At 48.4% G+C, this 140,777-nt stretch overlaps 5 protein-coding genes across 11 annotated transcripts; 1 reads left to right on the top strand and 4 right to left on the bottom strand.

The window, feature by feature from the left end:
- Positions 1-12,064: 12,064 nt before the first annotated feature.
- On the top strand, positions 12,065-14,882 carry RNF26 (ring finger protein 26). The gene has a single exon (XM_072979272.2). The coding sequence runs from the start codon at positions 13,186-13,188 to the stop codon at positions 14,620-14,622; it is 1,437 nt and encodes a 478-aa protein (XP_072835373.2). The 5' UTR covers positions 12,065-13,185; the 3' UTR covers positions 14,623-14,882.
- Positions 14,883-29,453: 14,571 nt separating this feature from the next.
- C1QTNF5 (C1q and TNF related 5) lies at positions 29,454-33,949 on the bottom strand. Its single transcript, XM_072979271.2, has 3 exons — positions 33,800-33,949; positions 32,259-32,492; positions 29,454-31,465 (listed from the first exon to the last, which is right to left on the bottom strand). Exons 2-3 carry the CDS (start codon positions 32,482-32,484, stop codon positions 30,948-30,950), a joined length of 744 nt encoding a protein of 247 aa, XP_072835372.1. The 5' UTR covers positions 32,485-32,492; positions 33,800-33,949; the 3' UTR covers positions 29,454-30,947.
- A 2,870-nt stretch (positions 33,950-36,819) lies between these two features.
- On the bottom strand, positions 36,820-55,794 carry MFRP (membrane frizzled-related protein). 4 transcript variants are annotated; one of them, XM_072979269.2, is made up of 13 exons: positions 55,351-55,794; positions 51,619-51,761; positions 50,642-50,773; positions 50,305-50,469; positions 49,356-49,584; positions 48,267-48,397; positions 47,199-47,324; positions 46,177-46,253; positions 45,871-46,019; positions 44,848-44,978; positions 41,700-41,834; positions 39,127-39,254; positions 36,820-37,812 (listed from the first exon to the last, which is right to left on the bottom strand). In XM_072979269.2, the coding sequence occupies exons 1-13, from the start codon at positions 55,392-55,394 to the stop codon at positions 37,588-37,590; spliced, it is 1,815 nt and encodes a 604-aa protein (XP_072835370.2). In that variant the 5' UTR covers positions 55,395-55,794; the 3' UTR covers positions 36,820-37,587. The 4 variants fall into 4 exon arrangements, with proteins under 4 accessions (XP_072835370.2, XP_072835368.2, XP_072835369.2 ...); XM_072979267.2 differs by having other exon boundaries at positions 51,619-51,772; positions 55,351-55,792; XM_072979268.2 differs by having other exon boundaries at positions 50,305-50,466; positions 51,619-51,772; positions 55,351-55,789.
- A 6,319-nt stretch (positions 55,795-62,113) lies between these two features.
- Positions 62,114-110,104, bottom strand: USP2 (ubiquitin specific peptidase 2). Of its 2 annotated transcripts, XM_072979266.2 has the most exons (14): positions 109,966-110,104; positions 106,518-106,612; positions 95,897-96,711; positions 73,914-73,964; positions 71,188-71,311; positions 69,604-69,715; positions 68,584-68,694; positions 67,895-67,959; positions 66,166-66,269; positions 65,927-66,007; positions 65,689-65,767; positions 64,706-64,813; positions 63,735-63,855; positions 62,114-62,379 (listed from the first exon to the last, which is right to left on the bottom strand). In XM_072979266.2, the coding sequence occupies exons 3-14, from the start codon at positions 96,668-96,670 to the stop codon at positions 62,292-62,294; spliced, it is 1,818 nt and encodes a 605-aa protein (XP_072835367.2). In that variant the 5' UTR covers positions 96,671-96,711; positions 106,518-106,612; positions 109,966-110,104; the 3' UTR covers positions 62,114-62,291. The 2 variants fall into 2 exon arrangements, with proteins under 2 accessions (XP_072835367.2, XP_020648442.1); XM_020792783.3 differs by lacking the exons at positions 95,897-96,711; positions 106,518-106,612; positions 109,966-110,104 and adding an exon at positions 80,825-81,109.
- Positions 110,105-113,876: 3,772 nt separating this feature from the next.
- On the bottom strand, positions 113,877-126,945 carry THY1 (Thy-1 cell surface antigen). 3 transcript variants are annotated; one of them, XM_072979265.2, is made up of 5 exons: positions 126,823-126,900; positions 120,351-120,481; positions 119,627-119,713; positions 118,334-118,669; positions 113,877-117,384 (listed from the first exon to the last, which is right to left on the bottom strand). In XM_072979265.2, the coding sequence occupies exons 3-5, from the start codon at positions 119,661-119,663 to the stop codon at positions 117,272-117,274; spliced, it is 486 nt and encodes a 161-aa protein (XP_072835366.1). In that variant the 5' UTR covers positions 119,664-119,713; positions 120,351-120,481; positions 126,823-126,900; the 3' UTR covers positions 113,877-117,271. The 3 variants fall into 3 exon arrangements, with proteins under 3 accessions (XP_072835366.1, XP_072835365.1, XP_078235851.1); XM_072979264.2 differs by lacking the exon at positions 120,351-120,481 and having other exon boundaries at positions 126,823-126,945; XM_078379725.1 differs by lacking the exon at positions 120,351-120,481 and having other exon boundaries at positions 126,827-126,902.
- Positions 126,946-140,777: the final 13,832 nt, after the last annotated feature.

Below are 140,777 nucleotides of genomic sequence, written 5' to 3'. Positions count from 1 at the left end.
AAACAAAATTGTGAATGCACAAAACACTGGAAATGAAAGAAGCAGAAATGGTCCCATTGCTGCTCATATGGAGCAGCTCAATTTGCAAGGATGTTCGGTAGTAAGTGGATATTTCCCCACGCTAGACTGAGCCGACTCAGCAGACTGGGTGGTGGAAAGCATAAATGAGTTGTGTTAGTTATGATGCAAAGCATGCTGGCCCCATCAAGAACGGAAATGTCACACCAGAAGGGAATTCCTGATAAGGATCCAGATCCAAAAGAAAGCAGCATCACCTAAAACTAACCAGCTGTAGGCAAACAAAACCTTTGGCCCTCCATTTACTATGTAGCGTTCCAGGGAAACTGCCGCCATGGAACACTTGTCTATTTCCACCTTTGTTCCATAACTGACATTGGGGGGGGGGGGGCTACATCCATTGAAGACACTTTCTACAGCTGCCTATGGTGGGGAAAGCTTTTCCAAGCCATGGTTTAGGCATTGTCTCTCCACTGTGCAAGAAAACGAAGGGGCATTACTCACATCCTATACAGAAATCTCAGTGGAAAATGCTTACTTATGCACAGAACAATTCTTTCACTTCCTGCAAGAAAGCTATTTCTCACTCACTGGGGCTCGTTGTGTTCTAGCCTTTTGCAGCAGCTTATTTCCCCCATTCCTCTGACACCCACACAGCGCATCCCCAGAGATTCTTCTGGGATCAATCCCATCCTCTTGAGGTCAACCGAAATCCCCCCCCTCTTTTTTTGGCTGCTGGTAATGAGCTTTTAACCCTTACACACTCTTTTTGTCTTTACTCCTCTTTTTGTGCAGGAAAGGGTTACCAGATCTGCAGCAGGGTGAGAACCTTAGGTCTTGCCCTCTTGCAGGGACAGGCCTTTATGATATCGGAGAGGTGGGTTGCGGCGCCATTTGGAAGGGGACCACAATATCCTACTGAGCAACTGATTGTGGAAACAGGCGCAGGGTGGCCTGGAAGGAAGCAAAATGCACCCAGCAGCTCCCAGTGTTTGCTGCTACTCCTGCTAGAGTATGCTCTGATGGTCGGATTCCAAAGGATCTCCTGTATGGAGAATTAGTGCAGGGAAATCGCTGCAGAGGGAGACCACAGCTGTGATACAGGGAGATCTGCAAGCGGGATCTGAAGGCCTTAGGAATGGACCTCAACAGATGGGAAACCCTGACATCGGAGCATTCAGCCTGGAGGCAGGCGTTGTATCACGGCCTCTCCCAATTTGAAGAGACCCTTGTCCAGCAGGCCGAGGCAAAGAGGCAGTCCCGAAAGCAACAAAATCAGGGAGCTGGACAGGGGACAGATTGCATTTGTCTTCAGTGTGGAAGGGACGGTCACTCTCAAATTGGCCTTCTCAGCCACACTAGATGCTGTTCCAAGTCCTCCATACAGAGCACGTTACCATAGTCTCTTGGGACTGAAGGATGCCTAACGGGGAATTATAAATTCAATTTAAAAAATACCGTTTCTAGTTTTTATAACTCTGGACCTCAAGAGTATCTAGAACTCTTTTAGGGTTTATGCTGCTCTTTTAGTATGTAAGCACTTCATTCTGCATCCTGGACCAATTAGCACATACACTTGATTGTCAACAAGCAAAACAAATGTTTCTTAGGCTTTCTAATGATAGAAGTCCTGGAAATAAAGCAAGGGATTGCTCAGACGATCAAATCAAGTAACTGGTCTTAGGGTGTGATTCTTCTTTGAGTTTGTTGTCCTATCCCATTTTTGCTGCTGCCGTTGCCACCTTCCCTTCCCCCTTTCCCAGTTCCTTTTTTTACAATAACCCTCAGAGAAGCACACAGCTGAGCGTAAGACAGCTCGGAGTCTAATGACAAAGCAGTGAATGAAGTTGGGGAACTGGAAAGACAGCAGGGCTGCATGCTGAGCAAATATCAGCCACCTGCCCGCCAGTGACAGATCCGCAGGGTTTGCCATCAGCCAGACATGCCTCCTTCCCTTCGTCCTCATTGATTTTCTCCAATGTTATCAGCTTTTCTCCACACTCCACAGCTGGGTGTGTGTCTCTCTCTCTGTTGTCTTTGGAGAAGGCAGCACCTTCTCCTTTCCATGTGCAGATTTTCACTCTCTTTCAAACACATAAGGAGCAGCGACAATTCGGCAAAACTGCTGGGAACAGTCAAAAGAATAACAGGTTAAAATAAATATGTTTGTCTTAAAGAGGACTGCCACAAAGCCCCCAGTCATATGTAGGAATAGGAAGTAGTATGTAATCTCTGGTCCACAATGGGTTGAGTGCCTTGAAAATATGATACTCAAGCAAGAGAGAAATGTTAATCATTTATTGCTCAAACTTATCTTTTGCAAACAACACTAAGCAGAAATGGTCAATTATTGAACAGTGACCACTCAACTGTTGGGTAGAAGGACTGCCTGTTAGTGTAAAGAACTGCTGAGAAATCTCTTAGCTCATTGGGAAACAGGAAAAATGGCAATGGAGAGAAAGTGTTCTTGTTCATTTCTCTTTCTCTCCCTCTGCACTGAAGGTTCCAGCAAGTAATGCCAGTCATTTTTGATTCCTTGACTTCCTTCCATAGATGCTGTGCCCGGAATTCTGGCTAATTTCAACGCCAATCACCAGCGCTGTTCTATTCCATTGCTCTGCCTGCCTGTGCGCCCACATAGTGAGCTTAAATGACTTCTAATGAGGTTAAATGAGGAAGGCTCAGGCTGTTCATTTCAGAATGAAGCACACGAGGCAGATCTGGGAAATACACTCAATTCTGAAAAGAGCTGAAAGCAGCAGTAAATCACCTTATAGGCATCTGCCCTAGGCAAGCATAAGAGAACAATATTTCTAGAGGGAGGAAGATATAAAGAAAAGTCCATAAAACCAGGTGCAACCGCTTTCAAAAAGGTAGCTGCAACAAGAGTTGAACTTTGCAAAGGAAGTGCCAAATCATGCAATGCCTTATGATGCTTTCCATGCAGTAGAGGGAAAGGATGTGTGTCCATGTCTTCCCCTCCATTGTGTGGAAGTCCTCAGCTGCTGTAGTGTGAACAGACAAGCCTCAAGCTTGCCAGCCTGCTGCCAAGAGGTGAAGTCACGCCTTTAGTCATCAGAGGTTCTGTGACATAACTGTGTGAGGCAGAATGAAGGAACAAAGGCTATTATTATGACTCAGGAAATGTCATGGTACAGCTTTTGTGAATGAAACTGACCCATCCATGGCGTGACAATGACTCTGTAAACCTGGGAGACGAAACCGTGGTTCCCTGCTGGCATACAGGTTGGCAGAATGAAGGGAATGTAGAAAACCAGAAGTGTACCATATGCGGAGAGCCAGAGCTGGAGTAGGACACGGGGTGGTTATACTGTCTGGGCTTTAATATAATCTATTCTCCCTGCTTTCGGAACTGGTAAAGGGGATGACGCTGGTGAGGAAGGCAACAGTAATCTGGGGATGGCTTTTGAAGAGGGTTAAGTCTTGGCATATGGAGACTGTTTTTAATTTATGATCATCAGTTATCCATGTTTTTAGTGGAGTTTTTAATGGACTAATCCCAACATGGCATTGCCTTCTCCAGGCCATCATCACTTGTTTTGGTCTTCAATGTTTGTTACAGTTATGATTTTCTAATTTCAATCATCAGCTGCCATGAGCTATGCTTCTATAATCAATTCAAACAGACAACAGACTATACTAGACATGGCTACCAGTTCCAGAGCATGAGAGGTTTGCCTTTATGCAGTTTTGGCCAATGCTGAATCCCAAAAGGTCTTCTCCAACCTAGCCATACAATGGTGGCTCAATGGCAGAGTAGACGGCTTTACTGCAGAAGCTCCCCATAATATAGGTCTGGACAGACGAAGGACATGGTAACATAAGACAGTTTTCTGTTCCGCCCTACCAGTACCAGGTTTCAGAAGATAACAGGACACAACATGACATTTTGCTTTATTTGAAACTTCCCTGTCAAATCCAGTGCCTAGTTTGGAAGTAAAAAGAAGACAGATTCCAGTTCTGGGTCATGTATGCAGGAGGGAGCTATTTATGAGATTGGGATGAGGATGAAAAACATCCAAGAACATAGACGAGCAGTATGGCACACAGGGAAATAGGAATGACAGTTTGTTTTAAAGGAACAGAATGAAAAGCATAAATTGAGGGGCCAGGACCAAGAAGGGGGGAAGCTTACTAAGAGCACACGGACATTTGGAAGTATGCTTCTGGTATGCTTCATTTCCCCCAGCTCAAGAGCTCAAATAAAACTGTGAATGAAATGGTGAGAGGACTTTAAAAAAAACATAATAAAAGGAATCACAAACCCAAACATTACCATAAATGCTGAAAGCATCTTCATTTTCATTGCACAGATGAGGTGGGAAGACAGAAGAGGAAAGGATGGCACAAGAAGAAAGACATGCAGGGGAGGGGAGGGGAAAAAACCCAATCACGCCAAGGAATCAACAAAAAGGAAACTAAGGGAGGAGATCAAATAGCAATAAGAAAACAAATTCTGTTCTGAGAAAAAGCGGGGGGGGGGCGGTTAGCTCAGGGCAGAAATTTATAATTCTGGGGCTATAGTGTTAACATGTTAGTGTTTGTTTTTTAGTAACTGTTGAGTGGCTTAGATTATTAGTATAACAGTAATATCAGTGTTGTGTGTGCAGCCAATTGTGCTCTTGTTTGAAGAGACGGATAATATACCAAAAGAGACAGTGGTCTTGTTCCCATGTCTCCCTGGCTACATTTACTGACTCTCCTTAAAAACACTGCAAAGTGCTCAGAGCATGTGTTGAAATGGTCAGTAACAAGCGCAAACATTCTTCTTACACAGAAGTCAGCCACTGTGAGTTGCAAACTAAGTTATGATGGTGGGGGTGAAACTCGGGTGTATGTAATCATTTCAGAGCAGAGGTTCAATCTATCACAGATTTAGAATTCTTCTGGAAAACAATAGCATTAAAATGAAGACAAGCAGCTGCTTGGCAAGTGAAGCTAGTTCTTGCTCCATGACTTGTGTGGGTTAGCTGATCAGAGAAAAAAGGAAAGAGTGAAAATTAAAGGGTGTTACACTTTAGGAAATTGTACTGAAAGATAACGGTACTATTCATTTCCAAGACTTATCCATTATAATAATTACCCATGCTGCAATCAATTTCAAAGCTGTTATAATGATTATTCCTTGGGCATTTATACCACTTAGCATATATCGGGCTAACATTTTAAGTACTGTGCTTTTAATTTAACTCTAATACTACAGTGTCTTCAGTCACAGCTTATTGTAACAGGTGTTCACAAAGACTAGTCTTGAATTTTAAGACATATTGTGTGGCTTAATCTAAAGAAGAATTTAGTAAGGATCAACAATGAACAGTGAAAAACGTCTCAACTGTGAGGGCGGAACAGCTCTGGACAAACTAGTGTGGAAGGACCAAATTCTCTGGCAACTCTCCCATAAGTCATTCTTCTCTAACCCCTTCTCTTTCCTTAAAAAGACTTGGGCTAAGGGTCTTGCTCCAGCCACAAGGACCTTGTCGTCACTAACTCCAGAGGTTGATGAGTGTGGAATGCATCACCCCAGAGACCCTTTATGTCAACCTTAGCCTTTGCTTTATTGGCTCTTAACCTGTTATGCGCTCACAACTTGAGAAAGGAATGCCAGGCTTTGAGTGACTTGTGTTGAGAATCAAGAATGGAATGTAAGTTTGCTTCCTTTGACCTCTCTATCTAGCACACTGGCGAGGGCACTCAAATTATCATGGGTGCATGGAAATAAAAGGAAAAATACTCCTCAGTTCTAAGCAGTCCTGAGCTCCTTTGAAAAAAATTTAGTGTGCTCAGCAAGGGAAGGGCTGGAATCATACTGCAGTTCAGAGAAACTGGAAACAGGCCATAAAAAGTAATGCTCCTGAGGACAGCATAATACTGGCTATGTGGCTGTGCTGAACATACTTCCTAGATGAAAATCTGTAAGCACAAAACACAAAGTCCTTTCGTACTGCTTTTAATCTGAGGTATAATTGTATCTATATCTTATCATATATTTGAAGACAGTGCGGTATAGCTGATAGAGGATCAGGAGACGTGGGTTTGAAATCACACTCAGTCATGGAGACTCACTGGGGACAAGTGTAACTGTCCAGTCCTTAAACATCTGACATACCCTGAAAGCTCAATTAGGGTTGCTGTAATTTGTATGTAACTTGATGGAACATAACAATTTCTTATCGTGTTCTGGATCTTGAAATTCTGCTAATTCACCTCTATCTACTTTGGTTTGCCACATGTCATTTCAGATCTCGTGTTCCTGGTAGTTTAGCTCCTCACCATACTTCACTTTTGACTCTTTTATGGAAACTTAAAGCACACAAGCATTCAACAGTGGGCCTTCTGAGACCTTACAGTGTTTTGTTTCATCTTTCTTGAAGCCAATTTCACAAGTGAGACACACTTTGTTCTTGTTGTTTTTTTTTTTGTCCTTCTGCAGTTCCAATGCAAAACTTTAGCTACATCTGATTTAAGCATCTCTTCCACTTGCTATCCCAGAAACATATTCTGTGCTCAGAGAGAGAGAGAGAAAATAGACTTATGACTGCATGACAGTCTTCCCTGCTTCTTTAAAAAACACATATTTTATTCCCTTTATATCCCATTTTCCACTAAAAACACACCTCAACGTATCTTGTCTATTTCTGATTTATTGCTAAGCCAGCAGTATTAGTGTAGCCAGGCAATAGAGCTGTTGTATCTTAATTCTTAAGCATCCCTTTGTCTATCGATCTCATCATGATTACTAGTGTGTTCTGGTTTGTTTTCTGAAACGGAGCAGAGCTGATGAGCGTGCTGATATACAGCCCTGCCTTTAAGACCAGGGCATCTGGCTTCAACAGGCCTCTGATTCTGTTAAGTCAATTAAATCAAGATTTGCTTCTCCCAGACAGTCCAGACTTCAGAGAAAGGGCACCTGCATAAACAGTACAAACCGCTCCTCATAAAGGAAAAGTACAAACACTGAAATGGGGAACAGGGAAACCGGTAGAGAAGACAGCTTTCGGAGTAATAGGAGAAGGTTGCTAGGGACGCCACTGAGCGACAGGACTGAAAGGGATCCAAGATGTTTTTTCCATTACCTTGGCACAAAGTAATTATTAACCTTGCAACATCCTTGTTTAAAGCAGTCTCTTCCCATAGAGCATGGCACTTCTCGTGCTTTTCTTTTGGCTGGCCAATTTTTGCATCACATCTCAACCACAAGTGTGGAAAGCCGAGAGGCAGAGCGTTTTGCATGTTGGCCAGTAACCACAATGTTATGGAGAAAAGTATCTTCTGATAACAAAAGCACAAGTTGAAGAGAAGAAATCTGGATTTTCCTCCACAACATGAACACCACTAAGGCATATGTGGATGCTCGTTTGCACACCCTACAGGCGCCAAAGGAATTTAAGACAAATCCGATTGTTGAATCACCACACATTGTAAACCCTAGCAACGAACACACAGAAAGCCTTTCCATATCAGGTGTTTTACTCAAGGCATATCATACAATGCTTTCTGCAAACGAACTGAAACATCTCATGAATTCTGGAAGGAGTGGCGAAATATTTTTCAACTCAAGTCATGGCTCTTCTGAAGAACCATCAACCATGTCAGCATATTGTATATAAATACCTTGAAGCAAAAATGAAAAATGATTGAAAAGAAGAATTATTCTAAAAATATCCCTTTTGCTTTAGTGCAAATAAACTGTCACGACCCTTCCTTGCTTGCTTTCTACTGCCAGATGTTCCTATTTTCCTTGCACCATGTTCTGACTTTTAAACTACATATTGACATTGCTGCTGTTTTCATTTTGCATTCATACTTTAATGTTGTCTGCTACAATGTTTAGGATTGTTACTGTATGTTGTAATTTGTTTTGACAACCTATTTTAACAAGGAAGAAAGCCCTAAGAGTTACAGAAAAGAAACACAACACTTTCTCTGCTCGGCAGAATATAAAAATAATACAGCAAGGGGAATGAGGACATTCTGATGAAAACTACAGTTCGTTATCATGGTGAATCTACAGAACTAATCATGTGTTGAAAAGAAATATCAGTTTGCCCCTGGCGTAGATTAAAACTGTTTTTTATAAATTAATGGGAGAGACGCTTATCACCGACAAGAGGCTGTTGTTGCTAAATGGAACCTCCATGTTCTGAGGTTGTATATCACTGAACAGTAACTCAGTCTGCATGATGGTTGGCCACTGTGAGGAAGAAAGTGTTGGCTAGACCGGTCTTTTACTGTTATTGAGCAAAACTCTGACATAGTTAAATCCTTTTCTTAGAAGGACAAACAGAAGTGTGTGTTGGTAATATTGCTCAAGTAATCACAAGGGACAAATGTTAGCTCAGCAAATGTTGTTTAATACATTGGTTTGGTTTTAGCCTTGAAGATGTTCAACAGCAGGCTCTGCATTGCTTCCTGAGCTAAAATTAAGGGTTTTAAAAATCCCCTTCCCTCTAATTTCCCTTCACATGAACAAGGCATTTTATTTGGCGGATAAAATTACCCTGCAGGTTTAACCTGCAACTCGTTAGAACAGGTTTTATGAACATAAGTACTAAAGAAGGATTTTTTTTTAAAGGGAGATAAGTTCAACCCACAGATCAACAGCCAAGCAGACTTTGTATGCTGTTACCATGTCGGTAGCTAAAGGGTGTGAGAAAAAAAGGGATTGTATTTGCAACCCTCCAGAGCTCAAGGATGCCTTTTGCAAAGAAGGGGAAAGAGCTGGTCAGAAAAGCATGCCCATGGCTTCTTAACATGGTGTCAGGGTTTGGTAAAGCCTAAACCAGCTATTGTGAAGCTCACAAAATGGCTTTGCATCGGCCATTCCCTCTCAGCCTGGTCCACCTTGCAAGACAGTTGTGGTGCTAAAACTGAGGGGCATATGCAAGAAGGAAAAAAAAGAATCATGCACATTGCTTCAGATTTGTTTGAAGAAGGGGGAATAAATATAAAAGTTAAATGCAAAATCATTGCCTTCTTCTTATGTGCATCCAAAGTGCACGTGCATTTTGAGGAAGTTAGGCTCCTTATCATGTTGTCTCTCAAAGAGCACATGCTAAAAGATTATACTGGGATGTGTTTGACTTTGGTCATGTTGAACCTCCACTGTCCACGCATAGTCTGCCACCAACTTATTATAGGAAATTGGGCTTAGATCAGTCTAGCTTCCCGGTGCACTGCATTTTTGTCCTCGTGCACGAACAGATAAGATCCTTTTGCCATAACTTGAAAACAGGTGTGAATATCGGTGTGCCTGTGTGTTAAAAAAAGAGTATTGTGGCAATTAACTCTCTTCCAGGGTCCTGATTTTGTTTACACTCCAAAAGTTAACTTTGTCTACTCAGAAAAGGCACCAAAGCCCTGAAGCTGTGCCTCAAACTCTATAATTTCACAGGTGGTCCTTGGGAGACCCCAGCACAGGAAAAGCAAGATCTCTAGCAATGGGCAAAATGGAGTTTTTGTGTTTCAGCAGGATTATCCCCTCCATCTACAGTGAGGTCTGGCCCGAGACGGGAGGCCAGAGCAGTCCTGTGTGGTCTGCTATTTCTGGGGCTTCGGTGGATCTTGAGGCCCCGGGAAGCAGAAAAATCAGCCCCCAGGACGCTCTGGAGAACCTAATTGCTAATTTGGAAAGACTCCTGAAGGTGCCCTCAAAACCAGGTGAATCTTCATATCTTTGGAGTTTACCATCATCGCCATACACAAACCATGAGGGGCACAGTATGTCTGGAGCCTTCACTCAATGCCAAAGAAGAGCCAGGCAAAAACCTTGGTGATCCAGGAGACTCTCCATCTTAGGATTTTCTCGAGCGCAATAAAGATAGCCTGGACGATATACTGGACAGTATTCTGAGCTTGGAGGACGAGGAGGGGGAGGCGTAAAAGATCTCGGCCAGCTCCTCCAATCCCGTTGAGGTGTTCTGAAGGCAGCACTCCAAATAAACACCTGTGGAGGTGGTGCATGTTTTGCTGTGGGGGCACCACAAGAGTCAAGGTTGAACCTGAAAGCATCTCTGAGGAGGGGGGAAAAGCGCCTCAAGAGGAGGAGCAGAAGGTAGAGGCAGACTTGAGGACTTCAGCTTCCTTGGGGTCAATGAACACGGGGGACCCGGAAGCCCTGCTGGTGATCCTGAGAGCAGCTCTGAGGAACATCATGGAGGAGCAGCTGCCGTCTCCAGTGGAAGCTTCAGCTTGGTGGGATTCGCTGGAAGTGCGGCCCCCCAGCAGAACCAGGAGCAGCCCAGATGTCTCCCTAGAAGACCTGCCCTCTGATCTGGACAGACCCCTGGAGGTGCCCTCAATGTCAGAGGAATCTGAACATCTTTGGCCCAGGTCCCCTTTGCCCCCGGCCACCTGCGGTGGGGGAGACATGAGAGAACCTTCCACTAGTGCCAAAGAAGAGCCAGGCAAAAACCTTGGTGATCTAAATAAAAGAGACAATGAACGTTTGCTACAGAAGATCAACAGCGAGCAAGGTACCAACTCTGGACAGCCCTCAAAATGGAACCAAGGCCCTTTTGTTATCATTGTAGCTGTGAAGCTTCTGATGACCTTTACTTTCCTCTGCATCTTTCTCATCGTACACAGGTCTGCGGTATCTAAGCCAGAAATCACCATTATTCTTATGTAAGGTCCATCGGAGAAAAGACGAAGCTTCTTCCAACTAGCTAATGGAAAATCACCTTCTGGGGAAAAAATGCTGAACTTTAAAAGAGGACAAAGCAAGTAAAGATCCCAAACGCAGTCAGCACATGGAGGTCTATCAGCCCTCATTCAAATCAAGGACTGCTATTCCCGGAAAGGTGATTTCAGTATTTCACACAGTGGCTTTGTCTCTTGCCAGCTTAAATTCTTGTGTGGATCCGGTCATTTATTACTTTTTAACAGATGAATTCCGAAGGCAGCTTTCAAGGCAAGATCTACAAGACAGCATCCAGCTCCATATCAAATACAGTACTATGGAAATCCAAATGGCCTTGATCAAAATATTGGCATTGGTTGTGTGGTGGGCCGGGTTGGTGGGGCTCATCAGCCTTGGGAGGCAGACCGTCTAGGAGAAGGAAAACTCCGATTTCAAACTTCCATTGACTTGTGGCTATATCCATGGATGGAAAAGGCTTCAAGAGTTAACCTCGAGGCAAAATCCAGTCAGAGTCAGTTCATGTTGTTGTTCTGGCAACTCCTGCGACATTGCTGGAACCAATTGTATTGGCTCTTGCCTTTCCATTGGACTATTTCAGTGATGTGGAGAGGGGGGATTTGCTGCTTGGGTAACAGCCTATCCTCCATATTATATTGCCCATATTATTTTTGTGCCCTGGAAAGGACACTCCAGCTTTACATACAACAGGGGAAGGGATGGTCACTCTCGAATTGGCCTCCTCAGCCACACTAGACGCACGTTACCCTAGCCTCTGGAGACTGAAGGATCCCTGATCATGGTCCCCTTTGTGTCAAGAAAGTAAACTGTGTACTGTGTTGTTTTGCTATAGGAAAAAACAATCTTTTCAGGATTAAATTCAACAAAGCAAAGCTTTGAATTCTGAAAATTTACAGGATTCTCGCCTCACACAGGTGCAAAACGGCGCCTCAGATTTGAATGCCTAGAGAACTTTCTGTCGCGACTTCGAGGCGGTTAAAAAAAATTCCCCTCAGGGAAGAAAAAGGCGGGAAGACCTTCTGCTCCCTCCTCCCCCTCCCCCTCCGAAGAGACCGTGAGCCCCGCCTTCCAAGGCAGGGAGAAAAGCGCAAGCCCCGCCCCCTCCAGTCCTCCGTCACGTGCCCTATTCAGCCGAGGGCCTAACCCAGCGGCTTCCATCGAGGCGGGGTTTTCACTCCGTGACGCGCCCTTGAGGCCACGCCTTCCCCATTCCTCCCTCCCTCCCTCCCTTACGCCGTTGAAACGGACGCCAACCGCCGCCTGGCGTTTTTTAAAACCGCCCAATCGCGAGGCGGAAGCCGCGAGGCCTTTTCCTCGCCGAACCAACCAATCAGCAGTCTGGACGTTGACAACGGCCCGCCGGAGTTCCCCTCGCGGATTGGGCGAGGAGGCGTGGCCCCTCCCCTCCAAGATGGCGGCGCCCGTTGGAGTGGAGAGCGTCGCGTAGAGCTGCGAGGAGAAGGCGCGGGGAGGACGAAGCGGGACCCCCTTTTCCGGCGAGGAGCGAGGAGATATCGACGGCTGGCGAGGCCAGGAGTGGCGCCACCCGCCTATTTTATTTGTGGGAGGCGAGGGGAGGAAGGAAGCCGCGACACCTCCGTCGCCTGGGCTCTGCTGCCCCAAGTTTCCCTCAGGGACCCTCCTCTGGAGGGCTGGGGAGGGGGAGAGAGCGGAGTCCCGTGGGTCCTTCCACCTCCCATCCTCTGAAGGCCTCCCCACACTTCCAAGACCTCCCCCCTGATAGGAAGGAACATGCCCTGACACGTCCCTGCCTCACCTCCTGCAGCCCCTCCGAGAAGCCTTCCCACCCATCCCCCGTCAGCCCTATCCGACACTCTGGAAAGATGGGGGTCCTTTCCCGGGGCTGTTCCCCTCAGGACTGCCCCCTTCGTCGCCCCCGGTAATCAAAGGCCAGCTCCTCCCCGCTTTTCTACTTCAGAGGACCAACGTGAGCCTTGGACGGGAAGCATCTCTTTCTGCAGGAAGGGACGAAAAAAGAAACGCTCCTCTTTCTGTCTTGGTGGATTCAGTCCTCAAAAGAGTTCAGAGAAGTTGAATGAGAGAGTACGCCTCTTTTTTGAGGCTCTTGTTGAGACAGAACTGTTACAGATTGTCCCAAGGAAAGGTTTTGTATCCTCAAGAGACGGAACATTCCTAGAAAGGATGTGCAAATGCAGGAGATGACTGTACCTGTTGATACATGAGCAAGACGTCTGGATTAAAAATATTTACTAGGCTCTGAAGAAGAACCTGAGGGTTACGGTGTCCAAACATTTGTCTGTACTGCATTTTCCATTTTCTTGCCAAAGCATTCAACCCCCCCCCCCATAAATATTAGGTACTACAGGTACCTAGGACATTGAATCCAGCTCCTTCCTCCTCCTCCTCCTCCTTTCAGGAAGCAGCAGGGGAACTTGCTTCAGCTACCATCCAGCCCACATTGACTCAGTTCACCTTGTATTTGCCAATTCTTCATTTGGAGTTCAGCTATGGATCTAGTGTCTCTGGTTATCAGTGGCGCTGAGATGATTTTAAACCTCCTAGTTATCTTGCTGGACATCAACTTCTTCCTTGTTTCTACTGTGGTTTCCGCTCTGTTCTGGACTGCTGCATTTATTTACAACCTGCCCAATACCTTAGTGGCCTGTGTGGTCCAATGTTGGAACTGGACTGTTCTGTCTTTGCTATGCATCGCTGAAGCTTCTTATTATTTGGCTTTTGCTTCTGTGCACACCATTGCCAACTTGCTTAGGGGGTTCTGCTGCACCATGGAGAGCCTGAAATTAGTGGGTCACCTGTTCAACTACATAACGCTGCGGAGCAAGGAGATTATGCACAGAGGTTTCTGGAATCTGGTTGGATCTGGCCAGTCCCTTCTGAGGCAGGTGTGCGAAGTATTTGCCATTGCTGTGAGCCTTGTGGCTTACTTCATCAATAGCATCATAAACATCTGCCTCATTGGTACCCAGAACCTTTTCTCGCTAGGTCTGGTCCTGTGGGAAACTATTGCTGGCCCATTTCTCAGAATTGCAGAAATTTTTGCTGCCATTGTTGCACGCCTTTCCAGCAGTGCCATTGCCATGTCCATCCTTCTGTGGACTCCTTGCCAGCTAGTATTTGATCTTCTAGCCTCCATGTGCAAGCTGCTGCTTAATGACTTCTTCCTTAACCTTTATGGCTTGGTGTTGCTCACTGTGGTTGTAGCCACCAGCATTTTAATCCTTAATCCTCAACTGTCATGGACACTGGTGAACCAGGTATCTGGCTACTTGAACACCATGCCTTCCTACCACCGCCTGCTCAGGGATTTACACCGCCTCTATCAGGTTGTGCTCATGGCGCTGGAGACGGTCCTGAGCTCCCAGGCTTGGCGCAGGTTGGCTGACTGGAGTCTTCAGATGGCCAGCTGGAACAGAGGGGGCAGGGGTGCAGAACACCAGGAAGTGAGAGAGCAACTGTTTGTGTTTGGGGATGAGAGACTATATATAGCTCCTGTGGTTCAGAGACAAGCCGTTCCTGCAGCAGCTCATCCAAGAAGACAAGGTGCCCATCAAAGACAGGGCAACAGGGACCAACACAGAACAGACATTGATCTGGTGTCATCCTCGCAAGAGAGTGTGTTCCCAAGGCACTTCCATCTCCCTCCAGGTGAAGGACCAAGCACATCGCAGACCAGACCTGCCACGAAAGAGCAACTGAACGCTCCGGAGGAGGACGGTGACCCATGGCTGCTTCTTAAAGAACAAGAAGAGCGGAAGAAGTGTGTCATCTGCCAGGACCAAACAAAGACTGTCTTGCTCCTTCCCTGCCGGCACCTTTGCTTGTGCCAAGAATGCACTGAAATCCTGCTGCAGCAGGCCATCTACCAGCGCAACTGTCCACTCTGCCGTCAGATGATCCTGCAGACTCTCAATGTTTACCTTTGAGCAATGTGTGGGACAGCTTCATCTGCATTTCTTCAGTCTCTAGGTGCATTGGCCGCAGTGTGTGGTCTCGGGCCTTTATGCCTCCGCCTTTCTGTGGAGAGCAGCTCCACGCTGATCACTGAGGTCAGCTGCGGCTGTTTTTTTTATTTCCAAAGAAATGTGATAATAACAAATACTATGAACATCTTCTATGCACCCTTTGTTCTCTTTTTCTTCTTGAAAGAGCAGAAGCCTGTCAAGAGTAAAACGATGAAACATTACTATGGCTAGGGTGTGGAGTCTTTCTGTTGAGCCATCTTGCTGAGTGTTCAGAACGGGGCTTAAAACATCAGGTACATATGAGTGGGTTTCTGGCAAGAGCTTGGCTCTTGCAAGGAGAACAGGTGCTAAAATTCCAGGATTTTCCATGAATTTGTGTGTAGCACAGTAAAGCCTATTGTTTTGTTGAATGGCTGGAAAAAACAAAGGTTATGTTTCTTATAGGGTTGGAAGGCCTCCCCCCCCTTTATTCTAGAATAGGGATACGAACCTGGTGCCCTAATTTTGGACTGCAGGTTCCATCACCCCTGACCCTTAGCTCCGTGGGCTAGGGTTGAATAGCATTATTGTCCAAAACACCTGAAAGACACTGAATTTTTGGAAGACTTGGTCCTAAAGGAATTATCCATAGTTGTGAGCCTGCAGCTCCACTAAGCTTTTCAGCAGGCCCGTTTATTTTTGCAGAATAACTTTTCACTTTGCTAATATAATAGCCCACACTTGCAAGTCCTGTTCTTTATTTGGTGATCTCCATCAAAAGGGACTTATTGAGAGCTCTTAGCTTACTGAAGCCAACCAGGAGACAGTCCCTTACTTTAAAAACAACAACAACAACAGCCAGTGTGTTCATTCCCAATGCCTAAATCAGTTTATTTAATCTCTTAATTTTACAAGAACCGTAAGATTAGAAGAAACAAATTTTCTCTTCTAGTTTTCTTTGTTCATTACTTTCATATCATCAAATTCATGAGAAAGATAAGCTGAGGACCAAAAGCACAGACAGCGTAATTTATTTAGAAGTTAAATCAGTATTCTGTGACAACTCTGGTTAGGTAACTTCCACAAGTCGGATGCAGAACTACCGTTCCAGCCTTATTAGGTTAGGGTTGGGAGGAAACTAGGCTTGTATTTTGGCGACTAACAAATGACTGTTCTATCATCAGTACTGGCAACTCCTTAGTTTGCTTTAGTGTGTGTACTGAGATAGCAGTGTGTGTGTGTGGGGGGGGCATTTTACAACTCCTTGCCTGGGTTGGATTTGAGCAGGGTGATGACCTCGTTAAAAAAAAATCAGGTCTTCTGCAAACCAGCAGTACTCCTTGTTTAATAGATTTAAAAGTAGCTGTGAGGGAAGGAACGCACGTAGGCTAGAGTAGTTTGTTTGACTGTCACGCTTGGCATAACAGCGCTAAGCACCTCTTCCTCTTCCACCCCCCACCCCGCCAGTTAGTGCTTTGGAGGCCAGACTTCTTGGCAGCAGAGTACTTTTACCATGCTGCAGCACATGGTTTGTTAAGTCAGCTGGGAATTTGAAAAGCAAGGTTGTAAGGGCTACCCCGGTGCAACTCAAAAGTAGGGAAGAAGTATTTCCCTCTCTTGGGGTAAATTTCAACATCAGTTTGCAAAAGGAATGTTGTGGGCATAAACTAGATTTTGCTCTTTACCTCTACATTTCATAGGCTAGGCCTGTGCTAAATCTCTTGGCCAACTACATAACACTTTCCAGTACGCAGAATTTGTTTCCTGCTGAAAGAAACAAAAGTTGGTTTCCCCCACCTCACCTTTTGATGACATCTGGTCCAAATATTGGAGGGGTTTTGTAAATCTAAATGACCAGCTAGCTCGTGTCCTACTCAAGTGAATATTTAAATAACTGGATGGAGGTCACAGGGGGGGGTCAGTCCCCCAGTCTCTACAAAGCTTGGAGACTGGCCTGGGCTAAGCTGGCAAACACTGGGCCAGGTGGGACCTGCAGACTAGAGGTGCCCCCCTCCCAGTTTACTTGGAAACAACAGCATTTTATTTTTAGGGTTTTCTTTAAAAAAGGTATTAAAACCCTGGAGGTAAATTGGCAGAACCCTGTTGAGTTGTATTGGAGCATTTTTCAAGCTCCTTGGAGTTAAGGCCAGCTCTAACATCTCTAGAGGATATCTGGTACCTTGTGTGCAACTTTGGCAGTAAAACAACCGGGCTGATCAACTGCTGAATCCGAGTGCCTTAATCGTGGGCGATCAGACAGGGAGACGGTGTTGAAAGTCAGCAAGTTATTAAACTAGCATGCTCATGTGAGAATCTAACTCATTCCATCATATGCTTTTTGAATTGTTTAAGAATTTTCCTGCAACTTAACAATGAAGATGAGTGTGAGGATGAGAACGATTTCTGCAGCAGAATTGTGCAGCCTGATATTTTTGTCTTAGACTACAGTTCCTGTCACGGCAGCCTGAAACAGACCACACTAGATAGGAATTGATGACCCATGTTGTCCAAGGCATAGGAGGGGTGTGATTTTGCGGAAAGATGCTCTTGAGCTGTCTTGTTCCGTGCTTCACTGGCTTTCCACTCACGGTGAGTGCACGCGCACACACTGTATGTGCGCGCGCACATGCATATGCAGACCCTACCTGTGCAAGATACCTAGAAGGTTCAGAGTGCAGGTTTTTATTTGCACTGATCTGTACGGAGGAGTTACAGAAACTGCCTGAGCTGGGGAGCAGTTTAACTTAGAAGAGTATGCAGTTCTGGTCCCTATTTCCCCACCATCTGGCTCTGAATAATACTATTCCAACTTGTTTAAGCAGTCAAGTTTTTTTGTGTGCAGAGTTAACTGCAGGCTGTTGCTGGCTGGAAGGAGAACTGAGAAGGAGGTGCTTGGCGTTACAGCAAAAGCCTGCCTGCTACCTTTCTGGATCTGGCCCCTCACTCCTGATTTGTGCCTTCTTCCAACTGCTGCCCTTTCTGATCATCTTGTTGTGTTTTCTTATCCAGGACTTGCTTCAGCCCATCACAGGATTCTGTTGCAATTGCCCTTCTGACACCTCTGGCAGGGCTGTTTGTTTGCTTATGCGGTCTTTGCACTGTGTAAACGACTATTTGAAAATTAAAAGGAAATCCTTTTTTTCCCAAAAATTAAGTTTTGCATGCTGTGTTTTTAAAAGAGGGATCAACATTACAACGGCACAACACTTCGTGCCTGGTCTTTTGGGTTGGGAAACAATGTACAAGCTCTCATTTTGCTCCCCATGGCTGCATAGTGTAGCAGACCGAGTTATGCACTAATCCCCTCTCCGCCATGGAAACTCGCTGGGAGGGAGGTGGCTGTGATAAAACAACTCCTTAAATATCTCACTTATCTTGGAAGCCCTGTTAGGGTCCCTGTAAGTTGGCTCTGACTTTAACACGATTTGCGTGTCAAGGAGTACCCCTTGCCTGGAGAAGGGACCCCGTATTCCCTGTGGAGTTTGACTTTAGGCAAGTCAACTTTCTGACCTCAGTTCTCTTAACTATATCTCAGGGTCAAAAGAAATCCTTGGGAATTGTCCATAAACATGTAAGCCTTAATTATTCTTGTCCTCTTCCCAATCTGGAGGGCTAGTAACTTAAAACATAGCCTGGATGCCATTTTCTGCATAAATTCCTCCGGTGTGTGGAGGCCCGTTTAGACTAGAGCTGCCGCCTTGGTATTTTCCATTCCTAGATTTAATCCATATCTTGCATCTGGTCAGATGGAGTCTGTGGCTGTATTCTGACTTGGGGCTGCTGTGGGTTCAAAAGCCCCTTTTGAAACACAAATGGAATCTGGCTAGACCAGATCACTGTGGTCCTTCTGACACCGCCACTGTCTCTCTCTCTCTCTTGTGAAATTGAGCCAAGAAAGGCCTGACTTGAAATCAAGTGACTCACTGTGGAATTCTCCACTGCAGGAAGAGAAACTGGGTGAGTTTCCAGAGGAAGCTGAGAAAAGGGTAGTAGAGGGTTTTAAAAATATACCGGGGTCATGGGGTCAGCATTGGTTAGGAATAGATTTTTTTCCCACCGTTCTTTTTTTTTTCATCCAGTGCTACTAATAATTATTATCTTTGCGTTCAACGTGATTTGCATTTATGCTGAAAGTTAGTGCCCTCTAGCAGTTAGAGGTATCGGGGCTGGGACTTGAGAGAACCAAGTTCTAGACCCCGCTGAGCCATAAATCTCAGCCGTCAAATGAAAAATACAGATTGTTGCAGCTGATCCTGGAGGTTCTCAGATGTGTGTTTCAGATGTTCATGGACTGAATCTTCCAAAAGCCCTGACCGCTGGCTAGGGCTTCTGGGAGTTGTAGTCCGAGAACACCTGTGACTCCCAGATATAAGAACCGCAGCTGCACAGTGATCCTGTTCATTCAGTGAGTGGTATTGTTCCAGCTTTGTAGAGGAAAGTCGACTCTCAATAGCCTGGAGCACAAAGATTTGGCTGGTGTGGCTTTTGTTTTTCACCAAAAGCAGCCTCGGCAGGTTGCAGTTTTATACAGGGCCAGAATTATGAATTAAAAAACCCACCACAAAGCTGTGTAAAGAAGAGTGCAGTTGGAACCCGAATCGAACAAAAAGAAGCATGCCAGTAGGATGTGTTCAGTAAAATAGTTTTCATTTGTTGTCAACTGGCTACCAAGACAAAATGTACAGTATCTGAAAGCGGGTTAATTTTATTTGCACACCCTCGGGGATAATACTGATCTGAGATTGTACTGACCTCCTGTCGACCTTACAGGACAGATACACACCTATTTCTCCAAGGCCGGTCAGGTACAGGGAGCCCATGCTGCTTCAATTGTGGCAATGTGGAAATTTCCTGAGGAATGCCCGTGCAAAGAACGGTTTGATGCTTATCCAGAGAGACTCTTTTGCCCTGTTCTGTGAGAGGAAACTTGGTCAGCTCAGAAGGCTCACCAAAAGCAAGAGTCCTCAGGAAAGCTCGAAGACTAGTGAACATTTATGCCATAATTATTCTGTTTTCATCAGAGATGCTGCAAGTCTCCCATGGTGTATGTTTTTTTTTCTGCCATGGCATGAGCGGCCTTCCCTGATAACCCAAGTATGAAAATCGCCATCTTATCCAGTCTTGGCAGATTCAAAGCTGCCTCTTCTTAATCGGTTCTTTCGGAGTCATTTATGTGGAGGAGCGTTGGTGGCGTGTAGATGAGGAGGACCAAAGTGGGGTCTGGCTTTGGTGTCGAGGAAGAGCGCTGCTGGTTGCATTTGAGCATTCTCCAAGCAGCCCTTTGGAAAAGCAGGAAAGGAGTGTTCAGACAGAAGCTATAATCTCCTGTTAGACTATCTGAAAAAGTCTCCTTTTGACCGGTCTGGGGCCTTGAGTAGTTGACTTATCTCAGCTCCTGCTTATGTACACAAAGGGTCATGTCAGCAATTAAAAGAAGCAGATAAAGCCATTTAAGTCGAAACAACAGCTGTTCTCCTGAAGACTGCAACCCAGCTCCAGAGATGTGATTGTGCAGGAATAATAATTAGGGCTATTTACTGCTGTCAGATCTGTCTGGGATCTCCCTCCCCCTTCCCCCGTCTGAGCTGGACCACCAGGCATTACCCTCTGCTGTCTTTCAAGAGATGATCTCCAGGTTCAGAGATGGTGGGCAAGACTGCCTAAGGTTCCTGAGAGGTGCTGCCAGCCGGATGACGGGCTTACTGGAAAAGTGGTCAGAATCAACAGAAAGCAACGGCCGGAACCCAATTGCCATTGCGTTGTTTGGGGGTGGAGGGTGGATCTTTGGTTGGGTAGGAAAATGGCAAAAACCTACCAGAATGCCAACGAGCTTTTAAAATGGCCTTGGAACAAAAAAGTAAATAGAATATATTACACAGGATGTCAACAAAACAACATTGCATCAGTTCATTATGTTACTTTCGAAGTGGGGCTTCATTAGTCCTTTGCTCACAAAAAGGGTGGCCTGTAATTACCAATTAATTAAGCGCCCATTAAATTGGTGATAATGTCCATTGCTTCCAAGCTCTGCAAATCACCCAGTATTGCTACGGGTTTTTCAATTAGAATCAACCACTGTGATAGTATCGAGGGCCAACATCCAGTAGCAACTGTGAAATGTACAAACTGGCCATCATGTAAACAGTGTGGGTGATCCTACCAGATGTTCATCTCGTGCTCCATCATGTGCCTGGTCATGTGATAAGATGGCATGAAAACCACAAAAAACAACTTGTCTGATTATGTGTACACTATTATGTGTACACTATTTCACGATAGGACTTTGGTCAGTCCAGCATCTCTGTGTGGACACTTGTAGATTTTCTGAGGTCGCGGGGTCCAGATATACGGGAAATCTAGGTGGATTCAACTTCTAAAGCTATCTCACTCCACTGGGTCCACCTTCAAAACATACTTCCTCTTTCCCATCCAGTTAAGAACACATTTTGGAGCTATGCAAGTCCTCCTGATGCTCCGGATGCTTTGAGTTTCATCTCTTTGGCAGACAAATCTCTCCTCTTCCTTCTCTCTCTCTCTCTCTCTCTCCAGACACACCCTATTTATAAAATAGCACAGGAAGAAGTTCCGGTCCCAAAGGAATCCTCCTTTCCAGATTTGCTGAATTGGTGGGAACAAGCTACTCTAACTAGAGAGTCTCGAAACCATGCACTTTTATCTGATTTGATGAAGGCACAAGTATTCCAAGTGGAATTGACTCAACAATTTCGTGTACTTGAGGGGTTTTTCGGGAGGGCGGATGTGCTGTGGTTTTTAGCCTCCTTTTCACTATTGCAAGGATGGCCCCACCAGGAGGCCTTGAGGTTTTCCATGTTCCTGCAAGAATATTTGGTGTTTATGCCAGCAGGACTACCTAAGCTTCTGGCTTCGAGACAGCTTACAGCCTTCAATGCCTTTGCAAAAAAGCAGATCAGTTTGGGGAAGAAGTGTTTGATAAAAAATTAAATTACAAATCAGTTGGTTCCTAAATCCCAAGAACTAGCCCTTCTTTCTTTTTTCCCCTAGGGAATATCCTTTGATTTGTATTTCTGCGTTGAGCAGGGTTTGGACTCGGTGGCTTTATTCAGCCCCTTCCAACTTCATGATTCTATGATTTTATAATGGGCGGCTCTTATATGAACCCAAGGATGGAAGGATACGTACAGGGTCTCAATCACAGCATGGTATTCTAGAGTATGGCAGATACCATTGCAGGAAAAATTAGCCACCAAATTGCATATTGCTAAAGGGATAAAATAGGAAGTGATAATAAGGGAGTCCCTGAAGGAGGTCAAGTGCTGGGTTCCCCCCTCCCTTGCAGTTATACTATTAGTACTATGACTAATGCTGCTGCTACTACTAGTGTGCCATCAAGCCAGTTCTGACTTAAGGCAATGCTTTTCAGGGTTTTCCAGGTGGAGAATATTCAGAAGTGGTTGAACATTCCCTTCTTCCAGGGGAGCCCTGGGATTGTGCAGCTGGCCCAAGGCTACACAGGTTGGCTCTATTGAACTCCCAACGTCTGGCTCCGCAGCCAGAGACCTGAGCCGCTCAGCTCTCCAGCCAGCTCTTGACGTTATACTGCTCTACATTTAACGTCCAGCTCAACTAAAGAATAGTCTCTTGTGTTGGCTCAGTAGGTCACCACTACCCATATCATACTTGGCTCTTAGCCTGGAGGGAGTGTGGTCTGTACCCACCTACCCCTTTCTAGCAGTGGGAGGGGGGCAGGGCTCTTGCACCCCAATGAGTCTGCCTCTGCGGCTTTGGTAACAAATGAAAAGAATGAACCCAACTGTTCTGGTGCCTGGGAGAGAGAGAGAGAGAGAGAGAGAGAGAGAGAGAGAGAGAGAGAATAGAGGAACGTACATGCTGGTTTTGGATGAAAATGGCTTTCTGTGTGCTGATTGTGTCTGTGACTCACCGACTGAGTTGTTTGGGAGTAAAGACAGAGATGACACAGATGTGGTTCCCAATGCCCATACAAGTAATGCTCCACAGGGACCCACTTGTTCGGATTTGTCATATGCCGTGTGTTCTGCACAGAGAAAGCACAACCCATGACTTTTCTGGGCTGCCGAGCTGGAAGGTGCCTGATGGATCATGGAGTCCAGCCCCTGTCAAGGAGGCCCAGTGGAGGAATCGACCTCTGGCTCCATTGCCTAAACCACTGAGCTACCGACCAGAGGATGTAAGGGGAGAAGTCCTGTCCGGCTCCTATGTGTTTAAGAGGCGCCTTGTGGTGAAAAGAGACCGCTGAGCTCAAGAAACCTTTTGGCCTGAGCCTCCAGGGGCTGTTTCTCCTGTTCTTAAACCTGCCTGAGGCCACGGCTCCTGACCTTAAATTATTTTCTTTAATCCTATGTGTGGCCTAAGATAAAGGAAAGGGTCCTTCCGTGCCACCAAGGCCAGCGTTGGAACAGTCTTTACGGCAGAACGGGATTGGATAATCCACCAAGGAGAGGATGCCTCTCACGAGGTCACCATCCAAGTAGGGGACTGTGCTCTGTAAAATAGGGCAGACGGCCACCCTAGGAGACAGCAATAGTAGCGGGCTCCCCGTTCACCCCACTGGCCCATCCAGGTCTCCTCCTCCTAGGCTGCTTCCTTCGAAAGCTCTCCAGCGATCAGCTTGCACAGATCGCTGTTTGCACCCTGAGTCAAAGCCCGTCTGCTCTTTTTAGTACTACATAGCTTTCCCGAATGGTGAGATCCTGGTGTCTGACTTAGGTTTCAGGATTAAACCTTCAGGTCACCTCGGGTTCAGACTGAAAATTACAGCCAAAGCAAGGCTCAGAAAGAAAAGTTCTGAGCACCGGTGACAAGGAAAGCCGCTTCAGCCATACGCAGCCAATTTGCCTCCGATGTGCTGTGGGAGAAATCGTTAAATCTTGAGAATCCACATGATCTGAATGGAGACAGACCATCGAATGGGCCGGAGTGACAGTAGCCTTCAATCTGAGGAAGGATGGAAATGGGTGCCCGGGGCTTCAAAGCAACCTGGTGTAACAATGCCAAACGTTCTCCTCCTCCTCCTCCTCCAGCCTTCCCTGCCCTGAGGTCAGTTCCTTCCTTGGGGGCCAAAGGGAAGCCAGCCGTTCCGGGGAAACCCCAGAGGAGCAGAATGGATGGCGCTCTTGTTTGTATGCGGAGAAAAAGGCCTGGGGTGATTGTTAGAACGAGCTGAGAGGATCTGATGGCCACCTGATGAGGAAGACCCACAGGGACACAATTAGCGGGAGAGAGGGATCGTAGAAAGATGGAGGGCTGGGATGGGGCACGGGAAGCACCTGCGATCGCCGTGGGGTGACCGTCAAGCGGCTGGCACAGATCCAAGACTGGAGGGCTGAAGGGGACTGAATTATTTGGGGGTGGGTGGGTTGGTTCCCCCCCTTACTTAGAAGATATTTAGCACTTGGTTTCTCAGTCTACTGGGGGGGAAAAGAGGCCAGTGTCACGAGACTTAATCAAGTCAAGACTAGGTTTTTTGCAAAACTCCAAATGCTGTGCCAAGGTTTATTTGATTTGGAATTAACCTTCTTGGATTCAACCAGGCTTGCTTCTGAGAAAACCTACCTGGCTGGAGATTCAGGAGGATGTCGTCACCACAGGACTTCGTGCAGCGATGATGTACTGCGACGAGGACGATGCCAGTACTGGCTTTGAGGGTATCTCTTTCGCTTGATCACAACCTCCCTCATTATGGAAAGAGTTTCCTTTGATGTGAGCTAAAACCAGGGTCTGATTTATGCCCCTAAGCCCCCTTCTTTTATCTCTCCCCCCCATCATTGCCTTTGTCTGGCCAGATCTGAGCTGTGGGGGGTAAGATCAGGCGGCAACTTTAATGAGGATGGGCTTTCCTGACTGTCAGATATGTCTGCTCCTCGCCAGTCGGAGGGTTGATACAAAGACGGTCTCTTGTGGGTTGGGGGGGTCTCTTCTCCCCACATCTCTCTCTTATCTATAATTAAGGTGGTGTCAGCCATCTCCCACCCCACTGATCAGAACCCCAAGCAAGGGAATAAACTAATGAGGCCGCGGTACCTACCCAAGCCAGACACAACACAGCTGAGCCCTGAGGATTAAGGCAGAGGCGCGCCGTGATCTGCACAGAAGCAGCATATGGGCAAAAACACATAGCTGGACTTGTCCGTGAAATCTCACATTAAACTATAACAGTCTTGAAGGTGGCACTGTGTTTTTGTCTTTTTTTATTTGTTCTTTTTGTTTTATTTTTAATTTTGTTTTTAAACCTCTAACTAGAGAGGGATGCTGATGTTGGGAAAGTGTGAAGGCAGGAGGAGAAGGGGATGACAGAGGATGAGATGGTTGGACAGTGTCATCGAAGCAACCAACATGAATTTGACCCAACTCCGGGAGGCCGTGGAAGACAGGAGGGCCTGGCGTGCTCTGGTCCATGGGGTCACGAAGAGTCAGACACGACTAAATGACTAAACAACAACAAAAAAAGAGAGGGACATGAACTGCTGGTCAGCCATTTGTGTTGGTTCATACTTTGGCCGAACCAGTGTTTGCCACTTCCAAACCCTGCCTCCTCTGATAGGGGCCCGCTCAGAAGCAGTGGCCCTGAGTGTTCTGCCCTGCCTCCTCTGGGCACTGCCTCTGAATGGGCACCCACCTGAGGAGGCAGAGTTTGGAAGTGCCAATCACCTGTTTGGACAAAGCACGAACCAGCATGAACCAATGAACCCGTGGTTTGTGTCCGTCTCTACAACACGTAGATTACAGCTTGGAAAGTTACTTTTAAAAAAAGAAGAAGAGTTCTCCACTGGTTACCTTCTTGATCTAGGAAATTCTTAGCACCCTATGAAAAATCCATCTCTCTGATGACATCTTTGTTTCTAAGGGCAGCCTGTGTTGAATTCCGCCATGCCACGCCATACAGTAGAACCGAGAATTCAAAGCAGAGAGCAATGTGTGCTCCCAAGGCCAATTTCAAAGCTTTGGTGGCTCCAAAATATTTTGTGGCTTTAGAAACTTTTAAATAAGCTTTTGTAGACCATTTCCATTCTGATTTTTATGGCATAGCTGGCTAATGATCTCACTGTTCATTCAGACAAATTCCAGGGTACACTTAAATTTGCCTACTTAATTCTCCTTACTTCATTTTTTTAATTTTTAAATGACAGTTCATAGCTATTTATTGCTTACTATGAACCTTTTTGCTTTAACATTCCTTTGATACAAATCCCTTTTAGTTTGTTTATTCTAAAATATTTGTCTATTTTCCCCACTGTTAAAATTACTAGTTGCCTTTAGAGCCATGGGCCCAAACATCATGGGAAACTGTGTTAAAGAATAGATGTTAAAAAACCATATAGAGGTGCCTGAAAGATAAATATATTGCTGGATGCTAAGAATTTCCTGGATCAAGAGAGTGACCCATGAAGAAATACTAAAAGAAATGGATAAAGACCAAGAAATCATAAAACTCATGAAATCCCGACAGCTCAAATATTTCAGTGGTGCAGTCATTAATGAAAAGTGCAGATTGTTACAGCTGATCATTTGACATAAAATAAATGGGAGAAGAAATGCAAAAAAGAGAAAGCCTTCTTGGCTAAAAAAAAACCTGACTATAAGACAGGAAGTGATGATAATGATGGAATGGATTATTTATTACTGTCTATATGCATTTCTCTGTTCCTGTTTTAACTTCTCTCCCCTTCTCTTTGGTTTACTTAAAAGTTTCAAGCACTTAACATATAATAAAATAACCAAAACAAAAGATAACCAACAGGGCGATGGAGCAAGGCAAAAGAACATTTTTTTAAAAGGCCTGTATTTAAACATAAACACCATATTTTAAAACCCAGAACAGAGAAAATGTAAGCAAGATGGAAACAGGGCATGTCCGAAAAACTTCTCTAAAGAAGAGACAGGAAGCTGGACTAGAGGGGCCCCTGGCCTGATCCAGCACAGGGCTCTTATCTTTTTCCTTTCCAAAGCCAGCACTTGCCCAAGTATTGATCTGCGGATTCACTTAGGCGCTCAGTAAGCATCTCCGCTTTAGGAAAACAAATTGAAATTGAAAGCAACAGTCAGCAATAATGTTTCCGTCTTCCAGGAAAGAAGCGCGGGTACCCCAGGGAGAAGCTGAAGATGCCCAGCCTGGCTTCTATTGCGGTGTGCATCTGTTTGTAATGCACATGTCTCTGGATTTTAAGAATAAGGGAGATGTCAGAGAGTTCTTGGACTGTTATTGCAAAGTGCAGGGAGAAATTGAATTCCTTCTCTCTCTGTTCATAGAAGTGCACGGTCCCTCACTCTTGTTTGGCTCAATGGACTGTCGAGGAGATCGGGAGCAGGACCTCCAAGGGTGGGTTTCGGTGGTCCTTCGGCCTCTGGAGAACACCCACTTCTAATCCTGGAGATGTCACTATTACACTAGATATTTCCCGTCTGGTCACTTCCAGGAATCCCCCAAACCTGATCAGCTGCTTTGGGGGAAGCCTCTGTGAAACCATGAAGTCCAGAACTTAAAGTCATCTAAATTTCAATATTCATTCTAGTAATCGTCACCATTCATACCCAAAGGAACAAAAATTAGCAAAGCTATGGAGCTGGATCTCACCCTCCACTGTGCTCTCCGCACCCTGGGAAGCAGGGAGGGCCTTCTGCTGGTGCTGAGGGCGCTCAGCCCCAGATCCTGTTGCAAAAACCCACAGGACGCCAGGACAGGACATGTCTTGGGGGTGGACACAGCCGGGGGCTTTCACAGGCTGGGAAGTGAGAGACCTTTGCCGCAAAAGACTGTCGTCATGAGCTGACCCTTGCGATGCCTCGGGGTCTCTCCCTGGTAACAGAGATCCAGAGATCGCCTCAGGGTTTGGTTGGAAACTACACGCTGACGCTGGCTAGACCTCAATAGCTCTAGTTCTGCTTGGATTGTCTGCCTTCCTCTCCCTTCCACCTCAGATCTGCCTCCAGGTTCCAAGCCAAGCACACGGAGTGCCTTTAAAAAAAGCCATAGGTTGTAACCTACATAACTTTAAAGAATAGAGCTCTATTTATTTATTTTTTAAAAAATACTGATTTGGCAAAGAACTTAATTAGGATGTCTGTTTGGCCCAGACCCTGGAAATGTCACTCTGTATCTCTTTTTTGAACTACAACTCCCCAAATCCCTCAGCCAGCATAGTGCAGCATTTCCAAGATCTTGTTTGGCACCGTGTCCCTGAGTGTCCGGGATACCCAACTTGTGTTTATTCTCAGCCTCCTCAGAGCTTCCAGGTGTGACTTCCTGAATTTCCAAGGGTTCTGGAGCTCAGCTACGATGCTGGGAGACTGCCTTTCGGTCTTTGGGTGCGTTCCAGAGAAGGCGTTTTGGGAAAACAAAGGCTGGGAGGCTTGTTTGGGGGCAAGAACGCCCCCAGCGGGCTTCCTTCCCTGGCTAAAAATAAAAGACCTTTCCCCTCAACCCTGAAAAAATGGGCTGCTGTTCTCACATGGAAAAAGCAGAGACTGCAGAGGGAGAAATGGTCCCGGCTCCCCCCCCAGGGGGGGCTCTACAGGAAGGGACGAGCCGCTGTTCTGACTCCGTGGGTTGCTTCATGTAGACCGTCAACGCATGGCACCGCCGAGGGAAGATCTTCGGAGAACCCACAAATCTCAGAGGGCATTGTGCAAACTGATCAAGAGAAAACAAGTAGGATGCAGTGGTGAGGACCGGCCTGATGCAGCTGTCATTGGTAGCCTGAAGTTGGGGAGATCTGAGTTCAAATCCTCCACTGCCCTGAAGCCTGGTTGAATGACCTGGATCCAGTTACTCTCTCTCAGAGTCTTAACCTACCTGATAAGGCTGCTAGGAAGGTAAAAATGGGGGCGCAGCCCATGCATGCTGCCTTGACCATCTTCAAGGACGGGAATGATTGAAAATATGAATATTAAGGTGAAGCCACACGCTGGCTCACCTTCCTCCCACGTTTTGAAAAGGGAATAATAAAAAGACAAATCATACTACAAGGTTCCATGAGGAGGTGTCAGGCTTCAGGGCAAGGCTTTTGCTAAATCTTTCATAAGTTTCTAATAACATCATCACCATGTTCCGAATTTAAGTTACTTTCCTTGGGCTCTTAACTCCCAGCTTTTCCTTCGGCCAGCTTGACCCCCACCCCATGGTGGCTGAAGGGATTCTGGGAATGGTATTCCACCCCACAAACTCTCCCTTACTTTTTTTTTTCCAGGACGGCCAGTATCCCAGAAACACAGCATTCAACAACCTAAGTGAAAGGAGCTACATTGAAACTAAGAGCCTGTCCACACTGGCATATAATTATGATATATGGTTCTCTGATAGCACTGTTTGGCATGGGGGGAAAAAGTCCTTGTCCACTTCTGTTTCCACTTAAAACAACCCGTCCTTCCCCTTTAAGAGCTGGCCCGTATCTTTCTGGCACACGGCTCGGGCATGCAATCTTTCCGGGATGATGCAAAATAGCTCTTTGTTCTGCCTTTGCTGAACGGTGCCAAGAGTTAAAATAGATTGCACTGAAGATAAGGATTTTTTTTAAGCACTGGCTGGATTGCACCAAATTTCCCAGTGTGGACAGGCCCTATGTCTCTATGAATCCTTGACCATATTAAATTGATTTATCAGTTCAAAGAAAGAGGGTTCATAAAATCAAGCGTTCTGTATGTCCTCTGCTATCCGACGACTTTCACCACTCACGTTTGCCCGCTTTCTTTCACGAAAAGAACAGTAGTGCAAGCTGAGAGGAAAAAAGAGGCGCCCAGCGGTAACCTCAATACTGTATAGTATTTGTCAGGAAAAATAAAAATAAAATCTCAACTCATTCTCCAGGGGGCAATTATGTTGGTTTATACTTTTTTTCTCTACAAATAAAGAAAGAAACCTTACCGTTTTCATTACATTGAAGAAATTTTAGACCAGACAGACAATGAAAAAAGATGGAAGAAATGAATATACAGTATATCTATACGTATCCACCTGAACACAGCAAGAATAATCAAATGGAATTAAATCTCTATATAAGAAAATAAAAGGCATTTATGAAACAAGTTAACTTATAAACAAGAACCATTCTTTAAGGTTAAGATGGCCAGAAAATGTTTAATTCTTGGCTCAGGGTGCCCCCTACTGGATAAATCTCCAGAACTTACATACTTTTAACGGTTTGGGGCACACATATGAATGTACGGGTAATTTTCAGAGCTTGGAAAAATTATTTCTCGGACTAAAATTCCCAGAATCCCCAGGGCTAGTGGAAGACTGGAGAGCTCGCTCAAAAAAGTATCTCCCAAAATTCGTGTTTGGTGAACATAAAAGAAAAGTAACCAAGTTCTTTAGTCCTTGTCAGGAATGGATGGAACAGAATTAAGCTTGTTTGCCATGCTTATTTTTATAGCTGGGATAAAACTCAATAGCTGTGCAGTTGATGGTTGTGGCTATTAAAAACCAATGGCCTCCTAGGGAGCGTGAGGCTTCTGCACATGAGTTATCCCATTCAGAGGATAACGTATCCATTTTCGTCATTTCAAATAATCATCTTTGTCACATGTAAAACAATTCCCCCTGCAACAATGCCACAAATCACTTAGGGCTGAACAGGAATTTGAACCCAGCACTCGGTCTCATCCTTAGCTTTCTTTCTAAAGGGCACCACCCCGAACATACCCAATCCTGTCTAATTTCAGAAGCAGGCTCTGGTCTTGTTATTCATCAGAATAAGAGACTACCAGGATATACCAGGGATAGTTTGTCTGAAGCTTCACAGTGCAGTGGTTAAACTGTAGTATTACAATCAGCATTGGATCCCAGCGGATTCTGACAGCCAGCTTGAGGTTCACTCTGCCTTCTATTCTTCCAAGGTCGGTAAACTGATTACCCAGCTCCCTGGGCTGGGGGTGGGGGACTGTTTTGGTTGCATAATTAAAATGTAAACTGCCTTTAAGTGTTTTAAGCACTACGGGACGGTATATAAGCAGAATGCTTCTCTTTGCTTCTCTTTTCTGCTGCCAGACAGAGTTGGCAATACTGACCTAGATGGACCTAGGACAGGACTCAATATAAGATAGCTTCCTACTGTCCTAAGAGAATGAAGGAAAGGGTGGCTTACGCCCTTCTCAAAGAATACATTCTGTTTATTAGGGTGATACAGTGAGTAACACTCAAAATGCAGCTACTGAGAGACCCTTCTGTGCCTAGAAAGACCCAACGGTCTTTTACACATACATCAGCTAAAAGAGAGTTTTGCCCCTTGGGTTAGAGCGAATGCCCAGAAGTTCCCTGCTTGCTGTGCGGCCGTGGCGGGGCCGCCCTCAGCCCCTCAAGCAAAGACAGGAGAGTTCTGCCAATACGAGTAAACCAGAAATCCGGTGAAGGTGCTGTCTGTCTTCACGCTGGAGTAGAAGCCGGTGTAATCTCCCACTGCCACCTGGACCCAGACTTCGTCTTCCGGTTCCAGGCGCACCAACACGCCGCCCGACAAGGAGGTCGGCTTGGGCCAGTTCCCATAGAACTGGAAGAAAGAGGCCACCGACTTCCCGTTCTTCATGATGTCGAACTGGAGGCTCATCCGGTACACGGTGGCATGGACGGCGAAGTAGTAAACGCCCGGGATCTCGCACAGGAACTTCCCCGTGTTGCTGTCGTAGTGGCCCTGCTCGTTGATCAGCACGAGGTCAAAGACGATTGGCTGGTCGGGCAGCGGAGGGCTGCGGGATTCTGAGCGCTTGGCGCTGAAGCCAGAACGGGGGGCCACAGCACATTCGCCCGGCGCCCCCTTCTCTCCCGGGAATCCATTCGTGCCAGCACTCCCTTTTTCTCCCCTTGGGCCAGGTGGTCCTTTAGGGAATGAGAAATGATTATTTGTCATCATTACTTGTGTTCTTCTTACTGCTGTTAGTAGTAGTATTATTGGTCATTCATTCATTCATTCATTCATTCATTCATTCATTCATTCATTCATTCATTCATTCAGTTTACAAACCACGCTTTCTCAGGATGACGAACAAGCCACATAAAGGCACATCATTCAAATCACAAATTAGATTCCTAAAATAACAATTTTCAAGTGTCTGCTCAAATACAATACAGTAGGATTGTGGTATCTGCCAGGAATCTGTCCCTGTGGATGCCAGAAAGTGTGGATATATATAGCATAGTCTCTGGTTCCCCCTAGTGGTCAGTTTTGGTGATACATCTTGGAAACGTGTATTTCCCGGTGTGTGTGTTATTTAATATTTTCAGGCAGTGGGTAAGTGAAACTGTGGGTACTGATCCCATGGATGTGATTGTTCTACAAGCAATAAAAAACCAGTGAAGGACACTGGCTTATTCCCAGAAAGTTTTATACAAATAGATACAATGAACATTCTTGTGATGCCTTAAAGACGGTCACATTTATATGGCATAGGATTTTTTTTTGTTGCAATTTTGACCCACTATCTCAGCTGCCCTGTGGTATCCTGGAACTTACATCCCAAGAAGCTTATTAATTTTACAGTGTCACAAGAACCTTTGTCATATCTGTTGGTATAAGATGTGGGGGAATAAGAGGTTATGGTTTAAAAAAAAAATGTTTTAGCGATCCCAGACTAACACAGGCACCCCTCTGCAACGCAGTTCGCCTTCTCACCTGTAGTGCCCACGTCACCTTTGTCTCCCGGCATCCCAGGGGCCCCATCCCGGCCGTCACGCCCATCTCTGCCCGGCAGGCCTTGGTTCCCATGGATCCCTGGAGCCCCCGGCAGTCCGGGCTGTCCGGCGCACAGGCTGGGGATCTTGTTGTCTTCGATCTGCGCGGAGTCCTCCGCCAGAGTAAGGAAGAAGAGGAACAGCGAGAGGGTGTGGTCCATTTCCATGAGGCCGGCTGAGGAGTTAAAAAAAACCATACGGTTGGAAGAAGCCTCAAAAATCATCTCCTCCGTAGGGTTTCTCAGCTAGGATGAGTCCTCCAGAAGCTTGGGATTTGAATTCCATGCTGACAGGAGCTTGAAGCAAGACATGCTCCCTCCCAGCACCCCTGATCCGGTCTCAAGGCCTTCGACCAGTCCAGTTCCAGTTGAAAGGCCAGCCTTTCCCATCAAAATCTCCGAATACCTTTGACATGGTTCTCATCGGGTCGCATTGCCAGCTCCCTACCGCTCAGAGTTCTGTGGGTTTCCTGTGCAGAGTTTAGCAGTTTTTCCAGAGAAATGAAGCCAGGGGCGGGTTAACCGCAGAGTGTTAAGCAACGGTGGGGCGGGAGGGGGGGTGATGTCAGGATCTCGTCTTCCTCCCTCCCTCTCTGGGATCAGAAGCAGGAAACCAGCCACCCAAGGGGGATAATCCTCCAGAGTGACAGCTGATGGCAAGAGTTGGCTGCGCACCCGAAATGGCTTTGACCCACTGAGTCAATAAAGAGCTAGAAAACGTCTGCAACCTTTCTCTCTCTCTCTCTCTCTCTCTCTCTCTCTCTCTCTCTCTCTCACCCCCCCCCCCCCGTCTTCTGCTTCCCAGTTTCTCTTCTCCTTCTGAAACTCTGCTTCTCTAGCTTGCTCCTCTTTCTGTCTCTTCTGAGCGCTACCTAAAAAGTTTGGAAAAGTTAGGGAAAGTTTGGACATTTGCTCCCAGATATGGCTGGGCAATACGGGGACTTGTAGGGCATTAAAAATAATTCTCCCTCTCTCTGTTTTGATCTCTCTCTTACACACAGGGTGTCTTCCTACTCTCCCCCCCCCCCATGTGCCCAGGTTGTCTCGGGAGCGCCAGACCTCTTGGCTTCCGAGTCCCTCTTGAGCTCACAGATCTGGAATGTCCAAGCTCTCTCATCCAAGATTCTGGCTTTACATTCTTTGCTTCAGCCTGCCTCCGTCTGGGACTGGGTATGTGGGGAGCTGGCATCTTTTTTATTATTGTTGATGGGTGGGGAAGAGTTGATCCGGGGCTGAAAGCGGGGGGTGGGGGAGGAGAGGAGAAGAGCCTATTTTCGGAGCCGCTGAGGTCGGCGGAGGGGGTACCCGCAGGATCGCTTAGAGAAGCAGCGCGGCGCAAAAAGGACCGGGGGCGGGGGGGGGGAGAAGAAACAATCCAAACTCAGGCACCCGCGTAGCCTTCCTCCTCCTCCTCCTCCTCCTCCTCCTCCTCCCCGTAGCATCTCCACAGCTCCCCCCCCCCGCGCGCTCCCCGGCTCCTTACCTGGGGCTCGGCGCTTCCCTAGGATCGGGAAGGAGTGGCGCGCTTGGCGGAGCGCAAACTTTCCCTTTGGCACCGGCCTGGAGTGGCGCAGCCGGCCGACCCGCCGGCCTTCTCTTCTCTCTTCTCCCCCCCTCCCCACTTCACCCCACGCCACCCCACCCTTTCCTTCCCTCCTCTTTCCCTCCCTCCCTCTCTATGTCTCTCTCCTCCCAAACTCCAAAGGAAACCGGAGCGTCGCACCCCGGAGCCAAGAACTACATCGCCAAGGGGAGACGAGGGCGCGGGGATGATGCGGAGGATGATGCCTCTGGAAGGAAATGGGCCGGACGGGGTTGAGCGGGCGGGTGGGGTGGGGGCTTGGAAGGAGGGAGAGGGGGGAGAAGAAGGGGGAAGGAGCATCTATAGGGACAGTCGTGGGTCCCAGCCAGACTTTGGGAAGCTGGGATCCCTCACTGCGTACCTTTGATCCTTCACCAGATCTTGAGTTTTGAACTTGCCAGTTTGCCTGCCGTGTGTGTGTGTGTGTGTGTGTGTGTGTGTGTGTGTGTGTGTGTGTGTGTGTGTGTGTGTGTGTGTGTGTGTGTGTGTGTGTGTGTGTGTGTGTGTGTGTGTGTGTGTGTGTGTGTGTGTGTGTTTGCACACATACACTTTTGGCTTCTTTTGTACCATCTGAGCCTGCCGAAGAGTCCTGGAGAACTCAAAAACTGGCCTAGTTTGCCATATCTAATAAACAGTAATCATGTCAAGTCAATTCTGACTTATAGCAACTCTTTCCAGGATTTCCCCGGAAGAGAATATTTAGAAGTGTTTTTTTCCCCCATCCTCTTCTTCTCTCCTTCTTGTGCAGCTGGCCCAAGGCCACCCAGGCTGGCTCTTCTCCCAGGAGGCACAAGTGGGGAATCGAACTCCCAACCTCTGGCTCCGCAGCCAGAGACCTAAACCCCTGAGCTATCCAGCTGGTGCCTCTAATGCGATAAATATCCAATAAAAGTAGCACTCAGCTCAGGACGACAGAGCACAGTGGATGCAGCGGACGGTCCAGAGACCACCCAAACCCCTTCCCCAAATAGGAGTGGAGAAATCAGAGAGGGGATGAAGTGCCAAAAGGGAGGTCGGACCTTCACACCCTCTCCCTCACACACTGAACTCCACGTTCAGACCACTTGCAGGCCCAGACACACAGCGAAACACAGGGCTGTTCGCCAACCATGATCTGTTTCTGATATTTAATGGACAGGCCTTGGGAGCTGGTTCTTGCTTGATGAGTCTTTGGGTGTTTTCCTGCTTCGAGAGCAGCAGCTGGATGGGCTCCCTGATCGCTTTCACAGGCTCAGTGCTTGCCAGCTGCCTTCTGCAGCATCTCCTCCTTCCTCTTGGGATGATGCTTCCCAGATCGAAGCATGCGCCCCCAACAGTCTCAGAGGTGACACATCCCAAAGAGGTGAGATGGAGACACGGCAGAGAACCGTGCCACACGTGGGGCACAGACCCTCTGAGAGGGAACCATGGCAAGCTACAGGTTAAGGATTGGACGCTCAAATAGTCTACCGGTCTCTCTGGCCCCCACCCTATGGATGGCTGAAGGGGCTAGACATGTTCCTGGGTACACAGAAGTAACAGGCACACAGTTGTCGCACTTTAAGAAGGATGCCAACCAAATGGAGCAAGTTCAGAGGCTGGCAACAAGGATGATCCAGGGTTAGAAACCAAACCCTAGGAGGAAAGACTGAAAGAACTGGGCACGCTTAGCCTGGAGAAAAGCAGTCCGAGGGGAGACAGGAGACCCTTTTCAAATATTTGAAAGACTGTCATCCAGAAGAGAGGCAAGATCTGTTCTCGATCATCCCAGAGTGCAGGACGAATCATAATGGGCTCAAGCGACAGGAAGCCAGATTGAGGCTGAATATCAGGGGGGAAAATGTCTTAACTGTTAGAGCAGTACAACAATGGAACCCATTGTCGTACTGCTCTAACAGTACGTGTTGAGCGCTCCAATGGGACGTGGTGAGCGCTCCAATGCTGGAGGCTTTCAAGACAAAATCGGACCACCATTTGTCAGGTCTACTTTGATATGCATTCCTACATGGAGTGGGAGGTTGGACTTGATGGCCTTGAAGACCCCTTTCCAGCTCAATGGTTCTATGATTCCATGAAATGCGGTGTGAGATTCAGCTTCAACAGCTTTGAATGAGACAACTTCCCGTTCTTTATAACCCTGAAACCATCATTGTCCAGCCAGATGTTTTGGGGTTTGAAATGCTTTCAACAGAGTTTTGCAGGAAAAAAACCGAGCACACGCCAGGATTTCATGTGAGCTCAGAAAACTCATTGAAAGTGGTTTGGGATGTTGACCTGAGAATCCCTGATTTCATTACCAAAACTGGGGGGGAGGGGGGGAGGAAACCACTTGAAATCAAACTTAAGATAGGCTTGAAAATAAACAGACAACGCTTGTGGAAACTGTCAGAGCCAGCATATATTTTTGCAAAATAAGGGGAAATGGGCTAATTTTAATTTGATTTCCATAGTTTTTATAGGATGCAAAATGCAACTTCCTTGGGCCAGGAATGCTTGATGTATTCTGTTTTAAAAGCACACATAGTCCCTGTGAAAGGGATGCATGAAACAGAACTCTGTGTACATCCATCATCCAGTCAATTGCTTTGATACCATTTTGCACTGCATTAAATGGAACAGCGGGATGTTCTTTTTGCTGACCTACAGTCAAGAATGATTACTGATGCTTTTGTTTGATTAAGGACATCTTAGTGCATTAATGGTGTGTCCTTGAAACAATTAACTCGGCACAAATTTGCATACAAACAATCGGATTTTGATAAAGAGAACATATGTTTTTTTTTCCTTTCCACACGGCACATGTTCCCATTAAGAGGGGTGAAACTGCTCTTCTAGAAGGCAGCTAACAAGCCCTAAATTTCTCAGTATTTGCATTAATACCGAGAAAACCAGCAAATGGATTAAGAGGGCGCTTTCTGAAATCAATCCAAGAGACATTTCAATCAATTTGTCTAAACTGATTTTAATGATGATGGAAGGCCCTGCAGCCACTCTCGAATTATCATTCAATGTATTTATGTAGCACCTTCCCGATGCATCGAGACTTACAGAAGGAACAAGGAGCGATCTCTGCCCCATGGTGCTTACAATCTAAAACTTAACACAGAGGAGGCGCCAGGGGTACAGACAGAAGAGATGGATGGTCTTCAGGAGGTTTGCGCTTTTAACATTTCCGCTTGTTCTCCTTCGACTTTAGAACAAAGGTGAGGAGCTTCTTCTAACCCAGAGGGCCAGAATCCTTTTCACAGAAGATCCCAGGGGCCACATTACAGCGTTGGAACGCAAGGTGAGGCCAAAATTCAGGCATTTTTTTAAAAAGTTTAAATCTCTTCTTGTCAGTGGCTGAGTCTTAAATGGAGGCTCCAACTTTTTAAAATGGGGAGAAATCCATTTAAAAGCTGGAGATCCCTCTCTGCTTCCATGGTGGTGTCATAAAGAAGGATGTGGTTGCCTGGGCAACCGGAGAGGGCCAAGCCGGGACTCCAGGAGGGCCGGATTGGGCCTCAAGGCTTCTAGTTCCTCACCCTTGCTTGAAAGAGATGCTGAGAAGCCACAGATTATTGTGTCTGGCTTGGAGCATGAGGAGGCTCCATAATCCTCCAGTTTGGGAACGGGGTGCCTGCAGAGAAGGTCTCCATCCAAGCTGAGAGAGGAGAAGGGTTTTCGGGCTGCTCCGGTGTGGCCCCTCCAAGGAAGAGCGCCCCCCCATCTCAGGGCATGGAGCACTCCAAAGGGTTGGTGGAGTCGGGCAAGACGTTACAGTTCAGAGGCCAGGGGACGCCCAGGAGGGTGAGAGACCGTTGGCACCGCTGCTCGGCCCCCAGGCAGATGGAGCGGCAGGGCTGGAGGACGCCCCCGTCTGGTGTGCATTTGGGGACAAAGAGGCTGCAGATGAGCCGGCGGAGGTCAGGGTAGCACGAGAGGTCCTTCAGCATCTGTAGAAGAAGAGCAGAGCCGTGAGATGCTGGCTCGTCCGAGGCGCATCCCGGAAGGCGGCCCTGCCATTTGGCTCCGCACGTCGCCGTGACCGTGAGCCAGTTTCTAGATTATTGTGAAAGACAGTGCAATCCAATGGGGGGGGGGAACTAGCTCACATTTTGGACCACTGGTGGCATCATGTGGTGATTTCATCACATACAGGAGGCTGTGGGTCGGTCCAGCCCTGATCCATGCCCAAGACAGACCTTTTAAATCAGGCAGTGGGGCTACTGTTTTGGAAGGCTGGGCAGGGGTGGTTCCCGCATGGATGAAAGGATGGCTTTAAGGGAGATTGCTCCCTTTCCCAGTGTGATCAGAGGTGATTCTTTCTCACCATCGATTCAAAGCAAAGCAAAGCAAAGCAAAGCGTGCTGCTTATATACCGCCCCATAGCGCTTCAAGCACTCTCTGGGCGGTTTACAAGTTAATGATGTAGGCTACACATTCCCCCCCCCCCCAGTGAGCTGGGGACTCATTTTACCGACCTCGGAAGGATAGAAGGCTGAGTCAACCTTGAGCCGGCTACCTGGGATTGAACCCCGGGTCATGAGCACAGTTTTGGCTGCAGTACAGCGGTTTAACCACTGCGCCACAAGGCCATCGGTTCCTTCACTCACTGCCTTGGAAATGCTGAGATTCAGGAATCATGTGGACAGGAGCACCGAGCACTCTTTCCCCAGATCCGAACATTATTCTGCCGGGGAATAGTGATGTTGGCATGCTAAGCAACTGCGCCCTGCCCTGTGGAATTTCCTCTACCAAAACTGACAGGAGAAAAAAAACTTGGGAACAATCACAGCATTGGCACAAAAAAAAAAAAAAAAAAAAAAGCAGCGAGCCAGTGCGCAAAAGTCTCCAGATACACGAGGGCACCACAACAGGACATGAGGTAGCAGCTGCATAAGCCAGCACTGGAACCATGTGATCCTCCCCCTCCATTCTTCGGAAAGCCAATGGTTTAGTTCTAAAAATTTCAGTTGCATCTCTCAGCACACAAGAATTGTATTGCGGTTACATGTTAGATGTGGTAAAAAGGAAATTCACTAGAGATTCTTTATAACTAGGGGCTTCTCCGGGAATAATACAGCAGGAAAAAGGGGTTGCAGTAATGATGTGATGGTATGTGATTTCTCACAATTGTTCCCTAGTTGGAAGCCCTCTTGGTTTGTGGCTTCTCCTAAGAGCCCAGCGTTCATCTCTCTGTCTCTCTCACTCTTCCTCCTCTTCCCCCAAAAGGCTTCTCTTTCCCCCTCCCTTCTGCTAAGACTCACCAGATAGTCTTGGAGTATCTCTTCCGCTCCTTGCTGATCTGGGATTGTCAGCCAGATGTTGGGAAAGGAGGTGGTGTTGTAGCTGAGCCCCAAACACATCTCCACCTCAATGGGCTCGCAAGAAGGTTCTGTCAGCGGAAGAGGAGAAGAGAACCTCCATGCAACCACACGGCCCGGGAACAGAGGCGTGTCTGCTCCACCGATCAGACCCACCACGTTCCATCCCAGCTAACAGGGCTTTTAATTTTTTTGTTGTGTGTGTGTGTGTGTGTGTGTGTGTGTGTGTGTGTGTGTGTGTGTGTGTGAGAGAGAGAGAGAGAGAGAGAGAGAGAGAGAGAGAGAGAGAGAGAGAGAGAGAGAGAGTTGCATGGAAGCAATGTGCCAGTGACACCCAGCTCTTTTTTAGATTTTATTTTTTTTCAATGAAAGACAAAGAAGAAATCCAGAGCTGGTTGTCCGGCTGCAGAAGCAGAGAGGGGAAGGGGCTAAAAAGTTAAGCTCTAATCTGGGCAAAACCCACAAGTCAGTAGACAAGCTGGCCTGGGAATGGAAATGGTGCCGATTACGGGCAGTGTGGCCGACCCTCTGAAGGATCCCATTTGGGGTCAGGGAATACTCCATCGTTTGGGTCTCCTGCGCCTGTCTAGCTGCTTCCAATGGCTCAAATGAACACTTTTGGACCAGCTGCAGCTGCTGTCCTGGTTGGCACCCATCTTGAAGAAAGTCGATCGGGACAGTGATGAATTGTTCGCCCTTCCAGCTGGTTGTTATAGGCCGTCAAGTTACCTCTGACTTATGGCTATCCTGTGAACGAGCCATCTCCATGATGCCCTGTCCTCAGCTGCCCTGCTCAGCTCTTGAAAACGCAAACTGGTGGCTTCCTTTAGGGAATGAATCCATCTTGTATTGGGTCCTCCTCTTTTCCTGCTGCCTTCCACCTTTCCCAGCATGGCTTCCCCACCCCTCCCAGAGAACCTGGTCTTCTCACGGGGTGCCCCAAGCAGGACAGCCTGACTTTCAATCATTTTTGGACTATCCAGAGATAGTCCAAGATGGATTTTATCTCCAGATTAGATTATTTTTTTAAGCACACTCTCTATGGGGCAGTCCTTGAAGCACGACTGCTAACCGCATCTGGTCTAAAAGACAGCCGCCACAAGGTCTGTACTGCTCAGCTGAGGATGATGACTTTATTTCTACAAAGAGTGGGCAGTGAATCTGCTCTTGAAGGGGAGGGTGGATCTTAGCCTGCACTTTAAGGGTGCAATAGAAGGCATTGAATCATACCCCCTACCCCAAGATTCAGAACCCTGGAGAGCTCTTACAAAATGATATCCAGAACAGGTTATAAATCATATTTAAAATCTAAGTAGGAATATTAATCTTTGTACTATAAAGAGCTTGGCAGTCTGAGGTGCTTCTGACAGAGCATAGCCAGGTCCATTTGGGGAGTTCACAGGAGGGCAAGAAGACGAACCATCATCTATGGTTGTTTTCATCCTCAGCATAATATAATAATCATCTTAATCTTAGAACCACGGAGTGGGAAGGGACCCTCTGGATCATGGAGTCCAGCTCCTCTCGAGGAGGCCCAGTGGGGAATTGAACTCCCAACTTCTGGCTCCAAAGCCAGACGCCCTAAACTACTGACAGAGTTAGACCATCTCTGAATGAGCAGAATGGGTTGTTTCCAGTTCTGACTGGGAGGAGGTCTTGGTCAGGGAACTGGACTGGGGAAGGAGAGAGCCAGCAGCCTCAGGAGGTGGGCAGCTGGCATGTGGAAATGGAGTCAAACCACGTTCGTTGAGAAACAGGAGAGAGGTTTGAATATCACCCCAAATGGATGAAACATAAAGGAAAAGCCAACAGCCTAAAACTTCAGTTTTATGGGTTTGGTGAAGCTAGGGACTAACTCCAGAATGATGCGTGTCTCAGGATTCAGATCTAGGCTCAAGATTAAAGGCTGATGCTCGGGAATGTTCAGATCAATGGATGTCATGATATTGTTGCTACAACAGGACTTTTAAGTTGGCTGGATCATCCCCATATATAACAGATGGAGGGACTGAGGTAAAAAGGTAAAGGTTCCCCTTGACAATTTTTGTCCAGTCGTGTTCGACTCTAGAGGGCGGTGCTCATCCCCATTTCCAAGTCATAGAGCCAGCGTTTTTGTCCGAAGACAATCTTCCGTGGTCACATGGCCAGTACGACTTAGACACGGAACACTGTTACCTTCCCACCGAGGTGGTCCCTATTTATCTACTTGCATTTGCATGCTTTCGAACTGCTACGTTGGAGGGAGCTGGGACATGTGACGGGTGCTCACTCCATCACATGGATTCGATCTTATGACTGCTTGGTCTTCTGACCCTGCAGCACAGGCTTCTGCAGTTTAGCCCACAGCGCCACCACGTCCCTACAGCGCCACCACGTCCCGGAGGGACTGAAGGAAAGGACAAAAGGTTGTGGACCTGAGGCATTGTGATTTGTGGTTCAGCTTCTACTTGGTGTGATGGACTTCTGTCTACACTACTTGCTAAATTCTGGTTCCGTGACGGAGGAGGAAAACTTACGGAAAGATGGGTAGGAGATGCTGGTGCAATTCATTTCGTCGCTCCCATCCGGGCAGTCGTGCCAGCCGTCGCACACCAAATTCTGTGGCTGGCACTCCCCGTTTTGGCAGGCAAACTCCGAAGGGCCACATGTTTCTGGGGGTGGGTGGGTCAGGGGGGAGAGGAAGGAGAGAAAATGGCAAGAGGGACAGCACAAGTTATTGTGAACTGTGAACCAGAGCACTAAGGAGACCACATGGCAGTGTACATAGGACATTTGAGTCCCCTTATCTGGAGAATGGTGGTCTATAAATAAGACAGATAGACAGATAGACGGACGGATAGACAGACAGACAGACAGACAGACAGACAGACAGACAGACAGACAGACAGATAGATAGATAGATAGATAGATAGATAGATAGATAGATAGATAGATAGATAGATAGATAGATAGATAGATAGATAGATAGATAGATAGATAGATAGATAGATAGATAGATAGATAGATAGATATGGCTAACGCCACACCTTGGATAAATAGGACCTTAGCACATTTGATTGTATTTTCAATTCTCTCTTAGGTTGCGGCTTAGATCAATCTTTTTGGTTCAAGCTATCTCAAAGGCCGTCTCTCCCATGATGAGCCTGCTCAGGTGTCAAGATCACCGGAACAGGCCTTTCTCTCCGTCCCGCCACCCTCGCAAGCGCACTTGGTGGGGACCCGGGAGAAGGCCTTCTCTGTGGCTGCTCCCAGACTGTGGGACTCCCTCCCACTGGAGGCCCGGCTGGCCCCAGCTTTGCTTTCCTTCCGCAAGCAGGCGAAGACCTTGCTCTTCCGACAGGCTTTCCCTGAATGAATGGCTGCTTGAGAGGGGTTGTTAAATGGATTGTTGTGCCTTACTGCTTTGAATGTGTTTTGGTGTTGTGGTTGTTGTTTTTTGTATGGTGTTCGTTTGATCCTTTCTAGGATTTGTATACTCATTTTTTTTTAGCTTTAAGTACTGTCTTTTAGTGATCTAAGCTGCCTCTGGTTCTTTTTAAAGAGAAAAGCGGGGTAAAAATATTATAATCAAACAAACAAACAATCAATAGTCCTTGAAGTCTATTTGGTGCATCTGCGAAATCTTTTAAACCCTGTAATCTTCTGACTCTTAACATTGCTGGGCATTGTTTTGCAAGCGTTGAACATTTGTGTATGCCAGCTCATCTCTGGGAGGGCTCTCTTTCTTTCTTAATCTGAGGTTGTGCAAAGCTCACTTTCGTGTTCTCAGTCTGGAGGAGTGACTCATTAGCCACCAAGTCTGCAAGTGCTGAAGCTTGGGGGGGGGGGGGATTATAACTTTTACTGAAAGAAACCTGCCTTTTAGAAAACGCTTTACAGAAACGCATACATCTTGTCCAAATAGGTAATTTTTGTATGAGAGGCTCTCAGCTAAGACCTCATGTTTTCAAGCCTTTGTCAAGAAGCGTTACAGCTTCTGGCCAACAAGTATTTGGTTAGGTTAATATTCTTCAGTGAGTGGCCGCTTATGCGTTTTCCCCTAAAGAGGAAATACATAACCGATAGAGGATGATCTTCCATTAATGAATATCCTTGGCCATCTTAGGTTCCCACTAATCTACTGATGGGAGTTAATGGTCGGGAGATAGAAGCCAGTGTTTATATATTCATTGTCTTGGGCCCATCCATGGCTAACAATAAGCCATTATTTGAGTTCACCATCATTTGTGGCTGTGGTCTGAAGCATTCTTAAAACTGGCAGGCAGTTGATGAGGAAAACATGGTTTGTTTCATCTCAGGTTAGTTGCTGGTTTGTTCCTCTTGGCCTTCTTGGTGAGCCTCTGTTTCAAACTGGAGAGTTCCCCTTGACATTTAGTCCAGTTGTGTCCGACTCTAGGGCGCGGTGCTCATCCCCGTCTCCAAGCCGTAGAGCCAGGGTTTGTCCGAAGACAGTTTCCGTGGCCACGTGGCCAGCGTGACTAGACACAGAACGCCGTGACCTTCCCACCGAGGTGGTACCTATTTATCTACTCACATTTTTACATGCTTTTGAACTGCTAGGTTGGCAGGAGAGTCTACACACTTGAACATAAATATGAGAAAAGGGACCTTAAAACTCCCATGCGTTTAACTTCCTGAGTCAAGGAAGGGAGAACTACAGCTTAGCATTTCCCAGATGTAGCTTGGCGTCAGACTTGAGTTTTTTTTCTTTTCTTATGATGATAAAATGAGATCCGCACGAGAATCTAATCCTTGGGGGGGGGGCGCTGGTGATGCTTCCCTAAGGACTTCCACCCTCCCACCCCACTCCTCACAACAGTGGAAGGTTTCATGCCTAAGGAACAATCAGTAATTATGGAATTCGGTAAACAAAAGAAACCCTCAACCGCCAAAGTATATGTAATCCCAGAAGAGGCAGGGTTTGTGAATAAACAAATACAGCTGTTCTCAGGAGATACAGGCCAATACTGCCTTCCCTCCCAGTGGCCCACATAGAGGCTGTGTGATGATTGTAGCAGGGGGATTATTACAGCTCCTGGCTGAAGGGGACAGGAGACAGAGGTGTGTGAACCAGAGTCTCATACCGATCACAGCATTTGGTGGGTTGGGGGATCTGGGTTCGACCGAGCCAGAGAATGGAGCTTGGACTGCTCCGTGTCTCTCAGATTGCTCTACCTCACAGGACTGTTGTGAGGATAAAGTAGGGAGGAAAAGATCCATGGAGAATCAAGGAGGGTGGGTCTCTTCTCCCTCAGATAAGAATAGACAAAGACTCTGTGGAAAGCAACAATGGGATTTCCACATTTCCTGAACTATAAATCCCTTAATTCTCCCTTGTACAAATTCTACCCTGACTTACACACACCTTATGGATACCTAAATGTGACTCAAGTGGAAGATGTCTAAACTGGAAGACACTGAAGTTGAGCTAGGCCTAGCTTCACCCAAGCTTCCTGTTCCTGCCCCAGTGCTAACTGGGAACTTTCCTTCCGAACAGGAAGTTTAGGTGAAGCTAGGCCGAGCCAGTTGAGGCCTGTCTCCCAGGCGAGCCACATCTAGGTATCCATCAGGTGCAAGTCAGGTGGAACTCCCAGAATGGGAAATGATGGGATTTGTAGTCCAAGGAGTCCAGAATCTTGTCCCTAATGGGATGTTGTCACCTACTTTCCGTGGCATTGTAGGCCCGATAGGTAGCAAAGAACCCATCGTCTGCTATTCCCTCGTCCGCCACGAAGAGGACCGTCATGACATGCTGCGAGGAAGTCAACACAGGGGGCACCCTGGAACTGCAGAACCTGCAAAACAAGAGGGTCAGTTTGCCATTAAGCCAACAGACTTCCACATAGCAATCCCCACATGGCCACTGAAACCCGATTTTTATGGTTTGCGGGAAAACGTGTCTGTTGAAACAGGTGTCTGCTAGTTATGACGGCTGACTCTCTGTCTTTGCTTATTTACTTCTTACAGTTATAGGTAGTTGAGCAACGAAAGTGTTCTCAGAACAGTACACACACAAAAATCACATGCCTATTGAAGTTACAGACTTATATCAATAAATGCAGAACAGGGCAAACAACTAATACAATTAATGAAGAACAGAAGGAGTGTGTGTGTGTGTGTGTGCGTGTGTGTGTGTGTGGAACCACCCTGTGGCTAAACCACTAATATAAAGAGAATTGATTCCCCCCCCCCGGTGCTTCAGTGATGCAACTGGATGAAAATATTACAACTGTCAAGATAACAGACCCTCAAAAAGGGTGGACAAAAAGCGATTTTCCCCTAGTACTGAAAAAAATGTCCATAGGCTTACTCGATGACCCTCGTTTGAGACTGGAGGGAATTGTTTTGAAGGGATAAAATCAAGTGGATGAAGAAGCCACAGGAAGGAAAACGGAGGGCACGGTTTGCAAACGGACCATTTTTGTCGGACTACAAACCCCAGAATCCTCTGGCTGTAGGGGATTCTGGGGTTTGCGATTCCATTTCTTTTTCACGCTTCCCGGCCATGAACGGAGGGGTTGGAACTTGGATTTCATTCCCATCTCTCACGATCCGTTTGGACCATCCTCTCTGGAAATGTCCGAAATCCTCTATGTTCAGGAAAAGATCCTCATTTGAAAATTTGAGCTTCGGTGTGTGTTTTTTTTTGGGGGGGGGGAGGAAGGGCACCCCCCCTCAAATCTGTACCTTCCCATCATGCTCGTTGTCCCCATCCCAGCGCTGTCATAGACCTCCACAAAGTCGTAGTTGCATTCTTCTTCCGACTCCAGGCTGAAGTTTCGGAAGCGTAAATCGATGATGTGGCCGACGGGCACCGTGATGTGCCAGAGGCACAGCTGGAAAGGAAAAGTATCCCTTTGACAACCGGGCAAGGCTGTGCCCCCCAAGAAACCAGTGGGTCACCACCGCCCCTTCTGTCTAGGACCCACCCTGGCTAGTGTGGAAGATGGGGCTTGGTCTTCCGGCCAGCTGAAGCCCCTCCACCCCACTCACCTGAAGATGTGGGTATGGCTGAGGGTAATTGGGGGAGGAGAACTCTCCCTCCAAGCTGCTCAGGACCCCCCCACAACCTGGAAGGAGATCAAGAACATCAGTGGAAAGGCTGGGCAAGCTTCCATGGCGCAGAAATCAAAACCATCTTGAACTCCAATCTCTCTCTCTCTCTCTCATTCCTTTTCTCTCCTACAGCGTATTTTTAAAAAACTTCCTCCACAGTCTGCCAATTTCGTAACGTCGATCTCGGAAGAAGAGTTCAGGGAAAACTTGAAAGCTGGTCATATTTGTCCATCTCTAGCGAGCCAGCCGATAAAGGCACCCCTCCCCAACCCAGACCCTGGTTTTAGACTCCCCTGTGCTTGCAGTTTAGTTGCGGCCAGGGCTCCATCCGAAAGAATTCCTGGGAGAATTCTGTTGGAGTTTTTACAACCCTGCATGCTGCCTCTCGTAGGTGTGGCCGGGAGGGACCTTTCCTGGCTGGGCTGGCAGTCTATCTATTGAACAGGAACCAATTATTCTCTCCTGCCTCTGATTTAAGGAACGCCCTGCCTCCCTGCTCTGTCTCCTCTCCTCCTCGTAGTTCTGTTGGAAGCAGTAACCCTGTGGAGTGCTGGTTACTAAGGAGCAGTGGGGAAAACCTTGATGGACTTCCCACCTGGAGGCAAGGGCTTTGGAACACTCCCAACCCGCCTGGCCTTTGGCTCTCAAAATTTTGCACAAAAAAAGCAACGTATACATACACTCGACAAAGAAGCAGCTCCCTCCCCCTCTGAGCCATGGAGGCCTGTAGGCACCTCTTAGCTGGGCCTGCCTCGCTGGGCCGTTGTGGGGAGAGGGTGCCATTTCATCCTGCTTGGAGCTTCTTGGAGGAAATCAAGGCCACAAATTTTTGAATAAAAAGCAAATCACAATGTGGTCTTTACTGCTTCGCCAGGTTAGGGTGTGTTTGCCATGCTATGGGTCTGCCCCCTTCCTCAGGTAGACTGGCTCCCCACACACACCCGTGTCACTCAGCCTACCTTTGGGCTTGGTGCTGCAGTTCGCTTCGTCCTTTTTGTCCTGGCAGTTGTTATAACCGTCACACACGTATTCGGGAAGGAGACACAGCCCGTGGTCACAGAGGAACTCATTCCAGGAACAGTTCTCTAGAACGAGACAAACACCCCTGGAGGACAAGAAGCTGAAAGGACTCAAACCGGCTTCAAACTTGAAGCTTTTTTGTTTGCTTGTTTTTGTTTAAAGCAATTAGTTACATTTCAGTTCCAGGCTTCGAAGTAGTTAGTTATCATTACTGTCACTGCTTGGGAAAAGTCCGTCCCTTCAATCCAAAGTATCCACAGTAGTTACTTTTAAGAATTCTGAGTGCAGCAGTGTCAGGCAGAGCACAAACTGCCTTCTGAATAATGTCACATTCTTCCTCCACTATTTAGTTCGGTTACTCATGGATAACAACAAAAGTAACTGAAAAGAATTGAAAGTTGTATTTGAAAAGAGAGAGAGAGAGTGTGCGTGCTGTGGAATCATTTCCAGCCAATGATGAGTCTATGAATTAATGACCTAGAAAAAGTGTTGTAATTTACAGCCCTCTTCAGGTCTTGCAGAATAATAGTCATGGCTTCCTTTATTGATTCCGATCCATCTCAAATTCTCCCTCTTTTCCTGCTGCCTCCTAGGTTTTCTGGCATGATTGTCTTGTCCTTTCCTATATGACAGTCTCATTTTAGTCCTCAGTGTGGTTTAGTGGATAAGCTGACAGACGAGGACTCTGGAGAACAGGGTTCGAATCCCCGCTCAGCCGTGGAAACTCACTGGAGGAGCGGAACTGGTAAAACCACTCCTTAAGGACCTCACATACCTTGAAAACCTCACTAGGGTTGCTATAAGATGGTTCTGCCCTGACAGGACATAAAACAACAACTAGTTATTTGTAACTACCTGTTTTCACGGGCTTAGAATCATGCTGTCTTCCAGCTCCCAATCCGTGGAGTGAATAGATTCAGACATAAATGTTTGTAAAGATATATTTTCATTGCCCGGGTGAATCCTGCCTTCTCTTTCTCCCCTCCTGGTAAACGGGGTGCACTTACTTTCGTTGGGCGCAATGGCCCGATAGCGAGCCGTGAAGCCCGAAGGTGCAATGTTACTGTCCGAGACAAAAACGACCTGCAGCCGGCTGGAGTTGGTGTTGATGGTGGCGGGGGCCACGGTGCCACAGTACCTGAAAAAGCCACGTGGTCAATGAGGGGATAAAAAAAAACCCCAACAGTTGAGAGTTTCCCCTGGCTGCCTAAGAGGGAATGGATGTTGGCGATCCCAAAACATTAATTCTGGATGTCCTATTATACAGCAGAAGGTGTGCTTGCTTCTGTTGGCCCTAAAGTAACTAATTACTTTGGATGGACCACAGCCAGTTCCATTTCATCGGGAGCCTTTGATTATTTGTTTATTTCCATCTTGAATTTCTAGGTTGTTTTTTTTTTAAAAAAAGAATAGCCCTCAGAGCAGATCATAAACATCAGAAAAGAATTCCACAACTAAGTCAGAATTTGGACTCAGCCCCCCCCCCCCGACCGGCCTGGTTCTTGTCTGACACCGTAACCATTATGTCAGACTGTCCGTGACCCCCAGCGACCGTCAATCAAAACTGCGCTCCCAATGAAAAAGGTTCGAATCAGAAGTTTCTAAGTTCATACGAGAAATTCAGAAAGGGTTGACACTCAACAGCTTGAACGCCAGTCCTGAAACATGGCAGGGTTTTGGGTTTTTTTTTGTCATGGGGAAAAATAAATACTGACATAAACCTTCTTGCTCGTAGGAATTCCTCACTCGTGGCACATTCCAGTTCCTGCCACGAGAGGGACACAATCATAAGTCATGGTCACCGTGTGAAATTCACAAACCAGTAAAGAAATACATTTTTTAGATGACTGTGGAAGAAATTTTACTCTTTCCTTCCTACTAAGCTGTGTATACCTTGTAGCTTGTTATTGTTTATTGTTTTGATCTGTCCTTCCTTCCTTCCTTCCTTCCTTCCTTCCTTCCTTCCTTCCTTCCTTCCTTCCTTCCTTCCTTCCTTCCTTCCTTCCTTCCTTCCTTCCTTCCTTCCTTCCATTCCATTCCATTCCATTCCATTCACCACTGAAATATATTAAGTGGGATGATGACTCCCTTCTTACCAGGTGCTCCCGTCCCACAAAGAGGCACCGTCTTGTTCTTTGTATATCTCCAGCCGGTCGTAGAGACACGAGGCCGAATTCTCCACTTCCAGCACCTCCACCTTCAGCTGGATCACCATCCCTGGCGTCACCTGGATCTGCCATTTGCAGAGGACGTCGGGAGGGTAGGGCTCGGGGTAGTTCGGGGAGCTGAAGGAGCCTTCGGGGCCGTGTAGGATCCCCCCACAGACTGCGACAGAGAGAGAGGAGAAAAAGAGCAACCCTAAAACCACCGAATTGTGGGGGGGGGGAGGGGGGAGGGAGACTGTAGCTGAGCCCAAACTGGGTGAAGAGATGCAGTCGTCTGTAGAGGTGGGCACAAACCACAAAATGGTGGTTTGTGGCTGCCTACAAACCTTGATTCGTGAGGTTTCCAAACTTAAAAAAAAGTTTGTGCCTGAGGGGAGGGAAAATACCCCCCCCTGCAGCCTCCCCCCCACCAGAAGCCACTGGATGGGCATGTGGCATTTTGGAGGTGTGCATGCTGTCCGTAAGTAAACACCTCCAGGGTTTTATCATCTCCTAGGGGTAATTTCGAACAGCGGCAGTGGGACCAATTGTGTTTTCCAAAATCCTGGCATTTCAACCAGAGGGCTTCTGAATGCATGCAGAGTGCCCTGCTGCTTACAAGGGGAAAAGGAAACCTTTTTCAAAAAATGGTCCTGCAGTCTGGAGCATGTGCATCTCCATGGGCATGGACCAATTTTGCAAAGAAGCTAATGTCAAAGATGGCACCGCCCGCCCTCTTTATTGTTAATTGTTCTGTTTGATAGAAAACAGGTACCCAAAGACTGTGTCTGAATCCTGCCTTTTTCAGGGCTGGAGGATGATGCTAGGAGGACCGCCCTGGCTAACACAGGACTTACACACTCACACCCTGGTGCAGTGTCAGTCACAACAGGCTACTCACGAGGTCCTGGCGTTGTGCTTCCGTGCAGGTTTTCGTGGGTCGGTGTGGTTGTGGATGCCGGGCTTGGCGAAGTGCCGGGAAAAGGAGATGGTGTGGCGTTGGGGGTGGTGTGGGCATAGGACGCCTCAGGGGATGGCTTGATGGGACGGGCAGATTTCTGCTCTGCTGCCACCAAAAATAAAATAAAATACATTTTAGGAAGAGAGACAGAATTTAAAGGGAGGGAAGACTCTCCACCCCCCCAATTACAAATCATTTATTGGAGCGGAACCCAGCCCATTCCCCCCCTCCCCGGCTAAGGAGGCATCCTTGAGAAGTCTTGGTGCTGAGCACTTACGAGAGACAATGATGATGCCCACCAGTAATGCTAGAAGCAGCAGCAGGATGGTGCTGAGGATGGCCACGCAGAACCAAGAGAATTTGCAGTCTGGCTTGAACTTCCGGCTTGCCACATCCCGCACCTGTTGAGCTACAGGAAAAAAAAAAAAAGCAAGCAAGTGCACCAAGTCACCTGGGCCCACCCAGAGCAGCTTGTCAACCCTTGCCACCCCATCAGAACCCTGGAAAATGCTTTATTCTGCCAGGGAAGATCATTTTATGTCTCTGCTGGAGCTTAGAAAAGTCAGGGTTTTCTGGTAGGACCCCTGTGTCTCTAAGGGATTGATTCTGCCACCACCCTGCAGATGTTGAAAACTGTGGATAATAGTGAACCCTATACATCAGTGGTCCCCAACCCTGAGCCTCCAGATGTTCTTGGACTTCAACTCCCAGAAATCCTGGCCAGCTGAGGTGGTGGTGAAGGCTTCTGGGAGTTGTAGTCCAAAAACATCTGGAGGCCCAAGGTTGGGGACCACTGCTATACATAGCCTGGTCTCTGGACCCCTCTAGTGGCAAGTTCTGGAAATCACATTATGGAAATACATTTTTTCTGTGTCTTCTCTTTTAATATTTTTAATATTTTCAGACCACAGATAAGTGAAACCATAGATACCGATCCTGCGGATATCTAAAGGAACTCTTCCATGAAGATCCGAAGCAAAGCTTAAATTCACACTAAGTTGATGTCCTGTTTGTCTGTATCCTCTGAATTTGCCTGAGAGGAGTTGGTTTTATCAGAGAACGTAAACAGGGCTTTAACTGTATATGATTTGCAGAAGCTCTATAGGAATTGCATTTACGTATGTTAAAGTATTAATTTTCCAAGACTCGCTTTGAACCCATTCAACGTCAGCTACTTTTACAGGGTCTCCAGAGTCAGATCTTCCAGAGGCTTAGCCCCATCCCTTCCCACTGGTTCCAACCTCCTTTCCATACCGAAACCGTTGGCGGTGACTTTCATGCCATTTGGATTCTCGGCTTCCGGATCCTTCTGGGCCGGTGCCTCCCCATCCTCCTCAAAGACAGGATTGGAGAATTCGGTCAACAGGAACTGGGGTGAAGATGGTGGCGTCAATGGGCTGGCGTTTTCCTGGGGAAGACCAGGCAGCAGTGAGACACAGGCCCACCCAGGGTCACCTCGGGGGAAAAGACGCAGCTTGGAAAAGCTACTGCTTTTGGGGAACTCCGATTCAGAGAACCCAGCAGCAACCAGGCTGGGTGAAGGATACATGAAGATATAGGTTTTTTTTTTTAAATTAAAAAGCCTTTTCCCAATGTGATGGTAAAGAACTAATGGATAAGCCTTTTGGTCTTGAAGGCGGTGGAATGGAAGATGTGATGCTTCACAGCCTAACAGCTTTGCCACGTGTATATATTTCTTGGTGTGCCCTTCTTTACGATTGTGTGTGTGCATAAAAGAGAAGGAGGGAGGGTGTGAACATCAAATTAAGCCTGAACTGTCTCTGGTGACAAAAATGTTCAAGCTGAGGGTTTTGGGCACAACATGAGAAGGCAGTATTCTCTGGGAAAAGACCATAATGCTGGGAAGGGTGGAAGGAAGCAAGAAAAAGATGAAGATCAAATATAAGATGGATTGACTCTCTAAAAGAAGGCACAGCATTGAGTCTGCAAGAGTTGAGCAGGGCAGGATTTATTATTTTTTTTTTGAGATCTCTCATTCATGGAGTCACCATGATACAGAAGCACCTTGACAGCACCCAACAACACAATATTAGGGGTTGAGCCAGATATGAAGATAATGCACTGAGCCTGTGTGTGTTCTCATCTGAAGCTGACTTTTGTGCAGGAGGAGAGACAAAAGGCAGACACAAGGAAATCACACACTTAAAGGCAGCATTGCATCCATCTTGCATGTCATTTGGCCTTCTGATGCTGCCCCACCTGGCTTCTGGAACAACTGGTCTGGCCCAAGGCAGTTTGCAGCCTGAGGCAGTGATGGTGCTCCCAAATGGTGGATGACACTCACTTCCCCACTGGCAAGTGAGTAACGTCCTTCAGCCTGCTGAAGAAGAGTGGACTAGCTTAGTGTGTGCAGAACAAGTTGTGTGGCTCACACCACTTTGTCTCCTAAGTGGCCAGAGACGTTAGATGGTATGGCTAGAGATCGGCCCCTTCTGTCCTTCCAGGATCTGCTGCCAGAGGCAGGGACTTACTTATTCTGCTCAGCCCTGAGGCCAGGCCTGGTAGAAGGGACATCCTTGGCAAGGAAAAGCTACCGGTTGCTTTTATGAGGTCTAATGGGATCCCTCGGAATCTACGAATGATCTTTCCGGTGGGAAAAAATTTGGCTTCACTGGTGTCCATTTCCTGAAGGTGGCGACACAGCATGAATTGTAGACTGTCTGTGATATTGTGTGACCTATCCTGGCCTTTGGAAGAGAGGCTTTATTGAACCACAACTCCCAGTATCCTGGGGGATTTGGGGATTTGTAGTCCGTAAAAGCAACTCTTCTAGTCTCTGATCTACTCTAGCATCCCCTGAGGTGTGCTTGATTCACTGAACATGAGAATTTGCTCTGGATTAGCTGTTCTCTCATCCTTTGGCTCTCCAGATGATTTGTCCTCTTCCTTCCACCCGCTCCGGCTAGCCATAGCCAACGGTCAGGCCTTCTGGAAACAGAGGTACCAACAAAATGGAGGCTTCAAAATGGAAGAAGTGCCTTGTTGAGCCCCCCTAGACCAGTATCATCTCCACCTAAACCCTGAGCATGAGATGGTCCACCAGAACGTGGCCGGCAGTGACTGTCTGATTGTCCACTCTCTCTTGGAGGAAAATAACCTGGATTCAAAAACCTGCTCACCTATTACATCTCCCACTGGGTAGACCTTGAACCCTTCACCCCCACTTGGATTAACCTGCTTCCTAGGGCTATTGTGATGATCAAAAATGGGAGAGACTACACGTATATTTGCTCTGATCTCTACGGCCCGATGACAGAAGGGAAAAGAGGGAGAAGAAATGAATGCATAAGACGAGAAGGCAGCTGAAAGCACTTAACCAAAAATGCAGGCTTCTGCCGTTTCCCCCTCTAGCATTCCATTAAAACCTAAGCACGAAATCCTGCTTAGAATCTTTAAAACACTTGGAATCTCTGGTTTCCAGGCAAAAAAACCCCGGAAACACAGTTGGAAACTGCAAATACATAACTGTGCCTCCACCCTCCTTTCTCTCTCTGTTGGGTTGATGTTCTTCAAACCATTAACTGTGGCTTCTATCGGGGGAAAAAGATAGGCTGGGTCCATGTTCACATACTTTCACAACGGAATAATTGGTGTTATTTTTAGAAGTCACCGCCAGAATGAGAGCAAACATTTTAACATTAACCCAAACCGTAAAGAATAATAATAACCTACCGCAATCGGGCATCAGCTCTATCTGATGGCAGAAAGAAAAAGCCAAGCAGCTGAAGATTTTCGTAGGGCACGGCTGTGGTCATTTCATCTAGCAGGGGCTACTGTGCTGGATAGGGGATGATTACAGTGTCCCAGAGACTGGTAGGGTGCATGAGGGTGGGGAGGAGACTGGGGCCCTGTCCCCAGCTGAAGGCCACAGAGATTTGAACTCAGAGCTCTCTACTTCATCCCTCCCCTTCTCAGCCAGTATGTGAAGGCAACCAGGAAATGGATAAATCATTCTCTGTCATGGCATGGGTCAGTGTACATGCACAACCCCCAGCACACACACATGTGCACACATGCACAGATGGCTTGGGCACCTTCGCTTCCTACAATTTCACGGAAAATAGCAATGTAACAGGAGCGAAAAGTGCCCAGCGGCCGGTTCTCCATATATCCACCCAACACACAACTGCATTTTTTCCCTTTGCACCGCTTTCTTTCCCACTCCTTTGCAAGCCCGTGAGATCTCTGGCTCATGTGGGCTCTAAGGGTGATCTAAATCCCTAGGTCTATCACACGGCATTGTGCAAGCGTGCTGGAGCAGTACTGCTGCGCAGTAGCCATCCGTTCACATACTGCGTGCGTGTGTCTGCATGTGCATGCTTGCGTGTTTGTGCGGCTCTTCATCCTTGAGCCCTGAGCACCCCTTCCTTATAGAACACCTTGCAGAGCGTTCTTCCTCAAATACTGTGGCCCAGAGTGATTGGCTGTGTCAATCTTATGGGGATCTTCCATTTCCCTCCACAGAGCTCAAGGCTTTCCTCTCCCCCACTGGATCTCTGCCACAGTCCTGTGAGCTAGGCCTGGCAGAGTGAGTGTGGCTGGCTCAAGGTCACCCGCTGAGTTTCATGGCTGAGTGGGGACTGGAACCCAGGCCTCTTGGGTCCTGTTCCACTGCCTCCCGACTGGCAGAAGACCAAAAAACTTTGGTAAACCATGTTCTGAAAAGTCCAAAACCAACCAACCAACCAACCAACCAACCAACCAACCAACCAACCAACCAACCAACCAACCAACCAACCAACCAACCAACCAACCAACCAACCAACCAACCAACCAACCAACCAACCAACCAACCAACCAACCAACCAACCAAGGCAAGAAAAATGCGGACTGCCTTTTACTGGCGACAAAGACCACATCATTGGGTGTGTAATCCAGTAGGGAAATAAAGAAGGATGGTGGGCACTTAGACGGTTCTCATGACACCGACAGACTCTCCTCCATCCCCTAGTTCATTTACCCTACCTTGCTTTGTTCCTGGGTTTCCGGGTAAAGGATAATTTCTGCATAGCCCTTCATAGCCGTCAACGAAGGCGTGGGGGACGTGGACAAGATTCCTGCCCGCCCAAGGCTGCCACATCCCCCCACCTCTTGCGGCATCAGTTTCTCTTTCTCTCTCTCTGTTGTGGTAACTGTTCTTCCTCCTTTGGCTTCCTGGGTTTCACCACATTGGCAAGGAAAGAACACCGGTGGGATTCTCCTGGTCCCCCTTGCCCTCTTCAACGATGCCCAAGGCAAGGGTCAGGAGGACTGTGTCTGGAGAGCCTGCCCAGGGAACTGAACCTGCGGTGCCTGGCGTTGCTTCCACCACCCCCCAGGACCATTCTGGTCCGCTGGGCTCCTGGAACAAGGGGCCCTGTCAAGCTGCTGAGCGGTGCAAGAATGTACAAGCATTAAAGTCACCAACCTTCTCTCTCCCCCCCCCACCCCATGCCTTAATCCATCTCAGCTGAGCAGGACAAGGTCAGGGACCCTTGGCATCCACAACTCGCAGTCTTAAAGGTGCAGCATCGACAATTGCTTGAGTCCTTTTCGTCGCCTTCCTGGGAGCCGAGAGCCAGATAGATTTCCTATTATTTTTCAAGTCCCACCCAGGTTGTGTAGAATCCCAGGTTTTGGAAGAGCTTTGCTTGGCGAGCTTTGCTGCTGTCCATGAAAAGCTGCACCTAATAAAACATCTTTTAAGGTGATCACATGGTTTGGGTCATAGTTTGACCGGGTCATGGAAAAATTGCAGCCGAGATGGGTTTTCAAGATGGTATATAATGTGGGGATGAGGCAAATGGCAAGGGACTTGAGTTTGAAAGAATCATTATTGCCAACACAACCTGCTGTGGCGGAATCCTGTAAGAGGCAGTGGTGTTCCATTCTAGAAGCAGTCATGCTTTCTTGCTGCATCCATGTTAAGGCCAGGAGCATCCCATTATTTGACATTGGAAGGTTGAAAGCTGAGATCAAAGACTTGGGCTCCTTGGTAGTCCTAAAGTGGAGCCATTGAAGGCTGGGTGGCCCAGGAGCTGCTTCTGGTCCAACCAGTTGTGGAAAGACGCAGGAGAGAAATCTGGATGAATGGGTCCAGAATCCATATAAAACCTGGATAACTAGTGAACCAGACATCCATAGATCATGGGGCCAACAGGCCACTCTCTTCTCCCAGGGCTTGCGAAGGTTCACCAGAAACCTACAGGGAGATCCCCCCCATAGCTGCTTCCAGGGCTTGTGGGGGAAGAAGTCTCATGAATTATGACCATTGGGCTCCAGAAGGAATGGAAAGCAGGAGGGCGCTCACTGTCAGCAAGGTTGGGAGCCACTGCTCTAGATTGCATTTGCCATTTGGTGGTGGAAGAAAAGATCCCTGCAAGGGTTTGTTCCAACTCTGCCATACAACCACACATCTGGGTGGAAAATGCCATTCCCAAATGTTTAGCACTGTGGTTCCCAACCTTGGGTCTCCAGATGTTCCTGGAGCAAGACACCCAAAAGCTTTCACCACTGGCTGTGCTGGCCAGGATTTCTGGGAGCTGCAGTCCAAGAACATCTGGGCACCCCAGGTTGGGAGCCACTGGTTCAGTGCTACCAAACGATGGCTTAACCGACGAAAGGTTTAATTGATGAACGGGTTGCTTAAAACCTTTCAGCCACGTCAGCCTTTGCCTCTCTCCGACGTTGGCGCTCCGTCCAGCTTTCGCAGGGCCTTGTTCTGTTGCTAAGTCAGGTGCATTCCAAGAGACTCTGAGCCCAAAATCTGTTTTCCCTGCTGCTAAAGCAAGAGAGAAAGAGACCATTGTTTGAACACAAGCTTGTCCAAGAGGGAGGGAAGGAAGGAGGGGAAAACCTGGCGCTCATGAGCCCTGGCGGTCAGAGAAGGGTGGTTGTTTAGAGATTATGGAGGAGGTTTGTGGCCCATTCCCTCATGGTCTTAAAGACTCCCTGGGGAGCTTTCGTAACACAAAAACAAGGTGGTCACTCCAGGCCAGAAACGATCAGGTGCGCTTCGGAAAACAGAAATGGCCCCTGGCAGCTTCCGTAGGTGATCCGAGTTATGTCCAACGGAAGTAATATGTTTATTGTATTCTAGTTTATTGTAGTGGAAAGGGTCTTGAACTGGGATTCAAAACACCTGGGTTCAAGTCTCCTCCAGGCTATGACACTCATCTTGGGCCAGCCACCTAATCTCAGCCTGGCCCACATCACAGGGTTATTGTGAAAGATGAAGTGGAGAAGACAATAACATTAGAAATAAAATGGGGTACCAATGCAACCAACAGGGCTGACCTGGCCCAGGTCAGGAAGGAGATTGTGAAAAAAATTAGAATAAAACTATTAAGGCAGCAGATGTTCTATTTCTAGCTTCATGGAAGGATTTTCCACACGGCATATTGAAACGGAGCTGGAAAACCCGCTTTTAAAAATCCCTAACCCACAACTTTCAAAAGACGTTTTGGTAAGAGACATTATATTTATATATCTTTATTTTATCAGTCCTTAGCTGTACAGATTAGTCTTCTGTATTGTTATAAATACTTCCAGGGTGTACTATCAGAACCGGCCACTAGAGGGAACCAGAGAATGGTATTTTGTGTTTTTCTGGCCTGCTGGCAATGGCACCGCCATGTGTTAATAATGCACAGCACAACAAATTACTTGCAACGATAAAGATGATGGCATCCTGGTTGCCAAGACGTCATGAATAATGCATGCAGTTCCTTTTAAAATGTAATTTTCTGAACAGCTTGGAAGATGCTGGAGCCTTCCCAAACTTTTCTGGCTGGGCCAATGAGCTAAAGAAGAGAAGACGGGCTCTGGGTTGTATTTCAAGAACGTTTAAAAATATGAGCTTTCACTTCTTAAATTGAGCATCCTAAGCCCGGGGAAATGAAGAAAGGGAGCAGGTGTTTAATTACAAGGGACGTACTGAGAAAAGACAAATTCGATCTTGTTGTTTGTAGAGCTGGTGCAGCCAGATCATGGAAAAATGACTCCGGCCCTAATTATTTAGAGATAACGATCCCTTCGCAGACGAGGAAAGCATGCATTGACCTGTCGTTCAAGATGGAGATTTCAGCAATTTAATATTTCAGGACCCCTGTGGGCGCAAAGGAGACGGTGGGCTTGGGTGAACCAAGAATGTCTTTCTCTAACCCGATTCCCTTCACATTGTACGGGTTTCCAGATGGAGAGAGATTTTTGTCTTAACATTTGTCAATGTGGGCCAACCATCCAATACAGAAAGGTTTGTTATTCTTCCTGAGGGATACTGTTCATACCCTATCGCCCGTTTTGCTCTTGGCTGCATCCAGGAAGATTCAAGAGAACTTCCCACACCCCCATTTGTGTTCTGAGCCCGTATTTATTAATTTATGATTTATTATTTCAAATTCTATACCGCCCCATCAGTACGAACGCTCTCTGTGGACTTCGTAACCCAATAAAACATAATTACAGTCATATAAACAAAGTATAATAAACACAATAAAAAATCTGCCTCTGGCTGGATCTAGAAAACCTGCATTTAACTCCTTTAAAGAAATTTAAAACAGATTTGGGACATCCCAAGTCAATTAGCAGAATACTAATCAAAGGCAGCTTGATATAGTTGGGTTTTAATTAACTTCCTGAAAATGGAGAGGGATGGCCCCCGGCGGACTTCTGTAGGGAAGGGCCACGACCAAGAAAACATGGTTTTTTGGCTTTCTTAAGTATCACCATTTTTAGCATCAACATTTTAACATCCCCCACACTGTGAGGAGTGTGTGGGATAATGGCTAGCTATTTTGTGGGAGAGACATTCTGACAAGTATCAAGGTCCTTATAGGTCATGACCAGCATCTTCAATAGGGCACAGAAACGGACTGGGAGACAATGAAGGAGTTCCAAGAGTGGGTACCGTATTTTTCGCACCATAAGACGCACTTTCCCCCCACAAAACAGGGGGGTGGGGGAAAGTCTGTGCGTCTTATGGAGCGAAGAAAACAGATTATATTTTCCTGTTTTCTTCTCCTAAAAAATTGGTGCGTCTTATGGAAAGGTGTGTCTTATGGAGCGAAAAATATGGTATATGTGTTCATATGTGCTGGTACCTGTAACCAGTCTGGCAGCTGGATTTTGGACTGGCGGGAGTTTCTGGCATTTCTTCTCTATTCGGGGGTGCAGCTGGACAATCAGTCAGAGATGATAAAAAGCACTCTTGGCTAAAGCAGATATTTACACCTCTATAGAGAGGATTAATTTTAACTTTAAAAAACAGCTTATTTTTAGATGTTTTCAAATTACATATAACAGCTCCATACTATGTTCTTCTTAGTTTGAAAATATTTTCACACACAGTTGTGCTTTGTATTTGTAGTGGTATGCCTTGCAAGACCTTATAAGCAGTACATTTTTTTTTGGACTGATTCACATGGTGTTTTTCCTACCCACCCTTCCTTCCGAGCCATAGAATTGGTTTCAACCTTCCCGCACAATAATTTTCCCAATATTTAACACCTGGATGTGGCGATTCCTCAATAAAGGCAAAAAGCTAAAGGGTGCAGGTGGTCCCTTCTTGACTGCCAACCTCCACGCTTAGGCCTCAACCGGTTATTGCCGACTAAGGGATCTGGGGAATTGTAGTATAAAAAAGTAACTTCTCAGGATCTGCATGTAATGGGTGGAAAACAGGCCTCTGACAACAACTCAAAGACACAGGAAGGCACACACGGACAAAAGGAAACCACCATACCCAATGTACACCCAAATATACACACAAAAAACCCAATGCTTCGCCAAGCTATAATTTTATTTCTGTACATATCTCCCTTGTGGAGCAACACAAGTTCCTTCCCTAACCTTGCTTACACAGTAAACAAGCTGTTAAGTCAAACTGAAGGGGGTAAAAAACAACAACAACACCCACTGAGACAGGCTTTCTTACACAAACCATTTACACCTTGGGTTACCATCCATCCTTGGAAGGCCTTCGTGGCCGCCATGTTGAAATGGAGTGAAATGAGATCAAGGAAGAAGTCGCTGGAGCCCCACCTGGAACGTCATTGGAGAAGGGTCAGCTTAAGGAAGGGCTGAGGGGGAAAAGGAACGATGAAGGCTTTGAGGCTGTCACGAGCCATTTTTATTTACTTGGCTAAAAACAAATAAATATTGAGTATGCCCACTTATGCACCTAAGAATAATACTCTGCCCGATTCAACGTAGGGACTTTTGTCTCTTTACTTTCTTCTCCGAGATTCACACCTTTAATAGCTTCATTCCAGGAAGACTGGGTGGAGAGAGGAAAATGAAGATGTGTCGGTCCCTCGAGCCCAGCACTGAGGGGAAAGCTACACCGGGTGGATTTCTGCCCATCACAAAAAGATGTTCATGAGCCTTGGTGCGCTCCTTCCTGCCAGGTGCCGACATAAGACTCAGACATTGGGCTGGAAAACTTCCATGTCAGTCTGTCTGCTTCTCTGTCTCTTTCTGTGTACAGAATAAATATATGAAAAGGTGAAACCAAGTTATTGACTGTTGTCGGCCGATCAAAGTCTGCAGTTTCAAAGGTGGCTCCGTTCTTTATCTCAGAGAGCCACGCGGTGTGGCCCAGACAATCCATGGCCCTCACACCGTCCGTGGTGTAGGCTCGTTGCCACAGGGAACCAGAATTTAAAATGAAACCTCAAGAGCTGCCTTTAGGAAAACACAGTCCAAGCTGCCAAAGTACGTACGAATCAAGAGAGCAGGAGGAAAGGATGCTCGCAGCTTATATCCCTTGCACGCCTCCAAAGAGTCACGTCGACACACAGAGAACGCCTCCTCTTTTCTCCCTTCGGATGGCTTTAAGGCACGGCGGTGAAAACAGACAGGTTGGAATTCGCCCGGAGCGCAAACGCTTGGGCCAGGCTCCATAAAATCCAGCCAGATGGAAGCGCTCAAGGTTTATTAAGAAAAGGGACTTTTTGTTTTTGTTTTGAAATGAAAATCAATCAAGAAATGCCCCTCGAAGTGCAAAGAGGTGAGAGGACCCTGGCTGGCAGGGTCCGTCGAAAGCCAGCAGATGTGCGCTTAGGAGTTCTGGAACCCATGAAGCTGCCCCCCCCGGGGGGGGGGGAAAAGTCTTGTGTGGCACGAATGCTCACGGAGCAGGATCTCTCGGGAGGGTCACGAGCCATTGCGTTCCTCCGTTGGGAAGGACCGCTCCCCACCCCAAGTCCCACACCTCCGGTTCAGCTGAAAACGTAGAGATGGGCAGCACCCACAGCTGGCCGGGTGTTGCAACTCTTGTGACGTTTCTCATCCCTTTCCGACGTGCAACCGATTGCAGCCACCTCCAGCGGGCATGCCGTTCCACGAGAAGAAGGGCACGCCAGGCGCCTGTGTCCCAACCGTCTGGGGGCTCCTATGGATAAAATGGGACAGAGAGCTTCCTGCCCCACAACCGAGCTGCAGTCTACGGTTTATTACACACCAATGAGGGGGAAAAGAGTATGGGAGAGGAATAATGGACAGAGAAAGGGGAAACAAACAAACGAGAAAGAAAATTGAAAAACCACCTCACAGCAGAATTTCTGAAGCTGTGGGGGTGCCCCGGGCCCCTCTCAACGGGGGTCTTCTCTCCGGGACATCGGCGGGGCCAGCGGGGCCCACGTCTTCTTCCTCAGTCATTAAAGCCGGAGAAAGGCACGTCCGTAAAAGTCGACCTCTTAAGCCAATGCTTTATTAGAATGTCCTTCTTCTTTTTTTGTGTGTGTTTTGCTTTTGAAAAAAAAAGCTTTTTTGGAAAAAAAAAAAAGGAAAACACAATTTGTGGAGGGAAATCCCTTCAGTCAACATCGTCTTGGGTCCCCCACACCACGAGTCCGTGAGCTGGCGCTCAACCCTTTTTCCTTTTTTCCTTCAAGGCTTTGCGGTGGTGTAGGGCGGGTGGGCGGAAGCTACATTCGGGAGGACGGGCTGGCCAGCTCGTAGAAAAGCAGGTAGGCATCGCTGCTCCGGACGTGACTGGAGGAGAGAGGTGTGACACTGCAGGGAGGATAAAGAGGGAAAAAGCCGTTAGCGAGCCAGTCTCATTGCGGGAAACCATGACCTCCGTCCTTTTGTGCCGGGATGCCTGGCATGGATTCCTTCATTTACTGAAGTATTTCTAAGCTGCTTGATAGCAATAGATCTCCGGGCAGAGGAGGATTGATAAAATCAAAATGAAAGAAATGAAAACTCTTCAAGGATTGTAAAACAATTTAAAACTTTTTTTTTAAAAAAAAGAACTTAATGATCAGAATCCTACTGCTGATTTATGTGTGCATAAGGGAACGACTTAACGACTAAACAACAACAACAAAAGGGAAACTGCCCAGACAGGAAGGCAACCCGGATTTTGTGCAAAATTGCTACAAAGATTTACGTCGTTTCCATAACTCAAGCACAAATCAGCATCAGGATTCAGGCCTACAGCAGACAAAAAAACTGTAGCCATAGTAACCTTTGAACTGCAGAGCTGGAAGAGATACTATGGGTTACTGAGTCCAGACCTTGTTAAGGAGGCCCAGTGGGGGAATTGAACTCCCCACCTCTGGCTTGGCAGGCAGTTGCCTTAAACCACCAAGCTATCCAACAACAGGAAACAGAAAGATTGGAAATGAAGCCATCCTCTTTCTAAGGGATAAACAGCTGTATTGGTGCCACACACCCACAGTTAGTGTTGCCTCCCAATGGGTTCTGATCGCAGCCACAACTTTGCACACACAAAGAATGTGGTTTTTGCTCCAATGCCAGTGGAAAATTAAGAGAGAACTTGGATTGGACGCCTATCCAGCGTTTAAGTCTGCTGCTGATCAGGGCATGGAGGAGTCAGCAAAAAGGAGTTTGGTGGGTGCCTTCGACCACAAGCCCCATCAGTCCCAGCCAGCACCACCTGGCTGATGGACCCCTCCCCCCGAGGGACAATGGGCAGTGTACTCCGAAAGGTGTGGAGGGCATCAGGTTGAGTTCCAGCAAAATTTAAAACAGAAGTCCTTAATATAAGCCAAAGTCTTTTTTTAAAGCCCAAGAGAAAAATCACCTTTGAAACAGATGTGCCTTTAACACTTTGAAATGCGGAGTTAAAAAAAAACCAACAATATTAAGTTTAGCATTTGGTCTGGAGGAGCTTTTCAAAAATGACAAATGAATCTCACTGGCGATGGGGGGGACTTTCTGCCCCATATGGGCACCGGATCTTCAGATACAGAAGAGTATTTTTCAGCTCTGGGAGCCGAGATGGTTTTGAGATTACAAGGTTCGGATGGGGAAACCCCCAGCATGGCACAGAGGCCTATGCTCTACCCCGAGCTACCGGTCCCCGCCTGGCACCAGAGAGCCGCTCCGATCCCCAGCGTTACCGTGAGTCATTGAACGCATGCCACTCTCCGGAGATGGGGTTTTTGCAGTAGGCGGTGTAATGGCCACCCATGGTCGTCCCGCTGTGGTTGGAAACGGCGTACAGGTTGTAAATGGCGTGGTCTGCAGAGGGACAGGTTGGAATAAAGTTAGAGTCACAGGCATTTCCCCCCCCCCATGCTAATGTCTGAACAGGTTTGTATCCTGGGTGACGGATCCTAGCACTCCCCTAGTTGTTGGACTGCAGATCCTATCAGCCCCTGGCCAGCACAGCTGGTGGTAAAGGATTATGGGATCGGCAGTCCGAAAACTATCCGAAAACATGCCTACTCAAAACATCTGAGGAAACCCAGTTATTCCACCCCTTCCTTGCAGAAAACTGGTTTTTTAAAACCTGTTTGATTCTCTAAACTTCCCAAAATTTTTAAAGTGGTGAGTTGAAGTTTTCGGCTTTCAAAGAAAAGAAAGGGGAGGGGGGAAACAAAAGGAAAATGTCAATGCTTTCCTAATCAATAACGTAAGTTTTCAAGAGTCTGTTTAGATAACAAAGGGGGGGGGGGCGAAATCACTGATGGATTACAAAGGAAGAGAGAGATGGGGAAGAGGGTTGTATTTGAGGGCAATTAAAAGCGTCCCCTTCGAATCCACACTGGAAATGTTTTCTTTCTCCTGTGTCCTCGGAGAAGCAAACAGCTTCATACCCTCAAAAAGTAGGGGGGGGGCTGTATGTGGACAAGGTGCTCTGATGGGGTTCATTCCACTGACCCTCGCACACCATTTCTTTATTCTGGCTCTGTGCTGTTCAATTCCCCCCCCCCCCCCCGGCTGAGGGAAGACCCCTGAAATTATGCCGATCCCGTCTTCCTGTGATGCTCTCCTCCCCTTCTCTCCTCCTTAGTCTCCCCTCCCAAATCCTTCTGCAAGCCCCCCCCCAGCACCCCTCCCATGTCCCCCCCTCTCCCGAAACACTCACTGCAGCTGTGGGAAGCAAACTCCCTCAAGTCCAGGTCCTTGAGAGGGAAATTAACAAAGGTGGTGAGCTTGCTGGATCGCATCCTGGCCTCCGAAAAACGCTTCAGGTCTGGGGCAGGCGGGGAGATGTTAAGGAAGACAAAAGGAAGATGCAAGGAAGGGGGGCAAGTTTGGGGTGGACGATGGGCCTTGGACCCCCCCCCCGCTCCCTGCCCATCCCCAGAAAGTTGCACAAGAGAGGACACACAAGGGCATAAAATTTTACTGTATACACTCATTTGCATGCACGGATGAAAACCTTTTTTTTAAATGTGGGGTTTTCTGAAACTTAACTATAAGTGCATCAAATTTTTTGCAGGTCAGGCCAGACACAGACCAAGTGACTGATCTGGATGTGGTTCCCTGTCAGAAGATGGGTAACCTCGAAGCTCCGACCTTTGTTTCAAAGGTTGGCTTTTCAGCTTCACAAGGACTAGAACTGGGGGGGAGCCCTTCTCACAGAGGACACCCTCAGCAGGAGAAGGGTTCCCCCTCGCACCTCTTCCAGCAGAGGACTTTCTGCCCTAGAAGAGGCCATACTCCTTTGGCACCTTCCCTTGACCGATTTTTCACCAGGGGGGCAGAGAGAGAGAGAGAAAAGAGCTTTTTATGGCTCAGGCAACACTGCGGTGTGTGAACCTCCATCATCAGAATGAGAGAAGGGCCGGATAAAATGACCTTCTTGGCGGGCGGATCCCGCATGGAGTCCACCAGCCGTTGCCCATCCTTTTTTGGTGATGGGAGATTGAATGGGTTGATGTTGCTTCCTGTGGCCAGACAGGGGAATCAAGAGCGCCTCTCTTCCCACGTTCCTCCGGCCAGTGGTATGGAACTCATGCGCTGCCTTCAGGAGCCAGAGGAGAGCTTGAAGCTGCCCGGCCCGTGACCCCTTCTGGCTAACCCTGGCCTGAAGGCGGCCGCGTCTAAGAAGGCAGGAAAGGATACGTAACACCAGGATCTTGGGGAACCTTTGAAGGCTGAACTTCTTCGTACATTTTGTCCTGGCCTTGCAGTGGCAGCAGGTCTGCGGGGAGAAAAAGGAAGCGCGATCAGCAGGAAAATATCTCTAATATATCTCTTTTTATATATATAAAAGCCGGTGTAATTCCCTTCCAGCTGCTCCCTCCACCTCCCCAGTTAGTTCTCTTGTGCACTTCCACCTTCGACTGGATCGGCCCCTTACCGGTTTCTCGTCTCCGTCCAGGACGTCTTCCTTGGTGAAGAGCCTCATGCAGTCCATCAAGTTCACCTCGCCGTAGCTTTTCTAGGAAAAGAGAGATGGACAGACGCCCGGTCAAGGGGTGAAAGTTGAGAAAGAACGGCTTGCCAGAGCTGATGACTTGGGCAGCGGAGACTGGGTGAGAGGGGAAGGAGGAGGGAGGCGAGGACGTGACGGAGGGCACACGCGTTCGTTGGGCTTACCTTGGCAATGGGCAAGGAGAGGTCCCAGAAAGGGTCAAAGGCCGTCGAGCAGTGCCCGCAGACACTGCAGGTGAGAGAGCTCTTCAGCTGCCCAACAAAAAGATCTAAAGGGATGGGAAAAGGAACAAGGGGTCACCGTGGACCAAGGGAGAAGCCATCTACAGCTGCTGGGCATCACAGGAAGCCCTTGGATCGGGTGCCCTTAAAAGACCTGACCCCTTCCCTGCAAGAAGGAATGCCAACTCATGCCCCCTTCCACACCCAAATGTAGGGTGGTCAGCAGCTGGCAGCCTCAAGGTGAGATCTGGCCAAGAAGGCAATTTTATCTGGCCCTCGGCATCCCTAGCAATCGGCTTCCTCTCCTGACCACTCAGGACTGGTATCCTCTGCCGTGTGTTTGAGCCTGCTGGTTTATGGTTTTCTTTACCCGTGGGCCCAGATCTTTCAGATTTCATCTTGAACCTCAGAGGTTCCCGTGGAAGCCGTTTCCTGGTGCAGCTCTGGATTCTCCTTTTCGATTGGTTTCAGCTACTCTTGAAACACTGTGGGCTTGCCAGCTGATATGAGACCCTTTCCCCCTTGTAGTCGGGCCACTTCCTTAGATTTATGTCCCTTGCCAAGCAGACTGGTAAGCATGTTTACCTTCTAGTGACCAGTCATTAAAATAAGTGTGCTAAATCCAAGGCACAAAGGTGAGAAGAGTTGCGGGCTATGACAAACAGACCCTATTTCACCACTTGAGAGAGCACTGCTTTTATATACGTGCCAAACATTAAGTTCAGTTGCTCTCAGGCCTTCATTATCTTACATCCTACCAATGACTCTGTTGAAGAATCAGAGTTGTTTCTATACCAAGGAGTACTGAATGAAATACTGTTGGGCACTTAGGCTGGGCAGATAACTTAATTTTTAACTACCTTAGCTAAGGTTTCTATATAATATAAATGATTCACTAAACATTTTCCACTTTGCCTTTTTGTCCTGGAACAAAAGGATCAGAGTAGAGTTGCACAATTTTTAAAAGGACACGAAATGACATAATGCAAAGTCATGGCCACATTTTAAAAAAACCACACTAAACAGATGTAGTTGTGCAAAAGAGGTCACAACGCTCTTTGGGCTGATGAAGATTGTGGCTTTGTGGAATAATTGGCAATATTGGGTCAAAAGGCAGTCAACTAACGAGAACTGCTGAAGAGCACAGTGGGGGTGCGGGACCAGAGTTTGGAAGTTCATTTTCCCCACTGTTCGTCCTTGACATGGGGCTGGACTCGGTGATCCATAAGCTCCCCGCCAGCTCGGCAGTTCTAAGATGATGATGATGATACAGTAATAGTTCACCAGTCAATTGACTGTGGAAACACTCTCTTTTGCAGTATCGACAGGATAGAGTTCAACATGAAGTTTAATCTCCACCCTTGACAATGAAAAATAAAAGTTCTGAAGATGAGGATGGATCTATGCTTTGGCCCTTTCCCATCTTATGAAGAAATCAGAGTTTGCAAAAGTTAATTGGAAATGGCCACACTCTCTGGGGGAACTCCGAAGGGTGATGGTAGGGTGTCACAGACCTGGGATCCTGTTGCTGCCATCCCTCTTCCCACTCCCATGAGATGGGAGTCGAGAGCAACTGTTTGGTTCCTCAAGGTCTACACCCCAAAGCTGCATTTCCCCCTCGCAACTTTTCCCACCGCCCGAAACAGAATCCCCCCCCCATCAAAGTCCTTACCCCCAATGCGGCTGTCTTCTCTGGCCAGGTATTTTATCCACATCTGCCTGCCCTTTTCTTCATCCCTGTAGGAGGTGAGAAGCAGAGAGGGTGAAATCAGCTCTCCCAAAGGACGGCGGGATCGTCCGGATCCAAGAGAAAAACTAGCATGGAAGCAAGACGTAGATCCAACGCTATCCTGAGACGCACAACTCCCCCTTTAAAGCTGCAGGCGCACTCCGTCTCTAATTCTGTAAACGCCGGAAGGAATGGCCAAAGGTTGCCCCCAGGGGCTGTGATGGGTCATCCCAGGCTTTAACCATGGGGGTGGGTGGGAGGTCAGGATGGGGTTGGGGGCACAGAGCGCAATTCCTGGGTCAGTGGACGTGGGATTTTGAATTTCCCACCATGCTTTCCGGGAGAGAGACCAGCTGAGATCCCCCACATCCAACGTGGGGCTCCTGTTGTTCCGCATCCTGCCACCTGGGCAGCCTTAGAGAAGCCGCGCACTCACAGAGCGCCCCCTAAAGGAGGGGTTTGGAAAAACGACTCCTTGATTGCTGGATAAACCTTGGGAGGGTCATGCGCCAAAGAAGCAGTGAGAGGATTTGTAAATGCAGAATTCCTAGTCCAGGAAAGGACACGATATCCTGTGCCTCCCTTCCCAAATTCCCGGTTCCTTTCCGCCCTGGCCTTTCGCTGCAACTTACGGGAGATGGTCCAGGTTCTCACTGCTGCCTTTGGGGCGAACCAGGACGCGGTTGACCTCGCTGTGAAGCCCGTCCAGGAGGAACCGGAGGAACTCCTGGGCGTCCTGCTGGCTAAAAGAGGAGAGAAGGAAGGATGAACGGAGAGGCTTCAGAGAGGCAAGGAAGGTGGTTAAAAATGGGGCATTCACTTCATGTCTCCGGAAGGGGAAGCTACCGATTCAGGCCACTTCACATCCTTTGGTTTCGCCTTGGAATCACACATTATAGCTAGCCTGTCATTGGAAGCTGAAAAGCCCAACACTTTAACTCTCTGTCCTCCAGGGTTTCACAACTTCTAATTCCTCTGACTTCTCTGTGTTTCTACTGTTATCACATGCTATCAAGTCCCCTCTAGACTTATGGAAACGCTAGGAATGAGCGATCTCCAAAGCTTTCACATCAACTGGGGGGAAAAAAGCTCAGTTCTTCCAATCAATAAACGGCACCCATCCTTACTCCATTCAGTGGAGCTTATGCTGATGTAGACCCGGGATCTACTGGGTCAAACCATCCTTTACAGCCAGCAGATCCTTAGAAGCTGAACTTGCCTTTGTGTTCTGAACATGTGAGTTAGGAAGCTGCTTGTGTCTGAGCAGTCATACTTGCAAGCCCGTGTTTACCGCCTGATGACCAATCACAAAATACAGCAAGCTAGCTGACAATCAGGCATCTTTTAGCACTTGAGGAATTCCCTCTCTGAAGACCGTAGGGATCTGCAATGGACCGCCTGGCCCTCTCTCTTTTCACCCTGCTTTTGAAAAGAACTGGTATAAATCTGCAGCAGAGTGGAAGCCGAAACTGATAAGGGAGGCTGTGGTCCACGCTGGATTTACATCCATAAGCCTAATTTTAAAATAGCAGGGGAAAAGCAAACTGCTGGAGCTAGAAGAACTCTCGGGAACAAATGACTGGAACTATTTGAACCCATGCTCCCTGCAGCTCATGGGAAGCCAAGAAGGAGGAGCAGGAAACGTTCCTTACTTGTAACCAACAAAGCGGGGAGCGTATCTTTGAATCTGCGTCTTGAATTCGGAAGGACTCACAGATTCATTTGGAGATGACGTCCACAAGGCCTGGATGAGTTTGGCAAACTCTGGAGGGAGGTGGGAGGCAGCCATGGAAAGGGGGGAGGAGGAGAAGGGGGGGAGAGACAGAAAAGATGCCAGGTTAGCTTCCTGAAAGGAGCAGAACGGCTTTGCCCTAGATGATAACTAGGTAACTCGTGCAGAGAAAAAGCCCCAAAGTCTGGTCTGGATATCAACAGCGAGACATCTCCCAGGTATGGATAGAAGTCACAGGGAATTCCATTTGCCTGTTTGTGATGGCAAAAAACTGGGGTAGATGGAGGGGCTGGTAGGACTGATGAAGACATACACAGGCAGCAGACATACAGATAATAATTCTTGTATGCCGTCCTGTCAATTCCAACTTATGGCAACCCTTTCCAGGGTGTTCTAGGTGTAGAGTAAGGTAAAAAGGTAAAGGTTCCCCTTGACAATTTTTTTGTCCAGTCATGTAGAGTACTCAGGAATAATTCCCAGATTCTGGCACTATCCTGGGACTATGTGCAGCTTGCCCAAGGCGACACAGGCTGGCTCGCTTTACAGGAGGCCCAGACGGGGAATCAAACTCCCAGCCTCTGGCTCTGCAGCCAGAGACCCTAACCACTGAGCTCTCCAGCCAGCCAGATAAATAGATAGAGGTTCATCATTTAAGAAGATTGATCACAGGAAGGTGACCCAGATGGCAAAGGATCTAGAAACCTAGCCCCATAAGGAACGGTGGAGGGAGCTGGGCTCATTTAACCTGGAGAAGATGGAGAAGGCACTGGGTCATCATCTTCATAGATCTAAAGGACCGTGACACAGAAGATGGAGTGAATTTGTGTGCCTCTGTCCTCCAGAGGGCAGAACATGAACAGACGGGTACCAAAAACGAGGAGGGAGATTCTGGCGAAATTGACGAAGGGCTTCCGGACACCAAGAGCTGTTTACAACGGGAAGGGAACTGCCCCCAATGAGGGCAGATTCTCCTTTTTTTGGATGCTATCAAACCGAGGTCCAGTGGCCACCCACCTGGGGACCTGGCTGTAGATTTCCTGCCCTGGGAGGGGGTGGTCTAGAGAGGACCTTTAAGACCCTCTCAGCTTTCTAATTCTATGATCCAGCACTTCTAGGAGACCCATGGATCTTGGGACGTGGGGTTTGTTACACTGCCGTCTGGCCGAGTGGCCCTGATGCAGAAGGTAGACAAAGGCAGCTCCCAAATCCATTTCATAAAGGCTGCATTTTTAGCACCCTCCTGAGTCTCTCTCTCTCCGTTGCTGAGAAACTGCTGCCTTTTCTTCCGGCTGCCTTCTGCGGATCCCTTCGCTCAACGACTCCCCCTCATTCTTCCCAGAGAGATGCCTTTGTCGCTAGAACCACCCCCACGACATGGCTTTCCGTGATGGTGAGGAGGACCAGTGGGGGGGCTCATCTGGCAATTGGGTGAGGACGCTGTGTGCAGGGGTGTCCTCACCCAAGGGTGCGTGCCCACCCCTGTGCCCAAACCCACGTCTCTTACCCGCCATGAGAGCCATCTGCATGCGGCTGTTCTGGTTGAGGTCGCGAAGGTACTGGTTCTGGAGGCAATAATCCCGAAGTTCTTTGGTGTTACTCAGGCACTGCAGGATCGAGTTCATAAAACACTGCAGGAGGCAGAAACCATGGGCACAAGTCAAGCCGTGCCCTGGCACACCGCTTGCCCTTCCCAACGGGGAGTGCGCCCCTGACACCACCATTTTGGAGGAAGACCACCTGCCTCACGTTGGCACCAGGGGCCACTCCTGCACCCGACGCAGTGGTAGACGGGTCAAATTGGGTTCCTTAAAAGAAATTCCTGAATAGATAGAAAGTCAGTGGAATCTCTCTTTTCTCAACTTTTCAAGCCCAATTTCTCTGTCTTTGGATATGGAACCGATGAGTGATCAAGAACTGAACTGTCATGTCAGATTGAAATGTGGCATGCAGGGGACAGGGCTGGTATATAGCCAAGTTGCACCATGTTTACCCTTTCCTGCTTTGTTCTAGTGCTGAAGAAAACCCCTTCTCTCTGAAGCTCTTTGCTTGCCTTGAAACAAAAGTTCGCACAAGTCCCTGGGGAGGGGTGGGGAGCGTTCTCATATCCCCTGCAAATACCCGCCTCAGAAGTAGGGTTTTCCTCAGCATTGCAGCACAGGGAGGAAAAGGTTAAACCCTTCGTTTCTCCCCTGCTTTGATCCTGTTAATTATCACCCACTCTTCAGCTTATGCAATCTGCTTTTTCAAAAGAAGCCGTGCATGTTAGAGGCAAAGGTGCCTTTAGCGTCAGCACCCGGGTCGGGTCCGAGTGACGGAAGAGTGGGCGGGAGGGCTGGCATGAGGCCATTTCCTGAGACCGTTACACCACACCGCACTGCAGCCTCTCTTCACCCATGTGCGAAACAAAGGCCGAAGGGTTCCCAGGCTTGTGTCATCCGAGAAGAGGAACTGAGGTGTCAACAGCTGAGGAAAGACCTGCTGAAACCAACTCAGTGAGCACCCTTGCAACTCAACAAACAGGCTGGGGGGGGGACACCAGAGGAGCCTGTGACTATTTATTTATTATTGGTTTACTTATATCTGGCCTTTCTCTCTGGGAAGGGACTCAAGGTGGCGTACAACAGCTGGAAAGGACACATTCAAGACCACCGTAAATTACCTTAATGTTAAAAGCTGGTAATCCAACCAGGAAAGTATATATATATGTGTGTGTGTTGGACTACAACTCCCATTGACTATGTTGGCTGGGGGATTGTGGGACTTGTGGTCCGAAAAGGGAACCCCCTGCCCAAGCTCTGGCCATGAACATCAAAGGTGACACGTTTCAGCTGGGCTGGGACGTATGGGGCAGTGGCATGGAAACCACCGGGCGGGGGGGGACCACGGAGGGAACTCCTACGTGAATGTCGCCCTGGAGAACCCGACGGGCAAGCTTTCGTAACGTGGCTGCAGTCACGTCAATGGTTGCCACACGGTGACCTCAACTGGCCCCTGGGCAACAGCTGCAAGGGATCCCTCCGGTCAAAAGCTGCACCTCTGAGGAGGGCCGGCCCCGAAATGGACTTCCTGTTGTATTTTTTGGGATGGGGTTGGGCTCCAGAGTCACTGTGAGGACTTTGGAGTGCCCTGTTTTGGGCTGGTTCTCTGCCATAATTTTTTTTTTAAACCAGAAAGCCTGCGTTGACCTTGTCGCTTCCCTCAGTTTCCCCACCTGCATTATATGACACAATTTGGTTTCCTGACTAACTGTATTTTGAGTTTGTATGATGCCTTCTCTGAACTTTATTGTTGTTCCAATTATTATTACATCGTTATCTCGAGCTCAATCTGTTAGCTGCCCAGAGCAGTGGCTTTGCCATTAATTGGGTGGGATAACTAACTAACTAACTAACTAACTAACTAACTAACTAACTAACTAACTAACTAACTAACTAACTAACTAACTAACTAACTAAATAAATAAATAAATAAATAAATAAATAAATAAATAAATAAATAAAAGCAGAGCAGGAGATAGGACTGAAAGAACACCCGGTGAACTGTGGAAAAGATTCAGAAGTAAAAACTCTTGTCTGCCAAGGAAGATCAGTTAGGAAAATTACTTTCCTAGACAAAAAAAGTGTCTGGAACCTGTGGTCCTAATCAATTCACTTTCTCAAACTGTGTGTACGAAGCTGTCCTATATTAGCCAGGTCTGAGTTGGAGTCCATCTGGGGGGAAATGGGTTCCCTGCTCCGGTGTCTGTGAACAATTTTTCACATGCAAAAGTGCTGTATGGTTAAAGGCCAGAATCCTACAGGCAGTTTACATCTGTATGATGTGAAATGACACACTGGGGAATTTTCCCTAAGTGATGAAGATCGGTGGTAGCATTCCTGGTCAGGTGCTCAGCTGTCCCTCGAGCCCATGACCAGGAAAGTGACGAGCACCTCGTTAATCAGTGATAATTCACCATTGCAACTTCCATCATTTCATTTCTGCACGTGTAAATCATCCACAGGGCGCTTGGCGATGCTTTATACGGCTTTAGGTGTGTCACATTTTCTGACAAAGAAACCTGCCACCCGCATTTGGCTGAGGGTCGACCACTGAGGATCCTTTCCCATCCTGTCCCAGAGCGATGACTCCCACAGTCCCCAGGACCCCATAAAGGATAGTTGAAAGCATTTAAAGTGTGGATAGGATAAGCACACCCAAGGGAGGCGGGTAGAGAGGAAGGAACGGACTTACGGTGTTGCCTAGGTTACGGAGGCCGGTCAAACCCTGGACTGTTTTCGAATTCTGTGGAGAAAGAAGAACACAGGGGTGAGGATGCGGCGTTCCAGATGCAGGCCTGTGTGCCAGGGAAAGGGGAGACCCAAAGCAAGAGATGGAGGTGACATATATGTATCCCAGGTCAACAAGGGCTGCTGCTCCCAGGCCGGCTACAGCCCTCTTAGTGCTCAGATTTGTGGAAGGAGGGAAAGTTCTGGAACAGAGAATTTGGGTGGCGGGGGGGGGGCAAAGCTGTCATCACCGTGAACACCTTGCACCAAGTTACTGCTGCCTGTTCCTACCCTAAACACCAAAGATGGCAGTCTTTAAACCCTGTAGTGGCTACTATATCATATGAGAAGGTTCTCCTCTGTAGCAGAACGTCTTTCGAGATTCCTGTCTTGGCCAGGACGTTTCTATGATGATTTGAGAAGCCAGAGATTCCCTCTGCCATGGAGCATTTGCTAAAGAAATGCTTGTTTCTAGGAATATATGGTCTAGCGGTTGGATTAGGATTGGGGACATTTCCTTTTGACTCCTCACTTAGCCATGAAACTGTTGGGCATTTCACAACCTCGCATGCTGCCTTCAGGTACGTTTGGTGGTGGGAGGGACCTTTCTGGGCTGGGGTGACTGTCAAGCTGTCGAGCACCAACCAATTGTTTCCATCTGCCTCTGAATTCAAAGAGAGACCCGCCTCCCTGCTCAGAACTCTTTCCCTTTCTTTGGTCTGTTGAAAAGCAGTAATCTGCTGAAGTCTGTTACCGAACGCAGATATGTGTATTCGTTTGCTTTTTGATCTGTTCCATTGTAAGTAACAAAACCTTTTGTTCTTTCTTCTTAGAAAATGTCTCGGAGTGAGTTACAGAGACTGTAAGTGCCAGTTGAGGAAGAAAAAAAGGGGGCGGTCTGCTCTGAGAATCCTTGTGTTTTTGCTACGCTGCTAGAGGAATTTAATCAGAAATTCAAAACTCTGCAACAGAAACTGACTGGGGGATATTGCGCAATCACACTATTTTATGCTCACAAGGAGGATGGGGAAAAGAGGAATTGGGTGGCTTACCCAGAAAAAGGTGGGATAGGAACATAATGGACAAAACATAATAAATAAGCAAATACTCGCAGACGGCAGACACAAAATGGTTCTTTCTGGCTAAGCACTTAATGCTAATGACACCTATTTTATTCATTTGTCCTTTGACTTTCCCCAGCTTCTTTTATGTGTCTTCCCTTTCATCCTAGTCTTGCTTATTTTTACGCAGACTTCCCCCCCCCCCCCACGCAGACGGATTCTAAGCTCCCTGTGGACAATAGCAGTAGCGAGAATGTTTCATGCCAACAGATGGAATAACATAAACATGTCCCAAAGCAGGCCATGGCAGGGAGAGGATTGTAAGCCTTCAGAGATCTGCCCCCCCCCAATTGACCCCTGGCACTTTCTTTGACGTCTCAGAGAAGGCGCCAGCCTGCCCAAGCACCGTGCACACTTCGACTGCAGGCAGGTTGGCAGCCGCCCTTGGCAAATTGTGGTCATCAGTAGCACCTTGGCAGTTTATCGGGTCCGGGATCTAAACCCCTGGTGCGATCCAGCTGGCAGCCGGCTGCAGGGACAGAGGCTGTACCGGCCTCTGGTAGATGGCGTGAGGAACGGAGCCATCCAAACAAAGAGGGAAGAACTTCAGCCTGCTAGGGAAACCCCCCCCCCCCCCAGTTCTTGGGCATCAGTGCCATCAAAAGACGGTCATCAAGCCCAATAATGCAACTGGCAGGAAACTTAAGGATCAAGAACGCCACTGTTAGCCTGCCTGTGATCTCCGCATGCAACATACAGTAGGCTCTGGAGGTGAGCGGGATTTGGGATTTGGAGGCAACTTCCCGGAGCTTGGCCAGAAGCGTTCCTGTCCCCTACTCTCTCCCTGGGCTGGAAAGTTGCAGAGAAAGCTGTCTGGATGAGGGCAGGCTTCCCTTTCATTTCCTGCTGCTCGCCTGGACTTCGGGGTGGAGGGGGTTAAAGCGGCAGCTCCTCTTTTCCTCCCCCCCCCATTGCCATGGCTGCCGGCACCCCAGAAAGTGAGGAGGAGGAGGGGCGGAGGAGGGGGGGGGAACGGCTGTGCCAGCAGATCCGAAATAGCAGCGCTTGGCACAGGTCGGCGGTGGGAGGAAAGCTGTGCTCCTTCTCGTCCTCGGCAACAGCTCAAAATAGACCCGCTCCAAACGGCACCTGCTTCTCGCTCGAACGCGCAGCCTCCTGCTGCCTGTTGGGGGGTGGGTGGGGTGGCAAGAGAGCCCCCTTGTATCCCTCACTCTGGACGTTTGGGGCTCGAATGATGGGGATTGGAGGGAGAAGCAAAGAGGTCCCTTAAAAAAATGGACACCATCCAATAATAATCAATACTGATGTGCTGCTGCGTTGATTCCGATTTATGGAGACCCTCCGAAGGGTTTGTGCGTCATTGGCCTCCCAAGACTGTGTTCTTCCCAAGCAGAGACAAGAGACTAAGGGCGATGGGTAAGGGAGTGTTGGTTAGGCGACGCTGGCTTGGGAAACCCCAGGTATCTTCTACACGGAGTCATAAAGTTCACTGGGTGAATTTGGATCAGTCCTCCTCTCGACCTGGCCTACCTCACAAGATTGCAGAGAAGATAACGTCAGTTCAAGAAGGAACTAGGAACAGCACCTTGAGCTCCTTGGAAAGTGGGTATAAAACCTCAGGCATAAAAATAAGGAAGACGGAGATGCAGAAAAGGAGTCTTGGAGGAGTAGATTAGGAAAGACTAGGATGTGGGCTGCTGTTTAAGCCTTTAGGAGGGCCCTGCCTTACTTAAATCTGCCTCTTTCCCAATAATAAATAGCTCAAGGGGGTGGTGGAGGAAATGCAGGACCAGGAACTGAGAGAATTTTGAGGAACAGCGCAGCTCCGAGGCATGCAAGACAGGAAAGCTGGCATTCCAATGCTTCGGGCCATGATGTGGGGTGCAGGCGAACAGCGTCAATCGGGAGGGCAGAAGAGCGAAGGGTGGGGAAACGCTTTCTCTTGCTCCTTAGCACAGGTGTCGGGAAAGGGAGACCAGAGCAGCTCGGAAATTCCGCACCAAGGTGGCTTCCTCTTTCAAACGGATCCAAAAGAAAGAAAGAAAGAAAAACAAAACAGCATCTTTGACTTCAAAAACCAGCCAGATGTTGTTAAAAAAGAACCGGACGGACTGCAGGTGTTCCCAGCAAAGATGGGGAAAGCCACCCTTAGAACGATCATGTTCAAGTGTGAATTAACCATTATTCTCAGCTATACAATAAAATCGAGAATACATAGCACCGCATGATGTCCTCCAAAAGCTAATTTTAACTTTTTTTGGGGGGGGGGGATACTCCCTTCGTTATCTTAATGGCGCTACCCACATTTTTCACTCTAGAGCTTTCACTGCAGTGCAGGTTGTCCCATCCATTCATTTCAGGTTAAAAAAAAAAATAAGCAGGGAAAGTCATACGGATTGGAGACAAATGCTTTGGCCGAAGAACCTGGGAGACCAGTTCAGATGCAACTTAAGATCTTTGTTTTGAACGGCCACATCCAGAACTGGACTAGCTACGATGACGTCTGACCTGTGGCCGGGAGTGGGAGGATGAGAAAAGGAGGAGAGCAGGTGGCTTTGCTATTCAGCGGTGACCTGAAGTCTCCTTCCAGATGGTGAGAGTTAGCTTGGGACGTCCAGCAAGGAGAGGAAGCTGCTCAAAGCATGCTTAACTCTTTAAGTGCTGCAAGGTGCATTCCTGACTTTCACATCTGCTCTGCAACTGATCCCTAGAACCAGTTCAGCTCTCTGCCGCCACCACAACGTCCTCACTCCAAAGTGCGGGAGAATTTGCTACGTCCTCTTTTGCTCGAAAAGAAAGCCCGGAGGCTGACTTTGTCATTGAACAAATATTTGTACATAGTAGTGTTTTCCACGTGTGGGTCATCATGTGCTTGTCCCGCCTTCCGGTGCAAAAAAAGTTACACACAGTCCATCAAGATCCATTTGTTCGCGGGATGCAGGCGATGCATCGGCTGAACATCCTGGGTGGGCCAGGAACACAGCTTGGAAAAAGTTCCTTTTCTGCCGTTTTGCTCCCAGAATCTCGATTCAGCCCAGAAATGTTGCTTTTGCATCTCAAAACAGCATCTGACAAGCCGCCTTCCCGAGCTGTCTTTCAGCCAGCGACCTGACTATTTCCAGAAGGGTGGGGTTCAGCATCCCCCTGAGAGTTTACAAGTGGAAGACACAGTTGTCGGGATTTGTAATCTTTTTGCGCTCTGATCCCCCTCCCTCCTGTAACCATGAGCACTGTGCACATAAACCTGTGGCTTTAATGCTCTCCTTTCTGAAGAAGGAGACTGGAATCCCTTTTAAAAACATGCGAAAACAGACATCTACAATAGCATAGATCTAGGCGAAAAATAAATCTGTGCCGAATCAAAAAGGTGCCACAAAACATCCTTGTAGTCCGACAAGGTAACTTTTCCATGCCCTGCTCAGGAATGCTGGAGCCCACAGTATCTTCGGCTGTTTTTGTTTTTAAAACCAAATTACACCCTCTTCTTCTTGTTGTTTTTCTTTTTAGAGAAGTAAAACCAGGCCTCAGGGTGACAGTAGCATTGAGAAAACACTGCCCCAGGGTAAGCCACCCAGCGTTGCCAAGGAACTCTGGCTTTCTCCCTGTTCTTTCCTCTCCCTCTGCTCGGTCGGGCGCTCTCTCCGGCCCCCCTCCCCACGGGCAGCTGAACCAGCTGGAGCCGAGGAAGCGCCCAAGCTGGGCAGCGCCCGCCCGGCAGAGGAGAAGCCGGCCGGTCTTACATAACCAGCTTGTCTCCATTCATTGGGCAGAACAAAGGAGAGGGACTGGACCAGCCCGCGATGCCACAGGTGTCGCCTCTCTGGCAAGGAAGGGCACCTGTTACGTAAGGGTGGAACAAAGGCCCTCCGAGAGGGCGCCGACCCAAAGACGGCAGGAAGGGTGGGCTCGGGTGGGAGAGAGAATGACCTGGACAGCGAGGACACCCAGCAGCTTCAGGGGAGGCCAGGCTTCCTCTCCACAATCCAAAAAACAGAACTCTCCAAAAATATGCCCTAAGATCCTAGGCACAGAGAGTTTTCAGGTGCAACCAGGAGTTCAAAAGTTAACGGGTGGACGAAAGAGCGCATTCCTTAGAAAGACTGGTTTGGACGCCAGCCCGTTCGTCCTACACGAGGAGGCACAGGCCTGTAGTTGGCAGGACCGACCATCCCTTCCCCTCTCTATTCCTACCTAAGACCCTGATCCCTATCCACCGCAGCCAGGTGGCAAATTCCGACTCAGGCGGGCAGGCAGAAACCAAGAATCAGGGGAACAGAGGCTTGCCTGAAACCACAGAACTCAGCCCAGGATTTTGGAGCCCGCACCAGAATCAAGCTGGAGAGGCCTTTGATCGGAAATCCCCTTCCAGCCCCCTTCCCCTCCCCTCCACTGGTTTTCTCAGCAACCATGTTTGGAAGGAAGAAAGTGTCTTGGAAAGGTTGCTATTCCCAAGCAACTGGAAGTGACATCTTTGCCATTTTTTTTTGGCCAATCACATAGAAATCTACCAGTAGATCCCGATCGACCCACTGCCTGCCCTTTGGGGCTGCCTCCTCTCTAGAACAGTGACCCAGGATGTTCAGACCTCACGCCTTGAGAAATCAGACCCTCTCCAATGCTTGCAAAGCAGTCTGATTTCAGAAGCTAAGCAGGGACAGGCCTGGTTAATAACTGGAGGAGAGACTGGGATCTCCAGGTGGGGCTAGGGCTAAGGCTAGGGTTGCAGATAGGGCTATGGATAGGACAGGGCTATTGATAGGGCAGTGGATAGGGCTAGGAAGAATCCTGCTTGGAACTCCAGGAAAGACACTGCTGCCAGTCACAGCAAGAAATGCTAGGATAGAAGGACGAAGGGTCTCAAAAAGGATGAGGTAGTTTCCTATATCCTTACACCCCTTCCTCCAGTAAGCTAGCAGCACCTGTTCTCCAAAAAAAGGAGAACATTGCAACAGTTGATTATGCTGTAGAAATAAATAAAGGTTTTAGACCCAGAGGCTGCAGCAGATTCTTTAGAACTTTGACAAAGGCCATCTTCCACAATAACAAAGTTCCACGGCTCTTTCTATTTCCTGGAGACCTCCTGGATTTTTGGCAGCACGCGCAAGCTGTGCTCCAGCTGGACGGAGCGTGTGGGAAATCCATTCCCTTGCCGTCCTCCTGCTTAAACACATGACAGGAACCTAGGAAGCTGCTTTACAATAAAGCAGAACTTCTCTAGCCAAGGCATCTTGATAATGACTAAGCCCTTTTCCAGGGTGGGTTGGATACAGAATGATTTCTGTAGCCCTCCCGGGAGATGCGCTGGGTTGAGCCTGAGATCTCTGGAAGGCAACAAAATACATGTGCTTCAGCCCTAAGGTTGGTGCCCTTCCTACTTCAGTTTCATTCCCCTTCCGGAGACGTTTCAGGGCAAAGAGATGTCAGAACTAAAGGCTATTTCTGGCGTTGCTGCGGTTTGGCATCAGTCTCTCCCCAGCCAGATGGAGAGAGTAACCGTCCAAAGTCCATGTGATGAAATCACTGGCACAGCCTAACCGAGAATCCGGGATGGGTGCCTTGCACCTGCCAAGGTGGTGCCCCAAATCACCCCACCCGCCTTCCTCTGCCCACACACCACTTGTTGAGCAGCACCCCAAACCACCAAGGGGTCCGCCAGGCCTGCCCCAGTTCCCCTCTGACCGATGATGCCCCCTTCCAGATGATGCCAGGGACAGCTTCTTCTCAAACCCAGCTCCACGGGACAATGTGGGAGGCTGGCACGGCGCAAAGGTAACCGGGCAGGGTCGGGCCATACCTTAGTTTTGTTGAGCACCAGTCCGACGAAGGTCGAGACCAGGAGAGAGCCCGTCATGGGGGTCTTGCTCCTCAAGGGCATGCCAGGGAAAGGCAAGACGGGGGGCTCTTCGGGAAGGGTGACGGTGTAGGAATTCCGCATGGCGCACCCCCTCTACGGCCACCGCCTCTCCTCCTCTCTGGGCGGGTGGGCTTTCTCCAACCGTCTCGAGAGGGACCCACGTGGAGAACACTTTGGGGCGGCTTTGTGCCACTCCGCTCCCCGTGCCTGGAGAACGAGGTGCAGCCTTCTGGGGCAGTTTGCCCTCAATGGATTCACAACAACCCAGGGGACACGGTGCCAATAGAAGGGGGCTGTCCACCACACCGAGAGCAGCTTGCAGGACTCCACGGCGGTTCCCTCCCTCCCCCTTTTGAGTTGAGGAAGAAAGTTTGGCGGCTTCTCCTGGCCGTCCCTTGACAGGGTAATCCTCCACGGGCTGCGTCTGAAAAGGCAGGTGACCTCTTCTCTTGTTCCCTTCTGGCTGGGTTATTCCAAGAGAGTGTTCCAAAGCCGGTCTACCGTGGAACTGTCAAAGCTGCTGCTGTCGTCCGGCTTGGGCTTCCTCTCCTTTGCCTCCTTCTTCGGCGTCTCTGCTTTGCCGGAGCTGAGAGCCCTGAGCGGTGGAGGCTGGAAGCACTGCTGCTACTGCTGCTTCTGCTGCCGGCACCTGCATCCCTCTGTGACATCAAGCAGGAGGAGGAGGAGGAGGAGGTGGGACCGGCGCCCGGGCAGGCCTGCACCGGAGGGCTCCCTCGAGGGAGCTGCGGAGGGCCAAGGGCGCTGGGCTCCTCGGGAAGAAGGAGGAGGAGGGAGACGCCAGGGGGACCCGCAAGGGGTGGCTCGGCCCTCTTCCGACCTGCGGGGCTGTCCTCTGGCAACCTCGAGAAACAAGCTGAGCCACTTAAAAAGTCCAAACCACGCCACCCACTCCGGATCCAGGACGTGTAGAAACCATGGGTGACTTCACGGAAGGGTGTAGCAATTCCTTTGGGCAGGAGGACGACTCTTGGGCCAGTGAAAGCTTTCAAGAGAAATACTCAGCTGCCGTGCTAGGCTTGGTCTATGACCCTCCTGACTGTTCCTATCTCTGATTATTCAGAAACACCCAACGCGGGCAATCAAAACGATAAAAACATTGACTGGTATTTTACAGAACAGATACACATGTTAACCAAAAGCCTAAGTACCTGTTAAACATGTTGTTGTTGTTGTGATAAGGATGATGAAGAAGAAAGAAGACCTGGCACAGTCAATCGAAATTATACAGACATTGACTAGTATTATATAACCTACAAATGCTAACAAGAAGCCTAAGTATCTGTTAAATATCAACATAGCATATATTGTATCCTCTTCCTAATATTGCCTTTTTTCTAGCTCTGATGAAGTTATTTCTGGAATCTGCAACTGCTTATAATACTGTTGCTAGGCCACCCAATGTTGGCTGGATTCAGATCTTTGAATATTGGTTCTTGCTCAAGGAACTAGGATATTCATAGGTACTACTATTATTATTCAAAAATACCAGTTAATCAAAATTATGAAAACATTGATTGGTGTTATGCAACAGATGCAAGTTTTAACCTAAAGTCATCTATTATTATTATTATTATTATTATTATTATTATTATTATTATTATTATTATTATTATTATTATTATTATTATTATTGGAGAGATAAACCCTACCTAATCTGCATCCCCAGGTAGGCGGCTGGCATAATCTTTTTTTAAAAAAATATGAAGTGAAGCACCTAAAAACATTGAAAAACCTCTGTGCAGCAACCATGAAGGATAGAATCTAAAATTACCTCGCCGTTCAGCTCTGTGGGGAGAAAGATGCGAGGGGAATCCCCAGATATAAACTTTTGTGGGGTTTTCTTTTTTAGCTTGTTCAAAAATAGAAAAGAAAGGCAAAGTGAATTCCCCAGATCTGCGCTTCGGAGAGCCCAGGACAAAACGTGGCTGATCCAAGACACACAAGACGCTGATTTGATCACCAAACTAACGAGTTGGAGCCTGTGAGGAGAGCCAGCCCGGGTGGCCTTGGGCCAGCTGCGTGGGAGTCCCAGGGCAGCCCTGGAAGAAGGGAAGGGCAAACCGCATCTGAGTCCTCTCAGCCGAGAACACCCTGAAAAGGGGTCCCCAAATGAGAAAAGGCACAACCCATTTCCCAAAGGACTGCCTGTCGGGGACCCTGCGCGATGCGGCGGCTCGATGTGCCGAGTGGCCCCGCTTCTTCTTCCTGAGTTGCTTGGTTGCTGTGGGTGGGAGGAAGGCCACTGGGGACTGTATGCCTGGTGTTTGTGTGTGTGTGTGTGTGTCTAATCTGCAGAGAGACACCCCCCCCTTCTGCTCTACACTGGCGCCCTTGTTAACATCAGTAACCCTTCCACCAACCATTACCTGCTTCTCAGACCTCTTTCTATGCATCACCACCAATCTCTACACCTTGGCCTGAAGGGAACACAGTAAGCTCCCGGTGGGGACCAGCGGCTGTTTGGTGGGCTTTTCATGAGGTCGCTGCAAGGCCAGTCGAGGTAAGCAGACTGCACCCCCTAGTAAACCCTGGCTCGGCAGACATTTGGACCTGGATGACTCCCCCCCCCCCAGTCAACACACCTCTCTTCTTCCCAGATCACAGGCAAGCCAGCATTCAAATCAAGCCGGAGTACAGAAAGAGCATCTCTGAGCCTACCAAGAGTGCATCACTGTTCTCCCAGCCATGTCGTGCGTAAGCAAAGGCATATGCGCCATATGGTGTCTGAAGAACGCACGGGCCCTTTCTCTGCCTTTCTCCGTCAATCCGGCGAGCAGCTCAGCGCGCGCCTCTCCCCCCCCCCCCCCCCCCCCGTAGCTGTCCTCCAGCCAGATCTCTTTGCACAGACAGCAGCAGAGAAGCTAACTTTAGCTTGGATGAGGTAAGGCTATTTTTGGCTCAGTTAAAAATAAATCCAGGGAGACTGGGTGGTGTGTGTGTGTTTTCAGCATTATTTATCTGGAGGAATTTGAAAGCCCCTATCAGCCTGCTCTGACGCGTACTGTCTGACAGTGCAGAGATAACAACATTCATGCTGCAACGCTCACAGTGGGTCGAACATGCTGACGCACAAGTGGACACAACAGCTGCCGTCCACGCATTTCACAGAGGTGTGCGCAAGACTGTGCATTGTTATAAAAGGTACCCAGCACTGAATGAGACATCAACAATTTAATTAAGCTTGGTAACCATACACACAGCTGGCTGGATAGCTCGGTGAGTTAAATTTCTGACTGCAGAGCCAGAGGTTGGGAGTTTGAGTCCCCCCAATGGGCCTCCTGGGAGAAGAGCCAGCCTGGGTGGCCTTGGGCCAGCTGCACGGTCCCGGGGCAATACTGAAGAAGGGAAGGGCAAACCACTTCTGAGTACTCTCTACCTAGGAGGCAGTGGCTAAATTGCAGTAAGGTAAAGGTAAAGGTTCCCCTTGACATTTAGTCCAGCCATGTCCGACTCTAGGGCGCGCTGCTCATCTCCGTTTCCAAGCCCTAGAGCGAGCGTTTTGTCTGAAGACAATCTTCCATGGTCACGTGGCCAGTGCGACTAGACACAGAACGCCGTGACCTTCCCACTATGGAAGTACCTATTTATCTTCTCGCATTTTTGCATGCTTTTGAACTGCTAGGTTGGCAGGAGCTGGGACAAGCGACGGGGGGCTGACTTCATCGCGTGGATTCGATCTTACGACTGCTTGGTCTTCTGACCTTGCAGCACAGAGGCTTCTGTGGTTTAAGCCGCAGCACCACCACGTCAAAACTGCGCTCACGACCTGGGGTTCAACCCCAGGTAGCCGGCTCAAGGTTGACTCAAGCCTTCTATCCTTCTAAGGTTGGTAAAATGATCATGCAGTTTGCTGAGGGGGGGGGGGGGAAGAATGTATAGCCTGCATAATTGACTTATAAACCACCCAGAGAGTGGTTTAAGTGCTATGGGGTGGTATATAAGCAGCACACTTTGCTTTTGCTTTAGGAAACCCTGAAAAAAGAGTCACTTAGATCAGAACTGACTTGATGGGACGTGATGATGATTAATTCTACACAGATGGCTCTGTAGCAGACTCAGCCCAGTCGAGGCCGGTGCACACAGCTGCGTTGTGAACTTGCCACCTACACAGAGCCACAAGCCCAGAAACGCTGGTAACTCATCCATTCAGTGTTCAGATTTATAGGGTCACCGTAGGTAAGACAGACTCGTGTTTTTTGATGTGCATCAAGGGGACCTGCCCGCACTTGCTTATGTCCCCCCAGTGTGTCTAAGATAGGGGAGGTGATCCCAGGTTCCTCTGAGCTACATAAAGGTGCTGTTGAAGGCCACTCGGAAACTTCCACTGGCTGAGGTTGGGGAATCCAGCGGGCTCCACCCGAGATATTTTGCTGCCCCCATAAAGACTAACAACTCCTCCTTCTTTCCAAGTTGGAATTATTTTATTTGCAGAACAGCTACCTCCACAATCTCCTCCCAGAGTGACCAGGGTCCAATGAGATGACCTTTGAGGTCCCATTTAATTCTTGAAATTGTCTCGGGGGGGGGAGAGGACAACTAGCACGTCGAAGGGAGACACGGCTAATTCTTGTCTTCTTAGCTATACTAGTTTCCCCGGCGTAGCTCGATTTTCGCTTCCTAACTAACGCTAGTTACGTTACCCCAGCCTGAAGTGAGCTGGCCTATCTTCCGCCATCACAAATCTTCTCCCACCTCACTGCTTTCTCATTCTGGACAAAGGTATGTGCACTCTTGGTCAAAAAAAGGGAGGGAAAGTTACTTTTTTGGACTACAACTCCCAGAATCCTCTAAGCAGCATGATCCAGCGTGTCTGGGAGAATCCCAGGAACTTTCTCTATGCTCTGTTCTCAGCTAAAAACCACTGCCCTTCCTTGAACCTCTTCACTGCAGACGGTCACGTGCCAACCTTACAGGGGCGGCGCCACGACCCGCAGTGGTAAGTAACCTGGCCGCACGCTTGTCCCACGATCACATGTCGTTGGCGTGACCTGCTGTAGTCGAAGGTTAATGACACGGAACCCAATCCGGAACACAGGTGGCAGCCTTTTCCAGCTGCCATTAAATTCCAATTTCCTTTTCCCAGCCGTTTGCAATCATAATTTACAATTTAATTGATTTCGCTTGAAGATGATTCTTTATTTGGCTTCCTGGCTTGGAAAACGTAAGAAGGAAAAAAAAAAGCCCCAAGACTGGAAAAAATAGAGGTAAGGATCATTAAACTCCCCCGTAACATCCCCTTCCATGTCAAGTGACTCCAGGCACCGCCGTATCCGGTTAGCAAACTGCTCACCATGAAGGCAGCCAGAAAATTCAGCCAGCTATAACCTCAGACGACCTAGAGGCATATCAGCGCAACTCCTATATTAAGCTTTCTTTGAGACTTCAGCCATTTTCGGGTGGCCAAGATGGAGAGACCTGTGGCCTCATGTGAAACCTCCCAGCCTGAAAACCAAATTATTTTGACCCGTATAACCAATAAACGGTATGTTACAACTAGTGTGTCATCAGAAGCATAACCCTTGAGTGTTCCAAAATAAGGATGCAAGATATTACTCAAGCATTTCCTGGTTCTATACGACAACCGGGGTTTTGACGCCTCGAGACTCGCTTGTCGGAAAAAATGGGCAGCTACTACGAAATTGCATGCTCTTAAGCAAGAGCAAAAAGGTGAGCACATTTTCCACCATCTCTGTCTCAGAGATGCACTGATTCTGGATTCCTGCACCCGCAGAGGGCTGGACTAGATGACCTCTACATAACATTGCCGCCCTAGAAGGCCAGATTCTGTAACTGTGAGTGTTTCAGTCTTGCGGGCCCCAGTGAACACAGAAGCCACGTGCTTTGAGAATTTACTGAGTGACAGCGACGTCTATCAAGACAGATGAAACTGGATCCCCTCACCCCTCAAGCGGATGGCTTGAGTTTGCACCCTCCCTTTAAACATTTAAACTGGTTGATTTGGGGGTGCTTCTCTTTCTCTTCTCCTGCAAGCTCTGGCCAGACTAAGGAAGAGCTACAAGGACTCAAAACTCATATTTTCCCTGTATATTTTAGGGGTCCGGTCCAGCGATGGCCAGCCTTGATACAAGATAGAAGCGATCCTAGTCTGCCTCTACAGAACTTGGCGATGTCTGCCAGAGCGAAAGGCCACGAGGATGGACAAGCCTTTTAGAACGGCTGGAATAGCTCAGTGGGCTGAGGTCTCCGGCTGCAGAGCTCAAGATGTGCGAGTTCAATTCCCCACTGGGCCTCCTTGGCAGGGGCTGGAACCTTGCAGCAAAAAGTGTTCTCCTCCTGCTTCTTAAACCCAGTCCCCTTTCTGTATCCAGGCTTCTCCAGTGTACACGGGTGGAAATGACCAGTGCTTCTGTCACACCAGACGCCCAGCTAAGCATCCACCTCCATGGCCTTTCCCCCCCTTTGCCCGCCTCCTTAAGGTCTGCCCTACAGGAAGGCAGGTGGGCATGTCCAGGAACGTGAATGGGTGGGCGTGGGCCAGCTGGGAGAGGGCGGGTTGTTGCAACCCGCCTTCTCTTCTCTGCCCTTGCCAGCCAGCCAGCCAGCCACGTGAGCCTACCGCTGCCAGCTAGAGAGGGAACCCAACTGGGCAGGGGAAGAAGAGGAGGAGAGAAGAGTGCAGAGATGCTCCCTCTGGACTGTGAATCAGCCCAACCAGAGGCAGAGAGAGGAGTTTTTAAAGAGAATTGCCAGGAGGGATAACTGACTCCTTCAACAGAGGCGGTCCATGAAAAGGATCAAGAGACCTGAGACTTGCAGTGCTTAAACGGGGTGGATGAGGTTCAAGAACAAGCCGAATGGGAACAAGAAACAGTTTTCTCATTGATTTTCCCCATAACAATCAAGTGGAATTGTCTGTACTTCCTGCTACTTACTGTATCACATGAGCAAAGAGTTTTTTTTAAAGCTTTTTCGGTGTTGTATTATTTCTTAGTCTTTGTTCTTTCTTCTTAATACTTGCCCTTTGGATCCAAAAAAACTCTTAGCATCCAGGAGAGAAATCCACCTTCCCAGTGTTTTCTCTCTTTCTAATAGCTGTCTGAGTTAAAAAATCCAGCATTCCATGGGAGGCAGCAGAGCCATGAAGGAAGAGTACAAAGGGCACTCCCAAAGCCAACGTTAGGTTTGTTCTGCTGATTAGGTTCTTTATCTGAAGCCAGCCGGTCTGGGCTACCTCTATTTTCTACTCTTCGTTCGTCCATATTCCAAGCTACTAATAGTCATACCGTATAAAGTATTTATACTCTCCAGTGTGTTCCACTCTTTCATTTTGGTTCTTTTACTACATCTCTGAGGCTACTTGCTTTTAAGGATGCACACTGTCCCCCCGACCCAGTACGAGTGCAAATAAAGAAGGACAGATTGAGGCCCAACTCATCTCGGCCCCTTTTGGAGAGACACTGACTTCGTCTTTGTTAGGATCGGTGTTGGTATTTGTGTGTTTCCGGATCTCTGGGGGAAAAAAAACCCTCATTCCTGTGAATGGGGAAATGCAGATGGCTTGGGGTTAGGGGGCTACTTGGATCCATCAGAATTGTTTCTGGCAGAAGCATTTGCTCGCCTCCGGAAGGCATAAGGAAGGGAAGAGCAGGTATCATAAACACTGCCGGTGGCGGCACCCCTCCACCAAAAACAAACAAACAAGGGGAGTGAGAGAAAGAGAGAGGCCATAGCCTCAAAGAGTGAACCACTCAAACTCTGCACAGAAATGCAGACATCCATCTGCATACACACGCGCACTTAGTTCTATTAGTGTTTTTAAAAAAGAAGCAGGGAAGCAGGGGGTGGAGAAAACACAAGGGAACGGAGTAGTGCAGGAAATAGTGTCAGTTTCTTCCTCTGCCACTCAAAGAGCCTCTTCCTTATAAGGCGCTGATGCTTTTGACTCCTTTACCCCCACTGCTATTTGCATAGCATTTTTAAAAACATTTCTAACCCCATAAATGGCAGAGCTAAGATCTGGGGTGAGTAGGGTGCTGCCTCACCCCATGGGTGGCTCTGAACCTTTTGCTCCACCCCACAGTGGTCACAGATTTGGCCCATGATTTGGTCCACGTTTACACATGTCTGCAAGAACAGCACAGGTCCCTGCTTTTAACGGACAATGAAGCCCTTCCGCTTCCTTAATATTTGTTTTTAGACGGTATTCATGATTTATTTCATTGACGTGGTTATGTAACCTTTCACCTGTCATTTCATCATCCTTGATCACCTGGCCAGCCTTTCGGCACTTCTGGGCTCCTTCTGCGTGCCCGGCTGTTGCTCTAAATGAGCAAGGATTCTGACATGGCATGCTGAAGTGGTGGAGCCTGTTCTGCCACCTCCAGATCCTGCCAACGCTTTGTGCCACTTTGGGTGTGTGTGTGTGTCTGTGTGGCTTCTCCAGGCCTGTGGGGCTGGGTCTACCAGCCTCCATGCAGTAAGCCTCCCCACAGTGCACGGTGTCCCCCCTTCCTTTCCCCACTAGATCGGCTTTAAAATGAAGTGGAAAGCTTGGGCATCAAGGCAGAGTTTACGAGATAATCCCTAGGAGTAAACTTGAGCCTCTCCTGGCCCAGTCATTGCTCTGCCATTCTGCGTGCAAGTTTACTCCAAACATACCAAGCCCTGCAGAAATGCTTGTGAGGGCAACAAACGGTGCATCTGATGAGGTCTTGAACAGCTTCTTTTCAAACCACTGGAGCTCACGGCCGGTCCCCGGCTGCTATTTCTGAGACCGCACAAAGCACGTGGGCTCCTTCCTTTTGAATCTTGTGGACCAGAAGCTTGCTTTTTAAGCAGCTTTGAGGATTCGGAACTCTTTACTGGAGGCCAATTTCTGTATTTGTGTCAAATGGAAGAATACGGGCAACCTTGGTAGTGATGGCTTCACCTCCACCAAACCGTCAAGTGTGGTCTAGCAAGTGAAGAAAAAGCACTCAGTGCAGGCTCAGAAACACTCTGGCACGCCCTGATAATTTCAGGGGAAACGGCTGGGAAATGCAGTTCTATGCAAGAGTTCTGGCTTGGCGTCAAGGCATTTCCCACATGTGACTTTTCATAGCGCCCGTGGAAGAGGGACTTCACAGAAGAGGGGGCGAAATCCCAGGTCACAGGAGGTGGAGGCAGAAGCAGTGCCCAAGAACAGCGGGGCCTCTCCCTTGCTCCGAGCGAGCGGCGCCAGCTGGATTTGGCATCAGAAAACAGGCTGCCCTGGCAGAAGCTTCAAGTGTGGGGCTGGTTATGTCATCTCTGCTGTATTCAAAAAACTATCAGCTGACGGGCTGAATGTACCCGGGGCTGGAGGCATGGCCTGTTCGGCACTTTTGATTCTAAGCCTGTCCTTGCCGCTTCCACCTCCCATCAGAAAGTTCTCCATATTGGTTAGTCCAGAAGATATTTCTTCTTGAAATTTGAATTCATCAGCTAGGATGGTGCCCTCTAAAGTCACAGGAAAATGAACTCGTTTCATGGCCCGTGGGGAGAGCTCTACAAGATGCTGGAAGACGGCGGTCACATCATCTGTCGCCCTTCTCTTCCATAGGTGAACATACCCTTTCTTCTAAGAATTCCTTTCCAGATGATTTACATCTCGGCCACCCTTACCCAGACACCTTCTACCTGGTCAATATTCTTCTCAGTCTTGGTGCCCAGAACCAGACAGGATGGCCAAAGCAGAACACGACAGTACAATTACTTCCCTTGATTTCGACACTGTATGTCTGTGGATGCAGCCAAGGATCGTATTAGCCTTTTTTGCTGTGCTGCCACGCTGCTGACTCATGCTCAGCTTGTGGTCTACCCGTTGAGTGGTGCTTCAACATGGCTGAATCCTGACAGAGAGGGGGTGCAGGATCACTGTTTACCTTTCACACGATACCTTGTTTACTTCAATTGTTCTTACATTTCCATCCTGCCTTTTCTTCCATGAGTTCCCGGTAATGTGGTTCTCCTCCTTTCCACCTCCTTCTCACAATGACCCTCTGAGGTGGGCCAAGCGGAGAGAGTGACCGAGTGGCCCAAGGCAACCCAATGTGCTTCATAGCTCAGTGTGGGACATAATTTGGTATCTTCCAGTTTGCAGTTCATGCTCAAACGCATTAGGGAACAGAGTCTCTCTTGCTTACTATCCATCTACAGTGATGCCTTGCTAGGCAGTTACCCCGCATGACTGTTTTTTCGCTAGACATTGACTTTTTGCAATCGCTATAGCGATTTGCAAAACAGTGATTCCTATGGGGGAATTTCGCTGGACAATATTTGGTCCCTGCTTTGCAAACCGATTTTCGCTAGACAACAATTTTGACAGCTCCCTCTGTGCTCGCAAAATGGGTGTTTTCGGGACATAAGCTCCGCAAGACAGCTATTTAAACAATTGATCGGCAGTTTGCAAAGCGGCTTTCCTATGGCTGAACTTCGCTAGACAGCGACGATTCTTCCCCATTGGAATGCATTAAACAGGTTTCAATGCATTCCAATGGGGAAATGCTTTTCGCTAGACAATGATTTTGCTAAACAGCGATTTCAGTGGAACAGATTATCATCATCTAGTGAGGCACCACTGTATTTAAAAATATTTCCATGCAGCCTGTCGGATGCGCCCTCTCCAGGTGGCTAAGCACACGGACAGGCAGTGGGTTGGCGGTGCCTCAGGTAGCTTGCTTGTGCATTACATGCACCTGGGTTTCTCAGGTGTATATGTAAAACAGGACAAAATGAAAGAGGAAGAGCAGATGTCATGAAGGCCGGCCCAAGACCTCATATTACCCGAGGGGGAGCAGCCAGTGGTCTACTCTGCCCCTCAGTGAAGTCATTGCACAAGATGCCCCCAAACCAGCCGTGTTATTTTGGCACATGAAGCAAAGGAAGTTACAAGCCTCTCTTCTTATCCTCCAAAGAGCAAGAATACCGTAACGACAAATTAAATAAGTAGGCCTCATTCTGTCATAATTTTACAGCCAGTTCTGGACGTTCAGAAAACAGTTTATGAGGAAGGGAGACACATGGCCACCTATTTCATTTCATTTACTTCCTTCCTTCCTTCCTTCCTTCCTTCCTTCCTTCCTTCCTTCCTTCCTTCCTTCCTTCCTTCCTTCCTTACTTACTTACTTACTTACTTACTTACTTACTTACTTACTTTAGTTAATTTATTTATTGATGACAATCACAACCCGATTCTTTCCTGTAACAGGTAAGGGGCAGTTGTCCATCATGGAATTCTGCAGCTGGGGATGGTGTGGGTATTATGAAACCTGGAAAAGTTACTTTTTAGGACTGCAGCCCCAGGAACCTCCACCCCGCGTGGCCCGAGGGGTGTGTGTGTGTGTGATAGTTTGATGGCATTGCCACGTGAAAACCTGTGACAGTGAAGTGCTTTTAGAGATCCATCCCAGAAAATAACTTTTCCAAACTCTGGGTGGGAAGAAGGGCCAGCCTGGGGCTACGAAGAGCTGTGACCGTCCCGGGTCTCTGGGTGGGCTGAGAGGAAGCTTGGCTAAAGCTCTGGAGGAGAGCTTCCCCCACCCTATTTATTGTGTTTGACGCTAGGAGCACCCAGGAAAAGCTGCCAGATGTGGCCCTTTCCCGGACTGGGACAGGCCGGTGCCATTCCTGGCAACGAAAGGGTGAACTTTCGCCCTGGAGTCGGGAGCCTGTTGTTAGGGCTGCTCCTCAACCCGCTTCGCTCCCAGTTTGGCACTGGGCCCTGGGGTTTATGTAACGGGTCTAATTGTTTAATGCTCCCTTGAGAGAACACACATACACACACACATTTTTGCTGTGTCAACAGGTCTTTGAGCCGCGAGATGAGACCAGGTTTAGGGTGGGATTCGCCACAGGTAGATGGCAGACCCAGGGAGCTGTTTGAGCACACGAGGTGGTGGCGGCAGGAGGGGGAGGACGTGTGTGTGTGTGTGTGTTGTGTGAGAGTGTTTTTGTGTGTTTTGGCAATGGCCTCTGCAGCCTGGGTGAGGCAGGGGTGTGTATTCTTCTTTGGAAGAGCCAAATCACGTGCAGTCCTTTCCACTTTCCTGGACATGGGGGGGGGGGCGGTGTTTCTATGTCCCAAATAGACCGAGTATTTCCCGGCTTAAAGAATGCTGTCTTCAGGGCAATCCTGGGTTTAAACCATCTGCGGGCCAAGTGTCTCCCCCCCCCCGACCTTCTTTTTAGGCTTATGCAGCCACCTCAACAGAAAACAATACCTCCCCCACAATGCTCCAGAAGCGGCAGGTTTCACACTCGGTACCCAAAATATTTCTGTCCTAAAACGAAAAGAACAAAGCTGGCAATGGGCCTCTGGCCATTTCATGTTTTGTTTGTTTGTTTCTGCATTTCCCGGGACGATGCCGCAGGACATGTGGCTGCCTTTGCTGGAGCAGAGTAGCACAATTACTCCTCCAGAGGATATGGGGAAACAGGGAGAAGAATATGTAATGCAAATGAGCATTCTCAGAAATGCCGGGAGAATGCTTACACAAAGCAGTTGAAGCACAACCCGCCTCTTTAAATATGAAGTCTTAGGAGAGCTTGGTAGTAACTATGAATAACTATCTATGAAACGTCTAAGTTACTTAACTATAACTATTAATGGCTAGTTATTTCCTAAGGCATATTTTAAGAGACATTTTGACATAAACTTTTAAACTTTTACGCCCTCCTCTTACTAATCTCAAATGGCAAGGAAAATACTCTGTTTCTGCCTCTTGTATTTTCATAATGATTTTTCAGCAAGCAATATCAGAACCGACCACTAGGGGGGGACCAGAGAATAATATAGCCAGATTTTTTTTTCTGGCTCACTAGCAAGGCTCATGCAATGTACGAATAATGCCCAGTGTAATGAATGACGTGCAAACTATGAGCTCAAAATCTCAGTGGAACCCTGCTGGTCTGTGAACTACTGTAGAATCACAATGAAGTAAACCTATGCCCCATTAAAGTTTCCATTGCCTCCAGATAAAGATGTACAGCTTCTCCTGACCCCTTCCACCCCAAGAGCGGGGAGTTAGCGGGTGACTGGGTTCCGTCCTTGACGGAGTCATGCCTACTGTTTGTTACTCCGATGTCCCGAACTTGGGAACACAAACTGCCCAAGGCCAGACCTGGGCATTGAACAAGCAACCCAGATTTGAACACACTGACCTGGCACAGTCAAATCAGGTCACTGTGCTGCAGACCGATTGTCCAGCGGGCATTACTTATGGCAGTCAGATCTGTCCTGCTCCCAAAATGGTTTTGGAAAAAAAACATCCCTCACCTCTCCAGGGTTGACGTTCAGGCCATGTTATGGAAAAGTTTAGAAAAGCTGTTCTCAGAAAAGTTTGGAAAGTGACTTTTCTGGATTATAACTTCCAGACTTCCCTTCTTCCTGCATTGGGGCTGAATCTGAATCTGTATCTATATCTATATCTGCCTGCCTGCCTGCCTGCCTGCCTGTCTATCTGTAGCCAATGGAATTTGCAAAATTATGCCAATAATTTGCAAAATTCTTGCAAAATTATGCCAGCTGAGCCTGAAGTTGGCGGGATGAGATGGGAGGCCGGCCCCTTCAAAGCTGCCACCAGAGGGAAAGGATCCAGCGAGGAAGCAATCCCTCTGGATCACTTTTGCAAAAGGATAAGAACAAAGGCTCAAAACATAAGCAGCCGGGGGGTGGTTTTAAAAGAAGGGTTGGAAAGGGCACCCAGATCCCCCCCCCGCCCCAAAGCTCTGCTTTAAGAAACACTCACCCTCCTTTCACAGATTGTGTGTGTGTGTGTTCTGAGAGTAGCGCTATTAATTTTTTTAAAAGCCTACCGCCCAATTAATCAGGGTGCCTTTTTACGCCTACTGGATGTGGGGAAAAAAAACATGCACACAGTCAAAGCAAGTCACGAATTAACTCCATGTTCCAGTGCTAATTAGATGACAGCTGCCTATTGAGCAGAAAGGTTCATATTAGAGTTGTCCCGATTTGTGCCTTTGGACTGTAACTTCCAGAGGGTCGGTTGACTAGGGAATTCTGGGAGTTGTAGTCCAAAACCCACTGCCGTTCTGATTTAGACCCTCGGTCCATCCAAGCCAGTGTAGTCGACACTGACCAGCAGCCGCTGCGTTGCAGGATTTTCAAGCACAATGGTTGCTGGATGCAGGGTGTGTGTGTGTGTTGAGGTCGCTGTGTATGGCAGCTGCTCAGCCACCTAAACGCAGCCTTCGTCCACCATGTTAGGAACTTGCCTTACTCTGAGTAGAGCCAGGTAGTCGTCGGTTCATCTAGCCAACAGTGAGTTGCCTGAACAAACCATATTTTAGATGGGGGAGTGTTCCCCAGCTATCACTAAAGATGCTGAAGGCAGCAAAAGCTGGTGACTCCACTATCACAAGGGTGGGGGAAGTGAATCCACACCAGCTTTCGGTCCGACCTTTATAAGAGCTACCCCAGGCACTGAATCCTACCCACCCCCAAGTATGCATTCTTACAAAAGCACTCCTGCAGCCAATCCTCTGAAAACGCAGCAGAAATTATGGAGAGATTTATTATGAAAGTTGTTGCCCACAGGAATTATACTAATGCTATACTTCACAAAGAAGGGTGAGAATTTTGCAGTTGTACCAGCCCGGTCAATATTTTTACCCTTTACTCCCCTTTATCTTTCCTCCTAGCCCTTTATTTCTTTCCCACCATCCTTAACTCTTGTTAGGTGATCCTTGGTGGGATGTTGCATGATAATGTAGAACTCTCATTTATACCTGAAAACTCATTTTTAAAAACATCACCTGTTCCCCCGGCAAGACTCGGCATCGCAGACAGCTGTTTTAAACTTCGGAATAAAACTCGGGAGCGGATTCGTTAGCCCGGCAGGACCAGGAATCACCAGTTTCTCCCGGCCAGGGGTTGAAATCTGGGACCTCCTGTACACCGAGCACACACTTTGCTACATAACCCCAACCCCCTCCCTCCCGCGGTGCCTGCAAAATATGAGACACCCCCTCAAAGAAATGCCCTTGCCTTACCGAAGTCTCCTTGGCCAGGATGTCCGTCCGGCTGTCCGGCTGGTCCCACTGCTGGAGTGAGCAGTGGCTGGTGGGCCTCAGCGTTGGGGTGATCACCTCCTGCGTGGAGCCGTGAAGGCTGGGGGCCGGGGAGCGCCCACCTTTGCGTCCGTAAGACTCCAGATAGTCCTTGACGTAATCCGAGTGCTGGGTGGACTGGTAGAGGCCCTGCAGGGTGCACAAATCCTGGCGGGGGCGGGCCACGAAGGGCCCCCCTCGGACGAGGGTGGAGGAGGACGGAGACGGGTCCGCATGGTAGGAGCTGGAAGAGAGGTGGATGCCGGAGAGGTCTCGGGCCAGGTCCGCGTGGCTACTGGACTTCTTGCGGGCCAGCGTGCTGCCATAGCTGGGGGAGGCCGTGCTGCTGACGGAGTAGCCGGCCGCCCCGCCGCTCAGCCCCCCACTGCCAGGGGTTCTCACCGGCACCCGGCAGTAGCTGGGGCTGAGTCTGGCCACAGAATCCGGCCGCTGGAGCAGCCGCCCGCCCCCATCGTAGTTCAAGGAAGAAGAGGAGGAGATGGCCCCCGAGGCCCGCAGGTGGGCGGACGTCAGGTAGCCGGAGCTGGCGCCGGGCTTGTAGCCGACCTTCTCCTTGTCCGGGTACGAAGAGGACAGGTTGGAGGTGTAAGAAGAATAAGCCCCATAGGTGGACGAGGCCTTGCTGTACGACGACGAGGGGTCCGAGTAGCGGGGCGAGTCGATGTAGCGCTTCAAGGTGGAGGACAGTTGGGACATCGTGAGGGACGGGGCGCTGGGGGCGGCGCTGGGGGCATCGACTGGAAGGGGGGAAAAAAAGCACAACAGGGAGGGCCATCAGAGAGGAAGAGAGGCAGCGGCGTTCCACGGACCCACCAGGAGCCCCCTCCTCCTCACGTGGACCCAGGGAGCGGGACTCGGACGGAAGTCTCACCAGGGACTGGGAACTTGGCTTGGTTCCCCCCCCCCCCATGAAAAAAGGACTTGGACTTGGTATGTGACCCAGAGCCCGCCCACCCCTCCCTTTTTACTGGGGAAAAAGAGCTTGTTTTTAATAGGACCTCAGATGTGGGACTCGGGACATGAGACTGGTCACCACCTCTGCTTGGATCCTTGGTCTACCTCACCTGGCACCACCAGCTCTGACTGGCAAGAGCAGCTCTCCTGTGTCTGAGGCAGGATCCGCTCCCTGGTCCCTACCTTGAGACCCCTGGCCCTCCCCAGAACCCCCCCCCCCCCATTCAAGTATTCACTAGGCTGGATCTGCTGTCATTCCAAAAAAAGACGATGAAGACGAGAGAGCCACATTTCCAAGCAATGGTGTCCGGGAGAGGGGGAGAGGGGGGGGATCCCTCTCTCTCTGTTGCCTCTCTGGCCACCATCCTTGCTAAGAAAGCCCATAACTGGAAGCCGTCCTCCAAGCATCCCTGTGGGATGAGCGGAAGTGGAAAACGACGTGCGAAGCAAACCGGCACCCTCTCTGCAGAACGGCCTCCCCAGAAAGGCCCACCGTACCCCCTACACGGCAGCCTTTTTTCAGCACCAGCCCATGAGCTTTTTATTCTCCAAGGAAGCCGAAGAAGCGTTTTAGTGAAAACAGCAAGGACAGAAACGAAAAGCAAAACGAAGAGGGGGTAGCGGTGGAAACAGCATTTCTGAAGCTCCTTGTTTGTTTGTTTATTTCATTTCTGTTCTGCCCCTCTAATATCAGAGCATGCCTGACAACAATAAAAGGGAACAGAAACAATAACCGACACACAACATAAAACCACCATGAATAAAAACGAACAGAAACAGATTCTTCTGCCCAACTACCATGAGAGGAACAACAACTCCCATTCTCCTTTGTTGTGCCATGACAGCTACGGTAGGGACTCCAGCACACATCGTCCAGCTCAACGGCCACCTCTGTCATGTTGTGGACGCACTGGCATAATGGTTCAGGGAGCTGTCCTGGGATTCGGAGAGAGCTGAGTTCAAATTCATCCTTTGGCCATAAATTTCACCAGGTGACCTTGGGCCAATCACACTGACTCAGTTTCGACCTGCTTCGCAGGGTTGTCGTTGTAAAGATAAAGCAATGAGGGGGAGAGGCGTGAACTCTGCCTCATGGAAAGAACAGAGGGATATAAAGGTTAGCCAACAACTGCAGATAAGATTCTGCAGGACACCTTGAAAGTTCAAACATCACACACAACACGCGCCTTATAAAAAACCAAATAGTTCCCTCATGGGCATGCATGGGGGGGCTGCCTGATTTCAGAGAGAAAATTATTATTAGCACTTAAAAAAAAAGCAGCCACCAGAGGCAGAGGGAAATAATCCAAGCAGTAATCCCAAGGAGGCAACGTCAAAATGGGAACAACAGGTGGTATAAACAGAAACTCAACACTCTGGGACCAGCCCAGACGAGGTTTGGTTTCGAATTCTCGGAGGCCCTCTCGGGACCACTGGCGCCCCCAGCTGGAGAGGTGCATCTGCTCCTCGCTTCTCCTCTGCCCGCCAGAGGGCCATGATTCAAAACCGGAGCTCCCTTAAAGGAGCATCCTGGCCTGGCTCCATTCTCGGGTCAAGCCTGAGCTCTGCCTTATCTTATTCTGGAATAATTCGAGTCCTGAAACCCTGCTTCTTCCTCGGCCCATTTCTCTCTCCCCCCCCAACCAGGAGATTTGCGGCTTCTTTCTTTAATGTGCTGTCATTGCATGGGGAGGGTGCGGTGGATGGAAGAGACGCCGCCTGTTGGATTCCTGCCTGCCACCCAGGGATGTCACTCAGACACCGGGACTCGGGCGATGAAAGCATCGCTTCTGCAAGGAATTAACGTTGCCACTTGATCTTGATCAGCCTTCCTCCCTTCCGCACTTGAAGGTAAACTGCCACCAGCGCCAGCCCTGCCGCCTGCCTCCCAGGGCCCGGCCACACCTGGGGTTTGCAGGTTCTCCCAAAACCACAAGGCGGAGTCACGAGATGCACCACGTGCGGTTCCCATGGGAGGCTGCCAGCCACGGCTCAGGTGACACCCCGTCAGGTCCTGGCGGCCTCTGGGACTAAAACCCTCTTATCCCGTGCACAAGACGACAGAGGGGAAAGCCTGCCCCCTGGTGGCCAATCCAAAGCTATACTGTAGTAAACCCCTTTGGGTCATTTTAATTCAGGGTTGAGCGCTGTAATGCCATTTTTTTTGCTTTCCTCAGACTCTTCTTTTGCTAATAAAAGAGAGAGAACAGCAGCTCCTCCAAGAGAGCAATGCTCAACACCCCCTCCCCAAATACCAACTCTTTGTTATGCATCCAGCGGTCACTTTTATTGTGCAAGGCAAGGCAAAGCAAATTGTACTGCTTCTATACCACCTGATAGCGCTCAAAACACTCTTTGGGTGGTCTAGAATTTAATTATGCAAGCTACACATTATCCTACACACACACACACACACACACACACACACACACACACACACACACAGACACACACACAGACAGACAGACAGACACACACACACACACACACACACACACACACACACACACACACCCTCAGGGGGCTTAGTATTTAAATTACCAACCTCAGAAGGAAGGAAAACTGGAACTGAACTCTGTTTGTGAGCAGAGTCTTGCCTGCAGTACTGCAGTTTAACCACTGCACAACCATCCTGTCTCATTCAAAGAAAATGTCTTTGGATATGTGTGTGTTTGTGTATGTGGCAGACGTCTCTCCTTCAAATCATACCCTCTCTGGTTTTTCTACCAGTTCTCCCATTCTCTTTCCCACAGAGGTTGGAAAAGTCATGCTTTGGACTACAGTTCCACTCATCCCCTACCCTACTAGGTTCATTTGCTTTGACTTTCTGCAGCTCCCATCAGCCCCAGGTAGCATCACAGAGAATAAAAGCAAAGCTTGAACAAGTTCCCTTTTTTTTGTGTACCACTTCCAGATTCTCCCACCAAGCATGCTCGGCAACAGAGAGTAGCTTTTCCAAGCTCTGGGTGAGGGATTCTAGCAGGTGAAATTAAAAAAAAAACATTGGGAGGGTACAAAGAATAGGAAAGATGCAATACTGACTTCTCCGTTTTAGTGGATGACTCTTCGTGTCGAAATACATATAGGGGGTGCGCAGTGGATGCTCTAGTTATGGTCTGATTGTCACACTGACTCCTCCCCTTGGTCAAACCAGTTAATGATCATGCAGATCGTCTCTTATTTTTGCCGGCATCTGACCTGGCTCACTTGGTTGAGTCATTCAGAGTTATTTTGCCTGATGAGCATCTTTCGACAGCACACCTGCCAGGGGCACACGGAGATCTGAATCACAAAAGTTATTAATCGTATATTACTGACGTTCAGGCTGCGTGACCTTCTGGTGTCCAAGCCAAATTGCATACGCAGCCAAAATGATACCGCCCAGCATAAAAGTGAGGCGTCAGCACAATCTCCACCAGGATGGCTTCTAGTACTACTCGTGGCAAGCCCTGTGGATCATCCGCTAGAGGACAGAGCTGTAGAGCTGTGTCTGCTACACAGTCTGTGTTGCTTTCTCTTATGGGTTAAAGTAAGATTCAGCTGCTGGCTCACAGGTTGGAATGGAGACGGCTGCAAAATATCAAGGGATCCAAACCACACGCCTTCCTCTGCTTCAGAGCAGTCGAAACGCCATTCGCTTCTGCTTTGAATCAGGATTCGGCTTTATTGGAGCCCTGCAACATGCAAAGGGCTCTACAAGAGCATCCTTGAGCATATACAGAGTGCTATTCTGGCACCACTCAGAGGCTGCAACCAAATAACGCCTTCTCCCTCCCTCTTCCCCAAAACACACCAAGTAAGATTCGGAGCGTGGAAAATTACTTTTTAAAACAACCGTATTCCCTTTGATTGCTACGGCAACTTCTGACGGTGTTCGGAAAAGAGTGCTGGATTCCCCCCCTCCCCCAAGAGGCACTTGTGTGTCAGTTTCAGCAATTGTTTCAGCAATTGTGATGGAAACAAAACAAAGGATCGTGGCCGTTAAAGCCTCACAAATGTATGCCAGTGTGGGCTTTGGTAAGTTTAAAATCCACATGGCGCACCACAAGAAAACCCTAGAAAATATTATTCATTAAACCCCTTTTCATTCTGTGCCTTGCACTCCTTTTGAACCCTAATCCCATCCTTGTTATCAACAAGGACCACAAAATAATTCGTTAACAGGGAATTACCTCCCTTGTAACTCTTTTACCGTCCTGATCTGGTCGAATTACAGCTTCCAGGCCTCTCAAGTTGGAGGGTGAGAAGATTGGCATTACGTAACTTTTGAGAAATCAAACCCTCGGTGGGCCGGAGGGAATACAGGAATAAAAGGGGAACCACAGCTCTCCCTGCAAGCAGTTCAGTAAGGCTTTTAAGAGATGACGCTTATCTTACTCCAAGGTGAAAAAGTGGGAGTTATTGGCCCCAAAAAGGGGGGATTTTTTTCTCTGCTGTGATCAAAGTTCACCATTAAGAACCACAATCGGGAGCCACCCACCCGAACTAACTGGAGAGAAAAGAGGGTCAAAGAAAACGTACCTTAAGTTGGGCTTAGCTCTACAGCGCAGAAGCAGCCACAGGGGCTTGAAAGAGACCCCACGCGTTGGAAAAGATTTTCTGGCCAAGCCTGGTCCAGTGGGTAGGGTGGGGGGCCATGTTGCACCCCACCACTAGCACCCCAGGAGAGCCAGCCAACGCCAAGGGGAAGCGTTCCCCCCCTTCCGAGCCTGGAGCACCCCCCCACCTCAGCCAGCTTTCCTCCTCTTTAACTTTCAGGTCAGTCGCTCGCATGGCAGCCGAGAGTCCCCTGGTTGCTGAGGGAACGGCCTTCTTCCCGAGCCCTTTCAGGGTGCCCGGTGGCTGGCTGGCTGGCTGGCGGTGGGGATTGGCAGGCCTCCCTGGCCAGCCTCCAGCCGGGCTCTGGCACGTGGGGGCCGGGGAAACAAACAGGGAGGGTCATGCGCCAAAAGGAAGGGGCACCAGCCTGTGCATGCCTGTGAGTGGGGAAATGCCTTCTCTGGGGGTCCAGCTGGATGCCCTGAAACATCCTGCGGAGGGCCTGCCAACTGTCATGAAGACTGCTGTCGCCTCATCCGTTCCCCTTGTATTCTCTAATAATGCACCAGGCACTCCATAGACACAATATCTAGGTAACGTAACAATCGGCCACGGGACCCACCCTGACCACAGCGTAGCCAAGTTTCCGTCTAAATAAAACACACCGGATGGTAAACATAAAATGCGGCCGACCAGTTTCAACAAACGCAGCAGCGACAATAATAAATTGGACCACCAAGGCCCCCCCTGTAAAATCGGCTCGTTCTGCGTGACCCTCTTTCCCTCACCATGTACAGTGGCCCGGCTACTGGATGCCCCCCCCTGCTGTTCCTGGAGAACCATCCAGCGATGGCCGGGGGGGGGGGCGCTCTGCACGAACCAAGAGCGGGGTCCCGTTCTTCCGTTGCAGTGCCATCGGTGACGTGCAATTGTTTATTCATGAAAACACCATGGAGCAGCTTCAAAAACTGCCTGCTCTCCCTGTGCTCGTCTTTGGGCTAGACTCCCACGTAAAGAATGGTCCTCTATGAGAGCAGACGTTGGCCCCTTTGGAAGGGAAGGGAATCCACTGCTTCCCAACTGTGGGGGGGTCCCTAGATGTTCTTGGACTACAACTCCCAGAAACTCTAGCCAGCACAGCTAGGGGTGAAGGCCTCTGGGAATTGCGGTCCAAGAACCATCTGGAAACCCAAGGTCGAGAAGCACCAAGGAAAAATAGCTGGAAAAGTTTGGAAAAGTTTGGAAATCACCCTGATGGATGGAGGCTTGGCTTGGACCTTTGAAATTTTACTTTTTTCAGCAACGCCCACCAGAATCTTTTCAGCTGGCCTAGATCGTGGCCATGCTGGGTGGGGGATGATGGGAACCCTTGACCTTTCTTTGATAAGCCCAGCAAAACCTCCCATCCAGCTGGCATCCAGTTGTGAACTCTCCACATGGTAATAAGCCGTATGCCTCGGTTTTCCCTCAGGTTAGTCACAGGAGAAATGTTTAAAGTTGCGGGATGGGAATAACAAAGGGGTGGAGTTGGAGTATGAAAACAGATGCACGGATGTACACCCATGTGCCCTTCCTCTTGCATTTTTCATCTTTGCAGTGTGACCAGAAGCTGTTTCTAATCTATTCTTTACCAGCATTTTGTTCATGGTTTCGGGCTCAGAAGGCTTTTATATAGTCTTAGACCTTAGACGGCCTTACCCTTAAACCTTTCCGGAATATCTTCGGGAAAGGGAGAGCTATCCACGGCTTCTCGTCACCTCGCCTCTGGCATCCTTTCAGGGTTGACAGCGAGGTGCAATGCTACATAGAATCCCCCCACACACACAGAATCGTGGCCCTGGGGATGGTAAAATCCAGATATATAGCCATGCCATCGAGTTGACTCTGGCTTAGGGTGACCCTTTCTTCTAAGTACAGTGGTGCCTCGCTAAACAGTTACCCCGCATGACAGTTTTCTCGCTAGACATTGACTTTTTGCGATTGCTATAGCGATTTGTAAAACAGTGATTCCTATGGGGGAATTTTGCTGGACAATGTTTGGTCCCTGCTTTGCAAGCCAATTTTCGCTAGACAACGATTTTGACAGCTCCCTCCGTGCTCGCAAAACGGGCGTTTTCGGGACCTAAGCTTCGCAAGATAGCGATTTAAACAGCTGATCGGCAGTTCGCAAAGCGGCTTTCCTATGGCCGATCTTCGCTAGACAATGACGATTCTTCCCCACTGGAACGCATTAAACAGGTTTCAATGCATTCCAATGGGGAAATGCTTTTCGCTAGACATTGATTTCGCTAAACAGCGATTTCAGTGGAATGGATTATCATCGTCTAGCGAGGCACCCCTGTACTGAGCACTGAGCAGAGGGTTACCATTCCCTTATTCTGGGGCCCCTTCTGGGACTGCGTAGCTTTCCCAAGGATACTCAGGATTCACACATGGTTTGGAGGGCGAAAAAGCAAAGGCGGGCTAAGATTCTTTGACTTTACCAGGCGAGGTCAGCCCGGCTGTGTTCGCGGCCCTCAGCCAACGAGAGCTATTTCTGGGTTGTTTTACAAAACTGGTGCACCCGGGAAAGGCAGCCACTGCACCGATCCTGTTTCAGCCTTGAGCTTGCAAGAGGAAGGGCAGAAAGCAATATTACTAATAAATAAAAAGACAGATATAAAACAGATACAACTTCTCCCCCATTTGCATGATGTTTCTTTTCTGATCAAGGAACCAGAATCTTGCGCCTCTTTTTAAGGTAAGAGTTTAAAATCCCAGCCTGATGCTTGGAGCTAGCAAAACTCACATGCTGTTCTGAACGACGGGTTCAAATCCTTGCTCTGGAGTGGAAACTCACGGGGGGGGGGCGGCGGCAGTAAAACTACTCCTTAAATATCTCACATACTTTGCAAACCTTCTAGGGTCACCCTAAGTTGAGTGTGACTGGATGGCATGCAGCATTACACAACAGGCGACAAAAAAAACAACAACAGCCGCTCCCCCACAACGCCTTTCCGGGCCTGACGCAGGCTTGTAACTATGCATCGGGGGTCCCGCACAGGGATTGTGTTGCCCTGCGCAGGAAGCTCCTCCCAACAAGCTCCATGAGGACTAGCGTTATGCCACTGACTTGGCAACAGACCATCTACAGACACTGAGAGCCCACAGTTCTTCTCTACGGCACTGGGAAAACAAAAAGGAAGCGAAACATTCCCGAGCACGGCAGTCTGCAAAACTACTTTTCAGAAGCACAAACCCCACCATCCAATAGCCAGAAGCATGAATCTCTCTTTTCTGTTACATTTCTATCATCATCACCCTCTTCTTCTTCTTCTTAGAACTATGGAGCTGGAAAGGACCCAGTGGATCAAGGAGGCCCAGTGGGGGTGGGGAATCAAACTCCCAACCTCTGGTCTTCGCGGCCAAAGACCCAAACCACTGAGCTACCCGTTCACATTCTGTCCTTTCTCCAGTGAACTCAAGGGGATGCCCATGGCCCTCTTCCTCTTCTTCCTCCCTACTGGCCTCACAACCATCTTGTGTGGTAGGACACACACACAGAGAGAGAGAGAGAGAGAGAGAGAGAGAGAGAGAGAGAGAGAGAGAGAGGTAGCCACCAAAGCTGTTCTTTCAGTGGAGATACGCATTCCCCAAATCTTGGCATGCCCCTCTGGCCGTGCCAGATGGGGGAATTCAGCTCCCCTCTCCCAGCAAGTACGGGGCATCCCAGGGCACGCTGGCCTCCAAAGAAATAACTTTTCCAACCTCTGGTTCAGCTGAAACCCGAACACCACACACCACCACTTTTTTGCACTTCCCAAGCTAGAGCACAAACCACGTCTCTTCTCAAAGCACGCCCAACGAACCCGATACGGCAAAGTGTGTCTTCCCACGGCCTCCGTTAACGCTCTTGGCTGCCCTGGATGCCCAGCCCTGGCACCAAGTCAGATCTCAGGTTTGGGTACCTTTTTCATCCCTGGGGGTGAAGCCGTCTTCCACGCTAAGCTGCAGGAGGCAGCTGCTTCTGGGGAGGAACATCCCTTGTCGTCTGCCAGCAGGCGAAAAGCGTGCAAACAAGTTTTGCAAGGCGAGTGGGCAAGCAGGATATAATTAAGCCGGGTGGAATTTGGCACGCGCAACCAAGCCGACACCTCAGAAAGGTAATGCCGACACGTCACGAACCCAGTCATTCCAACACTATGTTTCCTAATGCAACCGTGTGTGTGTGTGTGTGTGTGTGTGTGTGTGTGTGTGTGTGTGTGTGTGTGTGTGTGTGTGTGTGTGTGTGTGTGTGTGTGTGTGTGTATGTGTATGTATATGCAGGGCCCTTTCCCACGGAAGTGTGTAAGACACACACACACAAACACACACACACACACACACGAGTGGTGCAAAAAACATCCCCTACATCCTTCTCAGAGGAGAGCCAGGGGTTAAAGAAGAAGGGCCAGCTCAGTGGGTTGGAGCAGCCAGCTGTGGAGCCTAGGACCAGGACTTTGGACCTCCACTGGGCTTCCTAGGTGCCAAGCTGGCCGAGATGCCCTGGGGTGTGTGCAGCGGATGGCATGATGCGCCCTGCCACTTGTGTGGCCTTGGGCAAGGTGGATGCCGGAGCATCTCCAGGAACAGCAGGAACATAGAAATCGTTGTTGAGTACATTATGCCTAGAAGACCTTGAGTGGGTTGCCCTACGTTGGACTCTCCGTGATCAAGACCGAATTGCTGAGTACAAGGCTCAGGAAGGGGCACAGCCGAGGGCTGGAAGAATCTCGCACCCGGAACTCTGGAGGAGCCGCTGCCGTGCAGTGTGAAGGGTGCCACGCCGGATGCATCTGTGGGCCTGCCTCCGCGTGAACCAGGTTCTCCTCTCCCTGGCCTGAGTTTGAGAAAAGGTACCTTGTGGAGCACAGCTTTTTCTGAAGCCCTGTTTCTTGATCTCTGTGTTGCCTGTGACAATCACGCAAGGGTGTGTGGGGAAAGCAGGCACACCTCATGGGGACAGAAACGCGGTCTCTCTTGAACTCCCCCCCTTTCCCTCCCTCTCCAGCCCCTTGGTCAGGACGCTTACCGTCTGTGATGGCCAGATCCTCACAAAGCAAAAGAGCGCTTCCTTCGCCGGGCTGTTAGAAACAGGTCAGCATCATACCATTCTGGCGGCTGGGGCTGCAGGAGGGAAAACAGCGGTGGCCGGGTGTGAGAGAGAGACACACACACACAAACATGCAAACACACCCTGTGAGAACTGAGGGTGTTCCTGAACAGCAGCATGCAGGCAGAGAACGTGGCCACTTCCCAGCCTTAGTGTGGTTTCTCTCTCTCTCTCTCTCTCTCTCTCTCTCTCTCTCTCTCGTTCTCTTTCAGGTGTCAAAAGCTTGCTACCATTTTGGGACACTTCCTCGCCCGGCGGTTTCAGAAAAGCTTGGGAGGTGTTGTCACATTCGTTCTTTGCCAGCTGGGTCGGTTGGCCAGAGAGGCAGCCCTTGTTCCTATTGCACAGCCGGAAACACTGAGGCACACCAAAGGAGAGAGAGGCTGATCGGCAGGAAGCTTAGCCCAGTCCCTCTCGGGGACTATGATTCCCAGAATCCCCCATGTTGGGAGTCATAGCATTAAAAACATTACATATTTCCGAAGCTTAGAGGCAAGGGAAGGACTAGCGTGTACCCGGGAAGAATGGGAAATGTGATGGCAGATCTATTAAGTTTCCCCCCCCCCTCCTTGGCTACCTGTCTGGGGGGAAAAACCTTCCAGTCAATGCCTTAACTACAGGTGGGTGTCTCCCCCCCGACCAGCTCTGCAACACCCTTTTCCCCAATCCCCACCCAGATAGTTTCCTGTATTTTCTACATCCCCCCCTTCACCACAGCCCAGTGGGGCTTGCTAAGATATCATCGGAATGCAGGGAAGCAAGGCTGAACTCAGAGCAAGCAGTCCTAAAATGTCAAGGGAAAATGCCTTGGTATTATTTCCGCTGATTTGTGACCTGCATTTATATCCCATCCTTTTGGCCGTGAGTTCAAGATGGCTCATGGGACATTTCTGCCTCCATGATGTCCATAGGCAGATGCATCATCATCAAGAAAAGGAAATTTTTAAGAAAAGGCTGAGGGCTAGTAACTTGGGGGGTCTTTAATGGCACAGCTGACGTAGCAAAATGATGGAGCACGGTTTCAAATCTAGCTGGCTGCAGATGACTACTGACAGCCAGAGACGTCCTAGATTCTCACTGGCTGGGAGACAGGCTTACCGCTGTTCCTCCAACATCTGGAGCAGATGTCGTGAGTCAATGGGATTCAAGTCTTGACCTACCATTCAGCGGCTGATTCACGCCATTTACAATATGAGCTTGATACGTGTATGTGTGTGTGTGTGTGTGTGTGTTTGTGTGCCTATGGATCTGAACAGAACTCTCGATACTGTCAACAAACTGCATTTCCCACAATCCTCCGGGGAGGCCCTGGCAGTTAGAATGGCTAGAAAAAAACAGATTCTAGTCCACAGAATGAGGCCAACGTCAAGGCTGCCAGGCAACAGAAGACCTTGCCTCCAATCCCAAGATGCAGCCACATGTGGCACATGCTCAGAGGCAACCTTGTCCTTATCATCCTTTCAAACACTCTCTGGGTGGCATTAGAAACAGGTTCTTGAGCCCCTGGAGATGGAGGGGTTCTGGAGGATTTTGAGATAAAGGCAGAGTCCAGGAACTGCTGAAGCTAAGCCAGATGGGAAGAGCTCACGTTTGCCAAACTTGAGGGCATGTAGGGCAGGGCTTGGAAAATTACTTTTTGGACTACAAAACCCAGAATCCTGGAAACCGTAGTGCCAAAACATACCGCAAAATCTTTGCATGTAATTATATATTTGTTCAAAGTACTTGCTTTTCATTCTTCTACCCCTCCCCCGATCCCAAAATCAATGCTTTGTAGGGAAATATTACCAACCGATTAAAAACATCAAAAATAAATTCAAAACCCTCATCAGATGGAGATTTAAGGCATTCTTTGGGAGACGATTTTCAGAGGCACCCTTAAGGCCCTTCAGAGACGCTGTGTAGGGCAAAAGGTCGCCTGACGTGGACCACAAAAGGTGGCCTTCGTTGAAGCCACTTGTGGGAGAAAGCAGCCTTTCTGGTCTCCTCATGATGATGCGGTTCCTCTCCCCGGGAAGCATGGCCACCTTGCACATTTTCATGATCAGAAGACCTTCCTCTTGGGTCTAAATAATAATGATCACCAAGCAAAATGGTCAATCCTGCAGAAAGCCCCTGAGGGAGGCGAGAGGACCACGACAGATATGGAACTAGAGGTCTGGACCTTGGAATAAACTCCAGGCCATTGTGAATGATGCACCTCCATCTCCAACAATAGGAGAAAGAACTGAATCACGCCCGAGCACCCACCAGCCAGTGGCACCAATCCAGCCTTTCTCCCCCTGCAAACCAGCTCCTGTGACTCAGCTGCCATGACCCAGCCATCTTCCCCACAGCTTTGTCACCCTCTGTTCCCTCACCAGGGAAAAGAATGAACATCACAACTAACGTCATCTGAGGACTCCTTCCTCCACCCTCGAGGAGACTCCCTCAGACGAGGTTAACTAATAACAGCTTACCTCCCTGGTTACCACCGTCCTTGGTTGCCTCCCGCGAGCACAACACAAACATTTGGGGCCTCGTTTTTGTGTCTGGCTGTGTTGTGAAAGAGGTGATTTCACCACATGTGCAAAACAAGGACTTGGTAGGAGTGGGAAAGGGATGGGAGGGGAAAAAATTGTAAGTTTGCTGTGATTCTCTAAAGTTTGCTCAGATAGCCACCAGAGAGAGAGTGAGAGAGAGTGAGAATTGAAGGTGGGAAATGAGCTGGCTAAGAGTTCTGCTCCAAGCTTGGCACAAGACATTCCTGTTCATCTACTAGAGGTTGGCATTCATTCTGATGAAGTGTTCTGCATAACCGTAAAGCTTGCTTATCTCTACAACAACCCACACCAGCCCTAGAATAAGGAAACCTCTCTCCCTTGCATGGGGTTTAACAATTTTGCATTAAGCCACCCTGATTCCTAGGAAGGCCTGCCGTCCACGGAGGCTGAGGCCACTGTAAACTTCTCCATCTTCAAGGTCCCACCAAGTCTCTTGGTCAGCTCTGCCCCTACAAACGACAGACTTCTTGAGTTACCTCTCTGAGCGGGTGTCTTACCTTCGTGATGCTGTTGAGAGCTGAAAAGGCCCTGCTCAAATAACTCAGGAAAAGCAATCCTTGAGCTTCCCCACCCTCTGTAACAAAACGTGCCCACCTCCTGGGAGCTTCGGTCTGGTTCGTACCCACCTGTGGGCACCGCAACAGGCCCAAGAAGCGTTGTGGCATACGGCTGGCAGTCCGGAAGCGGCCCAGGCCTTCACAGCAGTCTTGGCCGGTTGCTTTTGCTACTCCCCCAAGCCGGGAAAAGGATGGGGAGGAGTGGGGTGCGGGGAAGAAAGAAGGCAGATTATTAAAAAGGTACTTTTTGTTTTTGTTTTTACTAACCTGTGGGTCAGGCAGATTTTTCCCCCCCCAGTAGCTGGGCAGGGAGCGGTACAACTTCCCGGCACAGAATGAACTCAGAGGCATCGGGGTAAGACGTAGCGCAGAACTCGGCAGCTCAGGTTACCAGCTAGATAAATATAGTGTCTTATCTGACCTCACAGGACGGCTGGAGTGCTCTCACATTCCAGGACCGGGGAGACTTAAAGGGGCCGCGCAGGAGGGCACCCCCCCTCCCGGCCAGGCATTTTAGTGGAGGCACCCCTCCAATGGAAAGGTGGTGGGTGGTGGTGGAGGAGGGTGTGTGTGTGTGTGTGTGTGTCAGGACTGGCTATCCAGATTGGAGGGTTTCTGGGTTAAGATGGGAAGAGGGGGCAGTTTGGAGGGGGACTGGCCTCCCGTGGAAAGGGGGCTACAAACCCCACGGGAACAGGGGTCTCCGGAGAACCGAAAGATACCCAGAAGAGAACTAGGAGAAGAATGGGTTTCTTCCGGAGTGTGAAGTCCAGTTGATGCAGGCCGGCCCGGCATTATGAAAAAAGACTGGCTAATCTTAACACGCGGCTAGTCCTGAAGATGCCATAGAATTATTCCCTGTTTTCCCTAACTAACTTGGCTGTCTTCTTGAATTTTATTCCCCCGTAAACTCTGATTTAACACCAAATAGAGAAGAGCATCCATCACTCTCTTTGTGACATGAGCATGCTTTCCGCTCTCTCTATCCAGTGTCTCTATCATCTGGGTTTTTTGAAAAGGAAGGCAAAGATTTTCTTTGAAAACAAAGGGGGAAGAGGGGAGAGAGAGATTCCCCCCTTCTTTTAACCCACCCCTCATTTTCAGAAATTGGAAATAACGGGTCCCCACCCAGAGCGCCTTCCCAGAGAGCCCTCTCAGGAGCGTAACAGGGTGTTGAGACCGAGGGGGAGGCCCATGTTGTTGTGTTTGCTCCGGACCATATTCTCGCTTCAGGGCATATTCTGGGCTGTGACTCAGCCACAAGAGCCCAGAAGGATCTCACAAAGTCCACATCATGCTTCCTGCAGCATTGACACCTTGGCCTTCTTTCCCCCAAACACAGCAAAAAAATAAAAAATAAAAAAAAAAGGTCAGTCCAGGAGAAGACCCTGGAAAGGTTCAAGTCCCACCACTGGGTCATTTCCAGGGCTCCGTTAAGAGCCAAATGGATCTCTCTCCCGGCTCCCTGGCCCACAAAATGGGGCGAAAATGGATGAAAACTGAGACAAAACAACCCCCAAAGCTTTATGGACTCTGGTCCTTGTTAAAGACTTTTTTCCCCTTAATGTGGGATGATGATGATGATGATGATGATGATGATGATGATGATAATGATAATAATAATAATAATAATAATAATAATAATAATAATAATAATAATAATAATAATAATAATAATAATAATAATAATAATAATACAAAAAAGCGAAAGACACTCTGAAATATCAACACCCACTCCAACAACATTCGGGGGGGGGGGAAACGAATCCATGAGTCAAACTGGGGCCCAAACGTGTTTATTTTTATTTTTGGCGTTGCTTTTGTTGAAACAGAGAAGCAAGGCTACCCGTCTCGGTTGTTCCTGTCTAAGCTTTTATTTATTTATTCAGGCATAACTTCTTTTTTGTCTAGATTGGTTACTTTCTAGCCTTTTTTATTTTTATTTTTAAAATTTAGACATTACTTTTGTTCTCATATACATTTTGCAGGAGTCAGTTCTACAAAACATTTGCTATTTTGTGGCAAAGGACTGAGGGAGGAAACCACGCGACATCCAATGCCCTATATGGGATAGAAACATGTAGGTAGAGAATGCTGGAGAGGCATTATTTATGTATTTATGCATTTATTTATTTTTGAGAAGTTCATAAAAGAAAGTACTGTACCCGATGTTGCCGGACTACAATTCCCATCAGGCCCAGCTGCCACACCCAACGGGGAGCGGGCAGGACAGTGGCCCATCGGAAAGGCCAAGTCTTCAATTTTTTATTTTATATTATTTTTTGGGGGTTCTAGTCCACATGGTGCTTTGTTTTATTTTCTTTTTCCCAGAGCACCAGGGTTGATGCAGGGCTTAGAGGTGCGTCGCAGCCCGGGGAAGGCTCCCGGGTTCAAATCCTGGCTGGGGCTCTCAAGTGCACCCGGTGACCTCACGCACTGCGGTTTTGCTTAGCCGACCTCACCGGGCTGTTGTGAAGACCGGCGGGGATGCGTGGGTGGGAGGGGATGGTTCTTTTGAGAAGAGAGAGCGAGAGAGCGCATGCCACAACCACACGGGAGTTGGAGCTGCTTTGCTAACCCTTTCCCCCCATTTTTAAAAACATCTCGGTCTTCCGACCACGGCTGCCCGAGGGGAGTCAGCTCGCCTACCTCTGTCTTCGGGGGTGTAATTCGGAATACTTTTGGGGGAAAGGAGGGTGCAAGCCTGCGGGGATGAAAAGCATCGTCTCTCCTCCAAGCCGCCGACGCGCCCTCTAGAGGCGTCACGAGGCGGGGAGTTCCGCCGGCCAGGGGGGCGCTGCCCGCGGGGCGAGGGTTGTCTGGGAAGGGGTGGGGTGGGAGAGCTCGACGGCGTCCGCCCTCCCCACACACCCGAGACTCACCTGGCTCTCTCCGGGGCTTTGGAGACGAGCCGAATCGAAGGGGCACCGAATCGCGGCCGGCCCCCCATGGAGCGCCTTCGCCCGCCGCCCGGCCCTGATGTCACAATCCGGCCCCGGGTGACGCCGCGGGGGAAGCCCGGCGGTCGCACGTCCGGGAAAGCGGGGCGCGGAGGACCGGGGGGGCGGCGGCGGCGGAGAAGCGCTAGACCCCAGCCTCCTCCCCCCTGATTTCCCTGGACTAGTCGGGCCCCGAAAGCAGCGCTCCTGGGCGCGGTGCAGAGGGCGCCTCCGGCAGAGACGCATTCTGCACACGCTTAGGGGCACTGCTATTTTTTTTTAAAAAAAGAAGTGTGTCATCTTGTTCCCCCCACCAATAACTACACTAAGGGGATATTGAGTTGGAGAGACACCCTTGATGACCTATAATGCACAGTCGAAAACTTACTTTTCTTTGATGTCCCCGTTGCCCATTATCTGGGGAGGGGGTTAGAAATTTACTTTGGGGTGGATGGGAATATTAACTTTGTCGTGCTGTTATTGCGAGAACTTCACAACCAGCAGTTTGAAAAAGGCGCCTTTTGCAGGCCAGCAAAATACTCTTTCCTATGTCGGGGTGGGGTGGGGAGGAATTTCCACCTTCTATTACAAGGATCAGATATTTGAGAGTCAGTTCACCGCTAAGTGGCGGTGGCGCTAAAAGTTGGGAGTTCGATCCCCCCCCCCCGTGCCTCCTTGAGAGGGGCTGGACTAGATGATCCACAGGGTCCCTTCCAGCTCTGCAGTTCAAAACTTATTAAATAGTTGTGATCATGTGCTTCAGCGTGTATGTGTATTCTTCATTGAAAACGGTTGCCTTTGATTATTTAAATACTTTCCAAGTGCCGATTGTTTTTAAACCGTTTTTATTTGTCACTCGCCCGGAGATCTTTTGATACAGGGTACGATAGAAATAGTTCAATACAGAAATCAATAAATAAGCAAGCCACTTTCTGTTCCACACCGATAGCATTTGCCACACTTTTTTTAAATTCTAAGTGGTAGGTTAGAGAAACACGACATTTAAAAATCTGGCTGTTTGCACATGGGCAGAGAAGCAGTGGTGGGGGGGAGAGAGACTCAGGGGGTGCTTTGAGCTGGACTGGGCTGAGTCAGCACACGCTGGGCTCCAGAAGCAACCAAGCCCAGCCTGGCTTGAACCAGGAAAAGACAGCTCCTCCCCCCCAATAAACCTGATCTTTTCTAGAGGGGCAAGAGAGAAGACCAGGGTGATGATGAAGATCTCAAGAAAGGCAAGAAATGGGCAGAAATTTTGTTGAGAAAGGAAGGGCCTCTCGTCAGTCCACTGTCAAAGAAGAACCCTCTAGGTATCATTGGCTTGTGGTTTCCATCAACCTCGGGCTGCAGTCGATCTGTTCCAAGCCAACATCTGGGGAGGGCCAGATGTTCACACCATCTTTGCTAAAAGTGGGGAAGGAGCACACTTTCGATGACTGGGTGGATCAAAGGAGACAGGAAAGGACCTCAGTAGCAGAGGATGGGCTCTGCATCCAGAGGGTTATAGCCCTGGCCATTTCCAGGCAGGATTGGGAATGAATATCCAAAGAGCTGTTGTTGAATGGACTGGACAATCCTGGTGTAGGTAGCCTGAAGCTCTGAGTCAGTAAGAAACAGAGTTTCTGTGTTTCTGGGGAGGAGAGGAGCGGTTTGGCCTTGGGACTGCCTGAGCTTTTGATCACAGTGAAGTATCCAAATGGAAATCTCAAGGAGGCACGTGGAGCATGAACGTCCGGCCGCCCAGGTTGGCATGGTGGATCCCTGGGGTTGGTGTTTGCCACGTCCCACCTGCCTGTGCATGCCTGCCAAGGCCCGTCAGGGTTGAAAGGCGCTTCAGCCAGTTGGGCCAAATCTTTAGGACTAGCAAACAGGCTGGAAAAAGGTGTGCAAGTTTCTGAGTCTTCCAGGTCTCTTCGTCTGGGGAAGCCATTTTAAAAAGTAGGGCAACCAACAGAAATGTTAGGTGAGGCCTTGTGGTCAATATTGGCTGCTATTTATACTCAGTCTTAAGATGGGGGTGGCCAGCTCACCTGGTTGCAACCATCTACACTCAGGTGAGATGTACTGAAAAGGTGTTCTGCTGGCGGCTGGAGACCTCTGATTATCCCTAGCCCTCTGAGATCAAGAAGCTACAGCTGTCCTCACCTTTCTTTTCCCAAAAACATAAGGCCCCCTATCATATACGTCTGTTTCTCATCTTGGGTGAATCTTATAAGTTCTGGGTGGCTGAAAGCAGAAGTAAAGAGAAAGCACAACAGTCATTTTATTAGCAAAGCTGGAAATTGAGCCGTGAACGCCATGAATAATGTGGCCGGATGGAAAGGGTGGTATGATGCCAAATTTCAAGGAGTTTGGTTTTTCATTGCTTAAAAGCCCTAAATTTTATCCCCTGGAGCCCACGGCAAGAAGGCTGTTTCTTAACCTTTAAGATTTTGGAGCCCAGAATTATTTGGGATCATGACATTCTCTCCACATTGAACCCTAATGATCCCAAACATGACTTGATTTGTCAACCCTAACATTAATCCCATAGATTTCGACAGGTCAGCTCGAGATCTTAGCCCCCAGCTTTTTTCCTTTTCGTACCAAAATTTAGGTTAAAGAGACAGAGAGAGTACAACCTTCTGCCCACCCTTGGCTGAGTCAAACAAGGGAAGGTGATATTTTTAATGGCCAAGGCAAACGAACCAGCCTCTGGATAGCTGTCAGAGGAGGGCAGAGCTCATTGTAACCTACACCCAACAAGTCCTGTGCTGAGCAAGGAGTTGGTTGAGATGATTTCTAAGGTCCCTTTCTCAGTTCTTCGCAGGGGATGTGAATCCACTTGAGGTTTTAGTTTGAACTTTACAGGAGCTATCTTGAAAGTGATGAACCCTATCCCCGAGATAGTGTCAGAACCTTGGACAGCTCCCATAGTCTAAAACCTGGAGCAAATTGACCTGGCCCTACGAAATTGGAGTCACCAACTTTTGTGGACATTGCAGGGAAGCAGATCTTATCTAACCATCAGTGCTCCCCTTTTGCCAGACCCCTCCCTGCAAGTTTTGGGAAAAAGAGAGGGGCCGCTCCCTTTGCAATTTTTTCTGCAAGCTGTAGGGCCACACGCAAAGATGGGTCAGCTTTTTACTCCAGAGAGAGTGGACTGGAAGCTGATGGGAATGCTCCTCCTTTTTATGGACCACAAGTCCTTTGGGAATGCTCCTCCTTTTTATGGACCACAAGTCCCAGAATCCCCATCCATCATGGGGATTCTGGGAGTCATGTTTTTTTTTTTTTTTTGGTAAGGAATCATCAAAGTGCTGAGGAAAATCCCATAAAAAAGGTCACCTCTGTTTTGAGATACAGTAACTAAACCATTTAGAATACAGAACCGCTTCTAGTTAAGTATTAAAAATGCACTAATGCAGAGAAATAATTTGATTTTGTGCTGTTTTGGGAGTGAGGTAGAATCCAGGCATGATTTCTTTGGATGCTCAGGTCCCAGTCCATTCAAGAATTCTATTCTTCCATGTCTGATCTTGGTGGCATGAAAAAATCTAGCCCCCTCTCATCATTTGTCTTCTCTCTATCATAAGCACCCTATCCTTCTCAGCTCACTGGACAGCTGAAAGGCAGGAAGGAAGGTTTCAATTTTCCCCTTCTCAGCTGTCCTCTTGCCAAAGGCACCTAGTAGCAGGCCTTCAGAAAGCTGGGGTTGAAACTGGGCACGGCTGGTGCCCAAAGAGTAGCCCCCTTTTCCCTCCCCAGTTGACCACGATTCCTCATCCCTGTGTCAGCAGAGGAAGAGAAGGCCGTTCTCGGTCAAAGACCACCAGCCTGGGATAAAGGGACGCGTGGACCGTTATCTAAACCCCTCTACCCGTTGTGCACCCTCCAAGGTGCTCAGAGAAGTTGCTTTCTTTGTATTGGAAGACTCTCACGGCCAGCCCAAAATGGAAAGATTTCTAGTCGATCATCCTCTACCATAAAAAAAATGTTCGTGGTCCAGACAAAGCCAACCGCCCCACTTTCTACACGGCCACTTGCCCGATGCCTTTTTGGTTTAATTTCTCTCTCTCCCAAAACCCACCCAGAGGCGTTTCATCCTTCCTCTGCCTTTCGTCTCTAGCCCGAGGACTCACCTGATCTCGAAAGACAAAAATGGACGTGAGAAGCCGTACCTCCAACGTCCAGCTTTGGGCTGCGGGGGGGGGTGGGGGGTGGAAGAAGAGGGTGGAAACATGAGATCCATGGCAACGTTCATGGTTGGCGTATGAGTGGGGTGGGGGGAAGCGGCGCCACAGAAAATGCTGGCATGCTTGCGTCATATTTCTCTACGGTGTGCGGAGGACTCCTCATTTCTGACAACACCCCCCCTTCCCCTCGGATGTACTTCTTGCATGGGATGGGGGCTGTTAGCGCGGATCAGTCACTCGTGTTAGCTATGCAGCTCTTAAGATACAGAGATAGATAGAATAGAGAGGAACAGAAAGACATAATACTGAGCGATGCGATCTGGGTTCGGCGTCAAACTCTCCTCCTTCTGGCCACCTCCTTCCTGAAGCGAAACAAAGGGCCACCTTCCAAGGCTCGGTTTTTAAGGTTCGTTTGTACAACCCTCTTCTCCTTGTCCTCGCCTGGCCTGGTTCCTTCCTCCTTCACAGAGACATGAAGTCCACGGCTTGCAACAGCGGCAAGGAGAGGAGTAAGACAAGCAGCCAGGAGGTGTTCTGGATCAACAGACTCATCCCGGCACATTTCTGCAGCCGGTCTGTAAAACACAAAGTGGGAAAAGACCGTAAGGCTATCCCCGAAACAGCATCTATCCAATGGCCTCTGCAGGCATTCATGTTTCCATTTTAAACCATTTCATTTCCAATTGTTTTGAAGGTCTTAAGTTTTATTGAATGGTTTAATACTACTCTGTAACCCACCCTGAGATCTGTCGGAGTTTTATGGGCTGCCTGTAGCTTGGGAGGGATTTTTTTCTGGGCTGGGACGAGCGCCTGTCTTTCCAGCACTAACCAATCATTCCTTCTAGACTTTGATTTCAAAAAGAGCCCCGCCTGTGTACTGAGTGTTCTTTTCCCTCTCTTTTGCCTGTTGGAGGCCGTTGTTTTGCTAGCTTTTGTTGTGTTGGTTGTTAAGTTTATGTGCAGTAAAGAAAGCAGCACAAACAAGTCTATAATTTGAAGCAACTGTAAATGCATTTTTTTTTAAATTATATTCCTACTACAAATGTTTAAGAGTCACTTAATGCCAAATGATCTAAAAGGGGTGGAAGCTGGGGTATTTGCCACTATTATCAGTGAGAGAATTACTGGTAAAGCCGCTCCCTAAATATCTCCCCTACCTTGAAAACCTGGTAAGGGTCACGATAAGTTGGATGATGCAACTGGACGGTAGATAAGAACAATTTGTATCCCATTTACGGCTGAGGAAAAGTCTTGGAAGAAATGACCTTTGTGTTGACTTCCCACCAAGTGTTCGCCAATGCTATGATTCAACCAGGAATTTGATTCAAACTCAATTAAGAATCACTTGGCTTATATTCTATGAGAACGGAGATATGGTTTATCCGTAGTGCTTTGAAAACTTACTTTTGGATGGCCTATGGACCCATGCCACAGAACCATGGTGGCCAGGACATTCCAGGAGGTCTAAGTCTCCCTAAAGTAACTCTTTCCAAGCCCTGCCCCATAAGGAGCACTTTTGCTCACCTTTGAGAACCGAGACATTCCGAGCCTGCATCCCATAATCGTTGGTGATCTTCAGCTTGCAGACGTAGATGCCCTCGTCGTTGTTGGTGAAGCCGTGGAGGTAGAGGCACACCAGGTTGTTGTCCGTTGTGATTTCCGTGCGGCTCTTATAGGCGGCGTTGGCGACGTTCATGTTGCTGGCGACGATGAGTCCGTCGCTGGCATCTTTGCTCAGGCGGAACTCGTAGTTCACGGGGTTCTCCGTCTTCCGCTCGTAACGACAGTCCACCCGCAGGCTCTGCCCGCTCAAGCAGGCCGTCAAGCTTTTGATCCTCTGGCACCAGCTTAGTTGGAGTGCTGTGGAAAGCAAGCACATGGGTGAAGAACCCACCTCTGATCCAGCTGGGCTGCAAAGCTTAGGGAACTACCCCCTTCAGCTGATCCACCTAGATCCATTATGTTCACCAGGGGACTAGAAAACACTACGTTTTTAGAGTTGGGAGAGGCCTCTAAGACCATGGAGTACAACCTTCTGCTCCAGGCAGGAATCCAAATCAAAGCAGTCCACTTTTCTCTTGAAGGCCTCCAGCGTTGGAACGCTCACCACCTCCCAATAGGGTTATGGGTCCCATTGTTGTCCTGCTCTACCAGTTAAGGAGTTTTTCCTGATATTCAGCCTAAACCTGGCTTCCTGTAGGGTGAGCACATGAGGATGCGTCCTGCACTCTGGGATGATCGAGAATAGATCCCATCTCTTCTGTGTATGACTACCTTTCATGTATTTGAAAAATGCTATCCTATCTCCCCATCCCACCCCAGTCGTCTTTTCTCAAAGCTAAACATGCCCAGTTCTTTCAGTCTTTCCTCCTAGATCTTGGTTTCCGATCCTCTGATCATCATTGTTGCCTTCTTCTGAACTTGCTCCAGTTTGTTGGCATCCTTCTTAAAGTGCAGTGTTCAGAAATACATTTGAAGAAGGATGCCACCTCCTCAAATCCTCTGGACCACATGCTGGTTAGGTCAAGGGGGGCCCTTTTCAAAGCCTCTCTCTCCCCACCTGCAAAAGTAATGCTCCATGTAGCCTCTTCTTCCTTTAATTGAGAATTGGTTATTCCCCAATCTTCTCTGCCAGCTTCTGAAAGCTCCTGGCATTTTTTAAATCACCCAAGGAGTTGGGTTTCCTATCCTGCCATTCATGAACTTCTGATTTTGGGGTTCCTTTGGAGAAGACACCCCCAAATTAAGACAGTCTGGCATGGCCAGGACATGGGGTTGCTGGAAAGCCATATAAAGAACCCTCCTGTTTGTTTTTACCTGCCAAAAGGATGGCTATGCCAACGGTAGACTTCATTCTCCCTTCCTGGTCTGTACTCTTGCACACGGCTTTACCGCAGATGAAATCTAGGGGTTGAAGAGACAGAGGTTGGAAGAGAGGAGACGGGAAACATAACCTGGTCAGTCCAAAACACACCATCCATGTGCATTTACTTGTGTGCCTCCAGATGTGCAGCGAGGGCCAGAGGTGTAAGCAGCGAGTGTTGACTTACAAAGTCAGAGACACATGGATTTTTCCCCCCCTGAATTCAATAATAAAATTTAGAATCTTGCAATTAGTGATAAATTGACTTCAGAGATTAAGTTTGAAAAATGAGAGTTAAGGACAAATATATTTAATGAGATATGGGATGAATTTAGAAATGAGGAAAGGGAAAAAGCCGAACCAAGATTATATGTATTTTTAGAAGGGATCTGGGGATGGCTCAATGACGGATTGAAGGTCAGGTATAAGGAGGCAATAAAATATAAGATACGATGGTCCCCAGGGTGAAGGGAGCACTGAGTTTTGTCGTTGTTTGTATGAAATTTGTGTGGACAGAATTGCACGTTTTACGTTATATTTTATTGAGGTGTTGAATTTAAACATTTAATTTTAAAAAAGACACATGGAAATTTTTGATGGGTAAATGAATGCACGGAGGGCTATCTGGGTCCCCAGAGCATCTCTCCTCTGTGTGAGTGGCTGTGTATTATCAAGCACCTGGTAGGGTTGCCAACAGAACCAAGCCTAGCCTGCTCCTGTGCTTTTAACGGATGCAGGATCCACAACACGTCAGCGAGGGAAGCTTTTCAAGAGAGCAAGGGAAGCTTATGCGCCTGCAGACTGGGACACTAAAAAGAAGGAGGGAGAGAGAGACACAGAGAGAGAGAGAGAGCGAGAGCTAAGACTTCAACCAGCCTACTTTATCTTCTGTCCTTAGGACTACAGTTACTATTAGCCCCAGCCAGCATGGCTGGTGTCTAAGGATGATGGCACTGTGGTTCATAATAATACCTTGAAGCCGCTAGTTGGGGAAGGTTATTTAAAAGGTTGGAGGCAGTGAAGGGAGAAGGTGAGAACAACAGTGATAAAATAGTTAGTAGTCTGGAAACAAAGGAAGGAAAAGAAGTTACCGTATTTTTCGCACCATAAGACACACTTTTCCCCCACAAAACAGTGGGGTGGAAAGTCTGTGCGTCTTATGGAGCGAAGAAAACAGATTATATTTTCCTGTTTTCTTCTCCTAAAAAATTGGTGCGTCTTATGGAAAGGTGTGTCTTATGGAGCGAAAAATACGGTAATTAATTAGCCCATTTCCCCCCAAAACGCTGAAACTCAGCATTATCTTGTAACAATCAGACAGCAGGCACAAGGCAGATAAACCTCTGAGCGCAGACAATCACGTTGCTACCCCTCTGGGGACATAAAGGTGAACGCAAAAACATTTCGTTTTGTAATGTATAACTGTGGGGCTCATTGCTACTAGAACTGGGCAATGGGATGAATATTCCCTGCATGATCTTATAGGTGACCGTGACCCTCGAGAAATAAAAAAAGGCATTCACCGTTCTGGGAATCAAAATCAAGGGACAGGGGAATGGGAACACAAAACCGACATTCTCATACTGCCATCACACAAAAGCGTTGCCGCTGCTTGTATTTAGAATCTATTGTCTAGTTTTAACATTTTCGCGTCTTAAAGGATCCTACGAAGTCGGAAAAGCTACAGAAAAGGGCAGATGAAAGGATGGAAACAAATATAAAGAAGAAGGTTATAAGGTTTTTAGTTTAGAGGGAAAAAGCCAATTAAGCAGGTGATGATATAATCAAGGTTTCTAAAATTATCCAGCAATGGAGAAAGTAGTTAGAGAGAAACTTCGGTCAGATCTCAGAGGATTAAAAAAATGAAATTGCCAGGCAGGAGATTTAGGACAGAGACAGTGTGGTGTAGTGGATAGAGTTGGGGGAGAGTAAAGCTCAGGAGACCTGGGTTCAAATCTTGCTTGGCCGCAGAACTCAGTGGCGTGGCGGTGGTCATAGTAAAAGCATTCCTAGAACATCGGAGAGACCTCAAAAACAGATTTTTAGAAAAGTGAGTCTTGGGTCTGTTTTTCCGTCCCCTCCTCTCACCCCTTTTCTCCATCCATTGGTATCTGAAGTGGTGGGGCCACCCCAAGATTTTCTGCCGCCTGAGGGAAAGACCGTGCATACTTTCTATGTTTTCGAAAAACCCAATTTCAACATTTCAGAGAGGACTGGGCCCTCCACGGCACCTCTCACCCTTCGCTGCCCCACAAACGCCCCCAATGCTAGGACCGGCCTCGTGCAATGGGCCCGACTCTGCCACAGGAGCTCAGCACCCGATGACTCATCCTGGCCGTGCTGCAGTGGGGAACGGGGCCAAGAGCACAGCTCAGCGGGAGGCGAGCGAGACAGACCGATGGCGTCCGGGTCCTTCCGGCAAACGGCAGGCTTGAAACACATCCCAGCCGTTTCCCAAAAATCTGGTGTATGTGTGGCGGTGTGCTGCAATCCAGGAATTAGGCTAGACGTGCCAATCAGCCATGGGGATGCAGGGGGCATTCAAGGGAGGGGGGAGGAAACAGCCCCGTGCAGCTCAAGAAAGCGAGCCAAGCTCCACCCTGACTTTGTTCCATAAACAGAGAGATTTTAAAAATATCTCTCTCCTTCTTCACAAGGCCAGTCCAAGTACAATGCCTCTGTGAAGATGCTAAAGCTCAGAACGGCTGGGTAGCTCAGTGGTTTAAGGTCACTGGCTGCAGAGCCAGAGGTTGGGAGTTTGATTCTCCCACGGGGTCTCCTTGGCAGGGGCTGTGCTGGATGACCCCAAGGGTCCCCTTCCAGCTAGGACGTTCTGAGAGGATGACTAAGTGGGTTCTAGATCCAGTCGAGACAGAACTGGCACTAGAAGCGAAAATGACAGGGACAGACGGGGGATATGCCGAGACATTAGATAGTGATTTTCATCTAAAGAACAAAGATGAACGGGCAGAACAAGGTATTATCTCAGATTGGCGGGCGCTAAACTTGTTGAAATCAAGATATATAAAAGATAAAGCTACAGGGTTGCAGAAAGACAAAATACCTTTGGATAAGGAGTTGCTGGACTCAGAGGAAAAATTGATGAAAGGTTTATATAATACTTTAATGGAGCAAAAAATGGGAGATGAAATTGTGAAGGATTGCATGGTAAAATGGGCTCAAAATATAGGTCATAATGTATTTATTTATTTATTTAACTTATATGCCACCCACACTACCCAAAGGTCCCTGGGCGGCTTACAACAATACTATAGAACTAAGTGCCTAGTCACAAATTTGGAAACAAAAAAGTATTAAAATGACTAAATCTATAACTCTAAAAGAAAATATATACAAAATGTTTTGCAGATGGTATGCAACACCAAAGAAATTAACAAAAATGCATTAAAATGTTCCTAATAAGTGTTGGAAATGTGAAAAGAAATAGGGAGCTTCTAGCATAGGTGGTGGGTATGCAATAAAGCCAAGGACTTTTGGAAAAGGGTTCATAAAATGATAAGAGAAAATTCCAGGGGTTAAAATTGCTTTGACACCAGAAATTTTCTTATTGAATATATTACCAGCTACACTTGAAAAACAACAAGACTTACTTGACCTTACACCTGATAACGGCAGATAGAATTGTCTATGCCAGTAAGTGAAAGACTACAAAGGTGCTGACAAAGAAGGAATTTATTGAGAAGATTTTGGAATGAGCAGAAATGGATGTTTCGACAGACACACTAAATGATAGACTGGATAATAATAAATGAGATCCTCTTTATACCTGGATGAAATCTACACCGATTTAAGTAGAATAGATTAGATTGATATTAGGTTAGAGAGTATAAGGCAAGATGAAATGGATGGAACATATTGTGATAAATCACTCTGGTTGCAACGGATAGAAAAGTAGAAAAAATACAATAAAAATATTTATTTAAAAAAAAAAGAAGCAAAAAAGGGAGAAAAATATTTAAATATTGATTTTATTGATTGCTGGTGCATTAGAATGCCATCATGCCAGGCTGTCCCACCTGGGACTGATGGGATGCGTAGTCCAAAGACACCTGGACATCTACAGATTCACCAGCCTTGCTCTAAGCCTGCAATCCTGGCCAGATTCTGTATTCCAAAGCTGGGCCTTTCTCAACCCCCTTACCCCAAGGAGTAAAGAGTATTTTGGCCTCTGCTTTAGATCTCATACAAGGGGCACCAGGGGTCTCACGCTGCCCGAGGGCACCCTTCGGTGGGGGACATCTGTTCTACAGCAGGCAATTTGTGCCAAACGACAGCATGTCACACTCCCGTTGTGTGTTTGATCTTTATCATAGGATTGTGAAGCTGGGAGGGGCCTCTAAGGCCATTGAGTCCAACCCTACCCCCATTTTTAAATGCTCATCACTGTGAAATGCATCGTGCACTCCTATTACAGTAAAAACAGCTGGTTAGGAACAACGGTGTTGCCAGATATCCAGACCAAGGGAAAAGTTTGGAGGGGAAAAAAGGGGGGGGGGAATGACCACTTTGTGCCTTTAGAAGCAGCTGGATCTACACCGCAGAGACCCGAAAACACAGCCTTGCTGATGCTGATGGGCTGAATCTCTCGGCACTCTCAGCCACTGGATCTGCTGTTTGAATGAGGGCCACATTCTGTGCTCCCCGGCGGTCACTGTGCAACACGAGACAGAGGGAGCCAAGCAGGACTGCAGACACCGAAACAGGCAGATCTGAAGCCGAGAGGACCCTGCCAAGACTCGATTAAAAACGAACGAACAAACACAGTGGCTTTTAAAGGCTTTATGTATTCAGAGCCTGGGTGTGGTTTGCCTCCCCCCCTCTTCTTGACTGCATTTCAGCCGCCTCTCTCTGAAAGAGATCCAAAGCGGTCTCTTGGCTGTCTCCCCCACATTCCTTAGTCACTGGAACTGCATTTCCAGTCTTGGAATTCAGGAGACAAAGAAAGAGGGAGTCGTCCCTCTGAGCCAGCCAGGATGCAGGTTCTGGGTGAGAAGCCGTCCCCTTCCGTGGCTTTGACAGAACTCATGGACAGCCCCAGGCAAGAAATCTGGGAAGTAAGGATGGAGAAGAAGATGTAGACCTAACTTCAAGTCTCCAAGAGGCTCTTAGTTCTGCAGAAGGGGGGGCAGGAAGAGGGACTTGCCTCTAGAAAAGAGGAGAAAAGAGGCCAACTCCCTTCTTTCATGGTGCACAGAAAGAGAAGGAGGGAGACAGACTGGCCGGCAGTGCAGTGTAGTGGGTAGTGTTCCCAGGAGGGAGTCTGGAGGTTCTAGGTTACCTTGAGAAGTTTGCAGGGGCACCCATTGGGTCATCCTTCCTTCTCTCCCCCCCAATCCTCCCATTTAAATAATGTCACAGAATGGTGAAGATCAGCTGGAAAAAATTAGAACAGGGCAGGAATAGAATCCTCTCTTGGATCAGGAAAGGATGTGCCACGGTTCCGGTGGCGCCCCCACAACATAAGGACATCTCTGTCTGTTTGCCGGGGACTTTTAATTCAAACCAGAGGAGCCGAGCCCTTCTTTGGAAACCATGATTCCATTGCAACACAGGGAAGGAAGAACGCCAGGCCTTCAGGGTGGGCAGGAAGCTAAGTTCGGATTGGCCCCTGGCTGTGACGTTTCCCTTGAAATACGATCAGGTACAGCTGGCTCACATGCGCTGCAGAGCCAAGGACAGGCATGCACAACCTCATCACATTTTTAAAAGCATCTCCAGACTGCAAAGTTGTTGTGTTTTTTTATCCCTGGCCACACCCAAGTGGCAAGGAGTCATCTAGACCAGGGCAGGTAGCTACTTTCAGCAGATTGCTGAGAGACGGGGTTTGCACTAAGATAAACACACACACATTTCACTTCACTAGGGCACAACTCCAGGGTCCCAGCAGTGCAAAATTGTGTGTGTCTGTTGAAGGGCAAGAGGAAAAACGGCAGGCCAGCCCAAAGCTGGTAGACGTCACCAAAGCATCCTGGGTGAGAGGAAGGTTCTCCCAGGTCACTTTAAAAAGAATGCCTGCTTCTTCTTCTCTCCCTCCTTCAGGTCTGGCAAGGGCAGGTCAGTTGGCACAGAGATCTGCCCATCCCCGCTGTCCTTGCCCCTCCCTAACACTGACCTCTCTGGTGACCAAAGGGCCACGACTGGAAGCTCTGGTTGATGCCCACAGGGCTGGGGGTTTGGGGGGGGTGAGAGGGATGGGGTCCCCAGAGACGATCTTGTCTGCAACCGAGCCATCTCTGGCAAAGTCGAAGCGCGCCCGGCACCCTGCCCTTGACCAGGAGTGGTGTCGGGGTGGAAGTGGACAAGGCTGATAGGCTCCGTCTCGGGGCAGAGAGAAGAAGCAGGTGGCCAAGGCGCTAGCCCTGAAGAAAACAGCTGAGAAGAGCCGGGGGGGGGGGCGGCGGCAAGAAGCAAACCCTGCATCGCCTTATTTTACAGCATTTGCCCGAGCGGATAGTGATGACGACTCCAGTGCAACCCGGGAGATGCTGACGAGAGTGCTCAGATCCCCGACTTCCCCGCCCTGCTGCCTCCCCCACCGGGACTGCGGCAATTTGGCCAAGCCTCCGGCCCCGGGTGTGTGTGTCTGTTTTCAGACGTGACCTCCAAGGGACAGGCGGGGATCTGGCCCCTTTCCAGGCGGACCAACCCGTCCCCCCCCCCGCTGCGTGCCTCTGGAGGCTGCCCGGCTGCCCTGCGCCAAAGCCCCTTCCTTTCGCCCCTCGGCTGGGCGCTGCGCGGGGGCGCAGGGAGGGCGCGCCTTCGAGGGGGGGAAAGGAAAAAAGGGCCCAGGAGAGGAGAGATCTCGGCTCTCCTTGCGCAAGCCGCCCCCCCCCCCCCGGTGGATCAGCCCAGGTGGAGGGGCCAACCTGGATCAGGCCCTCTGCAGAGGCGAAAGCCCGACGCCTCTTGGGGAAGCAGAAGCACCCCTCCCTCTTCCTGCCCCCTCCCCGTTTTTAGGTCCATCCTCTCCATCCCAAATCGGCACTCTCTCTTCAAATCCCCCCCTTGCCAAATCCCCTCAAGGCCAGGAGTAGGAGGGAAGCGCCCCTCTTTCCCCCACCTCTCTGCGCCCCGATCCTAGCGGCTCGGACGCCCCCCCCCCGTCTCAGCATCCGCGCGCCCCGCTCACCTGCCTCCGGGAGCGCCTCTGGATGCCTGCAGTCTGGGGCAGGCAAAGGCAGCGCACGAGGAGACACCGCGGAAGGGCGGGGCTTCGGGAGACGCCCCGCCCCCTAGCCCCCCCACGCCCCGCCCCTTGCGGTACAAAGACTTCTCTGCAGGGGTGAGGCTTTGGAGACTTTTGCGGATGCGGACCGGGCGAAGATGCTCTCGAGAGGACCGAGAGGCTGGAAAAATGCGCAGGGAAGCCACGGGGTGGGGTGGGGTGGGGGGATCTGTCTGACCCCCGGGGACATCCTTGGGTGGGGGGGCGGCCGGGAAGGATGGAGAAGCAAACACGTAAAAGGCGCCTCCGTTTCTTTGAGGCGCGATCTCCCTGTCGGTAATTCAGAAGGGATGCGGGGAGGGTCTGGATTGCACCCTTTGGTTTGCAAAATAATAATAATTTAAAAAAAAAAAAAAGAGAGAGGGGAATGCATTTTGCCGGTCCTGCTCTCGTGACCTTTGCAAGCTTTTCTTTTCATCAGGGGCGGAACGAAATGCACCATTTTGACTCCGGCTGTTTTGCCCGAAGCTTTCCAAGAGATATCCCCGGTGGTCTCTCTGGAAAGGTCCTCAGTGGAGGTCCTCGGCTGAAGGAAAGCTTGCCAAGGAAGCACGCCAAGCCTGGCTGGACACTGGGAGGGGGAGAGAGAAAAAAAATCCCCAGGCCAGCGTGGTCTGCCTTTTTGAGACAGAAGGAGCCAGGATCGGAGAGACCCGGAGGGCAGGATGCCTAGAAAAGAGGTTACCAGAGCAGGAGGTGTGGGGAGGGGAGGGGGGGAACAGAGAGGCAGGGAAACACCCGCCTTGTGTTGTGAAGAAAGGAAGAACAGGGTTTGGCCCAAGAGGGACTGGAGGACTGGGTCCATTCAAGAGGAAACCCACAGCATCTTGGGTGGATCATGACCTTGGCAAGGGATGAGGCCAGGGAGGGAGGGAGGAGAGGAAGGCCTGGGGAGGGCTGTTGGGAGGTGGTTGTCCTGTTTGGGTCTGGGGGTACCTACCTGAAGCCCACCCCTCCCAACCAGCCGTGGGATGCAAAGCATCCAGTCAGGATCCCCTTTAGCTCCGTGCCCGTCTCCCCTGCCATGACATTTGGACAGCCATCTACGCCTCCCAGAAACACACCGGAAAACAAGAAGAAAGCTGAGAAGGTCAAAAAGACAGCACGGCTTGGCAGGACGTCCCATTTGCTGATTTATGTTCCTGGATACAAAAAAATTGGAGATTTTTAAAAAAAATTTAAGATCATAAACAGAATTAAAACGTGTCGGACCCAAGTGGGGGGACCGTGTGACTTGATGACCCCCTATGCCTGCAGAGTCTGTTGTCCGGGGTGAAGGATGGGCCCTGTCAAGGTCTCCCTTTGAGTTGCCATCAGAATGGTCCTCCAGCAGCTCTTCAGATAGAGCAGTGGTTCTTAACCTTTTTGAAAGAAACGCCCCCTTGAGCCATTGAGGAAGTTATCATTGCCCCCCTCCCCGCGGTGATGATATCTTATTTATGTATGTATGTATGTATGTATGTATGTATGTATGTATGTATGTATGTATTTATTTATTTATTTATTTATTTATTTATTTATTTATTTATTTATTTATTTAAGACACTTAAATCCAATGACCCCTGAAAACAAAATTAAATTCCAAGAAAATGAAATGCCCCCCAAAAAGTAACATTTAATGATTTAGTTGCAAGTGAATTTTAAGATGCAGAAAGAAATATAAAAAGGGCTTAAAAAGAAATGCAGGAACTAAAAATTTCAAGACAAAAAGTCTGAAACTAAATTAAAATTGGAGGAAAATATATATTCATGCACATTGTAAAAAGGCTGCAGTCATCTTCACAGGTTTGGCTTGCTCCAGCGCCCCCCTACCACCCCCATTCTGCTCCAGCGCCCCCACACCGCCCCTTTTCGTTCTACTGCCCCCCTGAAAAATAAAATCGCCCCCTGGGGGGCATTATCGCCCACGTTAAGAACCACTGAGATAGAGGACCGTCTTTGGGAAAAAAAAAAGGACAGGTGACCATCCTTCCTGAGCGTGGGAGCTGGAGGAAGTGACAGAACTTCCCCAGCCTGGGTACAGATTGGCGTCTTCTTATTCCTAAAATGATTCATCTCTCCATCTTGGGTCCCCCCCCCCCAGTGCCTAAGACATTTGGCAAAAACAGACATGTCCTTCTGGAGGCATGGCGTGTCTTCACAAGAGATGTGTGAGTGTGGGGGGGAAGAATGGGGGGCTTTGTTTGGCGATGTGTCCAAACCCCTGCCTTTTGCATCGCTGCAGTCCAATCCCATGTCCAGTGGATTGTTTCCACACAATCCCCGTCTTAGAAATCTCCCTGGAAAACTTCCAGTTTTGGATCACCCTTTAATTTTTTATATCTCCGGCGTTGTTTCCCCAAACTAAAATGACATTCTCTCTTTCTGCGCTGTTGCATCCCTGCCAAAATGGTGTCCTTTTCTCATCCCTCTTTCCGTCCTTGAAGAAAAGATTCCTGGGAATGTCTGGCAAAACCAGACCTTCCTTCCTTTGGGAGGGAAGAAAGAGATCCATCAGCCTCATCCCAGCGGAGGCAGCTCATGTCCCCTGCCCTATGCAATTCAAAATGGAAAAAGAGGAAGGCATGAACAATGTTGAGGGGGTGGGCTGTTGGTGTCCCCAACCCTGCAGAACAGAGCACATGGGTGCTTCTGTATTTGAGGATGCCAAGGATTAGAGCTGGAAAAACTGCACTACAGCTCCCAGAATCCCCAGCCATAATGGGATGCTAATAGCAACAACCCTCATTTGATGTCAGCCTCTGCTCTCTCTCCCCCCTCCCTTTCCTCTCTTCCATCCTTATATGCAGTCTATGCAAGGGCTGTGCCGTATTCTCTTCTAGGGCTGTACCATATAGTCAAGAGAAAATTGGGCCACTGTCAGATCTGCTTTGATTTGGATTCCTGCCTTGAGCAGGGGATTGGACTTGATGATCTTATAGACCCCTTCGAACACCAGGGTTCTAGGATTCTATATGTCCAGGGTCTAGCACGCTGTTAGATCTTGGGGTCTCTGTGGCTCAGGAGCCAGCAGTGTGATGCAGAGGCTTAAAAGGCAAATGCGATCTTTGTCTGGCTCAACAGCTCATGCCCAGTGTTTGCTGGTCTTGAATCTTTGCAAGAGAAGGCATTTGACAGCCTGTCCGATACAGTATTCCTTGTAACTCCAACCTCTTTGTGATGGAACAGTGTTCCTGTGGGCAGCTCACTTTTCCTTGACACTAACCTGGGGGTGCTGTGATCGGCCGCAGCTTGCATGACAAGTCCTGTCTTGAGCAAGGAGTTGGACAGTTTCTGAGACCCCTCTCACTCTGCTGCTGAGACTTCCACGGCCACCCAGTCAAGCCGCCGGAGGGGTGAACTGTTTTGTGCTTTTCTTGACATTGGAAACCGGCTTCTTCCCATCTCTGGTGTTACAATGATTTTTGATCTCTTAACTCAAATGGTGAAAAAATAGCAGATCTTGCTAAAAAACTGGGAAAGGGGTGGAAATGCATAACCTATTATATGTCTCGCGGGGTGCTCTCAATGACATTCACGTGGGGAGAGCCAGGAAACGCAACACATGTTTCCTGACAGCTGCGTGAACCAGGAGGTTGTGGGGCACGGGGGGGGGGGGGCGGGAAGAAGGGCTGGATTCTTTCATATGTACAGCTCACCTCAGCACTAAAGGAAAAAGCAGAGGTGGAAACACCCTGTTAACAGGAGAGCAACGGGGATAAAATAGTGTGCTTCTGAACTTGCCCTTCTGTTGCAGCGAGAGCCGGCTCTGCCACATGGCAGAGTGGAGCAAGCCCTTTGGATAGCAAGTGTGGATGGACAGGAAAAATGCCCACTCTCCTGGATGTTTCAGGCTGGCTCCATGGGCTTCTAACTTCTGACTGACCTCCCTTGTTCTCATTTGCCATTGACTTTCTTGGACCGAATGATGGACTTGGACTCTAGAGAGCTGGGTTCGAATGCCCGCTCGGCCATGGAAACTCATTGTGGGAGCAGAATGGGTAAAACCACTCCTTAAATATCTCACTTACCTTGAAAGCCCTGTTGGGGGCGCTATCAGTCGGTTCTGATTGGACAGCACATCCAGCGATGGCATCAAGTAACCATGCCAGGTTTGCTATGTAGCAGGGCGGCTGAGCTCTTTCACCGCTTTGACCCATGACTTAGAAGGAAAGGCCTCAATATATGAACGAAAAACAGCCTGAATGGATTAAATGGTTTTCAATGCATTCCTATGGAAGAGTGGGGGAGAAGTGAAGTGGAACCTGGAATGGGTGAGAAGTCCACTTCCAGTATTGAAAAATCAGTATTTGAGGGGTTCAGTCACACATAAGGAAGAATTTTTAGATTTTCTGGACTACAAAGACCATAACTATCCATGTTGGGAGCTCCTTTGCAAACACCTAAATGTGGCTCGCCTGGGAGAAAGGCCTTAATGGGAAACCTCTGAGGCCTAGCTAGGCCTAGCTCTGTCTAAACTTCCTGTTCCTGCCCCAGTGCAAGCTGGGATCTTTCGTTCCGAGCAGGAAGCTTGGATACAACTAGCTCTGGCTAACCTCAGAGCCTTCTGGTTGAGGCCTTTCTTCCAGGGGAGCCACTTTTAGGTCCTTGCAAAGCCTCTGTAAAGTAAATAGAACTGCCAGAATGGAGAATTATAGTATTCGTTGTCAAGAAAATGCAAAAATCTCCTCTCTAGTCCTAAACAGAACACGGAAACTTGGGGGCAGGAGAATTAAAACTCCCAGAATGGTAGAAAAGTTGGCTGGGAGATTCTGGGAGTCATTGTGAAAAACACTTATTAACATTTCTAAATTGAATGGGAACAAAAAGTACAGAATTGTCGAGTTCTTAGCAGTGCAAGGCTGACATCTAGCGGCCATTTCTATCAGGACGTCTTTGGAAATAAACCCCTGAAAATTATAAAATTCCTTTTGGAGGCCTGTTCTCAAAGCTGAGCTATAGAGGCATTGCTGCTTTGATTGGATTTTTAGTGCTATTTATGTTTTCCACTTCTGTGTTTTCCATCTCTCAGCATGGCAGTTTTTAAAAATTGTATAAATATGGGCCTTTGCCTTAATATTGCCTGTTAATGATGCAAAACGCCTCTTTGTTCATACTTCTAAATAATTGTCTTTTAATTACGAAAACCACTGTTCTATATGCTTTGTTTTCAACTTTAACGATGGTCTCTTTTTTTTTTGGTTGTAAGTCACCTTGGATCCTTTTCACGGAAAAAATGGAGTCAAAAATATTTTAAGTAAGCAAATGAATAAACAAACGGGCAGCCATCACTCAGAAACTGGGATGGTGGGGGGGGGGCATGAGTCAAGATTCCCCGCCAGGCAAAGTTCAAAGCTAAGTAAGAAGCGTTGCCAGAGCATCCATGGCCAGCCTGGGTGCAGGCAGTGACTCCTGTTCTTGGGACCTTGGTACGACCTTGGGAAAACCAGGTGCACGACCAGTATGAAGTGTCAGTTCTCTGTGAAGACTTTGGTTTTGTTCCCCATGCGCCGACTGCTTGGCTTCTTGCTTATGGATTAGAAAGGCGTATGAGCTCTAAATGAGAAAGCCCGGGTTTCTACAGGATGGCACAAGGGCACTTAAAGTGGCGCCAGTCTGTTAGAATTGTGTAATGCAGATCCATTCCAGGTGGAAGGCGCACCTGTATCCTCAAATCCTGGGCTAGGAGACCATGACGTTTCTAAGCTCGGCGTTGGCCAGAGCTTCAGGTGGCCTGATCACCACTGAGAAGGATTTCACAGGGCGGGTCACGTCTCACCCACCCACAATTCCAGTATCCTGATATGATACAAGACCCCCCCCGCCACACACACACTTGCTGGCATTTTACTAGCCCTCGACAATCTCGCCAGGGAAGAGTCTGGGAATCTTCCAAGTAAATATTTGGTCAGATCTGTGCAGCTAAATTGCCTTAAAGAGGATCATGGCACAGCAAGTACCGATCGCCTTGCAAGAGAACGCATCTCAAGAAATCAATTTGCTGGAGAGACGGTGGAAATGTCCTGCGGCATTCAGTCTCAGGGTGGCGGTCATGAATGATGCTCCCCCAGATAAATGATGAGGGCTGTTCGGCAGGGCTGAATCTAGAAAAGCAGGCAGTGGATTCAATAGCAGTGACGACGGTCAAGAAAAGCAATGCAATCTTATTCTCTGCAGCTCCTGGAGGCAAAATTTGCGGCATGGATGTTCACCGACCCCTTGCCCAGGTCAGCTTTGTGAACTGCTCTGTCAGATCAGCTGGAGCTAGACATGGGCATGAACGGGTTCGTCTTGGTTCGTGAAGGCGGAAGCACAGGTGCTGCTGCTCCCCTTCCCCGCCTCCTCATCGGATTCACCCACTCACTCGGCCCAGCTTGCTTGCTTTCCCCACCCCCTCGGCTAATCTCCCAGTCACGAGCAAGAGCACAGACTTCTCTGCCCCGCCCTTTTCTCTTGAGTGGCAGGTCAGCCAAGAGGGGCGGGGCAGAGAAGCCTGAGCTGCTGCCGGGACTGGGAGATCCATTGAGGGGGTGCAGGAAGACATGCATGCTGGGCCTGGGGAGGGGTCTTTGACCCAGCGGAGGCAGGAGAGGGGAGCAGCAGCACCGGTGCTGCCATCTTTATGAACTGGGACGAAGCGATTCGTGCCCATCTCTAGCTGGAACTTAGAGAAGTTACGTTTTTGAGTAAGAACCCTATGGGGCGGTATATAAGTCCAATAAATAAATAAATAAATAAAGACACACTCTGCATGACTTTTGGAAGGCCAAGCTGACGGGAGCTTGAATTGCTTGGAGGCTGAGCTTGGCTGCACGTTCCAAAGCAGTCGATGAATTATACCTGGGTCACAGCCTACCTCTGGTGACAGTGGATTGTGCTCGTCAGTGCCTGGAACAGGTCACCATGAGGTGACCAGCCCATTTCCTTAGAATTCCTTGTTTTATTCCCTGTTGCCGGAAGGAGGCCAAGTAAAAGCAGAGAGGGCATGCTTATTAAAATATAAGAAAAACAATACCTCTTCATGGTGATGTGTCTCTGTACATGTGGGTTGCCTGCATTCACTCAAGAGGCGCATAACCACTGACCCACAAAACTTCTGTTTTCCGTAGTTTAGAGCAAATCCAAAGAACAACATTGTTATCTAAATTGACCTTTCACACGATGCTGTGATTGAAGAGAAGCAAAAAATTATTCTCGCTTCTTTCTCACTTTTGGGGAGAGAAAGTGAGATTTTTTTTAAAAAAGCAAAAACATTCATTTGCACACACACACACACACAGACACACAGACACAGACACAGACACACACACACACACACACACACACACACATACCCTGACTGCAACTTAATGAAAAGGAGATTTATTAAATATTTCCAGCAAGGTAATCTGCGTTTTGCAGCCATAATATTTAACAAACACAGCTATGGGCGATTTAAATGCAATGGTTCCCCGCCTCCCGAGCAACATTTGCAAAAACACATCTGAGATAAATCAAGAAAAGAGGTATTAAAGGCGACCAAAGATCTGTAAACAGGAATTAAATCAAGTGTGAAAATCCCATAAATACTTCAAGCTGTCCTGAACTCTCCCTGTTTCCCTGCCTGCAATCTCTGAGGCGCGGATGCAGAACATCCTTCTGAATAAAGCTATTTTAATTGCTTTTCTTTCTCCCGCCCCCAATGTGTATACTGAGGACCACATGCCCCCCCAAAAAAAGAAAGAAAAAAAAGGGTAATGGTGCCACCAAGCGCCCCTTGTAAGATAAGGAGTCAAACGTTTGATCCAGGGTGCCCAGCAAACCTGGGGCAGGATCAAATGTTGTAGTGGACACAGCTCGGACATCAGTAATGGCAGTGATCTAGAACTGGTGGAAGAAATTTTCAGCCTCTCAGGATGCTCTGTCTTGTGGGGCAAAGAAACCTTGAAGGGAAAGTAGAGAAAGAGATGAAGAACTTAGAAAAGGCACCATTGTGGTGTAGATTCTCCTGATCCAGGAATGGTTGTAACTAGTGGACCAATTGATTTACTTATTCATTCGACTTGCATACAGGAGGACATCCATAGCCGCAGATGATTGGTTCCAAGCTCCCCGCAGATGCCAAAAACTGCAGATGATACCAAACAATATAGATTGCATGATAAAAGAAAAAATCCAGAAATATGTATTTTCACTATGTACTACCAAAACTGGCCACTAGGGGGGAGCTAGAGACCATGCAATGTGTTCTTTCCAACAAGAATAAACAGCATGGTATCTATCTCCTTCTAGTGGCCAGTTTTGGTAAATACACCATGAAAATATGTATTTCTATTTTTTTTCCATTTAATAGTTTTTCTATTTCCAGACTGTGGATAGGTGAAACTGAAGATACCAATCCTGCAGATACGGAGGTCTTACGGGGCTACACAGTTGTGTCATATGCACTCTCTGGGCAGTTAATTACCAGCATAAATAATTTTAAAAACAGAACAGCACTACATATAAACATCAAGAGCAATAAACGATAAAAGAACCACACGACTCACCAACATCTAACTGAAATAGACCAGTTTAAACCACAGTTGGACACTGAGTAATATGCATTGATAAAATATGCATTATTTTATTATTATTTCATTTTACCTTGGCAAGTCATAAGTGAGAGACATCACATAGCTTCTCAAGGATGTCTCTGCATTGCGGAAGATCTCCAGACACGATCTTTTGAGGGAACTCTATACCTTACCAAACAGGTGGTGTGATATAGACTCCAAAGTTGCTGCTCCACAGAGTCTCCATCTTGGCCAAGTTTAATTTTAGGGTTATTTAAAAAAAAAAAAACAACCTTTTCCAGCCCACTAGGGACTCCAGATACTGTGTGGAGGAAGGACATGTTGGATTAGCCAAAAGACTGAGGACATTACCTTTACAAGCCATCGTGATTAGAACCACCCCTTCCCCAATAAATATGGCAGCTGGAAGTTGCAAGAGAGCATTCTGGGAAAGCTGGGGGGGTTGGAAGTCAAGAAGTAACGGTTCTGGGCTTGGACGCCTGATAGATGCTGAGATGAAACCTTTATTAGGCCACCCATAATTGGCACCAAAAAGCTCTAACCTTCTGAGTATACTACCTCTCAGTCAGGAAATATACTGGAAACAACTGGGGGAAAGCTCTTTTGACCAGTCGAATGTTTCCAAGGCAAATGTTTTAACAGATAAGGAACAGGTCTTTTGTAAACTTAATGGCTCTGAGTTGCACATTCAAACTAGGCTACAAATACTAATACTTGGCATGACAATAGAAATGGCTTACAACAATGTACTGTTTCTGGAAAAAAAATCAGTTTCTCCTGCAGGCTCTGTAGGGGAGCTGTGGGAGAAATCTAAAAAGCAACTGCAGATCCTATCATGATCTCTCCTTCTTTAAAAGTTCTGGGAGTTTGTTTGTGGGATCCCCAGTTCCATGACACTGCTCTCTGCACGTTCTCCTAGGACGTATAGGAGGAGAAATGCTGAAAACCATGGAATGGGGATTGCAAAGATTCAGTGGTGTTAAATTGCACCCAAGGGGAGCCCATAAACCCATTGACACCTTGAGATCTAGAAGCTTTCAGAACTTCTTCTTCCACCAGGCAAGTCTTCCATGCTGGAATCCAGTCTGTATCCCTGATTTCTGAGCATGTGGTTCCCTGATAGTTGGAAAACAGAAGGCCCCCAGGCAGGTGCCGTGTTGCCAGTGCTGGAGTCGATCCAGATCCAGACTGGATCAGGAGTGCAATCCAAATTAGGTCCTCCTGTGACTGAGGACTCCAGGGTGTCACCTTATTTTCCTGGAAAGATCTGGGTTGGGGAACCGGTTGCCTTTTCTGCCGGCAGAGGCCGCTGTTGCCCTTTGCTAAAATGTGCCAAACAGAAGTTGTCTTCGGAAAAAGTGAAGCAATGGACCACACAGTTCCGAGGCAGAACTTGAGCCATCCGGATAGCTTGTTGGCCAGCCCAGGTGGCTTACAGTAAATGGGTTGTGGCTCCGTGGCAGGGCACCTGCTTAAGGGATGCGGAAGGGCCCACATCCAGCCAGTATGGGGTAGCGGCTAGAGCGATGCCCTTGGACTCGGGAGACCTGGGTTCAAATCCCAGTTGGAAGCTCACCGAAGTGGCTAGGGTGGCCATGTAAAAAAGAATCCTTAAATCTCTCACATACACGGGAAACACTGATCCGTTCACTGTAAGTCAGAGGTGACTTGGGGGAACCTCACTACAAGGAGAGGAATCGCTGGCCCAGCAGGGAGAAGTTGCAAAAATCCCCAGATTTTACAGCTAATCAGAGCAGCATTGAGTTCTTTGAAAGGCGTTGGACTATATCTCCCATCATCCCCTGCCTGCCAGACAGCTTGTGATGTCTTTGTGTGTGTGTGTGTGTGTGTGTGTGTGTGTGTGCGCGCGCGTGATGGGGGCCTGAAATCCCATACACCCAGTAGTTCCAAGTGCCTTTTTCAGATTACAACTCCCGGTATCAGCCAGCCTGTGGTTAGGCTGCCTAGGGGATCTTGGGAGTGGTGGTCAGTCAGGCACCAGCTAGAGGGGAGGGCGAGCTGCAGCTTTTGGTGGAGAAAGACAGAAAGGGGTTCGCTTGATATAGAGCAATTTTCTGTGTTCCCCAGCCAGCCCTCTCCATGAGCATCTTCCTTCTAAATCTTGTAATGTTTTTGCTTTTCCTCCTAAGGAAAGTTATCTCTGCCTTCAATTATTCGGGTTGGCTTTTTCTCATCCAACTTCTGGATGAGAGTGGTGGGAGGTGCTTCAATTTGTTTTGGAGGGCGGTGTCCCCTCCCTCCATCATGAAAAACCTGTCGTTTTTCTGACCATATGGGGCAAATCCCCCCGTGAAGCAGAAACTAGGCATTACAGTATTTTGCTCTTATACAGTATTCCCTCCAGGCACGTGATTCCTTCAAAGCACTGAGCCTGAGCAATCAGACTTGCAAATGAGACTCCTGTTGAAACCCCCCCCCCAGTCCCCTGACGATCCACCCCAAACCCAAAGCAAGCTGATTTTCAGCATGGGAAAGGATGTAAGGAGGCAATGGGAGTGATGGAGTAGAGAGAGAGAAAATGCTTTGCCCATCCTAGGTTGAAGACGTCATGATATTAAACCCTACTTGCTCAGGAATACTGTTTCATCACCCCTGTACTCTGGGATGGGGTAATATGTTACTGCAAACGACTGCATTCCCAAGGCAACTGTCTCTGGATAAATGCACACAGCACCTTTCCGTACTTTTGAGGACAGTTAGTATCAACAGAAGAAATATTCAGTAAACTTCCTGTGGGGGGAAAGTGTAGACAGTTTGGCTGAAGGACTGGCCAGATCCTTAGGGACTTGATTAGCGGCTCCCTCGTTTTCTCCGAAGGATATTGCCTTCCTGGCTGCATGTAAAGGCCGCCTTGTTTTCCCCTTTCGGAGCGGCCTCCCCGTGAGCCCAGAGGCTTGGCGGGCTCCGGGAGACTGTTAATCAGGACTCATTTGTGATGGCTATGAACTCTTGCGCTTCATGGCCTGCATCCTAAAACCTGCGTTCTAATTCCCCACAGGAGCGAGATTTACACTTTCAATTTTATGTCTAGTTGGTTAATGGGCCATTACTGTCAGAAGGATCAGGAGCGAGAAGTTAAATCCAGCGAGATTTATGATAAAGAGGGAGTCACAAGACGCCGAAGGCAAACAAGGAGAGACCAAGGTAAATGGAAGGAGTAACCTTTTCCTGGAAAACAGAAAAATCTCATTGAGATTCGGCCAAGGAAGGAGGCCAGCAACCAAATGGCCAGTTTAAGACGTCAGCCTACTTGCAAGGAAACCAACTCCAGCTTGGGAGACAGTAGCTTTTGGGAAGGCACAGCCCTCGTGATGCTCGGGAAGATGTTACGGTGGATCTCATTCTATACCGAGGAGTTGTCTTTCTCAGAATGAAGCCCGTCCATGGCCCATGGATCAGGGAAATGATCTGATGGGGTTCCAATATCCGTTTATAGTATGTGGCACAGTCATGGAGTGCAAGGTGAAAGAGTATTCCTGAGCATGGCAAGAATGCATTGCACTCACCCCTTATTCATCAGAGTCTGGTGTCATTTCTGCAGAAGATCCAAAGATGGACTGCTGAATTATTGGTGCCTGGGTGGGCATCGATATATTGTGCTGACAGCAGGATTCAGCATTCCGTAGGCTAACTGAAAAAATAGGGATGCCCCAAACCAAAAAAAAAAAAAATGTAACTATGAAACTGGAGTTAGAGTTTACTCTCATTCTCACTTGTTGAAAAACAGCGCTGACCGTTGCTTTGTGTTTGGGTGAGAAGTGGTTCGCTGATGAAAAAAGGAGTCAGCTTCTGGGATTTCCCCTTGCTTGGTGTATCTCTGTGAATGAGTGTGAGCACAAGAGGGGATCCCGGAGACCATCTTGACAGCTGCCATGGGTGCAGTCAAAATTCAGGCTACCCTTTTGCTATGTAAAACTTGGTATCCTTTTTTCTTGTCGGCAAAGCGGGCACAATATTGTGCAGCATTACTGGGCCATTTCTTTGTTATTTTGAATCGTGGGTATAGAAGCACAGTACTGTATCCCACTAGAGGTTTTATTTGAGGAATTGATTATTTGGGGTATTATTTAAGTTACATTTGGGTCTACAGGCAGCCACCAAAACTGTTTATATGGCTCCCAGCCTCAGCAGACTCCTTCACCTCTCCTCAATGTTTTTCCCAAGGAAAAAAAGGGCAATTTACAATGCCTTTAGGAGCAGTGGTTCAGTTTTTAAAAGGTCACGCCCCCCAAGAAATGTTGTTCACCCCCCCAAATGCCCGAAGCGGAGTTCTGCCCACTTTAATTTCTTTCTTTAGAATGTCTCCCTCTCTCTGCTTAAAAAAAATAATACATGCGTGCACACATGTGCAGCTATGTCCCGCTGCAGTGTAGGGCCGCTCAGCTTCCAGCATCAAAACTGTACCACCGAAAGGTCTGTCAACACCACCGACCTCATTGCTGGTGGGAGAGGGTTTATTGCTCAGCCATAAACATCCACCGTGGCCTTCTAGAAACCTTAAGTGAGTCCCCAGACGAGGCAGAGAGAGAGATGGAGATTTATTTGTTTTGCAAACAACCAAACCATTTATTTTTGGGAGGCTCTCCGTTGTAAACAGGTAAGCAGGTGAAAGAGTTTGGCAAGGAAGTGGTGGGACCTCAGAAGAGAACAGGGTGGTGGTATGGGTTGCTGGAGGACAGGTGGCGCCTTGAGGCCCATGGTTCCCAACCTTGGATAACCCAAGGATTTGTGGGAGTTGCAGTCCCAGAACATCTGGAGACCCACGGCTGGGAAGCAGTACTTTAGCCACTCGGGAGAGGAGAGGATTCTCACCCTTGCAGCTTCTCCTGTCATCTAATGCTGCAGGGTGAAAGAAACATCATAAATCGGTAGCTGGAGGGAGGGAGGAAGGAAGGGACAGGTGGACGGACGGGCATGCAGACGTGATAGTAAGGATCCTCAAGCTGGCGTTTTGTAGTCCCTTTCTAAAATGGAAGAACACACCAAAGAGAGAAAGCAATGGCTGAAATCCAGCCACAAGTCGCCACTAGAGTAGGCCCGATGAAAGGGCTGGATCTTACAAAGCAGTTGACTCACCAGATCCCCACTGATTCAGTGGGCCTCCTCTAGGGGTGACTGAACAACTGGATTTCAGCCACCGAGTTTACAAGCAAAGACATCGCTAAAAGAGGTTCTTGACTGTGACGGTGAGAATGCATTTTATTTCCTCCGTCCTCGTTCACAGAGACCGTTTCCCCTCGCGGCAGGGAATTTCAAGATGGCCTCAGGCCAGATCAGTTCCTTTGGAGGAAAGGAGGAAAGTCA

This window comes from Pogona vitticeps, chromosome 8 (assembly GCF_051106095.1).
Source record: "Pogona vitticeps strain Pit_001003342236 chromosome 8, PviZW2.1, whole genome shotgun sequence".
Taxonomy (NCBI): Eukaryota; Metazoa; Chordata; class Lepidosauria; order Squamata; family Agamidae; genus Pogona; species Pogona vitticeps.
Note: the sequence above shows the minus strand (reverse complement) of the source record. Positions and strands in the feature narration are given on the sequence as shown.

What these genes read in the sequence shown, in the direction of transcription:
- USP2 (XM_072979266.2), bottom strand. Translation starts at nt 96,670, where the DNA reads ATGTCCCAACTGTCCTCCACCTTGAAGCGCTACATCGACTCGCCCCGC. An exon ending in TCCTGGCCAAGGAGACTTCG is followed by an intron (nt 73,965 to 95,896) that starts GTAAGGCAAGGG and finishes CTTTCTCCACAG; the next exon opens with AATTCGAAAACAGTCCAGGG. An exon ending in CATGCGTTCAATGACTCACG is followed by an intron (nt 62,380 to 63,734) that starts GTAACGCTGGGG and finishes TCCTCCCTGCAG; the next exon opens with TGTCACACCTCTCTCCTCCA.
- C1QTNF5 (XM_072979271.2), bottom strand. Translation starts at nt 32,484, where the DNA reads ATGGAAATGGACCACACCCTCTCGCTGTTCCTCTTCTTCCTTACTCTG. An exon ending in AGGTGACGTGGGCACTACAG is followed by an intron (nt 31,466 to 32,258) that starts GTGAGAAGGCGA and finishes CATTCCCTAAAG; the next exon opens with GACCACCTGGCCCAAGGGGA.
- RNF26 (XM_072979272.2), top strand. Translation starts at nt 13,186, where the DNA reads ATGGATCTAGTGTCTCTGGTTATCAGTGGCGCTGAGATGATTTTAAAC.
- THY1 (XM_072979264.2), bottom strand. Translation starts at nt 119,663, where the DNA reads ATGAAGTCTACCGTTGGCATAGCCATCCTTTTGGCAG. An exon ending in CATAGCCATCCTTTTGGCAG is followed by an intron (nt 118,670 to 119,626) that starts GTAAAAACAAAC and finishes TGCTTTCCACAG; the next exon opens with CACTCCAACTAAGCTGGTGC. An exon ending in GAATGTCTCGGTTCTCAAAG is followed by an intron (nt 117,385 to 118,333) that starts GTGAGCAAAAGT and finishes TGTGTTTTACAG; the next exon opens with ACCGGCTGCAGAAATGTGCC.
- MFRP (XM_072979267.2), bottom strand. Translation starts at nt 55,485, where the DNA reads ATGCCGCAAGAGGTGGGGGGATGTGGCAGCCTTGGGCGGGCAGGAATC. An exon ending in AGCCATACCCACATCTTCAG is followed by an intron (nt 46,020 to 46,176) that starts GTGAGTGGGGTG and finishes TTTCCTTTCCAG; the next exon opens with CTGTGCCTCTGGCACATCAC. An exon ending in GGCCTACAATGCCACGGAAA is followed by an intron (nt 41,835 to 44,847) that starts GTAGGTGACAAC and finishes ACCCACCCCCAG; the next exon opens with AAACATGTGGCCCTTCGGAG.